Raw genomic sequence first — 139,042 nt, forward strand, 5'->3', positions numbered from 1 at the left:
TCTACAGTGCTTTTGTTAACGTATTCAGAGACTTTAGTGCATTCTTTTTAGAACTAAGCTCAGAAACTATATTCCATTTTTAATTTTATTAGAAAACTAAACTGTATGAGGCAAAGAAACATTTGATCACACAACAGTAAAAACATGGCACTGACAAGGCATTTAACCCAACCATTATCACAAACTCTGATTCAAGATTCTCTATTGCTTTCAGTCAAGTATACATCATTTCTGCCATGTGAGACATTTTCTTGGGAATATATAAGTAGTATTCCATGTATCCAGAAAGATCTTCAATAGTCACGTCATCCACAAAGGCTCGAGCTTGCTCAGAACAAGATCTAGGAGAACCTGATGAGGCTGTCCCACAAGGGGATCTATTTTGAAGAGACTGGGCGTGGACTCCTAGGACTGCCTTTTCGCATTCTGACAGGACGCTCCGTAAGCCAGAGAAAGAGTACACTTCCATGGTTCGCCACTGCTTGCACTGGCATTTCTTGTCCGTACAAGGGCACTGCTTGCCGTTGCTAAGCATGGATAAGGACTGGAAATCCGAGGTTTGGCTAGAATGCAAGCTAGTTTCAAAGGATGAGGAGAGAGTCAGGCAATTCTCTCCCGACTTCTCCAAAGGCTCTTCGGCGGTGAAAGCTTCCAAAGGTTCAGTTCTGTCATCACTGGCCTCAAAGTGAGCATCGTGCCTGTCCTTCGTACCGTGTTCTGCTGTAACAAAAATGTCTGAACTGATACTACTCTTTGACGTGTCTGCCTGGGTTTTGTGTTTCAGCTGGTTGTTGGCTTTCATATTGCAATATGTAAACTTGGGAGGATGCAGGACAGGAGACTTGGAGCGTCTGCGACGTGGGACTCTTGCCGATCCTCTGGAAGGCTTTCTCACACACCTGCAGGGTTATAACAGGTGAGCAAGTAGGTAACTCCAGAATCTACACCATACCTCACTAAGCTCTAAAATGTGGCTAAAACCATTTTTCTGCTTAGAAAGATCAGGTGACTGGTCACTTACAACCTCTGACAGGAACACTGAAGGAGTCTGAAGAAATCAGGGCTCCCCCAAAGGAAAGACACATACAAACAACCCTTATTTAAAGCTATTTCCCCCCCCAAATCTTCTATGTTAAGCAAATGACACTTTGTTATCCCAAACTGTAGCGCAGAACCTGGATATCAGTTGGAGCTGCTGGCAGAATTGTGCTGAATATCCAGGTACTTCAATACAGAAATAAAATAACCCAAGAAAGAGGTGAAAGGCATTGCAAAGGTGTAAGACTTGAAAAAAAGGACTTCTGAGGAAAGTGGTAGAAAAGAAAGTTTTAGGTACCCTCTCTAAGAGAAGAGGCAATATTGGTTTTAAAGTCTTTGATGAAATCCCCTTAAAAAACATTGTATCAAAGAGTTATGGTAAAGTTTTGTAATAAAAATGAGAGAAAAGTTATGTTGAAGCAACTAATTACAACAACTTTCATCGGGGAGTATGCAAGTGTTAAAAGTCTCAAGCCAGCAACACGTGCACAGCACAGTGAATGGTATGTTTTACCCATGCCATGCTTCCTTTGAGCAGAAAGCCTGTTGCTTGGCTCCATCCGTGGCTACTCTTATTGGTGTTCTGAGGATCGTCCCATCGCCCACAGACAGAGCTGCAATACATCTGAGAAAAAAGGGAAATGCTGCATTACACTAGTGCCTGAACGTACTGCTTCAGAGCTCTAGCCTCAGCCTATTTGCTTTAGATGCTTAGCTAAGACATTTAAGTTTGAAGCTTTTACTTCCTCTATAGCCAGTGGTTAGAAACAGGGTATTACAGAGATTCATCTAACTGCTCTTACTATACTGGCCTCAGTCAAGTGTCTAAAGATAGGTGAGATGAAATGAAAGGAGGCCAAAATGCCCAGAGGCTGATGTCATGCCCTATTTGTACCAAAATAACATGTTAAAGGAATGTAAACTCAGGTTCCAAATGTTCTTGTCAGACAATAGTTGTTAAAGATAGACTCTTACTCATCTAAAATGCAAAGTCAGGAACCCATAGCAGCAGGCTGAGGAGTCAGTGGAGAAATGGATGAGGTACAAAAGACAAGGACAAATTACTAATTTGTTTCTCATTAAATTTCCCAGATAAACATGGAATGAAAAAAACATGTCCCTGGAGATCCAGACAACAAACATAAATGCCTCAGCACGTGAATCTGGATTTATGACGGCTGTATGTGTGATCTGGAACACAGGACAGGAAATCATAAGAAGCAAGACTGAAATTCTAGCAGAAGAGTCCAAGTACGCTGCCCAAAGTTGATCTTAAGGGATTAGTCACAAGACTTGAGCTGTTCAAAACACATGCCTGCGAAACAAGATCTTTTTATGCCTAAGAAGATATCATCAGGAATCAACCAGAATTCCACATAGCCTGTCACTGGTAATGCATCAAAAGTGGTATGCTTAATAAGCATAGTTCCTTGTCAGAGAACAGCTATTTTTTTCCACATTTAACAGAAAACCTACTGAAGTAGAGGAAATGAGTAACAAAACAAAATGTATTTTAACATGCAGAGGAAGTAATGAGTTCATAGTAAGGATGGCTATGGAGATGAATTCTCAAGGTAACGTTAATCATCAATATGATGTCTTCTCTCATGTCTGTGAATTCCCCAAAGACTTCAAGTGAACTATCTCTCAAAGTGTTAGACTGCGTAATTTTATTAACTCTTACTTTTAAGGAACATGCTTACACTACATATTATTGGTATACCCACTGTGTTATGGAATAAGATTTTAGTATAAGAATGTCTGCAGACATTTTGTTCTACAAAATCCCCTGAAATCTGAAACTATCAGTGCTCATATTTAGCCTGATGATTTCCAGAGTGGGCTCTTCAGCACACTACGAAGCGATGGTGCTGTCCTGACGCTTTCCAAGCAAATCTTTGTGCACTATAACAAAGGCTGATAAACGTTGCTGAAGACACCACCATTCACATGAATGGAAAAACAACTTCTGTATCACACAAGTGACTTCGGTTACCGCAACAGTTAAGACTGGGTTCACTGCTTTAGGTGAGTCATTTCATGTTTTCATACTGTCACTGTGTAATTTCAGTTGGATATTGTGTCAAAATTAGTCAGTAATAAAGTACTGCTTTGCCTATTATACAGTTACGATGACTGCTTTTCACGTGAAGCGATGAAGTTGTCTCCTCTTGGGGAGTAAGGGGCCTTCCACCAAATGACATTTTCTTTGAGATTCAAAATAACAGAAGACAAATACAAATATGCAATGAGAAACTGTCAAACTGCACAGTCCTTTTTGTTGCTCGCTTACCCTGCTGCATCCACTCTCAGCTTTTTGAAAGCTGTTTGCAGACTCTCTTCCTCTTCATCTTTAGTTTCCAAGTCCATCGATGGGCTCTCAGAGCGTAACCAGTTGTGCCATACAAACTAGAATACAGACATGAGGATCCGACGCTGAGGCCTAAGCACTCGCCGGCCCCCCAGCCCCGCGCAGTGTATGGGGCAGTCCCCCCGCCCCCCGCCCAGACCCGCCCGCTCCTTTTCCCCGTCAACCCCAGGCTCTGCCTTCCGCCCAGCCGCGCGTCAAACACAACGCGGCGCGCGGTTTCCCCCGGGCGAACAGAGCACACGCCGCCCGTCACCCAGCGGAGCTCACGCCAGTCACGGCTCCCCCCCCGCTGCCCCGGGCCCCCCCGGGCCGTCACTCACCGGTACCGCCCGGGGCGGGGGGCGGGGGGGGGGGGGGGGGGAAACGCGGAGCACAACAGGAAGTGAGGTCACCGCCCTCATGGGGCCGCGCATGCGCGGGCGCGCTGCCCGCCGAGCCTGCGCTCCCCACCGCCCCGCCCGCTGCGGAGGGCGCGTGCGCGAGCGGTGCTGGCCCCGCCCCCGCCCGGCCGCCGTCGGTTCCAGCGGGGGGGGGGGGGGGGGGGGGGGGAGAGGGGGGGCCGGGTCTCGAGTCCCGGCGGGAGGCGGCGGGGCCGGGCCCCGGGGCTGAGCGCGGTGAGTGCGGGCGGCGGGAGCGCCTTCCTCTCGGCGGGGCTCCTCTGCTCGGTGGGCTGCGGGGGGAAACCGCGGCGGGGATTGCGCTGAGTCACCCCCGCTGTGGGGGCGTGGGGGGGGGGGGTAAAAAGCCGGTGCGGCTGGGCCCGGCGGCTCCCCGGGGCTGCGAAGCGGCGGGGGGGGGGGGGCCCCGCGGTGCCTCCGCGGCCCTGCGCGCTTGGCCGCCGACGCCCCGGCGCTCTCGCCCCTCGCCGAGCGCTTGTGCACCGCGGCGGGGGTCTCGCCGTGCCCCGAGCTGGGGTCGCGGTCCTGTGCTGCTGGGAAAGAGCTGGAAATAAGCCGGGGAAGGATGGAGGTGTATTTTCCGAGGGGGCAAAGAACAGAAGTTTCAGTGTGGTTTTCGACACAGCGTTAAACTTCGGTTGTTTTTCATAGTAATTCTTTTTCTCTTCGTGCTGGTGTTCCTTAAACGCTTAAGCTTGTACTGAGTTATCGCAGAGTGAGTGGGTTTTTATCTGAATAGATTCTGCATCATTTGAGGGCTTACTGTGTCGGTGATGAAGGGCAGCATGATAAAATATTTAGTCTAAAATTGGTAGTGTGTTTTGGATAAGGTACAGTGATTTAAAAGCACTTTACGCTCATCCTCTTGTTAAGGTTATATAACACAGAAATTTGATGTTTCTTAAAAAAAATGGTTGTAGGCTGAATGTTTTATTTTAAAGAATCTTCTTTTTGGGTCAAGGAAAAAAATCTTACTGAAGTAGGGACCATATGTTTCAGCAGAGCAGTAGTATTTAACTAGGAGAGTATATAAAATAATAATTTGCTCAGATGAGCATCATGTTGTTAATCTCTATGTTAGCTTCCTCCCCTCGTGTTTACTTGCTGTCTGACTCATTGGACAACGTGTGCCTTGAAGTTGTTATGATGCATTATCCTTCTGCGTGTGTCATAATAGCCGTCTGCCACACGGGCGTCCAGATGAAATCACAGCAAAGTGAGCAGCTGGAACAACACCAGGGAGAGCTGCCACCTCCCACTGGAATGAGGTGCTGAGGAAACAGAAATTACTGCTCTGTATCTGCATAAGTAACTGAGCTGCAGAGGTTTAGATTATTCCCCTCTATTCGCCGAGACCTTTTATTTTTCCATGCTGCAAAAAAGCTGGTGCTTACTTGATAAAAGTAGTACTAATGCGGGGGTTATTGCTGTGTCTTTAGGTAGAGCTAGTACTCTGTGTAACAAGAACACACTTATAGGAGCTTTTATCATTTGCTGGGTTTGGATAGTTACCTTTGTCATAGATTCTTAGAGCTTCAGGAAGATTCAAGAGTCACAGAATGGTTGGGGCTGGCAGGGATCCCTGGAGGTCCACCCTGACTGCTCAAGGAGGACCATCCCGAGCTGGTTGCCCAGGACCATGTCCAGGTAGCTTTTGAATATCTAAGGAGTGAGACTCCACAGGGCAGCGTGTGTCGGTGCTCAGTCACTCTCACAGCAAAGAAGTGTTTCCTTATGCTCAGACAGCACTTCCTGCATTTGCACGTGTGCCCATGGCCTCTGGGCCTGTCACTGGGCACCACTGGGAAGAGCCTGGCTCCTTCCCCTTTGTACCCACCCTGCAAGTACTTATGCACACTGGTGAGATCCTTCCTGAGCCTTTTCTTCTCTTGACTGAACAGTCCCAGCTCTCACAGCCTTTTCTCATAGGAGAGATGCTCCAGTCCCTTCATCATCTTAGTGGCCCTTAACTGGATTCTCTCCAGCATGTCAGTGTCCCTCTTGTAGTGGAGAGCCCAGCACTGGACACAGCACTCAGCTGTGGCCTCAACAGTGCTGAATAGAGGGAAGGATCAGCTCCCTCAAACTGCAGACCAGGATACCGTTAGTCCCTTTGCCACAGAGGCACATTGGTGGCTCATGTCCATCTTGGTGTCCACCAGGACCCCTAGGGCCTTTTCTGCAAAGCTGTACTGGCACATGGGCTTGTTCCTACCCAGGCACAGGCTTTGCACTTTGCTTTGTTGCAATTTGTGAGGTTCCTGTCAGCCCCTTTCTCCAGCCTGTTGAGGTCCCTCTAGTGTATCAGCCACTCATCCCAGTTTGGTGTCATCAGCAAACTTGTGGAAAGTACGCTCTGCCCCATCATTCAGATCACTAATGAAGATGTTAAACAGGACTGGACACTGTATTGACCCCTGAGGTACACTGCTAGTTACTGACCTCCAACTAGACTTTGTACCACTGATCACCACACCCTGGGCCCAGCCGTTCAGCTGCTTTTCACTCCACTACGCTGACTGGTCATCCAGCCCGTGCTTCATCACCTTTTCTGTGAGGGTTTTGTGGGAGACGGTATCAAAGGCCTTACTGAAGTCCAGGTAGAAAATACCCACTGCTCTCCCCTTGTCTACCAAATCAGTCTCATTTTAGAATGTTGTCAAGTATGACAACTTTGTAATTTAAAAAAAAAAAAAAGAAAAAAAAAAAAGAAAAAAAAAAAAAAAGACTAAGAAGACTATCTTGTCACAACCTGTACAGTGTGGCCAAAGGCTCTCACAGTAATGGCACCCACACCAAATGGCCCTGTTTGTGCAGAAGCAGTAAAGTCAAAAGCACTAAATGAGACCAGCTAATAAAAAATACTGAGCTTGAGGTAGTCTGGTGTAGAACTGAGACTTGCCACTGTGTGGTTTCTGCCCAGCGAAAGCAAAGATAAGGAAACAAACCTTTATCAAATGTGTATTTAGTGGAAGCATGGCTGGTGTAGGATGTGCACATGATTGCAGAACTGTAAGGCACTGACGAGCATCAAATTTAGAAGGATTTGAGATTTCTTGGTAGCTAGATTAAATGATGGCCAGGGTAGATTTGGAAAAAAAAAAAAAAAAAATCAGCCCATGTTCATCAATTCCTTTTTTTACTTAAAACAAGGCTTACTGTTTGCTGTTTGTATTCTTATTTGCATTTGTGCTTGTTCAAGAGCTGATATCAGAAAATGTTAATAGCTATTTGCAATCAAAATACCATGCTCTGATAGGATTGTGTAGCCTTTGCTGGGATCTAGACATAAGATCAAAAAATTTTGTTTAGCTAAAAACTATATCTTTTAGGAAAAATCTGTTGGTTTGGGGTTTAAGTGTATATGTAACATCAAGTCCTAAAGTTGGAAATAGCAGCTGTAGAAAGTCAACTGTTTCTAATGGTGGTGTTCCTTCTCACCTTTCACCTCTTCTGGAATTATTCTGTTAACACTGTAAGACAAATGAAGGAGTCCGTCTAGGCTGTAATGGATGTTCAAGACGCTACTGACACCAAATTTTACTTTAAATTGCTAATTCACCTATGCAGTTGCATAAGAGACTGTCCCATTCTTGGGTAGCATAAAGCTTGTTCTGAATCAACTTTCAAAAATGTTCTACTAGAATGACCTCAGCTTTGTGCACTCAGTGAGCTATTTTGAGTTTATTTTCATGTATTATGATGCTGCTGAGCAACTAATGTTTTTAACAAGATTCTTACATTCATGTCTTTTTTCTGCCTTTAGCAGCACGTGGTAACTGTCACCTTCTGGCCATCCCAATAATGAAAACGGAAGCTAAGGATGGAGAAGAGGAAAGCCTGCAGACTGCATTCAAAAAGCTAAGAGTTGATACAGCTGGGTAAGTAACACCACAGGGAGGTACGGAGTTAACATGTTACAAATGGACTTGAAGGGAACACCCTTGCTGTTGATTTTAAAAGGATGAGGTAATTGCAAAAGGTTAGGCACTGAAGGCTAGTCAAACTGAAATAGTCACTAGCTGTAGACTTTGCTTCTCAAGGAATTGTAATTTGTTTGATTGCTGTTATCTCCCAACAGGCTTGAAGCAAACCTAACGATAGTCAGCAGTTGACAACATGCTTGAAATTAATTTTGGCATGAATCTGTCTGCCAGAGGTTATGTCTGTAGCACTAGAACTCTGCTACTGAAGTTAGCATATTGTCAAGGCTCTGAAGGCCTGTCATGAGAATAAACTCCCATCTTTTCCCATGAGAGAAACGTTCTTTCCATGTCAGTGAAGGAGAGCATTAGATTCAGTGCATGATTCCCACACAAACTATTTTCATTGCTGTCACTTACAAGTTTCTTATTTATAACTAAAATCACTAAATGGGAAAGGATGCCTTTTGTGTTGTCTTGTTTTGTGGGAGCTCCAACATGTGGCACTTACCCTCCCTGTCCCGGTAGCAGAACACAAGCAGCGTGTGTCTTTGTTGGAGATGATCGATTTTATCTGAAAAAAAAAAAAAAAAATGGCTTCTATATAATGTTTTTTCTGCTCACAAATGTGCACCATTACATATTACTTTTATAGTAGTGTTTCAGTAAGCTCTTGTCAGTGATGCAGTTATGCTGGTAACTGAAATGAAAGCGTAGGTAAGGCAGTATGTAAATATCGATAATTAGAATTACCATAGAACTTAGACCATGAGCAGGTGGGCTTCTAAAGTTAATTTTCATTTAAGTAATTAAACTCATTAGAAATTAATAGCTATGCAAATGCCTTTCGTTTCTTCAGTACCTCTAGTCCCACCCCCTGTCAGTCATACTTAATTACTTTGGAGTTTTTACTATTGACCTTCAGTTTTCTCTGTGTTCGTTGTCCTTTAAATGGAAAATAGTATATGTTTGGCTAATAGTTCGGACTCTATTAAATATCAGTTAACCCTATCCTAGATCAGTGTGTGGGGACTTATTTTCGCTTTTCAGGGAATCTGCCCTGCTTACAAACTAATTTAATACAGGATTTGGAAAATAATTTCCTTGTGAATTCTAGTGTAATATGTGAAGTCACAACTGGAAAAATTGTTCTTGGGATTATTACAGCTCCTTGAAAATGGGAAGTTGGGATGAATTTATAGCACCAGGAAAATTATAAATCTTCTGAGGCCCCTGGGTTGAATAGAAGTTGAAGATTTGACACAACTCTGTTGCTCAAGTGATTGAACTTGCATTAGTATGAAGAGTTTTAGCTTATGTTGTCTAAGACAGAGGCTTAAGTGTTCTTCTGTTAAACAAAGTCTATTTATGTCCAAAGAACACTTATTTTTAGGAAAGAATGGCTTATTTGTCTCTGGAAAAAGAGATGTGTTTCTCCAGTGATGGTGTTTTTCCCTTCCCCTCTCCCCGGAAACTGAAATATAGCCCTTGTGTGTGTTTTATCATTGATGTGCGAAGTTCAGATTTTCAGTCTAGTTGCTGAATGGCTTCATATTTGGGAAAGAGTCTGTTTTACAAACTTTTGAGATAGGAATGTGTAAACACTGTCCAAATTGGGTCTTTATGGGCAGGTCTTTTAATAAGTATTGTAAATGATTTGGAGCAATCTTTTCTGGGAAAGGAGGTTTCATAAGTTTTTTTCATATTCATAATGCTAAGCAGTCGAGGCTGTTAACTTTTCATTCTGTCTTTCACAGATCTACTGCTTCTCTCTCTGTGGGTGAAGGGACAAGTCCAAGAGCACTAGTTAGAACAGTGGCAGATGAAACCAAAGCTAAGAATGTGTGTACTTCTAAGGAAACCTGGCATGGGTAAGAGGAACTTGGAATTATCAAACTACTTCAAATGATACTGCATTGAAAGGGAATTTTAAATAGACAAAGTCTGTAGTAACTGCACCCCTAAACAAGGGACCCAAATTTTCTTTATGAAAGGACTATTTAAAATACTCTACATGACCTTTTTCCGTTCATATGTGACTACTATTCTTATTTACAATTATGTGAAGTGAAAGGAAATTCTGTTCAGCTATAGGTTGCTAAACGTGTTAGCTGTTTCTTGATATAAATGTGAACTGCTGGTTTTGAGTTGGACAATCATGAATGCATCTTTTTCAATTGCTGTTGGACATTGCAGAAGCTGTCACTATGCCTTGGGAAATAGACTGAAACGAAGAATTGGTTTGTGGAGTGTCTACGCAGAACTTTGTGCTCATTTGCTACTGAAACAAAACTACCCTTTGCCCTTGATTCATTAGTTCTGTACTGTCTTCTTGTGCTTTGTCCTTCTCTTAGAGATTATATTGTCATGGCTCATATGCTTTGCTCATTTTCTAACCTTAGAAGCATGTATTTTTAGTTTCATTTCTCAGGTGTTCCTTTTATATTTTATACAGCTGCTTGTCTAGAGCAAAGTCAGATTCCAAGATAGCAGAATACTCTGAGCTTAAAGCTCTTGCATGCAATATAGATGCAGTAGAGATTTTGTCCAATGTTATTTGTAGTCCAGCAATAATTCTCTTAGTGAATCTTCACTCGCTTTTATATCTTTCCCTGGTAGGTCTATAAAGAAGCCTTCCAGAGGAGTTGTGAGAACCCAGCGTCGCAGGCGTTCCAAGTCTCCAATTCTTCATCCTCCAAAGTTTATACATTGCAGCACAAAATCTCATTCCACGTGCAGCCAGCTAGTGCACAAGAGCCAGATTGATGCCCAGGACGACGGCAGTGGGTTTGGGATGCCAGTTCCAAAGGAAGCTTGTGCGCACGAACGATGCAGTATTGCTCCTGACGCTGGCCAGACAGGAGCTGATGTTGAGTCTTTGGGAGCTCCTGTTATGCAGTCAGCGTCAGAGAACAGAGAGGACAGCTCTCCAGCTGCCATTTCTCTAGCATCCAAAGCAAGCCTAAAGACTACGGAGCTTTCCGACTTTCAATCTATGTCCAAGCTGAACACGAATAAGCTGTGTGCATGTGCAGATAGAGCCTGTCAGTGTAAACGATGGCAAGACATGGAAGTGTACAAATTCTCTGGCTTGCAGAACACCCTCCCACTGGCACCTGATAGAATGGTTTCTGAGGATCATGCCCAGTCTTTGCCATCAAGAACTCCCTCAAGTTCTCCACGCTCCTGCTCTGAGCAAGCCAGGGTCTTTGTGGATGATGTGACTATTGAAGATCTTTCGGGATACATGGAATATTACTTGTATATTCCCAAGAAAATGTCTCACATGGCAGAAATGATGTACACCTGACAACAATGAGCACTAAAAACAGGAGGGTGGGTGATTTAAATCTGCCCTCTGTCACAGTCATGTGAGATACAACCCACTCCCTGCTCACTGTGCTTGCAATAAAAACACTTCTTTGCATTTTAACTAATGTTCATTATTTAAGCTGGACAAACAGTTTGGCTTAAGCATTATAGTTTAAGCTTGGAATAGATGATGAAGCAAACACGGTGAATGTGTTTAGAGTATACCTGCATGTACTTAAGAGACCTAGCACTTAGGAATTTCTACTTTGTTTTCAAAGTCCTCCTGTTTCTTTCAGTTTGTTGGAAGAGAAAAGTTCTAGATTGGTTGGTGATTAGGGCTCTTATTGTGAGAAACTTGATGTAATTCAGCTTCTTTGAAATCGCTTTGATCTCAGGTTGTTAACACTTGTGTTTATGGATGCTTGTGCCTCTGATTTTATTTCATAAAGGAGTGACCATCTCCTGTCCTCTTCTTGGTACTGTTACTACACTAGGAAAATTCAAGAGACAGAGTTGTCTTTTCTTGGGTTAGAGGCATTGTTGCTCCTTTGTGCCTAAAAAGTCTTTATTTCTGATCAGCTGAACAGGCATCCTCCTGCCCTATCTTTGATGTTAATGTAGTCAGATGCTCTTAGGTTAACATTACATTTGCTTGCAAGGTTGCCTGATAAGAAAAGAAACTTGGATGGCCAAAGCAAGATTGTTTCAAGAGGTTATTCTGATCTCTGCAGTGTTGGTGAAGGGAAAATATAAAACAGGTGTAACTTCCTGTTGGACATTCAACAAGCCTTAGAGACTTGTCTGCAGCAGGAGAAATACCCTGCTTTCTTCAGGGGGATTGCTGCTTCAGTTAAGCAAAGGAAAAATGAGATGATGGACTCTGTTCAGTGTGTTTTTAATGAAGGCTGAAACAGCATTTGCTTGTTTCAGTGGTCTTAATTCATGCACTCAGTTTTTTGGGGTGTTATTTTGTTTTGTTTTGGGTTTTTTTAAGTTTTGTTCAGCCAGCTCTGTAACACCAAGTATAACCTTTCAAGTATTAAGACTCATAGACTTGAGTGAACAATTGTCAGCTGCGCAGTAGGGAAGTCTGGAGCACTGTTTTCTTTCTCGTCTCCTCCAGTCTTTTTACTAAAACATTGTCACTTTAGATGCCTTGTCCAGCTTTGCATTTTCCTGAAATTCACTACCTCAGCAACAACCAGCTTGCCATACTTTGCGTGCATCAGCACAATCTGTCTTCTACAAATATGTGTATAGCAAAGGAGCATCCTATCAAATAATATGATTTGATGAGAGAGAGATGAGTTGTGTTAAGTTTATCTTTACCATTTGCAGTACCCAAATTTTTCTGACCTATAAAGGCTGGAGAAGAAATGTAGACAAACATTTCCCTGCAAAATCCTTTGATATTACTCAGGGGTTTTTTTGGCATTTCTGTGGCAGTACCAATTATCTTAGAACTAAGTGGCCATGCAAATTTAGCTGTTTTGCCAGTTCTGAAGTTCTACCCCTTGCAGAGTGTACTTGGGTCCCACATCTCCCTTCCGTTTCCTTGCTCTTAAATAGCTGCATTTCTGCCACCTGTGTTCTGAATTCAAGGCAATTAAGAACTATTGTCTGCAATATGGGGCTGCAAAATACAGAATGACTTTACTTAAAAAATTATTCTTTACTGTTTCCAAATGCTTGCAGACAGCAGTCACAGCACTGCATTGGAGAAAGTGGATTGAAATCCAGGGTGTAAGGGGTGGGGGGAAAAAAAAAAAAAAAAAGAGTAGAAAGACATGAAGTGGTGCAGAGTGGGCAGGGAGGCGAGCAGTGCTGGGCCACTAGAGGTCACCCCCAGGCTGGGTGAGCGCTGGCTGGCTGCAGCGGGCTCCGCTGCCCACTCAGCCTTCGGGGGAGAATGCGACTTTTTCTGCCAAAACGAAGAAATAAGACCAGGTCTGGGTGTTGCCTTAGAGCACCCACAGCGTTAGTGCTTCGTGAAGTCTGAGCGTCTGGGTATGTTAGACAACAGTCAGCTAAAGCTCTTTAAGTGCCAACCTCTGCTTAAGTTACTGACATTTAAACAAAGTGTACTACCAGTTCACAACTGTGCTATATAATTAGGAAAAACTTGCTAAGTAAATAATTACATGGTCTCTAACTTGGCATTTTCTTAGGGCAGTTACAACATCTTTGGGTGGGTAAATCCTGGAACACCATGAAATAGAAGACCATGGGTAGCTGCAACTGCTGCCTTAACGCTTCCCCTTCTGTTACTACAAGGCATTTTAAGATGCTTTGGTCTCCCCAGAAACCATAGGACAAAACCTTCTGGTTTTGTGTTGAGAAAACATTTCCAGCCCTTAATTGTACAGCAAGAACCTTGAAAGCGTGCCTGAGCAGTCTAAAAGCTTAGCTTTGGAAAAAAAAAAAATACAGCTTGAGCCAATTTAAAAATCATTTTTGTTAAAAAAAAAAAAAAAAAAAAAAGCTTTAGAGGGCTGGTTCTGCCAAGTGGCCTTTCTGTGTTGTGTGGGAGTCCCTTATGGAAGTGCCCATTCCCTCCAGTGGCTGAATAAAAGTGAAGCCTTTGGCAATTAGCTTTATAGTGAGCAGTTGGTCCTCACCTCTGCCTGCAGGTATTTTGTAGCTTGTGCTGTGTACACATACTTAGCTTTTCTTACAGTTATATATTGTATTTTTTTCTCTATACCTCTTCCTAGAAACACCGATGAGGAGGTTGGCTGAGTTGTAAAACTGTGCCACGTGGGTCTGAAACTCGCTGCCGGTGGCAGCTTTGCCCCAGAGCTCACCTCGAAGGGCAGAGCACGGTCTCACCCCACAGCTCTTGCAGCTTCTCCACACGGGGTGTAAGGGAAGGTCATCCCTGTGGGTCTCACTGTGACAGTGTCCTCAGGAGATGGGACAGATGTGACTGGAAGAAGGGAGGGCTTGAACCTGGTGTTTCAATCCTTGTCCTCTCTGCCATCTGCGTTTGATGACATGGATTGTTAGAGGCAAGGTGGATTGTCACTACTCAGTGTGTCTGCAACTGTCCCAGGGGTGGGCTCTCACCTTTCTTTTCCAAACGTAGACTAAATTATGCTGCCAGCTGTTCAACAAAGGGAGATTTTGGTGAGTTTGCTGTTGTTGGGGACAGGTGGGGAACAACTACTACTGATGTTTTCTCACTACCTCAAAGCAGCTCTGCAAATTCACTTTAAAAGCAGCAGCCGGGGTGAGCAGGACATGGGCTGTAGGTGACGGCTGCGCTTTTACTCCCTGTTCCAACTCTGCAGCTTAAACACCGGTGCGAGCAAACCTGCCCCTGGGCGCGTTGGGCTCCTTCCCCCCCCCCGGCTCTGCCCCGGGCACCCCCCCCCGGCTCTGCCCCGGGCACCCCCCCCCCTGGCTCTGCCCCGGGCACCCCCCCCGGCTCTGCCCCGGCCCCCCGGAGCGGGCCCGGCTCTCCCGGAGGGGCTCCCGGTGCGCCCGGGCGGTGCGGAGCGAGCGACGCGCCCCCTTCCCAGGCGCTATTTTAAGCAGACATTTACTTTCCCAGCCTCTTCTCCCGCTGGATCCCTGCCCGGGGCGCGGGGGGGGTGGGATGTGTCTCTTCCCTCCTTCATAAAAGGGCCCCGAGGCGGAGGCCGGGCTCCGGGGGGGGGGTTATTTTTGGGAGCAGCTCCTGGGATCCGATGGCCTTGTTAGGGCAGCGCTGACCTTTCTCCCGGCGGGGGAGGAGAGTGGAGCGGGCAGCGGCCGCTCGGGACGGGACCCCGCGGGGCGCGGCAGGTAGCGGCGCGGCTCGGCTGCCCCTCCCGGGGGGGCTCGGGTCCGGCCCGCCCCTCTCCCCTCCTTCCAATTTCTCCGTCCTCCCGTTCCCCGGCCCCTCGGCCGGGCGAGGCGAGGCAGGAGCGATCGCTCCCGGCCCCTTCGGGGATGCGGCAGCGGCGCCCTGGAGCTCTGCCCCTGGGAGAGCTGCCCGGCTGAGGGGGGACCCCGGCTGAGCAGGGTACCATGAGCGGCGGTAGGTTCGATTTCGATGATGGAGGCGCCTATTGCGGGGGCTGGGAAGGGGGCAAAGCCCACGGACATGGCATCTGCACCGGCCCCAAGGGCCAGGGCGAGTACTCGGGCTCCTGGAACTATGGCTTCGAAGTGGTGGGCATATACACGTGGCCCAGTGGCAACACCTACGAAGGCTACTGGTCCCAAGGCAAGAGGCACGGCCTAGGAATCGAGACCAAAGGACGGTGGGTTTACAGAGGCGAGTGGACCCATGGCTTTAAGGGACGGTACGGCGCGAGGCAGAGCATGAGCAGTGGAGCCAAGTACGAAGGTACCTGGAATAATGGTCTGCAGGATGGCTATGGCACCGAGACGTACGCTGACGGAGGTAAGGGTGACTCCGGAGGGGCTGGGAGGGTGATGGACAGTGTGATACCCAGCCCATGATGGCAGAGGCTGTTTGTTGTCCCCACTGAAGGGCTGAGCTGGTTTTATCCCCGCTAGCGAGGTCCAGGCAGGCACAATGGGCTACAGTGAGCCACTGAGCTGCTTCAGTCAAGAAGCAGGGCTGGGGGCATGGCCGCCTCGTGAATGTATGTGTGTGCCCTGATCCCCCAGTGCGTGCGGCTCCCCGTCTGCGGACACGAGGGAGGAGCAGCAGGAGCATTGCCCCCACCACCCCTCCCTCCGGAGCTGCTCTCGAGTGTCTCTACCAATAGTTAACACCAACCAACTTGATTTGTGTAGTCTGTGACTCCTGGTTCCCCAGGGACTGGTTCTTGCAGTTCATCGCCGAACTAAACCAGAAATTCCTCGCTGGTGCACAACTGCAGCGAGCGGTTCACTCGCTCCCCAGGCAGCAAGTTGTGAATATTTTCACATCGGATGTAAGCCACCCACGGCATCGTAGTGTGCTTTGCCTATGCATTAAACATTGCTTGCAGGCCCCTGATGGGCTGCCTGGACATCTGCTTTGCTGAGCTGCGTTGGTTGAGTTCATCTAAACCATTTAGAATACGTAGTCACACGTCTTTCTCTAAAATAAATCCCTTCGATTACTTGGAAGATCTCAAGCCCCGCTAGTACACAAATGCACTGCATAGTCCGATATTTGTTGTGCTCTGTAATTGCTCGGACTAATTGTGTTCTTGTATTAGAGGTAATTCTGGGGCTAGAAACATTGCAAGAATCTCTCTGCAAGTAATTCTGTAGCTCTTCAGTACTGTAATGTTCCAGGCTGCCATATTTAGGACAGCTAAATAGAGGGGCTGATTTGAAAGAAATACCCTTCAAAATATGGATCAGAATTGCATCTATATTTATCTAGGACAGGCTATGGAGTTGGTTTGTAAGGAAAAATAATGGTAATGGTATAAATCTTCAGAATGAAAAGCATTGGATTTATAAACATTAGAAGAATGGGCTAATTCAAGACTGGCTGTCAGGGTTATGCTTTTACATAAATATTTCTCAATAGGTACATGGCTAACTTTAAGCCTCATAATACAGTCTTGAAGTTGACTGAATTTCTTTGTGCCCTTGGAGGTCATAGGGACAGACAGGAACTTATTCACCCCTCCAGCTCCTTAAATTTTCTCCCTGCTCTGTCCTGTGGCCGTGGAACGGTTGAACGCTGAGCTGTGCATGCTGCACGGTGGCAGCAAGAGTTCAGGCTAACACATACATGTGCATTGCAGAACCTTCACGTGTGGCCGTAGGATGTGCAGGTTATGTGTAAGGTGTGCTCTGATGAGTAACGAGCAGCAATCAGAGAATTGTCAGCAATGGCTGCCATTGGGAATTTCATTCTGAAGATGTCAAAGTCTCCAATGGATTTGCATGTCCACTTCCTCACTGCTTCCTAAAATGTATTTTCTTCTAAGGGTGCAGGGTGACTGAATTTTGAGTCAACGTTGTAGAGAATTTTGAGAGGCAAAATTTGACGTAGGAGTTTATATTTGATTAGATCATGGACTGAAAGCTTGCGACAGAAGAGGGGGAGAGATGAGTCAAGATTTTCTCCTGTAAGGATATATAATATAGATTGCTTCAGTCAGCATAGCACTCCCCGGGGTGTCGTCCCGCACCCAAGAACGTGCCATCTGCCTGATCCCTGGTGCTGCCCGAGGTTGGCAGTTTAGCCCCGATCGGTGAAGATGAAGCTGAGCCCCCGGGGCCCAGCCAGGCCTGGCTCACGGGGGGTGCACCCGGTGCCCAGCGACTGTCCTTGCGTTGGACCATCACGACCTGGCTGGTCCGAGCTGTTCATTCGACGCGTGAGCTGCTCTGATGGTACGGGAACACGTAGAAAGCTGCACCCGCAGCCAAGATGAGGATCTCCAGCCAGCATCACGTCTGGGCAGGGGTGGGATGATCTTACTAATTTGCAGGACCTGCTCCTGTTTTGTCTCCTCACCTGTCCCCAGTAACCATCTGCAAGATCCAGATGTGGTCAGGTTGCTAATTGGACCTGTTAATAGTTGAAGTTGAGGTTGCCAAGAAAAACATCTGGAAAGGCTTTGGAAACCTGCCGTCCCTCAAGTCGGGGACATGGTTCCCAAGCCCCCTGGAAGCCAGCCACGCGAGGAAGAGGGCTCTGGGAACGTGTGGCTCTTGCCAGGTCGTTAGGAGCTTTCAGTCATGGTTGGGCTGCCTGTGGATTTCAGGGATATGTAGTCGATTCTAATGTTTTAAAATAGATTTTATATATATATATATATATATATATATATACACACACACATAAAAACTTTATACTTTAAAATGCACTTACAAATCACAGACACCCTGTAAGTATATTTTATCTTGTGGCTGGCAGAGGTTGGTGGCTAAATAAAGTCCAAATCTGCAGTGAAGCTTTTGGAAATCATGTATAGATTTTTGGCGTCTAATAAGAAGTGGACTCCTGGTATGCTTTAGCCCAGGCACTGTGTGGGTTGTTTTCTTTTTCTCTCAGTACCAAGGGCCCATTTCTGTGAAAACTATGGGAGACTGATGGCTTAAAGAGTTCACCTTCTGTAATGTTGATTGAAATCAACCGAGGGGCTCAGGGCTCCTGGTGTGGCTGGGCAGAGATGTGACACTATGATATATTTCCTTGAGTATCCAAGCTGAATATACGTATGTATATTCACCAGCAAAGAGCTCAGAGCCCTTTATAGGGACAGGATGCGCCAGCTAAAGCGGATGGTGACTGGTGGTGCAGAGGGCGCAACATGAAGGAACTCATCATTTTGCAACCTAAGCTATGAATGACCACCTAGTTACTTGACTTCCACCTGTAGGTTTTGTCTCCGCTCTAAACAAGACCTCATTTTTTGGATACTTTTGTGCTTTTGAGTCAGAGTGCTTGACCCAGTCAAGTTTTACTGCAGTAAAAAGTCCCACTGCAGAATCGTACTGCATGCACAGGATCCAGACCCAGAGCTGGGCTTTGCTATACAAATAACTGTTGATATTTATCTATATGCGGGGGAAAAACTTACCTGCAATTGAAGCAGCCTAGAACCAACTTATTTTTCACTCTGCAATTTGGTCCCTAGGGCGCTAAGAGAAAACAGTGGTGTCAATTAACTGCATGCGGAAACAATTAGACCATTCAGTGATCACGAGACCACAAGAAAGGGGAAAAAGAAATGCAGAAGTGTGCTTTACTGGGAGAGATGAAATGGGGTGATATGGAGCAATGCCAACTCCTCGGCTGCCCAGGACAGGGAAAGTGCGGTGGGAAGGGGCCTGGGCTGGGGCAGAGGGAGCAGGATCCGTGGGACCGTGGCCGGGGAAGCAGGAACAGGCTCTGGGAGAGCCGAGATGGTGCTGACTTGTGTCTGCTGCCTCTGTAGCAAAGCTCCTGTGTGCCTGAATCTGACCCGTGAGTTAATGCTGTGAATATTTTTATCCCTCTCTGGTTTTGTTCTGCCTTTCTTTTCCAACAGAACCCATCAGATAGTACTGCTGGCACCAAAAAGAAGCACTAGGTTTTCATTGGCCTGTCTTGCACGTGGTGCTGTGCATTGATTTAATGTTCCTGGCCTTTTACACTGAGTTCTTCTAACACGTCTGTCATCACAGTATCTGGGTAACAGCAGAGGATCACAGGGCAGTGATACAATTTGAGTTGTTTGCATTATTTACCTGGTTGTTTGTATTATTTGCAGTCATCGCTAATTATACTAGAGTTGAGGCGGGCTGGGAAGGGGTGATGTGATGCTGCTGACATCGGGCCCTTGCTGCCAGGCTGGGTGTGCACCCGGAGCTGAAGCTTTCGCTTTTGATGCAGTGAGGCACCATCCTGTCCTGCTGCCAGGGCGAATTGGAGGGTCGCAGAGGAACCAGTGTTTTTTGTCATTATGACAAGAAAAAATGCAGGTAATAAAGGATTATTGGGGTCCTGTCCTCCAGTAACCACACCCTGATGGGGTTAGGTAGCTCTGTCCCACTGCCCTGGGGAATCAGAGAGGTCTGGGGAGGCAGAGAAGCGGGGCTCTGTCCCGTTTTCATCCTAAATAGAGATTTATTTTTTTTTTTTTCCACATCCACTGGTTTTTTTTTATTATTTTTTACAGAACCTCAGACACATGTAAGTACGTGGCTGCCTGGCTGGCAATTTTGTGTCCTGCCTGTCCCCCCTTGCCCAGGCTGCTCTGACGTTCAAGGGGTAGCGGTGGCTCAGGAATGTGCAGCCCTGCTCAGCAACTGCCAGCGGTTCAGAGGGTGTTTGCACAGCCCCATTCTCTCTTGAACTGGCTGCACTGGGATGTGTTGGTGAGCCAGGGCTTGGCTCCGCTCAAACCTTGTGTGCTCTGACGCACGGCCGCCGGCACATCCAGCCGCTCTCAGCAGCCTCTGGCTCGACTTCAAGGGTGGTTTATGGCTCTGCCCTGGCACAAAGCCTCAGCTGGGCACTGAATTGCAGCATGACAGGGACACGGCAGTGCCTGCTCCCCCCCACGTTGGCTGGGCAGCACAGTGTGTTGGTGCCCGCCGTTAAGCTGGATGGAGTTGGCAGGTTTGGTCACACCGTGAGCCGAAGGGACGGCGTTGCTTGTCCAATATGGGCTGAAATCAGGCAGCTGAGACCAGCCTGAAGAGCTGGTGTAAAACCTTGTGTTGAGGGTAGGCACGTGTGCTCCCGAGAAGTGGCACCCCCATCTCTGCTCCATGAAGACCTGCTGTGCCACAAGGCTTTTCCCATCCAGGTGGCCCCGGTGCTGCCTCAGAGGATAGAGGGTGCTGGGGACTTGCTGGGGGCAGTGGCTGCTCTGACCTTCACCCGGGGAGCAGCTGAGCCCCCCTAAACTTGTGACCCTTTTCCAGAGTTCCTCTTCCAGGGGATTAACACAGTGGCACTATCAGCTGGCTGTGTGTGAGGTTTTCCTGTCCTAGAGGGAGGTCTCCAATGTCACCCCAATCGTGTGTCAGCCCTGCGCACTGGCTGGGCGGGTGGGATGGAGCACCAGCTTCACCGGCCCTCGGTGGGGAGGGACATGGGGATAGTACAGGGGTCTCTGCAACTTCATTTTGTGCTAGGAAGACTCATCACCATTTTTTAGGGGGGGATTTGGGAGCATGGTGAGGAACACACCCAAACAGCTGGGCATCTCCAGCGATGGTCCTTGGCTCCCTGCTTACACCCAAACCCACGCTGCCCACCTTATTTATCCTATTGGAGCTTCAGCCTCTGGCAGGCTGCTCCCCATGCCTGGCCACAGCCTGCAGATGCTCTGTACTACCTGAACCCTTACTTTTTTTAGTAGGGGAGGCCAACTGTTGCAGGGAGCCCAAAATCCCATGTGCCACGGGGTGGGCAGGGGCTGGCGGGGGGCGGCTCACCCTGGGGCAGCAGCTGCTGCTTGCTTGGGCACTTCTTGTCTTTCCTGGCCCCCAGCGCTGTAAATTAACACCCCACAGGCAGGTCCAAAGAGGATTTCAACGAAACCTGAAGCTTGGGAGGAGAGATTATGCTGCAGAAGTGGCCTGGGAGACTGTAAAATATGCACTCCCACAATCACCAAAGAAGGAACTGGATTTGCTCCCGGGGAAGCAGGGTCATCCCTGGTCTCAGTAACATGTCTGAGTGGGGAGATGAATGCCCTGAAGACAGGCCACCCCTTTCTGCCTCAGCCTGACCCTGCTGAGCCTCCCCGGGACCCCAAGAGGGTGCAGGTTTAGGACAGATGCCTGTGAAAACGCCCCTAGCATGGTTGGCCCTTTGCTTGCATGAAGCAGCACCTGGGAGACTAAAAGAGTAGAATGGCCTTTTCAAGGGCATTTGTGCTCCCACAGCAACCTCTGCCCCTGCTCTGGGATGGGGGGCTGGCGACAGCCTCTACCCTGCAGGGTGCTGGTCTGGGGTGGCCCATTCCAGGTCCTGTAATGCCAGGAGCAGAGCCGAGTGTTGCTTTTGTTTTAGGCGGTTTGCTGGTTTCTGAGGCAACTGCATTTACAGACTGAGGAGAGCCAAGCCAGGGAGATGGCTTATCCCATCCCATCCCGCGGGGCTCAGCGGGGGTGCACCGACCCTCGCAGCCTGCTGGGCTGGCACGTGAGTGTGGGTGCTGCAGGCGAAGGCTGCCCCACCAGCCCTCCTGCCCTCCCTAGGAGATCTTCTTGCAAGTGGCTTCGATGCTAGTAATTTAAGTCTCTGGACATCCTGGTGAGAAAAATCAGACCAGTGGTCTCCACTCTTCTGGAGCCTGCAAATACACAGGTTTGGAGAGGAGCAATGTGTTTCCCCCCGTCCTTCAAGGTGTCACTGCCAAGGTCCTGCTGGCTCTTAGCAGGGTCTCGTACATGGGCTGCAGTCCTGGCCATGGTGAACATAATCCTCTCCGTGTCCCCCATCATATGACGATGTGCCCTCTTGAGCTGGGTCTGGAGGAGCATGGTAGGGTGGTGTTTTTTCGGGGCAGAGCTGGAGGAACCCCACACAGCGCTGCTCTGCTCCTCTCCTCCCTTTTTCACCGTTCTCTTGCTTTGTGCAGCATGGCACAAGCCTTGGTCTTGGGACCACAGAGAAGCTGTATGTCAGGGTCAAGCAGATACAGCTGCAGGTACCGGGGCAGCCTGTACTATGGCCAGGAGTCTGAGTTGGGGGTCTAGAGCTCGTCCTGGCAGCCTGTGAGTGACAAACTGCAGAATGGGCTGAAAGGGACTGTCACCGAGCCAAGGAGAGCTGTGCCACCGCAGCTCGCGTGTCTGCTGGGGCTGCTGCCACCCTCTCAGCACAGCCCAAACTCCATCCCTGCGGAGCTGCCTCCCGCTCCCTGCTCTGGATGCAAATCCAGACCTCATCTGTTACGTGGCTGTGGGTTGGCACCCGTGTCCCCTGGCGCCCCAGCTCCTTTCCGACGAGCCGTCACCTGCCAGCAGCGGCTCTTGGGCTTGTGTCCTCTCCCCTCCGCTCCCTGGGGACGGCTGCTTTTGCATGCGGGTGAGCGCTAGTGGAGTTGAGGCTCCTCTCGTCGAGGGAAGGTGTGTATGTCTGCTCTAGGGCAGCGCTACCCCGCAGCCCACCTTCCGCTGGCTCACCCAGGAGCGAGCTGCCTTTTCACCCCGTCCCTCCTCTCTCCCGCAGGCACGTACCAGGGCCAGTTCACCAACGGCATGCGGCACGGCTACGGCGTGCGGCAGAGCGTGCCCTACGGCATGGCCTCCGTGGTCCGCTCCCCGCTGCGTACCTCCCTCTCGTCCCTGCGGAGCGAGCACAGCAACGGCACCCTGCCCCAGCAGGACTCCCCCGCCGCCAACCCCGAGAGCCTGACCCTCTCGCCCACCATCACCCGCGGGGGCTTCGCCCTCAGCCTCTACGCCGAGGCGGAGGCCAGCAAGCCCAAGAAGGGGGGGCTCTTCCGCAGGGGCTCCTTGCTGGGGAAGCTGAAGAAGTCCGAGTCCAAGTCGTCCCTGGCCAGCCAGAAGAGCCGAGTCAGCTTCCTCAAGAGCGAGAGCGGGATCAGCTCGGCTGCCAGCGACGCCACCTCCACCGTCAGCCTGGGCGAGGGCGCCGAGGGTGAGGAGTACCCCCCCTTCGAGTCCGACATCGACGCCACCACCACGGAGACCTACATGGGCGAGTGGAAGAACGACAAGCGTGCCGGCTTCGGCGTCAGCGAGCGCTCCAGCGGGCTGAAGTACGAGGGCGAGTGGCTGGACAACCTGCGGCATGGCTACGGCTGCACCACGCTGCCTGATGGCAAGAAGGAGGAGGGCAAGTACCGTCACAATGTCCTTGTCAAGGGCATGAAGAAGCGTGTGATACCCCTCAAGAGCGCCAAGATCCGACAGAAGGTGGACAGGAGTGTGGAGGGGGCTCAGAGGGCTGCGGCCATTGCCCGGCAGAAGTCAGAGATCGCGGCGTCCAGGTAGGTGCTTGGGGCTCCAACATGCAGGTCCCCGTGGTGGTGGTGGTGGTGGTCCCCATCCCACGTGTCCCTCTGGAGCCATGCTACGTGCCTCCTCACTGTGCACTGCTGGTGGGGTTAAATGCAGCTCTCCACAATTTCTATTTAATTCTTCGTACTAATTGCTGGCGGATCAGGGCCGAGGGCCCTCACGGCAGCTCAGGTGTGTTCAGGACCTGTCCTCTTTCTTGCTCATTCTCCTGTCCCCCTGCAGCCCTGATGATCCATGGGGACTGGTGCCAGCGCTCAGCACAAACGGGGAGCAGGAGCCAGTGGGATGGGGAGCACCCTGGTGCTGTGCCAGGCTGCCGAGCCGCTGGGCCGTTGACAGGGCAGGATGAGAAACAGTGGGGTTTGGCTGCAGTAAATCCAACAGGTTCATGAGCAGCAAGTGAGATGTGTCCCAGATAAATCTGGTCTGCAGCAGAGCACAGCTTGGCCCCAGAGCCCCCAGTGTGGCTTTGTTTATGAGCTGCATTAGGGTTGTTGCTTAATTTTAGCAGCTTGGTGTAGTGGGCTCTCTGGAACAAGTACTGCTGTGCTGGGATGCTGCGGACTGGGAGGCAGGACCTACGGCAGGTACTAAACCGAGGAAGGGGCTGCCTTGGGGAGCTCCATCTGCCCCCCAGGACCCAGCTACCCTTGGTCAGGTTTTACATGAGTGTTTCTGCCACGAAGGGGGCAGCAGCCGGAGCCAGGGCAGATGGCTGACCCGGATCCCGCGGCACACAGCCACATTCCAGAGCCCGCGATGCTTTAGGACGCTGGGAAAGGAGGAAGCGGGGAGGGCTCAGCTGGGTTTGTCCCCAGGGGTGGGAAGAGGGCTGCCGAGCCAGCAGTGTGCCCGGGGACGCGTGGCTGCCTCTCCGTGCACCCGTGTCCCCTTGTGCTGGTAGATGCGTGGGCACCGCCAGGCGCTGCGCTGCCCCAGCACCTCCTGGTATCTTGGGACCAGACAGGTGGGTCCCTCTCAGAATTATCTGCTTTGGAAATGGGCAGGAAAGGAAAGTGCTAATTGCTCCAGCGTCCCTCCTGGCATGGAGGAGAGAGGAGATGAAAGAGGGGCTCTGGGGACTGCCCAGAAAGGGCAGGGGAAAACCTCCTTGTGCTCGTGTCCCTGCCTGTGTCCGAGCTGTGCCGGTAGCGCGCTCCTCCTCCCACAGCGTTCCTGACAGCCTCGGAGCCAGCCTGGCAGAGACCAGAGATCATCAGGCAAGGACAGAGCCTTCGCCCCTCTCCTCTTCCTCAGGGAAACATGGTTGTGACAGACCTCAAAGTTTCATCTTGCCTCTCCATCAAAACCTCGCCCCGTGCAGGCTTTGCTCAGCTGCTGGGCAGTGGTTGGGATTCCAAGGCCGTCCTGTCTTGCTCCTTTTTAGTGCTGTTTAATTTTCAGTTACTTCATTACGAAGCAGAGATGGGAAATAATGGCAGTGGGGAGGGCACCTGTTCCCAAACCCCATCTCTCCTCTCTGAGAAACCCTGGCTTTACTCTCCTGGCTGCTCTTTCTGCTCCAAAGTTTTGCGGGGAGCATGATTGTTTTTTTAGCAAAAACCAGTTGCCTCGGAGACTGGTGGAGAGAAACTGGTAGGATTGCAAGTGAAATGCCATGCAGGGCCAGCTGGATAAAAATAACAGGCTGGGACGGCATGGGGTCTGTTGGAGCCTCCCAGGAGGGCAAGCTCAGCCCAACACCAGCTTTGCCGTGACTGGGAAAAGCGTGAGGCTGTGGTGCTACGCGCCCGTAAATAAGGAGGCTGGAACTGCAAAAGCTGCTCCCTGAGAGCTCAACCAGTTTACACAAGCCTCTTTTTATTATACACTATTTACACTTTGGATCAAAAGCGGCTCTGCAGTGTTTTCCATCAGGGGCTGGAATGCACTCGCTGCCCTGGCTGGGACTGCATCCCTCCCCAGCGTGGCTGGGGAATAATTTCCTATTAAGGAAACCTCAGGGCTGGAGGAAGTAAGACGTTAAAGCCAGTTTCCTCCAGGGAGTCCTCCCCTAGCAGACCCTGCGGTAGTGTGGTGGTTGCAGCAGAGGAAGCTCACGCCGCTTTCCCCGCAGTGTGATGCTCCTGGTCCCATTCAGCTGAGCTGCACCCACCGCAAGAGGAGAATTTGGGCTCCTCTGTCTTGTAAAAGTAACTCACCATTTCCATCAGAGTTTATTCCTGGTGTCTGTTGCTCTCAGCAGAGCCACTCACTCTACCTGCTGCCTTTTGAAAGTCTGACTAATGCTCTCCTTCCTCTTCCTTTCAGCTCAACCTTGGGGTTGAGGGTAAATATAGATAATTTTGCCTCAAGAAGATCGTTAAGTTAAACCCCAGCTCTGCCACTGACTTTCTCTTTGGCCATGAACCTCGCCTCAGTTTCCACACTGAGGACAGAGTCATTGCAGACAGATTGTGAAAATCAATTATTACGGTTTATAAAAGGGCTGGACTATCATTAGCATTGCCCTAGCTCGTAACAGCAAGATAGAGTTTTCCAGATGAAGCATTTGTATTTCTCCTTGGATGACAGATGCCAAAAAAACCCATCTTTGAGGCTACACAAATCCTAATTTGGGGAAAGGTGTGACATAACTGTATGTAAGATTATTGCTAGGAACTAATTAGCAGGACAGAGCAGCCAGCCTGTGCAGACACCTGACTAGCTCTGTGTACCTGTGCTGTTGTATATGAACGTTTGAGCTTCATTTGCTTCTGGCAGTCAGGGGGGAGCCCCTTGCAGAGCTAAACTACTGTAACATCCAGCCTTCCGCTGTCTGGAGGAGGAATGTCAGGAGAAGACCAGATTTCACTCTTTTGCACCATAAAAGGCTCTTTAGGGATAGAAATCCTGAGCAAAACCAGCCCAAGCACTGGAAGCTGCCTCGGCCAGTTACACCGCAGGAATCCCAGGCACGTGCCCGAGCTCTGGGGGTGCGCTGGTGGGCACGCTGCCTGTGGTCTGCCCGTGGGGACAGGCAGGAGAGCAGTGACGTTCAGGGACGATGGTCAGCTGCCATCAGCAAACCTGCCTTGTCCCACGCTCTGCTCTGAGGGTGTCCGAGGCACCAGGGCTGCTTTGCAGCTCCCGTCCCACCTGCCTGCTTGGCCTGGGGGGGCCAGCCTGCCCCACTGCCTGCCCTGGCCTCCTCGGCTCCCTCCCGAATCCTCCCGGGTCAGCAATCCAGCTGCATTCCCCATTGTGCAAGAGGTTGAGGACAGAGCTGGCATCGCCTCGCCACCGGTTGGGGGAACAGTGGGGTTTTTGCATTCTTTTTTTCATGAGTTTAGTGAAAATCATTTGGCATGGGGTCATGCTGTCCTGAACAGCCCATCCAGCTCAGCCGGCTGCCCCCTCACCCCAGGCAAAGGGCCTTGGTGCTGCTCAGACGTTGGGCAGAAACTCAGGGCACATCTGTCAGCAGCGCTGGGGATCAGCTAATGGGACGGAGCTAATGAAAGTTGAAGTATGCTGAATCCTCCCCCAGACTGCCGTCACTCAGGAGGAAAGTCATCCTGAAGTGCAGCCTCTGCAGCAGCCAGCAGACACAGCATCACTCCTGCCCAGGGCAAACCACAGGTGGACACAGGGGTTAACCCACGCGGCTCTAGGATGTCTGTTAGCTGTGCCCTGTGCTGCTGGTGCCCTGGGGATTTCCTTGCTGTGATCCCAGGGGATTCCCCTCAGATCTGCAATGTGGCTGTTCCTGTGGTGCTGGGTGAAGGCACCCACTGCATCCCTCCACCTTTTCTGGGGATCCCTTGAAAAAATGTTGGGGTGGGTGGGAAAGGTGGTGAGGTCCTGGGATCACAGCCGGGACCTCATCTCCCTGGTGCTTAAGTGGATAAGCTGGCTGGAGGAAAACTAGCAGGTCTGGCCCCCGCCAGCCCCTGCGAGGAGGGGACAGCCGCCACCAAGCCATGAGTGAGCCAGTTAAAAGCCACGCCAGGGTGTGTAACAGCTGCCCTGGAATTTTCTGGGTGTGTGAGTTGGTGCCAAATGGGGTGCTCTGCACGCCTGGGTGCTTGGGGAGCAGCAGCACCCAGAGGTGCTGCCTGTGCAGTACATGCTCACCTGTCACGTGGGGAGGATGGTCCCACTGAAAGGAGGGAGAAGGAGCATGGAAGTGGTCAGCTTTCTTTACAGAATAGATTAAAATAAAATAAAATAAAATTAAATTAAATTAAATAAAATTAAATTAAAATGCAAGAGGAAAGGCAGGAATGGCTGCAGGGGGAACCTTTGATTTTTTAAAAGCTGTATGCTCAGTAGCCAGTCAGCTCGTACAGGGGATTTCCTTCTCACTGTCACTTTTGGGGAACAAAATGAATGTGTATACTGCAAATCCCACCTCTGTCCCACTGCAACAGTGTCTGCTGTGCTCTGCCTCTGCATGCGGTTGTGCTTCCCATTGACTTGGATCAAAATCAATGGAGGGACTTGGCCATGGGTCCTGCAAGGCATTGGTCTGGCCACACTCTGAAGTTGTTTGACGGGTGTACATTCTGTAAACAACACCTCAGATATATCTGCCACATGTCCCAGGATCAATAAGAAAGCAAGATAACAGAGTCAATAATGGCTGCTGAACTTCATCTGTTTGTCTTCAGATTCTGACCCTGTGCATCTGGGTGTTTTATGCCTGGAGAGTGCAATTAAAAATGAATACATTTTGGATTTATTTTTTGTTTTAATGTAGTATCTATAGATCTCCTGCAGTAGTGCTGCTTGGATAGATACCTGTAAGAATTTCTAGACTGCGTTCTGCAATGTGAGGCATTAATTCCTGCTAAAGTGGGGTTTACTCGTCGTGGTGAGCCTGGGCTGCGTTAAAGCGTTGCAGAGCTGCGATGAGCATTTGGCGTCAGAAACCACACCAGTGTGGCTTCCCTGGCAGTGCCCCATGGGCATCCTTCATAGTGTGACCTGTCGCCTGGTTTTGAAGCCAAAGCTGGCTTTCTGTCCATAGCCATGGTTTTGGGACACGTCTTAGCTCTCCCTTCAAAGAACAAGAGTGCTCGATGGCTCCCGTATCGCCTTCCAAGCCTCCCCTGCCTGGCTGCATTCCCGGCAGCGCTGCCGCTGTCTCCCTGCACTCAGCGTTTCCAGGCTGCGTGGCCAGGCGGCAGCGAGCATCTCCTCCGGGAACGCGGCTGTGTGGTGCAAATGACGTCCAGAAATCACTGGAGTCAGCAGAGCCTCCTGACTAAATAAGGGCAGGCAGAGCAGGGCTTTATCAGCGCTGCCCGAGCGCGACAGCTGAGAGCCGGGGCCACGGCAGCCCACGCCGCTGGAGCGCAGCCGTGCGCTTCCTCCGATAAGGTGCTTTATTTGGCACGGCTCTGCCCCGGCGGGCTCCTGCCCTCCCTCCCCGGTGCTCTCAGGGATTTATGCCACTGGTTGGGAAGGTGGGCAACCAAAGTGATGTCTTCCCAATGCACCTCTCTGGTGAGACATGACCTGTGTCCAGGGCAGAGCCAGGCTGGTCTGATGGCCATGGCCTTGTCAACCATCCCGGGGCTGACAGTGCAGCTCGGCTTCCCCAAGGCCAGGCTGGGACTGGGATTTTCCTGAAAATCCCAGTTTGCACCTGAGATTTTCAGGTCTGTTGAACCCCAGTGCCCAGACTTGGAATTTGCTCTGAAAGAATTTTAGGCTTTTTTAAAATATCCTTTACTTTCTGCTTTCCTTTGGGCTTTTGAAAAGCCAGAGGTGTGGGCACTCCTAGACTTTTAAGCAGGATGCTCATGGCCACCCCACGAGAGTGGGCAGCAGCAGTGGTTCAAGGCGGTCCCTGCCTGGGGGGCTCCTTGCTTGGGAGAGTAGCTGATCTTCCTCTGCCATTCCAGCTTCAGGATCTCTTTGCTCCGGGACTGCACACCCCCGTGTGATGGATGGGCGGGTAACGAGGAGGCAGCAGCAGGCAGGAGATGGGCAGAGCTTGTCCTGGCCCCGGGTGCAATATTGGCTACGATTCACCACCGAGTGGGAGCTGCCAGGGAGAGACACAGGAGTTGGAAGCAGCATTTCTGCAGCTGTGCAATCAGACACCAAAGACTCTGCAGCCTGGCCTCCTGGGGGGCTTAAAAGATAGGTGGGTGCAGGTGAAGAGGGGGACAGGATTACACTGGCTTCATTAAAATCCCCCCCCAGACACCCCACAGGGTGCAGGGGGAGGCTCATGCCAAGCACACCTGGAGGTGGCCGAGTGGCAGGAGCCGAGGGCAGGTCCTCAAGGGCTGGGTGTTCTGGCTGCCCCCACAGCCCCCACAGTGGGAATGAGCATCTCTGTGCTTCTGCGGGCAGGGCTCAGACGTGGGCAGGGAGAAACGAGGGCAGCCACACAGCTTCTGCCGTAGCTGGGTGCCAGGACACAGCGGTGAGGGGACCCGCTCTCCCAGCAAAGACATTTTTCACAGAGCCTGGTTTGTTTATAAAGAAGATAATCGTGTTTCATTCACTCTTGGTTAATAGAAACCCAGTCGCTGGCAACTATTTCCATACCAACTGGTGCCCGGGGCTGGGACTCTCCCACTTTCTGCGCAGCACTGATGCCAGCAGTGTTCACTCTTTCCCATGAAACCAGGTGAATAAAGACCCTTTCCCCTTGCAGCTCCTCAGCAGGCATGACCTCCTCCACATGGCTTATCAGCACAAACTGAGGTCAGTATCCAGGATAACCACCCATAGGGATGACGGGGGGAAACCTGCCTGGCCTGTGCCACCGTGGCCAGGACCACTTCAGTTTGGGTTTCCTTCAAACCTCTTGGGCCAATAACACCTAAGGCTGCCTTGTGCCATGGTGGTGTGTTGTCACCCTGTGTGGTTTGGTTAGGAGGAATACTTCCACCCGAGCCTCCCTGCACCCCGGATCGGGAGCTCAGGGACTTTGTGTCACTCGCATCTTGGAGATGGGGGACACCCAGCTCCTGTCCTAGAGCGGGGTCTTGGTCTTTACAGCCTCATGATGGGGACTGAGCAGGGCTGGTTTAGGCTTTGTTGGGCTGGGGTTTTGTGGGTTTGCTGCCCCAGTGCATCAGTCTGCAGCTCTGTAGAAGTATCGCCTGTCTTGAACTGACACCTGACCCTCATCCCACCCCAAAGAGCCCTTGGACTCACCGTTCACCCCTGCTGTCCTGGCCGCTGGAGCCGGGCAGGGAGCAGGCAGCAGGATTCAGGTGAGCTCCTCTCCATCCCTGGTCCCGTGAGGCCATGGGGACAGCCAGTGCCAGGGTTAGGGTCCAGCACCAGGATCAGAGACCTCCCCCAGCTGCGGGACCCCCACGATGTGTCCCGGCTGTGTGCAGGGGTTTGCGGGCTAGAGGGGTTTGGTGCTGTGAAATGAGTGATGGCGTGATGCCTTTACCCCTTTCTTTCAGCCCTTTCCTGGAACGGCCTCATCCCCAGCCCGGGCTGGCTGCCATTCCAGCACTGACACATTTTTGGCCCACCGTGCTTGTTACGCTGATGCATTTTGACTCCAGAGAAGGGTGTGCACGGCTTTATCTGTTTTCCACCCGCCTCACATGAATTTTCTTAGGCACTTTCATGCCCTATTAGGGTAAGAAGGAGCGTGCACTTTCAGTAGCTCCAAGGCAAAAGCATCTTTTGGGCAGCAAACTGCTTTCTCCAGGGCTTCCCAGGTCTTTGGGGTTGAAGCAAGCAGGACTGTGGCTTTCAGGGATCCCCTCAAGAGGAGCAGAGTTGGGATGGCAGGACGTCAGGTCCAGGGATGGGTGTGACTCAGGTAGCCAGCCAGCCAGGCAGGGCAAGGGGAATTAATGGGCTGTTCATCCCGACCTTGTGGGAAATCCTTATCTCAACAGCTTACAAGCACAGAAAGGGAAAAATGAAGCGTGACTTTAATCTGCAAAAATGACTGTGGAAAATGGTAGCTTCTCGTTCATTTGATCTGGTGCTTCGTGGAGCAGGCAGGAAGGCTCTGACTCCCATCCAAATGCTTGAAATCAGCCGGCAGGGAGCCGGGCTTGAAAATCATCTGATTCAGTCAGGCTTTGCTCAGAGGTTATCGTCATTTCAGGGGAATGTGAAATTGGCTTATCTTGAAAAAGAAAAAATATTTAAGTAAAATGTCTGATTTAAATATAAAGCCTGAGATATAAAGCCTGGAGGAGGTGCATTTTTTTCAGCTTATCCTGGTGCTGAGCCAGAGCCCTTCGGTTTTCTGAGCCCAGGTTTCTGTCATTTTGCTCCTCTGAGGCCTGCTGAGCCTCCAGTGAGCGCCGGGAGGGACCTGGTGTCCCACCCACCCGGGGTGCCCTCAGCAGCCCCGGGTGTGGGTGTGCAGGGGACGTGGGTGCTGCAACCCGGGCGGTGGGCTGGCACCTCTTGCAGCTCCCTGCTCCCTCTCTTTTTTCTCCTGGACCTCATATCTGTGAATGTCAACTGGAGAGACCCATGGGGCTGGGAGAAAAATGATTCTGCCCTAAATTTTGATGAATAATTTGGCTTCTGACCAAATGCAATATTTTAAGAAATCTGCCTGCTTTCATTTCCTCAAAAAAATAAAAAAAAAAGTTTTCCTGCTTTTCTTTTTTCACCGGGGAAATAAAATCATAAAGCAGATAGTGCAGTTCCTCAGTCCTTTGGTTTGCATTGCTGAAATCTGAAAAAGATTTGAATTAGAATTTTCTAAAACTTTTAATTGAAAAAAGCAACAATCTTGGAAAGAAAACACACATTTTCTGACCCATTCTAGTGCTGGCAGCGCTGGCAATCAGGTAAAACATGCTCAGCTTGTGGAGGCCATCCGTTTGGCAGAGCCTGGGGCTGGGCAGGAGCTCCTGGGCCAGGTTGGGCTCCCTTGAACCAAGTGATTGCTGCAGCCCTGGTGTTTTCTTGGAAGTGGGAATTCATTCCCCTGGGCAGGGCAGGGAGCAGCCCCTGCCCACTCGGTGCAGGTACCAGCAGGAGGGTGGGAGCACGTGAGGGATGAAAGGCCGGAAGACCCTGATTGCATATGTGCTGTAAAGATGTTTTGATGCACTTTTCAGTGGGATAACCCAGCTGCTTTGGTCTTGCAGAGGTAGCTAATTAAATAAGGGTCCTGAGAACGCTAGCTGAGCCCTTTTGGTGTGGTGGAAGCTGGAAGAAATCAGTGGTGTTTGTACCTAGTCCCAAGGCTGTGAGTCACTCCTCTGGGTTCTGCTTGATCTGCACCCAGGGCAGCACGGAGGAGAATGGACCAGGGGCAGGAGTCCATTTGGCAGCTGCAAATCCCCCCCTTCTTTTTCCCCAAAGATACCTCTGTGGATGCTCTCATGGGCTGCTCGCAGCCTGGCCTCACTGGCAAGATGGCTCGGGCAGGGTGAGGAGCTGCCTGTCTGGGGCCAGTGCAGTGGCCCCGTGGCTGTGATGCCTGGACCGGTGGCCAGCAGCCCTTAGAGCCGGCAGGCTCCGGCTTGCACCGCTCCATTTAGAGCCGGCTCTGGGCAGCTGCCAGCTGGCATCCGAGGGCTGCGGGGGAAACGGAGAGCAGCTGTGCTCTATGCCTGCCCAGCCGGCCCATCGCAGCCCGTGGGCTCCCGTGCGGGCTGGCACAGCCGAGCCCTGACGGCTAGCTGCCCACCCGGTCCTGCTCGGCTCGCAGGGCAGCCAGGGCAGCGGAGATTAATTGAGCAAATCTCCCGTACGCAAGGCTGGGGTGCGTAGGTTGTCGTCTTATTGAAGACAGCTGCAGATCTGTCTGCTTCAAGATTAATATCACTTTAACTGTTCCGAAGGGAAGTATCCCTTGGTGAAAGATGCAAGTGGCTCTGAGCTATTTAGAGCTGAGGATAACATTTCGGTATTTTAAAAATTCACCAAGTAATCATAAAGGCTAATGCTTGCTGAGCTCGTTAGGTGGCAGGGAGCTCTGCCAGGCCTGCGCTCCTGAATCATTGCACAGAAAAGGATGCTTTTACTCCTGGCTGAGTGGCCTGTTCATGTTCTTTCTGTGGAGGGAAGGAGAAAAGATCTGATTTATCCAGCTAAATAGCCTGGGCATGTACAGAGTGCCACCACTTCTGTGTAAGTGCTGGTACTGTGAGTGAAAAGCCTGGGGCATCTCATGAGCTGGCTGCAAGGGAAGGGAGGCTGAAGGGCAGAGCTGCTCTGCAGTGGCAGGGTGGCTTCTCTTTTGGGGTTTCTTTTACAGTGATATGGAGATGTTTCCTTTAGGAGGCAGTTTGTGTTGATTTAGGCTTAATTCATAATTTAGATCACACCTTGCAGGTACAGAGTCCGTCATATAAACTAGCAAAGACTCACACACCCCAGGGATATCGGAGTCTAAATTGAGTGGGTATGTGCACATGAGTGATGGAGCAAAAAGAGTGAAAGGAGGGTGAAAAGTACAGCTGGCTCTCAGGGCAGGACGCCCATGGGGTGGGACACACAGGTGGGTTTGACTGTGGACAGGGCAAGTGGCACAAGAGATGGACTGTAAAGCGAAATTCGTCCCATGAGCTGGTTCCAGGCAAATGGGGATAGCAGAGATTTGCTGGTATCTGCATGCACATGGAGGCAGAGGGACAGGCACAAAGGAGGTGGAATGGGACTGAGCGGGAAGAAAGGGATGCTCCAACTATAGAGGTGACACGTGTCTAAAGACAGTGTGGAAAACAGAGAAGCCAGAAGGTGACTGTCCTGGTCAGGTCATAGAATCATAGAATGGTTTGGGTTGGAAGGGACCTTTAAAGGTCATCTAATCCAAACCTCAACAGAGGTCTGTGTTGATCAGGTCTGTGTGTCCTTGCTCTTCAGTGTGAATGCAGAAGGGACCATGTTTCCATCAGCAAAAGCATTTCTGTAGCTTTCCCTTTGTCCCTTCTGAGTGCTGCAAACATTCCTGCCAAGACAAACCATTATCTTAAGTTTCTTCAGAAGGACAAAATGATTCCTGCTGGATGCTGGAGCAGGGATTTGACTGGCAGTGGAAAAGCCAGTTTCTAGGAGATGAGAGTTTAGCTGAAGTCTCCCTTCCTAGAGCTGAGTGATGAATCACATTTGCTTATCGGCCTTTTTGGCAGCTTGTGATATTAAGAATGTCAATAAAAGGTTGTTCAGTTGGCCCTTTCTCAGGGTTTGCTGAATCAATGAGAGGGGGGAGACCCCAGAGAAGGAAAGACGGTGCTGGACAGGTCTGTCTTTCCCTTAGTAAGCAAATGTGCAATAGCTTGGACAGAGAACTGAGCTCTATCCCTATTTCTAGCCACAAGGTCATTACTGCACCTGCAGGCACCCCAGTCCTGTCTGGTATTTGCACTATTCTCCGCTAATTCCAATCTCATTTACAGTCTAATCCAATGTGGATGTGCAAAACTGCATAAACTGTCCAAAGAGAGGGGAATGCTGGCATGGCTTTGGGTCTCACCTGTTAGCACGGTGCTCAGCTGCAGCTCGTGTGTCCACAGAGGATTTTAGTAGCAGTCAGAGGAATGATTCAGGCAGTGTTTCTGGGAGAGAGCCAGGAAGGACAGGAGTGGTACTCTGTCCTGCACTAGTACAAAAACAATTAGAGCATTAGAGCCATGCCAGAGGAGCAAATAAAGCAGCAGATGCATTTAACCCTCCCTCTTCCCCCCCGTCCCTGCCCCGAGCAGCCGCCGTGACCCAGCCGGTGCTGCTGGGAGGCAGCAGCAGCGAGGCTGGGCCGGGGGCTGCAGGCATTGCCCACATACCTCCCCTCGCCCTGGCGCAGGGCTGCTGCTCCTCCTCGCAAAGAATCCACCGGAGCTATTTTTAATGGCGCTACTGGGGGAGATGGCTCAGTGTGAACCTGGGAAGTGCTCATCCCGGGCGGTACTGCCTCGCTTGGGACAGGGAGCATCAGTGTTGGTTTGTAAAGGCCCCTCTTTGTGTTTATTGCCCCCGGTTGGATGTGTTTAATGTTGGTGGCTCATTTTCCAGCACTGCCTTGAAAACGGGCTTTTGAATTCTACTGCTGGATGCTATAAAACCCATGAGTCTCTGTTTCAGTTTCACCCTGGCCTCCTCCGCCTCCAGACTTTCTCCTCTGTTAGTTTTTGCACAGGCTGCTTTCTGCAGGAGTGCTGTGAGCTAACAGCACAACCAGCAGTAAGTAAAAAAGTGTGTCCCTGATTCAAGTGCTGCCTGAAAAGTATCAAATTTATATGCATATAGGAAAAGGCCAGAATTTTCCTTTTTGCAAAAGCTGATTCGGTTTTTTGAGCAACTCTTAACCTTGGAAGAAATTTTTCCTCTTATATGTTTCATGTCTAAGGTTCGAAGATCACCTTCCTGCCTCCCTCAAACCTGCCTGAGGTGTTTTTTTTTTTCACTACTGTGCCTGGTAGCTCCCCCACCATGGGCTGGGAGAGGCTTTTGTGCTGCAGGTTGTGTGCGCTGGGCTGTCCCAGAGTGGCTGCTATTTGTTTCCTGCTTTACAGCCATGGCCAAGTTTTATTCTGCATTGAGCTCCCAGGCACTGCCAGCCATGTGGATAAATAATAAATGCAGAAATACTCTAGGCAAGTCAGATGTTATTGTTATGGCTGGTCCTTTTCCTCCAGGCTGTGCTTTGTCACGGTGTTACTAAACCCTCAGCGTGGCTTTTTGGAGGGCTGTGAGCAGCAGTGCCTTCCCTTTGTGCCCCAGCGGTGCACAGCACAGCCAGGGATGATGTACTTAAAACACCATGCTGTGTCTCCATAAGCCAGATGTTCATCACTTGGCTGCTGCTGTAATAAATGATCTCAGCGACAGAGGGACCCAGCTCAGGGCATCAGCATCCCTTGTGCCACGGCCTCCTCGGCATGTTGCAGGGCCAACACGTGGTGTGCCGGAGGTGCCAGATTTGAAGCTGCAGCTGTGTTGATCTTAGTCCCCTCAAATGAAACATTTCTGGATGACTTTGCAAGCAGGGGGACAGGGGCAGAGTTTGGCCGTGTCCTGCAGAGCGAGGGAGCTGGGCAAAGCTGCCATGCAGCTCGCATCTGCAGGGCAGTGGAGGATCCCAAAGTCGTGCCGCTCAGCTTGCTGTTGCAGCTCCGTGTGTGGAGCTCGGGAGCTGCCCCATGGCCTCACGCCCCTCTGTGCCCAGGAGGGCTCGTTGTAGAGCCCTGCTAACCTTGGAACCACAGTGGCTCACAGCGATGGCTCAGCCCAGCTGGCTCAGCTCCCCACCACCCACAGCATCCTCACCGCAGCCTCTGCAACCCAGGCTGGGGTCTTCCCGGCCTCGCCATCTCTTTACCCACAGGAATTGCAGTACTCAAGCCCCATGCAGCGGCCAGATAGTGTCCAGTAGCTTCTCTGGAGGAAAGAAAATCTCCAACAAGAGAAGAGAATAATTGGGAGTGCCTTGTCACCTCCCACACCCCTAGACTGTTCCCTTGCATTGGCCCCAGATGCTGGGGGAGAGACGAGCATGTGGGAGCCATTTGCACCCATTTGGTAACACATCAACATGAGTCTGGCTTTGTCCTTACTAGCGGAGGGAGCAGACCCTGCATCCAGTCCACTACTAGTTTACTTTTTTGGAAGTCACCTTTAGGAAGGCATCCACCCACTTGCCAGGAGCTGCCTTGCTGTTCCCCCAGATGGGGCCACTGGCTGGTTGTCTGGCTGGGAAGTGGCTGGAATAGCCTCTCCCTGGTCCAGTGAGTGGCTGAAAGGCAGGATTTTATCTCTGTAGAGTGAATCCCGTACTCCAAGAGCAGCAGGACAAAGCCAGGGGCTAGCGCACGTCCTGCCAAGGTGAAGAGCTGGATCCTCACTTTGAAAGCTTCTTCCCAGGGCCAGCACCAGGCAGGCTGCATGCTCCACGCACAGCGCACCCAGCCCGCTCCGTCCCCCAGGCATGGAGAGCACAGAAACATCCCCCCTTGGCCCCTGCCAGATTATAGTAGAATTAATCATGCTGATTATATGCTACCAAAAAAGGAGGTGCTTTCTCTGTTCAGAGCTGCCTCAGACCTCCTGCTTGTGAGCAGCGGTTTAAAATAGCTGTTTTCTGCCTCATCGTGTCTTGTCTCTGGGTTTTTCAGGAGCTGTAATAATTTTGGGTTAAAAGACCAAGAACAACAGCAATCCCAGGCAGCTCAGCCTGCAGAGGAAGTGGGGAGATAACATGTGAGTGTGGGCAGAGAGGTGAATCATGGCTCCAGCCGAGCAGGATGTCATCCCAGGGAGAGACAGGCTGAGCCACAGCAGCTCCTCACCCTCTTCTCTATCGCAGGGCCCTGAACAGTGTTTTCGGCTCCCTGTCAAGTCACACTGTTGCCTGTATCAGTTGGGATTAATGCCCTACATTTAGTTCTTTCCCTGCAGCTACTCAGAATGGGGGAGGTGTGTGTATGTATGTATGTGTATGTATTCAGACTACAGCTAGTCTTGTATGAAAACTGCACCTCAGTTTAATGGGAAAGAATTAATCCTGATTTCATGACTGACAGTCCAAAAATTCCCCTGGAGCATTTTCACTGCAGGGATGAGAACTGCATCTTTCCTCATTTCTTGTCCTAACACATGACCAGATAACAACCTGAGCCTGAAAAGGGCTCATCAGACACCCTAAAACCACATTAAAAGTTGTAATTCATAGTGAATTGGTGTTTGAGGGCTGCTAGCTGCTTATCTAACTGTCCACACAAAAATAGATGGTTTTGCAAGTGCAGCCAGTGTATGCTCCATTACATTCAGCAAGGGAGATATGGGGAGCCTCAGCAAACGTGATAGTGAGAGCACGGGGAAAGCAGCTCTCTGTCAGCACCAGGTGGAGCAAAGCAGCTGACTATACGGTGCTTCACCCTCCCTTATTTTTAAGGTGCGATTTTGCTGTTTGAAGTCAGCTCCTTCCCAGACTGCGAGCAGCTGGGATGTAAAGCCAACCCTGCTTTTAGCATAAAGATCACAGGGCCTTGAGTCTGAGGCATGCGAGGAATATGACAGCCGGCCAGCGAGATAACTCTGATCGCCCCACAGAGCAAGGAGGAGATGTGCTGGGAAGGGGTGGAAAGGACTCCGGGAGTCAAGCTGAGAGGCAGCCAGTAGCTCTGCCTTTCCTAGCACCGGTGAGAGCAGCCCCCTGGGCTGCAGAGAGTAAAGCAGCCCCTTGGACCATGTGTGTTTTTTGCTGGAGAGCTACGGGAGAGACATTTGGGGTAAAACGTGTCCGGTGTGCTGGGCAGGGGCACGCTGCCTCTGGCGAGGTGCAGCAGCTCAGGGCTGGTGACAGCACAGCAGTGTTCAGCCATCACATTATTGTCCCCTTATGCTCCAAAGATGCCTGTGGTGGTGCTTTAGGCATTCTTCTGAGCTAGGTTTTGAGTGCTTCGCAGCACGGTGGCAAGCCCCTTTTACAGCATACGTGAACATGCTCGCGTTTGCAAAGATACCCGCCCCGTCCCCTTGCATGGCTACGTGCAACCTTCACACCTTGGCCTTAACCATCTGTGCCTCTTACTTGTTGAAAATCTGGTCTTTTCTTCTTGAGTGTGGGGGGTTTTGGGACAAGTGGGCGAGTGCTGAGTGCTGTTACGCCAGATGGGCTGGCATGGTCCAGTGCTCGAGCTGGAACAATCTTGACTCAGATGGTGCTCACTGTTGTCCCCTCGTCTCTCCACAGGACGGCTCATGCCAAAGCCAAGGCTGAAGGGTCTGAGCAGGCAGCTCAGGCAGCTAACAACGAATCGGGCATAGCCAGGATGATGGCCAGGGAGCTCTCCCCAGATTTCTACCAGCCAGGTAGGACCAGAGTCATCTTCCAAGCGGGATTTTGCAATTTTCTGGGGGAATCAGTTCTAATGTTTCACCTGCTTTATAACTCCACAAGTTGCCCTCCTGTCTATCCTAAATCCTCATTTGAGCAAGTTCAGCCAGCTCCCTGCCCTGGATGATTTGCTGTCCTCTTTATACCACTGGTTTACCTGCTGGAATATGTTACCGTAGCCTGGAGGAAAAACCCAGAGTCCCTCAACTTCCCCTCATGTTTCTCCATGCGCTGAAGCCCTCCCAGCACCAGACAGGGCAGGCAGTGAGCTTGGGTTTGTTTGCAGTGCTCCTGTAGATATATCCGTTATGACTTTTTCTTGGAAAGCTTTGAACATTGGCTCACAAAGCCATATCCTGTGGGGCCCCACACCACACTGGGGTACAGTCAGACTCGGCTAATTAGGGGCTGTAATATCCTATAAGAAAGTTGCTAATACAAAATACTACTTCCCCGATTCCCTATTTATTTGTTTGCATCACTGCTGATTATTTGGCTGGGAAAACACTCGGGAGGTTCCTCTGAGACCAAGCACTGAGGATTAGTAGATAGGAAGTGTAATATTAGAAACAGCATTGTGAATGCCATTACCTTTCCCTAGACTGAGTTAGCTAGAGATATGTTCTTCCTGGGAAGCTTTCCTTTCCAGAGAGGGAAGGTAATAACAGAGCAGAAACCAAGGATCCAAGTGCCTATGTTTTTATTCTGTCTTTCTTATTATCCAGCTTTGTTACCCAGAACAAGTGCCCTGTGGCTGCTGAGGCAGGATCACAGAGGACCATCACAGTGGCAAAACTGGGGGTAGAAGCCAAAGGTTGACTCCCGCTCAGCAAAACCTGCTGCCTGCTCCTGCTCTGATTTCAGTGCCTCCAGGTCTCCAGTAACTACACCCCAGCACAGGGCACGCAGAGAGGAAGGGGAACAGCTCACACCCAGCGCTTGGCTGGGGAGAGCCATGCTGACAGTTTTGCCTAAATTCACTCTACTCCCACCTTGCCCTGCACCTACTAACTGGGGAGATGCCATGCTGGAGGGCTGCCCGTTCCTCCCCACCGCCCAGCAAGACCCGTCAGAGCTGGCTTTGAGTGGGGAAACACCACAGCGCCCGGGCATGGGCCTGAGCCAGCATGTGGCACTTCATTTAACAATAGCTAAACATCTCCTGATCCTGACATAAGCCCCCCAGCTGCCACTCACAGCTCCACATTCACCCTTTGCACACTGGGGTATTTATAGCACAGAGGCAAAGGAAACTGGAATTCCTGATCGAGGTTTTTGTCATCTAGCTAGATTATTTTTTCCACCCATGGCAACTGAATGAGACAATTGAAATGGTCTCTGCAAAATGCCTGAAGCAGCCCAGACTCTCTGCTCCTGGCTCCCCGAGTGCTGAATTCTCGCACTGCTTTTATGTAGGGCTTCACTTGCATCCTGGCCTCTCTCAGTGGCCTTGTAAGCTGCTGATGCATGTTTTCATTCTATGATACTTTTAAATCTCTAGATTTCTTAAGTGCGCAACAAGAGGAAATGTCTCTTCTTTCACAGCTGCACCATCCAGGAGCAAATAGACAAAAGTCTACCCTTGGATTTTGCTAGGACTCAGAGCTGCTGGTCACACAGCCAGGGGATCCTGGCAGTGTTGAGCAGCTGCATTTCCCTCTGCTGTCCTGGCAGACAGACCCTGCTATGTCTGGCACAGAGCAATCCTGCTCAGCAAGCTTCATATCTCTAACAAGTATTGAGCCCTGGGTTTCATTTAGGATATCAACCCTAATAGCTCAGGAGAGGGATGTAAGCCAAAGCCCTTGCTGAAATGTCATGCTGAGAGGTGAAGGTGGGGAGGTGAGGAGGATGAGAGCTGTGCAGTGCCCTCCAAGCAGTTGGGGTTTTGTTGGTGTGAATTATTCAGGAGAAGAAACCAACAGGAGAAAGCAAGGAGCCTGGAGCTGCAGGCAGCCTATTTTGAGGAGTCTGAACAACTGTTGAAATGGCTTCCAAATAATCCACTTGCATCCAGAAATAAATGGCCCTGAATGGGTTGCCTGCTGATTGACAGGAGTGTGCAGACAGAGCAGAGCAGCTAAAATCAGTGCCCTTTCTCCCCGCTGCCTGCTCCGAGCAGAGGCATTGCCTGCGTGGGCAGGAGGTAACAGCGTGCAAATCAAACCACTGATTTATTAGAGGGAAAGGAGCACCAATCCCAATTTCCCAACCAGGCTCAAGTCTGCATCAGTCCTTAGCGTGGAAGAAATGAGGGGAGGAACCACAAAGCAGCTGGGGATGGCACAGCACCAGGGTCTGTGCCATTCAGGAGCACAGAACAAGCCCTGTACGTCTGCACCCCTCAGCATCGCTTGGATTCAGCAGAATGAGGGCAAAGCCGCTTTCACAGGCAGGTGCTTTGCTTTCAAACAAGATGCTTTGTGAACTTGCACTGCCCATGAGGAGCATGCTCTTCTTGTTCTCACTTGCTATGAGCATCACTGTGACGTGTGGGGACCCCTGTCCCAGCACAGGTCCCAGCATGCAGAGGACTCTGCAAGGTTGTTGTTCCAAAAGATATTCCCAGTTGTTCAGTGGTGGATTTTGTTCAGCCAGCTGCCCAGCACAAGGGATATCTTTGGTGTCAGGCTCTGGCTGACTTCTCCAGACCCTAGCTGGGTTGCAATTTTCTTTGCAGACATGGCCTAGAGTTAACAAGAAGGAAGGATTTAATGATAGGTAAATAATTGAAGCAAGGGCAACATTGATAAGAGCTGACAAGTCAGCATTGGAATGAGGCCAGAATGAAAGCCGAAGCCCTGAGACACCTTGTGTGATGGTGCCAGGTAATTTTGCTGCTTTTGAAGGGCTCAGTGCAGAGAGGAGGGCTGTGAAACTGCCAGCCCTGCTTCATGAACAAGGAATGTGTATCTCCCATTGTGAGGGATGACAGGTAGATCATGTGGGAATACATGCCTTTCCCAAGGAGACTGGGCATCCCCTTTATCACTTGTGAAGTTGCCACGCTATTAGGTAACAAATAAGCCACATGGGAGAGTTTCCCAGCCATTAAAATAAAAAGTAGAGATTTGTATGAAAACTGGATCCTCTTTAGCCCCAGGATAACCCATCTGTATGACCACAAAAATCTGGGATGAAGATTTTCACTGTTTCTTTACCCTTATCTGGAGCTCCCCGCCCGCTCCTTCGGCTCTTTCCCAGCCAGACAGCACGCGATGGGGCTGAGAAGCTCTGGCTGCTCCTGGAGGAAATCTCTCCTGGAAGCAAGCTCTGGTTTGGGAGCATCTCCTCCCCCAGCCCCCAGCCCGGACCCTCTCGCAGTCACCCCCAAACCCGTCAGGGCTGGGGGCACAGCTGTCAGAGGCATGATGGTGGCGCGGAGCAGGGAGCAGCGACCTGCTGTCCCTCCTTCCCCCGGGGCAGCCCCTCACGCCAGCCCCTCTCTCCGCAGGCCCCGAGTACCAGAAGCGGAAGCTGCTGCAGGAGATCATGGAGAACGCAGAGCACGCCGTCAACATGGAGGAGGAGGCGCCGCGGCCTGAGGGCGCCCCACCGCCCCCCACTCCCCCGGACAGCCCCCAGCTCCATGAGCAGGATGAGCCCCGTCGCCGCGCCAGCCCGGCCCCCAGCCCCTCCGCCACCCCCCCTGAGGCCAAGCGGGCCAAGGCAGCCCCCCGCCAGGACGGCGCCCTCCGTCCGGGCAGCTGGGCCGAGGCGGGCGGTGGGAGCCCCGTGCCCCCCGAGGGCGAGGGCCGGCCAGCTTCGCGGGGCTGGGGGCGTCCTGCCGAGCAGATGGAGATCGGGCCGCTGCAGAGGATGGCGCGCGAGCCCGACGTCGAGCTCTTCAAGGGCTACCACAGCTACGCCGTCCGGACATCCCCCGTCTCCCCCGCCGCGGACTATGAGGAGGAGCCGCTCCCCGAGCCCGAGCCACCCTCCCCTGAGCCCCGGGGGGACCCCCAGCACCGAGGGGGCACCCCTGCCCCGCCGCAGGAGCGGGAGGAGAAGCCGGTGGCCAGGGCGGAGGCCAAGCCGCAGCCGCCCCAGCCCAAGGAGCCGAAGCAGCGGCCCAGCCCCGAGCGCAGGGCCGCAGGCCGGGCCGAGCCCGCCGCAGACAAGAAGACTGAGGCCAGGGCACCGGGGCGGACGGAGCCCAAGGTGGGGGCCAAGCGGGGCCCGGCCGCAGCGGCGGCAGCAGCGCAGGACGCGGAGGAGTGCGAAGAGGTGACGTGGGGGCAGCCAGGGAGGCACCCCAGGGAGCCATCTTTGCCTTTTGCTTTTTGGTTTGTTTTTCCCCAGGAGGTCCGAATGGGGCCAGAGGGATGCAGAGCCCTTGGTCTTGGGGCTGCAGTGGGCCCCGAGTGGTGCCCAGAGGCTCTTTTCAGGGTCCCGAAGCTTGTGGAAGGAGAGTCTTGGTTTCCTCTCTCCTGCTGCCTTCCCAGCCTGCCCTGCCCTGGCCGCTGGGGCTGGCGTTCATAACCCTGTTATTTCAACTACCCCTCTGTACCAGGGTAGTTATGTTCTCAGACATGTCCTTATTTCAAAATTCGAGGAAAACAGGCATGTTCTGATTCATTTTTTATACATTTTTCCCCTTCTTTTCCCTCCCCTTCTTTTCCCAACCCTTCACCAGCCAACATGGATCTGGACAGTTGTGGGGATAATGTAGACCAGGGAAGAAAAAGCTGAGTGGGCTTTCTTTTTTACCCATTACTTCTGCTCTTTTGAAGTAGGGGCACCTCCTGAGCTCAACTGCGGTATCGAATCACCAGCTAATTTCCCAGGTTTAAAATACAGTCACTAAAATTCAATTTTGCTGTTAGCAAATACAGCTGTAAAACCAGACATTTTATTAGCCCACCGCTTCTCATCTTGCAGACCTTTGGACGTGAACGGTTCCAACACAATTTTAGAAAAGCACAGCTTGGAAGTCTTTTTGTCTGAAATTAGAGCAATCTCATACAGATGAGTTTGTTCATCTTAAAAATGGCAGCTTTATAAAGGTGGGTGATGGGGGTGGAGAAAGGAGTTGGGAGGAGCAGCTTGGCATGGGCCTGGCAGTTTGTGTGCTTCTGCTCAGGGTCTCCTTTAATCTGCTTGAGCCTCAGAAGAAGCCTGATTTAGCCTCCTTAGAAGGAGTTTTCAGGGGAGAAATAGGAATAGGAATTGATAGATATTCAACTAGTTTGAAATTCAGGCTGGGTGTTAAGTGCCAGATTTATCTGTGTTGAGAGGGGATGATTCTGGTGTTTTTAAATAACAAAATGAATTTGTATCTGTCTCCTCTCCTGGGATTGTGGTGTATAATACTCTGGTTTGGGTTTTTTCTTCAGGGACCTAACACAATCGTGATCTGCATGGTCATCTTATTGAACATTGGTCTGGCCATCCTGTTTGTACATTTTTTGACATGATGTGCCCCTCTGACAAGGTAAGACATGAAATGAGATTTTATCCTCATTTTGTAGATGTCGTTGTGGACATTTTAGGATTGAATGGCTTTACTGCCAATACAAATCATTCACTAATGGATGCCCTGGTGATGAAAATGCATGGGCATTTATTCAGTAGATGCAGTTGCCTTGCATTGAGCACTGAGACTCTCCGTAACCCCTTGTCTGCTCAAAGAGTGATTTGTGGAGTAATTTCAGTGGATAGTTCTCTTGTCTTTTCATAAAATCATTTCCTCAAAGTTAAAAGATCGAACTGTGTTGATCAGATGCAATCCCACAGTATAGTTTTGCCTTCCCAGTTGGGTGGACATGATTCATGGAGACTTCCAGTGCAAGAATGTGTGATGTTATATTTGAAAGTTGTTTTCTGCAAATAAGCTGCAAGAAGCACTTTCAATTTTCTGTTCCATGGCTGCCGCTGCCAAGTGCATCATGCACTGCAATAGGGGCATCTCAGCAAGAGGCAGGAACACAAAGCAAATGTGAAATTCTGAAATTTGCAGCTCTAATTGCACCAGTGCTAGTTCTGCTGCTGCCGTTACGTAGTTGTGTTACCAAAGTAACACAAGTAAGTATGAGCTGAGATGTGTATCTGACTAAGGTTAAACTGGAGCTTGCTTAGGCCTTCCACTTGAATTGGGATGAGAGTTTGCATTTGGATTTGGTGGCAATAAAATCTTGTGAGGTTATTTGTGCCTGTGGGGTTCCTGCACACAGGAATGCATCATGGGTTTGCACAAGATTTCTGTTGCCTTGGGCTCAAACATTGCAAAGAAACCCCATCAAGGCTGACCCCGACCCTTGGGCCTCACATGAACATAATGTGAGAGGGACCTCCCAAGGTCCCGTGAGATTATTGGGCTGCTTTCCTGGGGCCTCCTGGGTTATAGACCTGCTCTGCTGAGCACTGCTTTCTGTTGTGTTATTAGTCCCCACTCAGCCTCCACAGGTGAAAGGCTCACAGACAGCCATGGTAATGTGTCAGTTGTGTGTTTTGCTCCCCCTTGACTCTCCCGTTCATCTCTGGGGCAGGCGTTGCTGCTGATGGAGACCATGGACCTTGGTGGGGATTAAATCTCAGCCACCTGGAAACACCTAAGAGGAGGACTTGAGATCCCAAGGTCGCACTGCAAACATCAACCTTGAACAAAAGCGCCTGAAGATCAATTCAGTCTCCTTGCTCCCAGGCTGTGGCTGGCCTCTGCAATTTACCAAGGAAAAGCCAGGGTTTCTGCAATTCAGCCTCCTTCTCTTCTTTGTATAAAGTAGCAGTTGCCTTAAATTGTTCTCACCGAAGCCATCAACTGTCCTGTCATGCCAGGGATGAGGGATTTGTCTGTAGCTGTAGGAAAAATGAGTGAGAAGGTCTTATGCGTGCACACTGATGTGTTTTGTAACTCCCTTGGCTGACTGAGTGTCAGAGATTTCCCAAAGAATATCATCCATGGTGTGGAGATGAAGCAATACACATCCACCAAAATGACTCCTGAGAGCCGCGCCATGGCTAGGGGTGGACAGCATCGCCCTCTATGCTTAGAAGCCATACAAAGGGACGAACAAAAAGTCTTTCCTTTCCCCATCACCTGGAGTCATTTTCTGTGTATGGAGGACTGAGAGGGGGAGCAAGTTGAAATTGGGCTTGTTGAAGTGTAACCAGAGTCCTGCCCATGCCTGCTGATGTGCCACAGACGGGGGGCTGCAGGGTGGGGTGCGAGGGACTGGCTGATCTGAGGCTGTTTGTGCATGTGGGGCGTGCTGCGGGTGGAGATGGTGCCCATTTTGGGACCAGGCACCATCCGAGCGCTCTCCTGCCACCAGCAATGCTCTGCACAGAAACGTCTTGCAGTGGGAGACTTCCCACTGTAACGGGAAAGGAAATAGGTATGCTGAATTTGTCCCTTTACCCTTTTTTTTTTTTCCTATGAAAATGGTGCAAGTTACAATGAAAAGGAGGTATTTACTGAAAAATACCTCCATACACCAGCAGATTCCTCCCCTTGGTGTGCTGGGCTGCAGGGGGACTCCTGTGCTCTTTCATTGCAACAGAGTGAACAGACTTCCCAGCCAGAGGATGCAGGGTGGCTGTTGTGGGAGAGGTTACGTTATTCCCAACAGGAAAAAGGGGCAGCGACCTGAATGACTCCAGTGTATTTGGGTCTTGGGCTCAAAAATACACATCAGCCAGACTCAGCAGTGGTAAAGTACACGGGGGCAGTTCTAGCTTTTGTTCTTGTGTGCAAGGCTTAGAGGCCTGGGCGATTTGCACCGATTCTTCCCAAAGCTGTGACAGAGAGTGACCTTTGGAAGGAGATGTTTCCACCATGATCTGCTCTGATCCTTAGCAGTGAGAGCTTAGAAAGTCAGCACAGATGAAGTTACAATTTAGTGTGAGGCTGAGTGCTTGGACATGTTTCTTCCTTCTTTTAAGAGCAATATGTATTTTCTATCCCTTTTCAAGATAATCAGAAATGTTATTTATAGTTGGTTGTGCACCACTGTGTATCCTGGAGTCCCACAGCACAGGACTGGGTGGGAAAACCTGAGGGACTGGAAAGAATGGGGAAATGATGATTAAGGAAAAAAACAGGTACCCAGTCTGCTCCAAAGGTCAATCTGGAAGGATTTCAGAGACAGGGTGGCAGACAGGTAAGAGTTTACACTGACTGGAGACACAGGGCAAAACCTGCCTAATTTATCTGCTCTGATTATGGCATAAGAGAGTGAGAATAATTCAGTACTTTTCTTTGTGAACCAAGTTTATTTTTTAACCTTATTCAGCTCAGGAACGTTGCCACAGTAGCAAATATGTGGTATTAACTGTGGGAGAAGTGAATGTGATCCCTTTCTAAAAGCCATCTGGCTGTACCAGTCCTGAGAAAGCTGTGCAGCATCATCTACACTTCCACAGAGCATAGTTTAGTAGCAACTTGTTTCTTTTCTTTTTTTCTTTTAAGTATAAATGTATTGTAAACCCCAGGCTCTGCTGCCTTTGACGTTTTATCTCCGTTTGTTGGCATTCACTTGCCAGCTCTGCAGTTTCAGTGTGCCAGCTGCTTTTATTAACCACCAAGACAATTTCCGTTGAGAGACCTGAGGGGCTTTTCTTTATCACTAAGCACAAAAATGGATTTTTTTCAACAGTGCTAAGGTAATTCCCCGTCCCCCCATCCCAATTTTTTATGCATGTGATATGCACTCGGTAATGTGCTTTCCTCCTAGTAACCTTCTGAAGAAAGTAGGTAGATTTGCTTTTATGTGACGTATAAATATATCCATATTGTGCTGAGATATGGATATATATACATATATATATAGCCCCTTAGGGATTTCATTTTCTTAGATGCAAAATAACAGATTTACCTCAAACTGCATGCTTTCAAAACTGACTAGGATATTGTGTTATATACTTTACAGGTCTTACAAAGATGCAGATACATTTCACTCTTCACACAAAAATACCTTCATCACAGATTTCGCAAGCTGTTTACTATAATCTGTGTACTACTGTCCAGAGTTTTCTGTCGGTTGTTCTGCTGGATTACGTGCAATAATAAACAGTTATCTGCTCACTGTATCCATGTGGATATTTGCGGGGGAATCTCCAGGTTTCTTTCCAGGTTGACACACTCATTCCAGTCTTACAGGAGAGCTCATCAGCATGTGGTACAGAGTTTGCATGGTGGCATCTGAATGGTTTTTAGTTCTTCCCTAATATCTATTTCAAATCTGTGTTTTCGTTGATAGGGTGTTCTTTGCAAAGAGAATTTTTTATATTTACTGCTTCTTGAAAGTTTGGTGCCAGATGTTTGAGGACACCTCCAGCTCTCTGAGCAAGCTCAGTGTGCTACCACTGAGCTGGTCTCCTCCAGAGGTTGCACGGGGACAGGAGGAAAGGTGGCTCGCTGGCCTGCCGCCTGCCCGGGCGATGCAGACGGCCGCTGACAGGTCCCTTCGCTGCCTCCTGACCCCAGGGCTGCTGCCAAGTTTCTTCCAAACTGTGCGTTGCTGCCTGTTCCTCCAGTGCCACCGTCCTCTTGGATTTGGAGAGGACTGAGTCTCCTCTGCCCGTGGCCTGCCCACTCACTCAGCCCCTTGAAACAGCCAAAATGAGATGAAATCCTGGTGCGAGGGACAGGGAAATGGCAGTCTGAGGAAGAGTATTTTATAGGGGAGGGTGGGAGAGCAGAGCCCAGGGGCAACAGGGCCCAGAGGCCTGAGGAATCCAGAGTAGTTGAAACCTTCAATCCCTTTTCTATTTCTGGAGTGTCTCACATGAGCAAAGCTGGGCTGTGCAGAGTGTCTGGTGGGATGCAGGCTCAGCCTCTGCAGGCAGCAGGGCCTCCCTCGGCTTCTGCAGGACACAAGGGGTCTTGTGGCAGAAGATTTCATGCTCTGATAGAGACTTAAGGAGCTGAGTTTGGTGAAATGGTGGTTTTACTCTCCTCTGGGCTTGTTTTGCTTCTGGTATGGGAGGAACCAGCAGCATCTCATTCATCCAGTTGCTGGGAGGAGGCTGTGGGCAGCGGTGTAACCGGAGCCCTTTGCACCTCATAAATCTCAGGCTGATGAATGGAGCAGATCTTTGGCCCATGTGTGACAGAGACAGCGGGGAGGGAGGTGGGTCTGCTGCTAAAGCAATGACGTATTGCTTCAAATATATTAATAAGGGCAAAACAAAAGGTCTGCCCCTTCCCCAGGATAGAGGGAACAGTGCTGGGTCTCTGCCTTGGGAGCTGCTGGTGTCAGGGGTAACATCCCCCACACTGCTCCCCTGGGTGAGTGCCCCCCGGGTGCGGGCAGGGAGGTGTCCGATATGTGAGAAGCAGGATAAAAGCACTGGCCTGATCCTGTGACCGAAGGCCAGCAGCCTTAGCCTCCACGGGTGGGAGGGAAGGTGCAATCTGAGCCCCCGTGTCCTTTGAGCATGACCTGTCCAGGCATCCTGGGGACGGCCACGCTGCTCTCCGCTGTCCTTGCGGGGCATCGGGGCTCTCAGGAGCAACTCCCTCTCTTGGTCTTCATCTTTGCACGAGAGGAAGGGCCAGAGCTGAGGCCAAGGTGGCCCCGGCAGTGAGTAGGTGCTGGGAAGTGTGGAGCAGTTACTGTGCTCCTTTCTGGCCCAGGAGCTGGGAACAGGGCTGGCTCTGTGCCACTGCTTTTGCTCCAGGACCCTTCCTGGAGGAAGTCAAATGTGAGTCCCAGGAACATTAATGCAACAGGGAATAGCCACCATTTAGTGACTCCAGCAAAATGTTTTCTCACCCCTGGCCATAGCTTAGCCCCAGCCCTGGCTTCAAAAGTTCTGGCTTTTGCCTCCTGCCTGGTCAAGCCAAGGGTGCACCATGCCTGGCTCAGGACTGGCAGCGAGGGGCTCCACAGTGGCCACCGGCTCCTGTCCTCTTCTGCCAGAAACACTGGCCCTGCATGGCTGGAAGAAGTTGCTTTTATTTTATTTCCTCTGAGCAGCCACCCACACTATGCTCTTGAGGTCAGACAGGATCAGCCAGCACCGGAGAACAGGCCCTCGTTGACCATCTCAAAATCATATCAGCACCAGGACCACCCCAGGACCTTCTCCTTGAGAGGGGAAAGCTTTCAAATGCTTCTTGGCTTGTGGCTCCAGGCATTCCCTTTTGGAGGAGCAGCAAGTGGCCACTGGTGCACACGCAGCATCCCCTGTCTCTATAGAAATAGCACATTCACAGCACAATTCACAGGGTGGTTATTAAAAAAAATTCAGCAATTATAAAGAACAGATTGTCCTTAATACTTCTGCCCATCATCCATGGCACAGGGGACATGGGGTGTTGCAGTCATGCTCCCTCCTTCAGGCAATAGCTGGGAAGTGCCCCTGATTAGGAGCATAGGCAATGCCATCAGTGTCCTCCCATCAGGGTCTGCATTTAAACCCTGGCAGGGCAGAAGTAGGCAGGGCAGGTTAATTGCTAAGATGGGAGTATTTCAGTAAATTAGAGTCCGTCCCATGGGACTGGCAAGCTTTGATCTGCTGTGCATCACCGCATGCTCCCCAAAATGGGTGCCTTGCTTTGAAGGGTGCTGAGGAGCAACCTCTGAGCGAGAAGAGAGGCAGGGCCAGGGGCAGCACTGACCAAAGAGCCCTCCAGAGGGCTTGGGAAACATGAACTGTGACATAAACAGATAACTGCTGAGTGATTACGTTAATATTGTTGTAGAACTATCCCTCAGGCTTTATTAGCAGCTCGTTAATTGGGGCCTGCTTGAACTAATTAGTTCAAAGAAGCAGATGGGAGCCAAACTGGATTGAAAAGGGGCTGTATTGAATTCATTCCCTAATGGGTGGTCTACCCTCTCCTGTGTCTCTGAAAAATTTAAGCAGTTTCTTAGCATCTTCTTCAGTGACCTGAGTATTACTAATTTAAAGGTACCACTATTTTAATTTTAGTAATATGCTGTTTGCAGGATTGTACCACAGAGAGGAAGCCAAGTTCTAGCAGCCTACTCTGGTTGCAGGGAGGCATTGGGTGCCCTTGTAGTCTTTTTGTCCCTTTTTTAGGGAACTGCTGGTATTTTGTGGGTTAGGCAGGCTGGCTCCTGGGGTGCTGGTCAGGATTGCAGGTGAGAGGCTCTCCCAGAGAGACATCCACATGGCCACACTTTCCTCTGGCGCAGTCTGGTGTGGATGCCCAATTTAATCCCTGAAAAGACCTCTTCCACCACTCAAATCTAGAGACAAGTTAAGAAGACAACCTGACTGGGGCTTAAACTGAAGGCTTGGTAAGTTATTTAAACATCTGTGTTTTGCAGGAGTAAATAACCCCTCCTGAGAACCCATCTCTGTGCACTGCATAGAGTTGATTAATGTGTGGCCTCTATCACCGATGCGTCGGGACCATCCAGATTCAGGTAAACACTCTGGACATTGTGTCTCCTACACTGGGATGTCTCTGATGAATACCATGAACTTCTCCCAACCCATGAACCTCACTTATCCCTCTCTCAACAACCCTTCCCCAAGTTGCTTCCTCCTCCATCCCATTCTCTGCCCTGCTCACAAATTCATCCCCTGCCTCCCCAGGGCTCTTCGGCAGTGCCAGGTCCCCCCTCACCTGCCAGGGGACTTGTTTGCTGTGTAATCAAAGAAAGCAGGTGGTATTTTATCAGGTCAACAAGCACTGGAGGGGCTTTAATTAAGAAACTAACAGGTTAGATCAAATTGAGGAGTGGCTTCAATGTGGTAAATTATTTAGGAGTAATAGATTCTCTGGTAGCATATTTATAAACTTGCAGCCTACCTTCATGCTGTTGAGAGTAAATAAATGCTGAGGGTAAAATGCAGCTTCAGACTTTGAGTAGGGTGGGATGTTGCAGGGTACAAGGTAATTCAGGCTGAAGCTTGAAGGGTGGTCTTTGATTTCTTATAAGGAATTAAGGTTTTTATTCAAACCCTGGATATCCAGAGGAAGTTATAGTGATGCGATATTTCTTTTAATTCCCTTTTGCTGGTGATTTATTTCCTAACTGCATGCAGCTGCCTGTCCTCTCAACCAGCATCTCCTTAGCAAGAAGAGTGCTGACCTCCTGCCTCCACTTCCACCTGAGTCTTTCAACTCCTCCTAACATGTCAGAATATGTACAGAGAGAAGGAGCAGGAACTCATTCCTCATTTCAGAATTTAATGCTCTGGTGCATTTGCTGGAGATCTCATGGTGCCGGGGGAATTTATCTGCCAATTATTTCTCAAAAAATATCAAAGGGTCACACAGTACTTGGCAGATAAGTGCAGAAAGGGGAGAAGTGGGTTTTAATTGAATCCCAAGTATGTTGAACAAAAATTTCAGAACTACCAGTAAGCTGTTGGCCTGGGTTTGAAATTTAATTAAGAGAATAGTGCTTTTAGGATGTCTCTGTCTGGGGTGAAAAAGCATCAAGGGGAACAGTGAAGACTGAAAATGTGATAGGGAGGCGGAAAAGATTCTGCTGGAGATGCTTCAGAGTTGAGCTGCTACTTGGGTTTGCAGAGATAAAGGCCGTCTGTCAAACTGCGCATCCCATGCCTGAGAAATGTCTTGGGTCAGGATGCAGGTGGGTTTCCAAGCTCCGACTGTAAATCCTCTTCCTGTGTGACCTTAGCTCAAAGTCAGCTTTCCTGCTGTTCTCTGCATGTGCAGCCACAGGGTGAAGGGCTGGGGGGTGCAGGACAGCCTGTCCCTGAGGAGATGCTGCCAGTGCTTCGTGTCCCAGGGAGGCACCATGCTCCACAGCCCCCCCAGGCCTGCAGCCCCGAGGGCAGCTGGGCTCTGCTTTCCTGCTGTGATCTAGTGACTGTACCAAAGCAAACAGCATGGGGTTGCAGAGTCCCAGTCCCAGCTTTTCCTCGTCCTCTCCAACCCCAGCGTGCTTACAGGGTGGTACCAATTTACTGCACTGCTGAGAAAGGTTAATTTCCCCCTCTTTTCCTTCCTTGCTATCCCCCATCCCCTTGTAGCTGTACAGATTATTTGGCTGGGGAGCAGGGAGGGAAAGGGGAGAGGAGAGGGTGGGATGCTGCTCTCTGGGATGCTGTCGAGGCTGGCTGTGGGCTGTGCACCCAAAGGTGCCTGTGTGCCCAGGGCCCTGTGCCCCAGGGAGTGCAAGCCACCGTCGGCTGTGAAGATGAAGAAAATTAATTTGTGTGCTGTATAGACAGGGCATGGAGTAGCTTAAGAGGAAGAAGTTGTTATATTTTGAGATGTCTCTGATGCATTGTAAGAAGGACTCATTAGCACAGGAGCCCAGCTTAGTGCTGGGTTATGCAATAAATTGTTCCTGTTAGCCTCAATAAGAGCTGACACATCCAAACCTCAGCCCTGTATTTTTTTTTGCCACTTTCAGCAGACCAGCAGCCAACTCGGGGCTCTCCATCCTCCTCCTGTGCTCTACCTGTGTGTTACTTCAAGACACCCTGATCCTTACTGCTCTGGTTTGTCTGTAGATGCTTTTATAAATGGCTTGTTCTGAGCTGCTAAGGCAAAATTTGTTCCAAGGAGGAAAAAAAGTCTGTACTAGAGAAAAGATTGGTACAAGCAAATGGTTTCGTTTCTTGCTAAATGAAACAATTTTCTCACATTGTAGCAAAACCACTTCCATTTCTTCTAGAAGCAAATCCCAAATCTCTGTGCAGAACTTCCTTAACAACAATAAAGAGAAACTTTGTTCCTAAATTCCCAATATACACAAAAGAACACAAAAATTACATGAATCCTTAAATTCCAAACATGCACAGTTTCAAATAATTGCAAAAAAACCCAATGTTCTCTTCTCTCATCCTACAGTTATGCCGGGGGCAAAGTAGATTAATAACTCACAATATAATCATACATGCAAAGCAACCCTACACCAAAATTAAATAGATCCTGGACAGTCCCCAACACATTCGTGGAAGGTGAAGTCTTGTTCTGACTCATCCAGGGAAGTAAATTCCTAAAGATGCATAATGGTTACTTAACATCTTGTGCTCTTAAAAATATCACACAGATACTTTCCAAAGGGGATGCAAAATTCTAAGTTCTTTTGACTCTATAGTTTGGTGAAAAACAGTGTTGACTAGTAAGGCTGATTTGGCTGTTCAAAGAATTTTTTACAGTCACTTGAGAGTTACTGGTGGCTGATACTTGTTTTATTTGGTAAGAGCCTTAGTGTTTGGCTCATTTAATCTTTTTCATTTTACTCTAATCCAGAGAGTATCTTGCATGTCTGGGGTGAGTGTCCTTGGGCTGATTTCTTGGACGCCGCAGGTTATGAATATCCAATTTGCTCACAGAATTACAGCAGTAATGAGTATTGTTAATGTCTTATGGTCACTGTGTCACTTATTACAAAACACTTGATGTACTTTCACAAATTATTCTCAATAAATAACAGAATTGCTTCACTTGCCATTGAAATGCAACTGTAGCTGGGATGGAGTGCAATACGGAGCTACACCACAGCGGGGCTTACAGGACAAGGCTATAGTATCCAGCTGAAACAACTAGAGGAATTTGGACAGAAGAGATAAAATGATCCGAAGGAAGCTTAGACCACAATGTTGGAATTATTACTGTTACCTTAGGGAACACTCGTTATTAGTTTGTTTGTTTTTCTGTAACAAATCCAACTGGTCTGGACCTTGGCTTTATGTGCTACCAGCACTGCAGAATTTCCAGAAGCAGGAGGTGAGGTTCATGACACCCAACTTTGCTTATTACCTAACGTAAGAGTCTCCACCTGAGAGAGTCCCTTTACAGTCAATGGACAGAAATAGTCACATCTCGGGAGGCTTTCCTCTCCTCAGCAGGTATGTGTATTCCTCAGAGGACTATGTTGACATGAGAGGAGCTGCTTCCTGGAAGTGCCTAATTATCCCCATTAACTCTAAACGGTCTCTAGAGGAGCAGCTCACATGGAGCCTCTGTTTTATAGGGGTGTAAATTCCAGTAGGTGAATTTTACCCTATAAGAAAACTGGTCCAGCAGAAAGAGTTGTTTGTTTTTGTTTTGTTTTGTTTTGTTTTGTTTTGTTTTGTTTTTCCTTGAATGCCCTTCTCTTCCTGGATTTCCTTTCAATACTCTGACCCAACTCAACAAGCAATTGCACTTGCATGTAACACAGAATGGCGTTGAACTGCTATACTTAACTACAGATTCTTTAAAGATGCTAAACATTGACCTGTGGCTAACACTTCACCAAACAAGAATAAATTAACATTAAGGAAAAGCAAATTAATTTGCCTCTAAGAATCTGTTTTGTTAAATGCCCTGGAGAGGTATTAAATTAAGCTTGCTGCAATGCCAAAACAATTTCTGTTGGCACAGTGCATACAGCCACATAGCTCCCACTGTCTGCGTTGTTTCAGGGTCCCAGGATTTATTTGGCAGGCTTGTTCTTCTTCGCAGGTACAGGGAAACTGTGCAGATCTTCTTGTTCGGTGACGTTGTGATCGGAGCTGTCGTGAGAACAGTCCCTCATAACGGTGTAGTACACTGGGGCAGTGTACGGCGCGGGGTTCTCAGCACCCTTCTCTTTGCACTTGCATAACTTCCTAAAGGCAGCCCTGAACTTCTGCGACATGAGGTTGTAGATGATGGGGTTGATGGCACTGTTCAGGTAGATGCACATGCGGCAGAAGAGAAGGAACCAGATGTTCAGGTACGGAGGGTCCATGAAGGAGTTCACCACCACCAGTGTGCGATAAGGCATCCACAGAAGGGCGAAGAGGACCACCACGACAGCCAGCATTTTGGTCACCTTGACAGTGGGGATATACAAAAAGAGAAATAGTCAGATAATGCTAAATCTCCCGCAAAGCTTTCCCACCTGGAGAAATGGTGCAGACAGCTAAATCAGTCTACATACTGATTATATCTCTCTCTAAGCATTTAAAATAGGCATCCAAACCATGCGGCTATTCCTCTTCAGACCCATTTTTTTTTCATGAAACCATCTTGCATAAATAAAGACCTTAAATGACAGGTTTTCACCTAACACTGAAGAGCTTTTAAAGCTCTTCAGGACAAGCACCTACCAGCCTGGAAATGGCCTGGGATAATGATGGGAATTTCTGTACCACAAAACAAATTTGAAAATTTTGCAGAATAATAAATCAATGTGGAAAATAACTTGTGCAAAAGAGGTCCTAACTTTTGGACATGCCGTGGGATATATACCAACTCCCTGCCTAGGATCTTCTGGTTTCCTATGTCTGCTATGCTGTTCCCAGGGATAGGTTCCTGGTACAGAGCAGCACTGAGAGCAGAGGAGACTGTCTGGAGTTGTACACAAATTCCTACTTGTGCTGATGTGGGAGTTACTTAGCTAGTTGGTATGGGTTATTTTAATTTGCAGCACACTAGGGAATTGCCACATTAACATATTAGGAACAAGAAGAAATTGGGAATTCAGAAGTGAGCAGTAATTGCCCACAGCTTGACTCAAGCTTGTTTAAGAAAATGGGGTTTTATACTGAAACTCCAGTGATCCTAATAATTTTGACAGCTATTTCTGGTAGGTGACAATCATCCTCCAGTAAATGCTTACAAAATACACACATCCCCAAGGAGGAAAATATGAGTAAACACGTCACATGCATATTAAGACAGTGGTGTTTTAAACGTCAGAAGGGGAGTTGTGCAACAACTTCAGTTCTCAGTATGGAAATAAGCATTTAGATCACATTCACAGTCTCTCAGCTTTTCCTAGAGTGTTTTTTTTACTTAGTCACAAGCAACTATGCCTTCCTGTAATGCTTTGAGTAGAAACTGGGGGTGGTTGGTAGTAGCAACAAAATTTTCCTTACAAGAAAGGGACTATTGTCAAGCTGAGGCTGAAATAGAAGTGTTTTGTTGTGTGTGGTTTAATGGGAATCTGAGGACACTTCCCAGAATAAGTTCTTGCAGTGATACAGTGAGTGTTGAGGCTGTTGCTAAGACTGCAGCATGTTTGCTGCCACAGTTTATTACCAATAAGAGATTGTCCAAATGAGAGATTGGACAAGATGTGTCAGTAAAAGGGAGCTTTGGAGCTTTTCAATGCCTTTTACAAGGGCTGACTGGATGCAGAAGGGCAAGAGCCATCTCACAAGCTTTTGGTTTCAAGCCACCCTATCTAACGTGCAACTGATAGAGAGATAATCTGGTTTATAGAAATACTCCTGAGCAGATAGGCTGGGAGTAGACAGCAGCTGCTTGGCACACAGTTGACCACGATCAAAGCCTCTACGTACCAGCATGGTTGTAGCTGCTGCCTCCACCGAGGTTGGCAGAGCAATCCAGGATCGACCACCCCTTGCCAAGGGAATAAGCATCCTGACAGCAGTGGTGAGACAGTATCGCTGTCATCTGCGCTGTAAGACCTGAGAACAGATTGCTCCCAGATACCAGATCAGCCCAGGAAGGAGCAGATTTTGCTTCAACACCGTATGCCACATGAGCAATGCATATGGATGGGACCCATGTTCTAAGCATCTAAGCAAATAGACACAGCAGTGAATGAGCATTCAGCCAGCCTGCTGCCTTCCACAGACCTGCCTCTTGGGCTTGCAGAGGCAATTGCTTTTGCCATATTTCTGGTGTATCTAAGGTTTATTTCCCAAGAACCTGAATGAAGTTGATCTGAACAAAACTGTACTAAACAGCTGAGCCCTACAGCAAAATGCAACCATCTCCTCATCTTAAGTGATCTTAAGTACCATTTCAGTCTGAATTTAATTCCCCACTACTAAGCAGTTTGTTCCTCCTGGGACATGAGGGCAGGCTCTGTGCTTTTCCATCCCATGCAGAGACTGAGCATGTCCCCATCCTGCCTAGAAGGGTCCATGTCAAAGGGCTGTCTCGGGGCTTGGCGAGAGTTTTTCCATCAACTTCAGCAGTCCTGGGCAGCAGGATTGCTGCAAAATACCACATCTCTGCAGGTCCTCACTGAGACACAGGCACTCCTCACTCAGCAGTTGTCTCAGTTCCCAAGGTGCAAAGTTACCCCCGCAGGGCTGCTCTGAATAAATCCTTGAGCTTTTATACACTTAGCTCTGCTCTCTGGCAGGTGTCCCTTCTGGCAGGAGGTTTCTGTATGGCTGAATTTTCTCCTTTAAATCTAACACATTAATACTGCTCATGTACTGTCTCCTGAGACTGAAACATCTTTGGCTTTTCAACTGTTGTAACTCTGCCTTGGTTTACTGTTCAGGAACCCACGATGTTTGTGAAGAGAGATCTGAACCTTGCATCCGAGTGACAATGCCAGGGAGACTGCATCCTAATAAGGCTGAAAAGTAAACCCATTCCTGTCCTTTCTGAGACCAAAAGAAATGTAGTCTGGAAAAGAAAGTGATTCATCTGCTTTTTGGTCACAACTGCCCCTGCTTTTTGGCTGGTTGTTATAGAAATGCCAGTGGTGCCAGCAAGTACTTGCCCAGCTCCCACCTGAGCAAGCCCCCAGCACCTCCCTCCAGACCCCGGGATACCACAGAGTGCTGTCACCCAAAGAGAGCTTCCTGCTACGCGTCCTACAGCCCTGCAAAAAAGCTTTGTCCTGGGAGGGGAAGCTGACTGGAAACAGTACCATGAGGATTTATTACCTCCGTCTTCACTAAATGCCTTCAGTGCTCCCCAAGGACACTGCACCCAGACCACAAGCTGGGATGGGCAGCACTGCCCTGAGCTTGCTGTAAGATTGAAATTTGACTTTTAAAATCAACCATCCATACGGACTGTGTTCTCCTGGGTGAGCCTTTAGCAAAGTTGTGTTGACACAGGATGTCTCCTCTGGATAAAACCTAATGATCTATCCCAAGCTCACTCTCATATCTCTATCATGGGGAAAGAAATCTCCAGCGACATCTGCATGCATGGCTGAAACCTGTGCCCATGCCTTTCCTCACTCTACCTTGTTGAGGTAAGTGACTATAGCACACTCGAGCTGCTTTGAACTTACTTCTTTATCTTTATCCCTAACTAGAATAGTCCTGAATTATGGCCCCAAAAAAACAGCTGCACCCAGAGCTTTGCTGTAGCCTCAGAGCATCCCTCAGGGAAACACCAGTTCAGGAACAACAATATTTCTGACAAGTGTTTTGCAACAACTCTGTTGTGCATAGTGTGTGCACACAACAGCTGTAAAGGAGCTAAGGGTGGAAGACAAAGGTTTGTAGGCAGAAGGGGACGTTTTACTAGACCAGTTGGTATTTAACTGAAAAACCACTTTTGAGCACGTAAACCAGTGTTGTTGCTGGATGGCCAAGAATATCTTCTGTACAGACCCCTGACTACATCCAGGGTCCCCAGGCCAAAGCTAAAGGGCAGCTCATCTTCCACCAGGCACCTCTGTGGGCCAAGCCCGTTGTAACTCCCGGAGCAAACCTGCAATGAGCATCCTTCTCTCTCCATACAAGGTGGTCAGCATCTTGCATCCCTGCAGAGCCCTTCCAGCCCAACTCCTCTCGCAGACCTGGGTCAAGCCCCTGTCCCCCAGGCCACAGGCGCTTCTCCCCAGTCCCCAGCCAGTGTCACCCCTCCTTGTCCAGGCACCACCATCCCGAGCCTCAGCATTCTTTTTTTAGGGATCCCACTCCCTCTAGTGGTCCCTGTCCGGCAGGTGAAATACATGCTCGGCGGTGGCTGGTCTTTGTACCTGTGGTGCTTTGCTTCTCAAGGTGATAAATACAGCAAAACCTCACACCTTGTGTTGTCCTGCTCTGGACGTATGTGTTTTAGAGGCACCAGTAAGGGAAAAGCAGCATCTTCATGCTCTGAAAAGCAAGCACTTCAGTGCTGGGGCTGCATAAGAGCACACAGTGAGAATTTTATTTCCAAACTCTGCATCTCTGTGGCCAAAAACCCCCAGCCATCCTGGCTCTTTAGAGTCAAGGGAGAAAATAAGGGGACTCTGGGCACTGGGCCTGGAAGAGCCAGTTCCTCTCTGACCATAAAGAGAGGCCAGAGGAGTGGAGGGTGCCTGTACCCTGGCCAGCGTGACCACCTGAGCTACACACACCCAACGCCCACCCTCCCACCCTGCTCTGATCTCCTGGCAGGTGTCTTTACTGGTTTAGTCTACATGGCAATTGCATTTTAAAGAAGCTACACCCTTACTTCAGTTTTCCCCACTGGTAGCCTGTGCATCACTTTCACAGCCTCCTCATCATCCTGTCAGATTGGAGACCACCAGCATTTGTTACCAGAGCAGTTTCTGATGCTGTATCCTCACTTCTGATGCTCAGGACAAGACCCTTTACCAAAGGCCTCCGTGGAAATTCCTGGTGACATTTTTCAAAGGCTGTCAGCACTTCTCAGGAGCATGAGAGGTTGATGGTATTACCTGTCAGGCTGCCCTTTCCTTTTCACCCTGGACATGGGTGATTAAGGAGCAAAGAAACCTGCTTATGAGCTCCTCAGCCAGGATCAGCTATTGCAAAGCAGTGTCCAGTGGTCCAAGTTGTGCTTGCTTTTAAGCCCCTTCCCTTACCCAGCTTCTCCATCTTTCAGCTCTGCTGGCATGAATGGATTCAGCTATCTTCTTTCTCATATTAAAATCCCTTTCTTAATGATCTGCCCATTCTCCAGCACTCAGCCTGTGCTTCCCCTCTCCTCTGCCCCCAGTGCCCCTCTGGGCTCCTGCACACTGCAACATCTCCCTGGAAATGTCATTCCTGTGACCCTGGATGCCCCTGCTCAGGGACACAAATTCCAGGCAGAATCCAATGCTGACCCCTTGGGGTCTCCGGAGGCCTTCTTCCTCCCTGGGTGGTTGGGTTTTTGGTTTTTCTATCATAACTAGATGCAGAATCATGACTCACTTCAGCTTTTGCTCCTCAATCCATTGCACCACCAGCAAAAACCTCTGGTTGGATTTCAGGCAGGGCTCAGGTGGATACTCTGACAGGACCTAGATTGTTTATGCTCCAAGCACTCCTGTTCACACTGTCCAAAACTCTTGTCAAAATAGCTGTGCAGTTTTACTTGGCTTTGGTGCACAGATCGCTTATTTCTGCACCAAGCATCCAGCAGATCTCCTCAGCACTGAATCAAATAGTTGAACACCCAGATCCTGGTTTTGTCCCCTCTGATTTTATGGACAGTCATATAAATTTCCCTATGATTACATATAAAATGAAGCAATCGTGCTATGTCATATCCAACTTGTGAAGGATATTTATGGAAAAACCTGAATTGCAACCACCTCTGGGGTGCAGCACTGCATCCATTAGGCAGCCACCAACCCATGTGTCAGCCACCTAGCCCATATGCCACTGGTGGCACAGCTGGGGTTTCTTCCTCCATCACTCTCAACACAGCTTGATTTGAAGAGCTGCTGGTGTGAAATTAGAAGGAAGCATTCAATAAACCATAGCTGGAGGCCCTGTGAAGCTGCTTTACAATTTAAAAACTCAGTGCTATCTTTATTCCTAATGATACCAGCTCTATGATGTCAGGCCAGCCAGTGGAAGTCTTTGCAGGCTAAGATATTTCAGAAGGTAATGACAACCTCAAGACAATTCTCAGTGTAACAGAAAAGAGAGCACAAGATGTTTCCAGGAGCTGGAGTGCCCATCATGACTAACGGCCTCAGCCACTTGTCCTAATGATGCTGGAGCATGCTGCGTGCAGCACGGCCGCTCCGCACACAGCACCGCGGGGGGGGCGGCGCAGCCCCCGCAGCGGCTGCTCTGGAAGGAGAGGGCCATCAACCCGCACCTTTAGGTGCTGCCTTACAGAGGCCTCGCTGCCGAACACCCTGCTCGAGGCTCCTGCAGCAGCCAGCAACCCTGGGAGAGCAGGCAAGTACTTTTGCAGAAGTCAGGACTTGCTTTAAATCTTTCTGTGCTGGAGCAAAAGGGAGAAAAAGCTGAACTGGAAAGACTTAGAAGTTCATGAAGAAATACACGTCCTCTGGGCTGTTTGCTTCCCCTCTGCAACTGAATCATCTCTCCTGAGAAATGGAGGTTCCTGTGCAACTTAGGCAATAAGATACTGAGCTGGAAAAACAAGGACTTTAAGACAGGGTGAAACCTATTTCATGCTGTCTGGAAATCATTCAAAATCCCAACAGAATTGGTGATTTCAGGGAATTAAGCCAGACTCCCAGATTCAGTCCTTTCCTTTAAAATAGCTCATGTCTCTGCCTATGAAGGTTTGAAACCAGAATGGGATGATCTCCTGCAAACAGCCATCAAGCAGGCAAGAGTGTCCCATGTCCAGATGCTGACCTGTCCAAGGACATGGGGAAGAGATAGTAATTGTCCCTGTGGACAGAGAAAGAGGAGGAGCAAGGGCAGGTAGGTGGGAGGAGAAGGACACAGGGAGCAAGCAGGCAGCTGAATGACAGGGGAGTCACCAAGAGGCAAACGCACCACTGAGACACCAAGGTGCCTTCCCCAGCTGCAGGGACCGGGGGCTGCAGCCACGGCTGGTCTCAGAGGGCAGGGGTTCACACCTGCTCCCCCCTCCTTTTGCTCCTCTAAATCTGGGGTGACCTGCCCAGGACCCTGCCTGGGAGGTGAGTCCTGCTGGCATAATGTGACCCAGCACTCCCCTTCTCAGGGAGGCAATCAGTAATTAAATATCCAGCAAACACCCCTGCACTCCTGCCTCTCCCCAGCCATGCTGGAGCCCTGTCCTGCTCCGCCGAGCTCAGCCAAAGCAGGGGGAGCCCATCCGTGCTGCCAGAGCCCAGCTGGGCTTGGGAGGGGAGGCAAGAGGTTTCTTTGCATCAAACCAAGCCTCTCCACTCCTCAAACAGATGGAGGCAAAATATTGGGGCACCCCATCCCCTGCCAAAATGCCCCTCAAAGCACTGCACCCCTGACAGCGCTGCCTGAACCCCAGTGTGCCCCAGCCCGGCGGGCAGCCCCTACCTGCTTGCGGGAACTCAGGGCCCCCTTGTTGCCCCGGCAGGAGAGCTTGAGGGAGCCGCCCTGGTGCATGGAGCCCAGGCAGGAGTGCTGCGGGGTGGTGGGCAGGGGGCTCATGAAGAGGATGCGGGCAATGAGGCCGTAGAGGACAGTTGCCAGCCCCAATGGGATGACGTAGAAGACAGCAAAATCCAAAAAGTAAATGGGCATGTAAAGGCTTCTGGAGACCCGGTAGCCACAGCTGACCTGTGCCCCATCTGAGAAGGTGACCTGGGTTGTGTCCACCAGGAAGAACCACATGAGGCAATAGAGGGAGGTGAAGAGCCACAGCGAGGAGATGATGCGCTTGGCACGGGACACGGTGCACAGGAGCTGCGCTTTGATGGCGTGGCAGATCGCGATGTAACGCTCCACCGTGAAGGCGGCGATGGACCAGGCTGAGATGTTGATGCCCAAGTACTGCAAATAGGTGATGCAGAGGCAGCCGGCGTAGCCGTACACCCAAGAAGCCACCACTTCCGAGATGTTGGGCAGCCCAGCCGCCAGCAGCACGATGAGGTCGGCCACCGCCAGGCTCACCAGGTAGCAGTTGGTGGGGGTCACCATGTGCTTGGTGCGCAGCACCACCAGCACCACCATCGCGTTGCCCGCGATGCCCACCCCGCAGATGAGCAGCACCAGCAGGATGGTGACCACCTGCAGCTCCAGGGGCTGCCGGGGCATCCTGCCCAGGGTCTGGTTGCCGCTGCCGCCCAGCGCGGCTCCCGGGCTGGCCGAGCCGTTCTCCATCGCTCCCCGGCGGAGCTCCGCGCACCCTGCGGCGGGGAGCGGGGAGCGGGGAGCGGGGGGGAGCCGGGAGCCGCGGCGCCCCGCTGCCCTCCGCGCCCCCTCCCCGCCCTCCCTCCCGCCTCGGCTCCTCCCTCCCCTTTCCTTCCACCATTCACCCCAAGTCTTGTAGCTTCCCGGCTCCTCGCACCCTCCTCCCCTGCAAACTCCCCCGCCGAGCCTCCCCCAGGAGGGGCGGGGAGCGGCCAGGACCACCCCAACCCCCGGGGCCCCCGGAGCCTCCGGGACTCCCCCAGCCTCGGAAACCACCCGGGACCGCCTAGGACCCCCAGCTCCCGGGACCCTCCAGGACCTCCCCCTGCCGTCGGGACCCCCGGGAACCACCAGGACCCCCTGCGACCCCCCAGGGCTCCCCCAGCTCTCGGTACCCCCCATCCGCCTCCCACCTGCATCCCTCCGCCTGCACCTGCCGGGTCCTAGCGCACCGCTGAGCAGAAGAGGAGGAGGAGAAGGAGGAGGAAGGAACCCAGGCAGGGGATGGGGTGTCAGGTTGGAGACCCCGGGGGCGAATAGGTGCAGGGGCTGAGAGCACCCCAGCAACGAGGGGGTCCACTCCAGGACCCAGGACTGTGGGTGCCTTGTGTCCCCAGCCGAGCCACAGGCTGCACTGTCCCCCCTGGGCAAGGAGACCTGAGGATGAAGGGTCCTTCCTTCCTCATCCTCTGGAGGATGGGACCAGGGCCATACCACGGACACTCATAGACTTTCTCGTTTCCTTTGGGCTGGGGCAGAGGGGCTCCTTCCCTGGGGGTCACAAAACACGAGGCAGTGACATCCTCATAACACCTTTCCTACTGCCACCCCTGTCCCAAACAGGCACATCAGTGTCACTCCTTTGGGGGGAGGCTCACCCAGTCCTGGGCTGAGAGATCCCGTATCTCCCCAGTGATGAGACTGGGATATCTGGTATCTCCCTGGTGGTCAGGCTGGGAGATCCAGTATCTGTCCGATGGTCAAATTTTGCTGCCAGCTCCATGCTTGCTCCTGACATCTGCGCAGTCTGTCAGAAAATGCATTTTCAAATTGAAAGAGCAATTGTGTTTGCAGAGGTAAAGTGCTAAGGGTCCCCTCACCTGTGCAGTGGAGGAAAGGACAAGAGGAAAGCTTGCTGTTTTATTAGATTAGATTCCAATTAGAGGCAGAGTTGCCCCATTAATTGCAGACAGATGCATATCCAAAATGTGGAGGATTGTACTGATGCTGGGTGAGTCAAGCCCAGGGTTTCATGAACAGATTTCGAGGCCTGGGCTGTCCGGGTGGATAAAGTGCCTTTTGCCTCAGCTCCATGCTCCTCTCCCAGGGAGTAGCAGTCTGCCCCAAACTCTGGCTTGCTGTGGCAAATAATATTTTCCCCTTTTATCTGAGAAGCCTTATGCCTCCCTTTGGCACCACAGAGGACAACCCTTGTAGTTTTTCACTCCCTCCCATGACATTTCATTCACTTTTGTTTATAAAGTTATAAAGGACGAATACACTCTTCTTTTTCCATTTGCTTTCCTTAGGGTCTGCTGGCACCCTGCACCAGCTCCAGCCTTGCACCTCTGTCCTATGGCCCTGGGCTGGGGAGGCACAGCAGGTCCCATCCCTGCCCTTGGAGACCTCTCCAGGCTGCATTTTGCTCTAACTTTTCCCCTTTTTTTTTAAATAGATGCACTTTAAAATCCCCCTAGGGATTACAGCTGTTTAATTATACTATTTAGGCTGCGTTGACATATATGAGCTGGCAGTCACCCCTTCAGCCATCCCAACTGCCCAAATTCCCCTGCTCCTCTCACCAGGAACCTGCCACCCGAGCGCAAGCGCTCGCAGCCACTCCAGCATGCATTACAGAAACACCCATCACCTGCCTCCATGTAAGGACCAGTCTGATGGCATCCACCACACACTTTTGTGTGAGGCCCAGGGAGCTGTCAGGCAAAAGGCACTACTACATTGATCCATACTAGTCAACATCACTGTCCTCTGGTAAGAACACAGCCTGGTTATTATGACTGCAGCATAATGGTTGCTGTATCCTGTGTCATTAGCAGAGCTGAAATATATTATCCTTTCGTGAAGTTACCCCCCGGTCCCACTGTCACTTCGATCTGCCTTGGCTCCTCTCCAAGCTGAAAAAAAAAAAAAAAATACCCTATTCCTGCATATTGCTCATTGTGGTCAGCACACAGTTATTTCAACAGACAGTAATCTGTCAGCGCCAGCAGCTCCCTGTGCTGCGCTGGCCGTGATGGATACCACCAGGAAACACCCAGGTCTGAGCGTCGTGGTGGCCAGAAACCAGCCTCCACTGCCGCGTGGCCCTTGCGGTTAGTTGTGAAGCAGCATGTAGCAGGAGATAAATGAGTAATGACACGATTTAATCTTATTGCATGTGTTTGTGGGAAGGATGGGGAGTGTGGGCACGTGTATTTGCTCACATAATTCAAGGGTTTGCATACTTCACTGCTCTGGAGTGACTCTAACACAGACAAGCTTCCAGCAGTTTATCATGTCGCTGCTGTATCATAGCAATGCTGGGGGACCTCCAGATGCAGACTGTGACAGAGACAGCTGAGTCCTCAGAAATAAAGTCACTAATGCCTGCTTTTCATGAGTTTATGGAAAACAGTATTTATTTCAAATGGGGGCAAAGGAGTTATCTTTCCCCAAATATCTGCCCTTCCTCTCCTATTCACCTTCCTCCTTTACCTTACAGAGGATTTTGTGTTCTCTGTCCTGTAAATCCTGTCCTCCAACAAGTGGATGGACTGGCTGGGAGCTGCAGGTGTTTGCAGCTTCTCCCCGAGGGAGAAGACCTCCCTGTTCCTGGGAGATGGCCATACCTTGGCTGAAGCCACCCTGCTCTGCCGGGACGCAGTGTGACACTCCTGCTTGGGTTCGTGCCTGACAGGGCGCTCTGCTTCCAGGCACAATTTCCCAATGATAAAAACTCCCACAGGTTTTTAGAAATACACCAAAAGAAGTACAGAATAATGCCTCCCAAACACCAAAAGATGAGTCCTTGCATCTAATAAATTCAGTTCTGAGCAGAAGGGCACTTGTGGGACAGCCACGTCCTTGGCTTTCTCTGCTTTTCATGGGGATTCGAGACATTTCAATCCCTCAAGATCTCTCATCTCAGCAGAAGCAGAGCTGAAAATGAGACCCAGATTCCAAATTAATCCTCCGCTTAAACCATGAGAAGATGTTTCCCCTTTCCTCATCTTTATTTGATGTGTCGAGGCACTGGATGTGGCATTCAGCAGCATCATGTGGCCACACAGCCTGGCAGAGCCCCGAACCTGATGCCCATCTGTTAATCCTGAGAGCCCTGAGTTGTGCCCAGCAGCAGAGCAGCCGATCCAGACGGGCCAGACCTTATTCCTGGCACATCCCTGACTGCAAAACACGGGTGGGTGAGCTGTCAGCGTGGTGGCACTTCACGTGGGAGAGGAGAAGGCACAAACCCTGAGTAAACGTCCTGAGGGGGAACTTGAGGTTCATCTGCTTCCTCAAACCCATTCCAGGTATTTGCTCTGTGGGATCAGGAAATAAAACAAACTCCCACAGAGACTGGGGCAAATTTTTGTTTTGATTCAAACCTGGAACATTGTGTAGGATCATTACAGATAATTATTTCCCTCGATGTTTTGCTTTGTGATGCTGACAATTCAGTAGTTATTAGCACAGAGATAACAATGTCATTAAATCCCCTGGCTGAAGCAGCTCCTCCTGTCCAGGCCCCTGAGCTAATCTGTGTGTCCATCGGAAGGCTGGGGCTGAGGGGGGCTGTCTATGCCCAACACACACACCTGCATGAGATTTCCTACACGTTGTCAAAACAGTAAGGTTTGCTTTGGTGACCAGTTCATGTTTCCCATTACAGACTCCTTCAGTAGGTATAACTTTCAGGATATGACCAAGGTGTGTATTTAAGATGAGGCCAACTAACTTGCCACTTATATAAAATATTTTCTTCCAGCTTGGCTTAAATCTAAGAATTTTGATGGTCAAAGACATTGATTCTTTTAACTTTCATGTTAGGTTCTTTTGACATACATCAGCATTTCCTTCTCTGCTGGAATCACCTCAAGTCACTGTCCTCTGTGCCATCACCCAGTGCCTGAAACATCAGGAAGGAGAGGTCTTAATTTCTCTGGAGGCTCCCAAATGGGAATGGCTGTGTCCCTGGGTGCTGGCTGGTGGGGGGGGGCTGTTTCTGTGAAGGGGTGGCTGTGCAGCCCCGTGGCTGGGTGAACAGCACTGCACCCGGGCTGGGTGCTCGGGAAGTTCAGCACCAGCTTCAGTATCTCCACACACTCCTGGGAAGTTCATTTAGTCCTATGGGAAGAAAAGCCCTCTGAGGCTTCACATATTTAATAAACAAAGCTGGAACAAAGCAGTCCTCTTACCCAAATCTGTGATAAACACCTCTCCATTCTCTGGTGCTTCATAACCTACAAATATTAAACCCATAAAACTTCTGCTGTTAGAGCTGGGGCACAGAGTCTGCATCTGCACAGTGCCAGTGAATGTGGAGAAGCTGAATCACAAAAAGGTCACAAGTGGTTTTGCGGGGTTGGGTTACAGGATTTTGGGCCCTGGGGAACTGCCAAATTTTGAACTGTGAGTGATCTTGGGGAAGTGGTTCCCACCTCTGCACCCCTGCAGCTCAGCATGTGGTATGAGTCAGTCAGTTAAAAGCAGCAGTTATTGCTCACTCAGAGAGACAAAGGAGGGGAAAGTTCTGTCAAAATTGCTTTCACCTGTTCCAGAGTCATAGCCTAGAAGAAAATTGCTTCGGGTGTTTATAGGTTAATGCCCTTAGAGATCAAACCCAAGCAAAGAGGCAGCTGTCAAGGAATTAAAAAGATGCAAAATCGACCTGGGTATGTGCTACATGCACATAAAAATGAACTAGCTGGTGGTTTTCTAATGATTCCCATGAGCAGGGAAGAATCCCTGGAGGGATGCAGCTCCTGAAAAGCCCCACAGGGACCAGCTCACAGACCTGGGCTTCATCACATCTGTGCCAGTGATGTGACAGGGAAAAGCATATGGTCCCTCTGGAAAACCTTGAGGATGAAAAGACGACTGAGGAAATGGAAAAAGATTAAGGGGAAGGCAGTGATGCCATTTTCTGTGGATGAAACAATTCAGGCTTGAATACAATGAAGAATATCTTTAGGTTCTTAGATCCAGGAACAGGGCAGGCAGCATCTCCTGCCGGGGCAGTGGGTGCCTCATGGATGGACAAGAAAACCTGCCTGATGGTACCAGGCTTAAGGAGCTCCAGCCACTTACTGTAGAACCAAGCTCAGAGCAAAGCTGTCACGGGGAAGTGATGTTTTCCCAGCCCGAAATGAGGGCAGGGATGGTTTGTTATTTCCAGGCTCAGCGAGCGCAAGCATCTCTGCAGGTTGTCTCAGGTTCCTCTCTTCCCTGTCTGGCTGGCACAGAGTTGCCTCCTGGCTTTTGGGTAGTTTTCTCCCTGGTTTGTATAAACTCTTCTAAAGATACTGTGTGAAATCTATGATAAACCGTCTTGGAAATGCTTTTGGGGAACAGAGGAACTTGGTGATTTTTCTTCAGCTAATAAGTATAATGTAATCTTTTAAAGAAAGCAAAGTGAGGCCACTTTCACAAATGGGGAGGGAGGGGAAATGTTTCTCCCCTGCTCTGCTTTCCTGTTGGGTTCAGAGCCTGAGACCTCAAAGAAAAAGCCTCTTGGTGTGCAGATGTGAGCAAACAGATGAAAACAAATACTGAAATGAGGCAGTTAGCTAGGGCCAGACGTTCCTGTGCCTCTCACCAGTGGCAGGTACCTGAAACAGCTCACGCCAGGTATTTGCAGTGGTTTGGCTCCGTGACAAAGCTCCCTGCAGAGCCACAGCTGGAGCATGAGCGCATGGGGATGGGAAAGTTTCATCTGCTTCCCCACCACCCCCGGCTCAGGTGTAAAAACCTGAATTTCTGAAACAGGGAGCTGCTGCCAGAGTAAATTGTCCCACGGGTGGCACAGGCTGTGGGGAGCAGACTTCAAGAGGCATCCTGACAACAGTGATAGGCTTTGCCTGCTGAAGGATAAAAAAGTAAGAATTTTTAATACAATAATAACTGATATTTGCTGATCTTTCCCCAGAAATATCTCCACAGAGTCATTGCAAAACTAGACGGAGGTAACCTGTTATCCTTTGGAGCAGCGACCACACCACCTTCTCTTGGCCAGCATTATGCAGTTAGCTTTTAAATAAAATATTGCACAGATGGACCAATGCAGCAGTTGTTCGCTGATGCATGAGGTCATGAAGAGGTCAGCTTTGGGACAGAGGGGTAAGATTTTTAATAACAAATGAGGAATTAGGCTGCTCTTCTTCAGAGTTATAAGTGTGATGGATGTTGCCTCCATGTGCCACAGGCTCACTCCCCCACACCCAGTAGCTGCCTCATACAGCCAGGAGCAACCCAAATTAAGTAATCATTTCTGAGTATACCTTATTTGTGAACTGTCCCTATTAACATTTTAATAGGTACACCCTTCAAAGTCTGTTCCAAGTAGCTCCTGGAAGGGCTGAGCTCTTAGATATACAGACTGAATAGTAAAAATATCACTCTGCAGTAATATGTATTGAACTGATTTGATAAGTGCAACGAACCAAACTGCTGGGGATTTGTGCAGCTCTGCAGGGAATAATGGCATGGGAAAGGAGGTTTTGTGCAGCTCTTGGGGCACCACTTAAACCCCCATTGCTGCAGGCGTTTGGCTTGAGCCAAGCCAAGTGAGCACAGGGCACAGTGTATCTTTACAAAGCCTGTGAAAACAAACGTTGTCATCCTGTGTGCCAAGGGATTCCCTGCCCTGCCCCGTGTCACCAGCAGCGCTGGCTCTGGGCCGGCTGCGGGTGCCTGGAGGCGATTCAGCCATGGGAGAAGGAGCCCAAAGTGTCCCTGCTCCTCCTGCCAAGCCCAGCACCCATGGCATCACCCTCACTCCCCATGGCCCCTCCAGGGCTCGAGGCATCAAGTCAGGGCTCACAACCCTTGCTGCCACTGTTAAGCTCTGCCACGCTCTTCAGTGTGCCCAATCCACCAGGAATTCTGCCTGGGTGAGCAAAAATCCAGAGGAGCGGGTGGAGGCATTGGCTTTCAAGGCAGCACAATGAGGTGGGAGCCTCAAGAGTCCTGGTGTTTCCTGCGTCTCCCACTCAGTGTGGAAATTGATGGCTGTAAGGGGAAACTGTTGTTTGGGTAACCAGAGCTGAGCCCTTGCCAAAACCAGCAAGGCTTGAAGCCATGCTGAGTGTGAAAAATTACACATTTTCTGAAGTGCCTTTTGGACACTGGCTGTGTCACATCTGACCTGAATCATCCACTCCAGTGCTTATCCCAAGGACAACACATGGGGTGGGATACACCTGGGGTAGGAACAGAAATAGGTGGGTCCCAAATCCAGTAATCAGGGTGGATGAGGTGCTGGAGTGGCACCCTGGGGGATAATAGCAGTGATAATGCTGAGAAGAGACAAAAGCACTGCATGCAATGTTATGAAAGAAGAAAACCCAGGCAGAATAATTGGGCTGTAATTATGGGTTATTTCATATTCTGTGACATCTAAATGTCAACCCTGTAATGCTGTAACAACAAGCCCTTGGTACAGCACCGCGCTGCACGCCTGATGAGCGCAGCCCCGGCAGAGGCACAGCAGCCTTCAGCCCTGCTCCTGCTCCCCTTCTGCCCGGTGCACAGAGCCATGACATGCATCAGGAGACACGAGGCTGCCCTTGCTTGGCGTCCAGGTCTGGGGGGGTCACATCGTGAGCAGGGGGTCACACCAAGTCGTGTGCCCTTCGCTTTTCCCCAGAAGAAATGCCTGAGCAGCGACAGTACATCTACCACCGGGGTGGCAAAATGCTCTGAGTCCTTAGGGACTCAGGTTCCCAAGGAACCCACTTGAACTGGTGACCATAAAGTTCTCTGTCACTGAACTCCATCACTGAAGTCCATCGCTGCACCCTGCCTAACTCTCTAGGGCGTGAAAGCACAAAAGAATGTCTGGCTGAAGGTCACCTCTCTGGTCCTGCTGTCACAGATGCTCCTCCAAAACAAGTGCCTCTAATTTGCCTGCCTTCACACCTCAGGCTCTGCAGGGATCACTCCTCACCCAGTAATTCTGCCAATGTGCTTAGTCCCAAAGCACAACTGGTGAGATTACAGCAGCTCTTGCTGCTAGGCAGACTTTTCTACCTAGTTAGCGGTTTCAAAGAGTTTCAGCTGATTGTGAGGTTTGATAATTTTTCAATTTTCCTGTGGGCATTGCTCACTGCAGTGTCCACCCAGAGGAAAAAGCTCTCCCTGATCTGAGATTAATTTGTTTTAGTGCTGGAGAAAGCTCTTTCCTCCTGTCAGCCCCACTGGGAGAGCTGTGCTCACTTCCCACGGAGCCCAGGATCTCACATGCAATATCAGCTGCTCCTGAGAGAGTAAAACCCACGCTGGGTTTTAGGTTTTTTTTTGTTGTTGTTGCTGTTGTTGTTTTGTTTTGTTTTGTTTTTTGTTGTTGTTGTTTTTGTTTTTTTTTAGGCTAGGGCTAGATCAGACCAAAGTTCCCCCACCCTGTACACCCACCTGACTGGGGCTGTAAACTTGGTGTTGCTGATGTCCTGGTAGTGCAGAGCACGAAGCATCAGGCACTTGGATCAATTTTTTCTCTCCCCTGGTAAAGGGAAAAGATGAGTCAGCTCAGCCCAGCCGATTCATTGGCTATGACCTGCTCCTTCCTGTAATTTGCTGAGTTGCCACTTTATTGTCTGAACAGCCACAGTATATTTCCAACTAACGCTAGAGGAAGCTTTCAGCCTTTGAACTTGGTCATTTCAGTTTCTCAACCTACTTCAAAGTAAAACCTCCTATCCAAGCCATGGATCACCCCCCACCCACCAACTAGTTACTGCTGTACTTTTTTTTTTTTTTTAAACCTCTTCAGAAATAAACTCGGAGAATTGGCTTCTCTTATTTCTCACATATGAAACCATCTCGCCAGCTATTTCAGGGTAGGATGAGGAATTACAGAAGATTCGACTGGAACTGTATATAAATAAGAAATGTGTGGAAACAGGGTACTTTTTTCTAATACTCTTCTCTAGGTAAATTAAGAAGTCTCAAACCTCAACAAATGCAAGGAAAGAAACAGGCAAACAGCCCTGCCTGATCCACTCCTGTGTGCCCTGCAAACAGACAGCTCTGCAGGGAGCATGTGGGGGTAACTCCAGGGGAGAATGGCCTCAGGGCAACCTGCTGGGGGAAATGACTCTGGACAGGGTCACCCCAGTGCCAAGGCCAAAATAAAGGACTTCGCTCCTAGCAATGAGCCCCACTCCAGGGAGAGCTGCCAGTTGCCGCTGCAAGTCCCCTCTCTTGCCCCCCAGGAGCCCCCCCAGCTCCCACACCCTCGCTGGGTCACTGCAGCACCAGCTCTGTAACAGCAGGCAGCAGGGAAGCTCCGGCTCCCCCAAAATCAGTGACAACATTTCCCACTAGCAGCAGCTGAGTTACAACAACAAGCCACGACAGCAGGGTCAAGGCTGGCATCAGCAAAGATGTGAGCTGGCATTGGCACTGATGAGCAACAGCGCGGAAGTTTGGTTCCCATCACCAAATGCTCCCCAGCCCCACCCTGAGCAACCCAGCCCTGCTTCTGCCTCATCGCACACAAACGTCTGACCCTGAACTTTCAACATCACGAATTTCCAAACCTAGAAGCTAGATGTGATTAAATCCTTCTCTGCAGAAAGCAGTTACAGACAGTAAATAAGCCACTGTGTTAGTGTAGGAGCAGTGTTGCCCAGCTGGTATTTCCCCCGTGGAAATGCACGACCTGCCCCGTGGGCTCTGGCACAGCACCGGGGGCTCACGAGTGGAAGCAAAACCTCGCTCCCCGCTTCCTCCTGCTTGAGAGATGGGAGGGTGGTGCTGGGTGAAAATGAAGGCGACGAGAACCACAATGAGCAGAAGTGGAGCTGGGAGCATGGAGCAGCTCTGAGCAATGAAAATCCCTTAGCAGATAATGAGGCTTGTAAATTAGTCCTGCTTAATAAAAATATGTGAACAAATTAGCTTTGCCTACTGCATAAATCTGTTCAGTGTTTCTCTGCTGCACCATTAAGCAAATTCTGGCAAGGCAGCTTAATCCTCTGGCACGTTATATGACTATAATGGGTAACATTTTCTGTTTTGTCATGCCTCTATCTTGCTGAGGAACACAACCTCGCAGGAGAGCAAAGCAATTTCCAGCAGCTCTGCCTCCCACCGGCCCCCCACCCAGGGAAAGCATCGCAGCCCAGTTCGGCACCAGGGACGACGTGGCTGATGTGCTGCCCAAGCTGTTCCTGCCAAAGCAGGGACCGACAGGGCATCCTCTGCTCCTCAGGGCCTCCCTTCCCATTTCTGTTTCTGGGGTCCTGCTGAACACCCTCAGGGGGGTGAAAAAGCAAGTTACTGCAAGGATTAAGCTCCTTCCAGCCATGCTGGCAGGTCCCCTCTGCTCGCCCCACTCAGGCTGCCCTGGCTCTCACCTCTGCCACACACTTCTTCAGGTTTAACTCCATACCTGTGGTTTCCCCATGACTCTCCTCGCTGGTCCCTCAGGCTAGAAACCTCTCAGAGGTCTTCTTCCTTGAGTCTCCCACTCCAGTGTCATGTTTGCCACAGTGTCCTGAGTTTAGTTTCTCACATGAAAATCTGGGCTCTGGGTTAAGTGGCATAATGGCAAAGAGCGAGCTTTCAATATCCCCTCTTCTGAAAATAGATTAATCACTTAGCTATGTGTGATACAAACCTATATTTGATGACATCAACTCAAGCAACTACTCTTGTGTTAACAAGGGCACTAATTTCTCAGTGATCAAGTACACCAGCCTTCAGCATGCACACATTTTAACATCAGCACAACTTCACCTCCAAAATAACCATAATGGGTAAGAAAGTGACTTTTTCTTTCCTATATTAAAAAAAGCCCTTCTGACACTAACAAGATAACGCTTTACAGAGCAATGTAATGCTTTGCAGCATTTATTACCCTCCTTTCTAAGTAACAAAACTCAGCATCACTATGCTAAAAGCCAGTTTTCCGGCTACCACTCAACCCCCACCTCCTCACCAGCGTTTCACAAAGTGTTCACCTTCCAAATCCAAATTTTTCCCTTGCTGATTTCTAATGGCTATTAAAGAAAAAAAAACATGTGCAAGGGTCACGAGGCTGAGGAGACGGATGGCACATGGGGCAGGATCCATTGCCTCCTAGGGCGGTTGTCCAAACGAGGGCAGGAGAACTGACCCCTAGATGCAGGCGGACAGCAGGGGCTCCACTGCCCGTGGTTCCCTGTCACTGAAACTGCGAAAACTGCTGTGATACTCACCAAAGAACTTTATAAAAATCTCATCTTTAATCTCTTCTGCAAAATGGAAATGGGAGCACATCTCTGCCTCATGAAGGGTTTATGAAGGCTGCAACTCTGGGGGCAGAGGCAGAATGGCAGTACCTTGCACTGATTATTATCCTTTCAAGCAGATGTAATTACATAAGTCAAGGCTTGCCTGATGCCAAATTTTACAGTCAAGAAATGCAAAGTTCCCAGGATTAGTCTTTAGTGGTTAAAATTTAGTGGGAGCTGAAGGAAACTCTAAAGAAGGCAGGGAGAACTGCTCTGGACTGGAGTAAGTTTTTCCTAATAAATATGATTTTTGAGAATGAAAAGGAGTGTTTCAGGAGCTGCCTCACCCACTGCTCAGCTGTCCTGGCTGGGAGCTGGGCAGTGACTCTCTGAAGGATGCAATGGGACACTCGGGGTGGTATTTGGCCCTCTTAGTCCATCTCTGTGGTCTCATCCACTCTGAACATCCATCTGAACCTGGAGGACCCATCTCTAAAACAAAGCCCATCCCCATGCACTTCATCATTTCAGCCTCCTTTACCCTTGACTCAATCTTCTCTGAAGACCCCCTCTCAAAAGGCAAGGAGAGGAACTGGATGTTGGGTGTATGTGGGGTCCTCAAATGCTGCTGGACATAAAAGAAATATATTAAAGGTTAATGCACTTCTCTTGACAAAAAGATAAGGCTTCCCAAGGAAAAACTTTTTTATTTTTTTAAAGATGTGCTTGTTGGAAGGCAACATGGTGCTGGAATGGTTTGCAATCTGAAGGGGCTTCTCTGTTCTCTTCCCAGCTATTTTAACACCTGGATCCAGATAATTTTGGCTACTCAATGGGCACATGAAAATCTTTCTGCTTTCCCCAGACAGAACAGCACAGGGCATTTTCTACAGAAACCTCATGACAAAGTCACCTAGTTGCATGTTGAGGCAGAAGAGTGCTTGCATTAATCATCAGACCAGCAGGGAATTAAGACACTTGGGGAGATGAATGCACCAGGGTTTTGCTGGATAGATGCTTAAAAAAAAAGTAATCCAGACCTACTTTGTTTCAAGCACTTCAGAAGCTGAGAGAATTCAGTGCATCTGGCTGTAGCCTCTTCACTTCTGTAATTTAATCTCATTGAGGTGCATTATGTCATATAATTGCCTTAATGAAGACTCTAATGGGAGAAGGGAGGAAAAGAATAGATGCTTTGAAGAAACGAAGCTGTGAAGTTGGTTTGTTTTTAACCTGGCACTGAGTTATCTTTCCCTCCTCTGACTCTTGCACTTACAGAGGTGTCCAAGCTGTCTTTCTTTCAAAAGTAGCATTTCAAATGCTGCCCCAGCTATGGATTTTTGCATCTTGGATACAACACCACAGTTTATGAGTTGGAAACCACCCAACATGTAAAACTAGCTGTCGGTTCAGGCAAGTCCAGCCCTCCAAGTCCTGCTATTTCCCTGTTTCCTGCAGATTGCTGACTCAAATGTCAAATTTCTGTCTACCACTTTTGAAGTCCTCCAGGATGTTGGCCTAAATTAGAATCATAGAATCATAGGCTCATTTAGGTTGGAAAAGACCCTTAAGATCATCCAAGTCCAACTGTTAACCTAGCACTGCCAAGCCCACCACCAAACCATGTCCCTAAACACCACATCTACACTGCTTTTAAACACCTCCAGGGATGGCAACTCAGCCCACTTCCCTGGGCAGCCTGTTCCAGTGCTTGACAACCCTCCTGGTGAAGAAGTTGTTCCCAATATCCAATCTAAACCTCCCCTGGCACAACCTGAGGCCAAACTTGTTACTTGGGAAAAGAGACCAACACCCAAATTGGCCTTTATTGGCTGGTCTTATCCTCTTCAAAGTAAAATATAAATAAATAAAATAGCTGAAGGACCTCAGAAGAACCATTGTGAAGTGATTTTACAAAGTTGTCACGTGCCGATTTCCACCATCACATATGCCCAGGATGTGCATCTCATGGTCATATTGGTCTTGAATTTATTTCAGTGGGCTGAAATGACACTTTCTTACATGAATAAACTATCTTCTAAAGACTAATACTTATCCAGTCTACCCATGTTTCTGTGCATGAAACCTGAAATAAAAACTCCCTGAAAATGAAATTAATCAAGTCAGATGAGCTTCCTTTCTTGCTACCTGAAGGGATAACTTGAGAAAGAAAGGAAGTGTGCATTTCTTCCAGCATGGATGTGGTAGGGGAGGTAAATAACCTCTTTCCCCACCCCAACTCTCACATATTTCCCAGCTAGCCTTGGCTAATGCTGTGGTTATCATCCAAGTCTCCCACCATTCCCGGAACATCTGACTCCAGACCTTTTAGATTAACAAAAGCAAAACTAAAAAAAAAGAGGAAGTAAATATAGCCCATTTTTCTCAAATTAATGCACTGTGATGTTTTACTTTTTTTTTTTTTTGGGGGGGGGGGGGTGGTGGGGCAGGGGCAAATATTTTTCCCTAAACTCCAAACACTTCTCTGACTCTGGGAAATTAAATGCGTGATCCCACTGCAGAAGCCTGTGCCCAACCACTGCCACAAGTCTCAGGCATCCCCTGTATTTCCAAAAGTACCCTTAGTTTCTCATGCAGTTTTGCATCTCCTTGTGCTTCCTGGACAGCTTCTTGTAGAGGTAAAGCGCTCGTTTCTCCTCCCAACTCTCGAAGAAGGAGCCTGCAATTTTCCTGCAGAGGCGGTGTGCATAGGTTTCCAGGAATACGGTGGCGTAGAGGATGCAGAAGAGCAGCCCCACAACAAGCAGCACAGAGGGGTTGGGAGGTATCGAGGGGCTGATCCTGCAGTGGGCAGAGCTGAAGGTCAGATAATGTTGGTAGCTTCTTTCAAAGTTCTGAAACGGTAATTCTTCATAAGGAAGCCGGAAAAGTTTCAAAAGAAAGGGCAGGATCCCTACTTTAGCCTGAAAAGAAAGAGACTTGAATGTTAAATGGGGTATGAACAAACCAAAATCAACTGGTTACTACAAAAACATCAGCCTGGGGTGTGTAATCACTGTTACAGCTTGTTTGGGTGCATTAAGAGAAGGACACTGAAGTGCATATACACTTCAGGTTGAGCGAGGATAACAGCATGATTTGCAGATGGTGAGTACTTGGCACGGTGAGACCCAGTCCTATTTGTCATCTTTAACTGTTGTTACAGACATCATAACAGGTATTTGCTGTGTGAGATTTACAATAATCCAGACAGCACTATTAGTGGCTGCGTATTTGAATATTAGAGGTTTTTTCTAAGCCCTGACTACTGTAAATTCACTATAAGCAGGTATATGCACCAAGAAGCCCTGGGGCTGGGGAGGGAGGCAGGCTGCATGGCAGAAGAGGAGAGCTAAAAAACTAAACCAGAACTAGTCCAGATAAAGGTTAGTAAAATAGAAACTGGTGAGGTTTGTGAAAAGGATTGCACAGGGTGACAACAAAGTGAGCAGGGCTTTCTCCTTGAAGAACAGCCAGTGCAATAATATGAGCAGACATCCTCACAGTTGAGATGTGTATTCACCGGCTTTCCCCATCCTCTTGTGCTTGCATCCACTCTGCAGCGGGGGGACGGTGCCACAGGGGTGCCCGTTCCTCCACCCTGCCTAGGGGAGGGACGTGGAGATACTGGGATGTCCGACTGCCACGTGCCAGCAGCATCTTTGCAGCATGAGGCACTATTTGCACCTCTTCTCTCTCCCAAGGGGCTGTAATTTGAAACCAGAATATTTGATGCACTGGGAGGAGCCACTGAGATTATGCCTCTACCTCCTCCCTCCTGATCCCTGTTGAGTTGCCTGTCCAGCTGGCTGCTGGGGAGGGAAGTAAGGGTCGTGTAAATAAGGCTACAAAGACGGCAATCCCCACCGCTGCCTCCTGTGACATGATACACAGCGGGGTCCCCGCACAGGACCCCAGCACTTACACTGTATTTGATGTTGAGAGTGACGGGCACGACAGAGAACTGAGCTGCCTTTCTCACCGCAATGTCTGCCACACTGAACGCAAAGTGGTCCATCGCCACAACCACCAGCATCAGCATCAGGGCCACGGTGAGGAGCATGGCTTGCACGAGGCACAGCATCAATTCCTCCCGGGACAACTTCAAGCCTGTTGGTTGAATGAGGTTTTTGGATGAGCCCACCAGCAGATGAGCTGCTTTTCTGTCCACAGCTAAACGCTCCAGCTTCTTGGTGATGTAAAAATTGTCAAAGCGAAGGTTGGTGAGATAATTTTTAAGATACCAAGTGGACTCAAAACAGAGATAGAGCATGGAGAAGCCAGCAACCAGCTTGTTGCCTACTCGCACGGAGTCTTTGACCAGTACCTCAACAGCCAAAAAGTCCTTCCCAATTCTCTCACCAGCAAGGTGCATTTGTTGGTAAATCAAGGAGCTGTTCTTAAGCAATGAAAACTGAAAATGCCCATTCATAGGCCTATAATTATTAATGGAATGAACAGTTTCTTGGATTGCATCCCCAAACTCCCAGGAAGCTGTCTCTAGCAGACCAGTTGAGTTCAAAAGGCTCTCAGAGGAATTCTTGCAGATGCACTTAATAACCTGCAGTATGGTTTTAATGTTGCTTATGATGTTGGGTGTTATGTTAACCACTACTATCATGATGCAGGTTGACAAAAGAAGCTTCCGGCCTTGTTTGGTACCTAACATTGGCATGATCATACTGAAGACACAACGGGCAGGATGCACCAAGAAAAGGGTCAGGAGAAGGAGCAGGCTGAAGGAGACGGCCATTGCAATGGAGAAATGCCAGGAGTACTCCAGGGAAGCAAACATCCAGTTGTAAAAGAGGCCTCCTATCACTGCTGTGATGCAGGAACACTGCAGAAACAAGGTCCACAGCTCTCTGCTGTTTGCTGGGACAGGCTTGGAGTAAACCGACCACAGGTCTGCCATGGTCCTGTACACCTTTGGGAACAGAAAGTCTTCACAGTAGACACGGGTTCTCATCCTGTAAAAAGAACAAGTAGCTGGGTGTCAGCAGAGGAAGTACAGAAGCTAACTAGGGGCCTTCTCAAGATAATCACTCATGGGTCTTTATAATGTCTTTCTCTGAGTGATTCTGGTCTCACTTTTCTCTACTCTGATAACCTGAGTAGCTGGGACTGAGATCTCCCCTGGAAGCATGTAAGTCAGGGAAGTTCAAGACATTTTTTGAAAGATCAGATACCAGGTACAATGTAACTTCTCCTCTAATGCAAGCACAGGAAAGCATTGTATTATTATATAAAAATCATAATAAAGTCATTGAGACGGCAGTGGCTAGTACTGGTTTTAGTGGTTATTTAGAAGGTGCTGGAGGGAGAAAGAGAAATCTCCTGGCTGACGTGGAAATTGTTAGACCAGCTCTGTAATTAAAAGGTGTTCAATGGGCAAGAGGCAGTTGAGTGGAAGTTTCTGATCTCAACAAAAATCAGCAGGTTTAAGGGTGACAAATACAGAACTGATCAGAGAAAAGTTTCACACTGACGCTCCAGTGCCAGAGCAAATCTCCAAGGATAAGAATTTGGCCACTGCAGACAGGAAGAAATGTCCCATAAAGCTATTTAAATGTCTAATGAAAACAAATGTTTGGGAAGAAATATCATTTCTCAGGCCTCACATCTGGAGTGACTCTCCAGAGACCAGAAAACCTGGTGGGGAGAAGGAGCCTCTCTCCAGGATTAAACACATGCAGGCGATCCCCATATTCCCCTGCCTGACAGAAACCTCACTTATCCTTTGAGAGAGAATTTTGACTAGCAAAGGAGGGTTTTCAGTGGAAAAAGGCCATTCAACAGCTATTTAGACAAAGGGAAGGAGAGGGATTAAAGTAGACACTACCTACTGAGCAGCAGAGAGGTTCCCCAGTCTTCTTTGAAAGTTCTCCATGGAGGATCCTGGATGCAGCTGCTGGGAGACACAAGGTAGGAAACCAGTGCAGCTGGCACTAGAGAGCCAGGACTCAAAAAGGAAGAAACAATCAACCAAACAACAAAAAAAAAAAAATCAAAAACAAAACCAAAACCACAAAACAAAAAAACCCACAATGTTTTAAGGTGGTTCAGATCAGCAACACTGGCAGTTCCTGGAGTGAGTGGGCAAACATGGTGTGTGAAGCCCACGAAATAACCCCAGTACAGGACAGAGCTGGTGGGATGCACAGCACTGTCTGGGCTTTACACTTCTGATCTTACTGTTGTAGAGAAGGCTTATTTTCATGACACACAGCTGAAAAAAATGAGTCAATGACATATGGGCTGATGAAGATGGAACAAGCATCACATGGAACACGAGATGTCACCATCCTTCATAGGAAATCAGCTGTCTCATCCCAGCTGACTTCCCTCCCACTGCCCACCAGCAAGCAGAAATGTTGGGGTTTCTCTCAGAAAGAAGGGGAGCTTTTCCTCTTTCAGATATTAGTCATGTCACAAAGGGCATGGTAGGATCCAGCAAACCATGTGCTGATAGTTGTTTATCTTTTCTGGCAGGCTGCTGCTTCCTGCTGAAACCATGAGCTCATGTGCAGGGTACACAAACTGCTTAAAGGCTCATCTCATAGTCCTAGCAGAGGAAGATGAATCTTCAAAGTTGAGCCTTTCCCAATTCCCTATAGACAGCAAATCCACTGCAAAGAAAGCCCTGCCACAGGCAGGATTCCCAAAGTGCTGAGAAGCTCCCAGACATGCGAGCCATGGGTTGGTCCCCATGGGACTAACTCGCCTGACCCTTAGGATGTGCAGGGCACAGAGCTCCAGCCACCAAACCCACTCACTGGGAGATGAGGACCAGCCTGTGGTGTTTGCTCCTCAGTTAAGTTTCCAAAGAAGAGGATTCCCCCTCCTTTGATCAGCTGGCACACAAGAAACCTGTGCCACTGCCGCCTACCCCCTCGCACTGAGCTCGTGGCTTACAGGGGCCTTCCCTGGCTCCCACCAAACCTGCCCCTATGACAGCTGCTTTCACACTAAGCCACTGTTTGTGGGCAAAGGCGAGAGAGCTCACCCAGCTGCCGCTGAGCCCACTCCTTACAGGGGCCCACTGTCCCAAGTCGAGCCAAGCCCTCCTGCCGGGTGGGAACCGCCAGGCCCCCGGGATGTTCTCATGATCCCCAGGGTGGGAGAGGGCGAAGGGCTGGAGGTCAGCCCTATCCCGGCCGTCCCCGGGGATGGAGCACGCGGGGCTCTGCTCTCCGGCGAGTGGTGGGAGAGCAGCACCTTCCCCAGGGGACACGGCCGGGCCGCACGGCAGCGGCAGTCGCTGGAGGATGAGCAATCATGAGCACAAGCGGGCAGAGCAAACCTCTGCCTGCTTCCTCAGCCCTTCCTGCAGGTACCAGACAAGGTCCTTCCTGCTTTTGTTGCTCCGCTGAACAGCTCTGATGAATTGTTAAAGTTTTTCTTTTTCCCACATGGCTGGCAGAGCAAAGGTTTCCTCCTGGTGCCCTGGAGCACAGACACCGAATGAGAAACTCTGACTGGCTCCAGCCGGGAAGAGGCACCAGCCAGGCGGGCAAGAAAGAAAGTGCCATTTGTTTGGAGCATCCATAGCAATTGCTTGTACAGGCCATGAATTAGGTTTTGAATTCAATTTGCAGACTATAAAGGACCACCTCAAAAGGCCCATAGCTGTATTCTGCAAAACTCATCAAGTTCTCCTTAGTCGCTGTTCTAAGATTAAACTTCTTTCTGATCTAACAGATTTCGTCAGCCCCCGGGACCCCATCCAGGCTCAGCAGGTAGCTTTCTGGGCTGAAACAAAAATGTTAGCAATAAGGAACAAAAAAACCCTCAAGTTTGTAACATAACGATGAGAGTTTTCTGAGCCTGCAGCATCAAAGGGGAAGCTGAAGTCTGGGGGGGAGCTGTGCTTGACCAGTAATTCCAGGCAGCACCAAGAAGTGTTTGTATGCAAAGTCAAGCCTAGACTTTCATCTGGCTCAACTCAAAATCGATCCTGCAGGCTGGACTATCCTAAATCTAGGATATCCTCTATTTTATACCTTGAACTGATAACCTCTAAATGAGCTAGAGCCAGCAATGCCTAACTTTTCCTAGGACACAATGAGCAAGCTTGCCTTGCCAAAAAAAGAAAATCAATTAAAAGTGTGTGTGTTTATACAGATACACACAGAACGGTGGGTGAAGGCTGAGGAGCAGGACATGATGGGCAGGACCTCGCAGCTCAGCAAAGCAACTGTGACATCTTGTGGTCACGTTCTGCTAAAGTACCTCAGGGTCTATATTTCAACTCAGAAACTGAAGTTTGTGGGTGGGAGAGTTTTAGGGAAAACTGAGGAAGTTAAGGAGAAATAGGAGGCTGGTAAGCCGGTGTCAAGGATGTGTATGCTGTGTCCCCCCAGGATGCTCTGAGGTGCCTTTTCCCACCTTGTGTCACCAGGGATCTTGTGGCCCAACCCGCAGGTGGTATAAAGGGGCTTTGCCTTCTTGACAAGCTCCAGTCCCTATACAGCTCAAGCTTTAAAATTTTCTAACATCCATGATTTAGACTTTATAGCAATACAATAGGAGACAAAGAAGAGACCCACATGCCTGCAACTAGTTTGCTGTAACTATAAGACAACAGAGGGTTTCATTTGTATCGTAGCCAGGAAGCACAGCCTGGTTTTGCTCTGATTAGGGATGATGACTGAGCTTGTACTCACCAGGACAGAGATCTTAAATCCATTTCTGCTTTGCTAACTGCAGTGCTCACAGAGTGGGTCTCAGGGCAGTCCACACAAGAGCCTCTTGCCAAGACACCTGCAAGTTCAACCTGTAGTGACAGGATAACCCTGCGGTGGTGACGATGACGGGAGGGGGTGCAATGTAAAGGAGCAGCTGTATCACAGGTAGAGCTTGGGGTACATGAACTGTACAGCTTAAGAAAACAACTGGGAAAAGAAGATGAATGAAGGCCTAAAAATAGGATTATTTAAGGCTGAAGATATTTCTCTGTGGCAATATCACCAGCACCTGATCACATTATTCTGCCAATTCAAGAAATTGGAGGTGTGGGAAAGATTAGCCCATTAGTGGTGATTCTTTGCTTGTTAAAAACACATGCAAATAAACAATTTATGGCAATGCAGAACCAGGTCATGTCTTCTTAGGTTTCTACTACAGAAATACAGAAAAGTCCCAGCAATATCCTTTCTGTGACTGATGAAGGGTAAATGTGATAAGGGAACCAAGGCTATCTAACCTGCAATAGCTAAAATTCCCCTATCATGCCGGGCTTTCATTTGTTTTAGGAATCTTTCTCTCCTGAACTTCCAGCATCACTGTTGAATGCAAATTGGCTAAGCAGAGCCCCAGAATCACTCCCCACTGTAAAGACCCATATAGCAGCTTTTCTGTGTGAACATTTTGTAAAGTAACTTGAATGTTTCTGGGATAAAAGATACTACAAAATACTTTCCTACTGTAAATAAACCAGAATTATTTTTCTCCAAGTGTCTCAGGAGAACATGTGCATGTTGGTCCAGGATTGTATGGGGAACATCAAAGGAGTAAAGCAGAGATATTCTGGATGTTGTATTTCAATGCGTGAGTGGCATTTCCTGTTAATTAAAATTCACAAGCAGGCTGCTAATGTGAATGGCTTTTGCGATGGTTGTTGGATTTTTACATTCCTAGAGAAATGATGCATAGATGGGCAAAGTTTCTTTGAAATAACACAGCTGAAGTCATAGAAGGTTAGTACAGCACTTGAAATGCCCTTTCCTGGGAATTTTCATATCTTCACTTACATCACAGACCCTTCAAGAATAATGGGGTTGACTTACCATTAAAAGCTGCTTTTGGCAAATTTTAGTACTAGTAGCAGCAAAAGGAACCAGAAATTATTCATGCAGGCCAGTTTACCCTTGAACGTCAGAAATACTAAATCCTAAAATCTCTGTTTGAAAAAAAAAAAAAAAAAAAAAAAAGATGCTAGACCAGTCCTGCTCTCACAGATGCCTTAAACCAGATCCTATGGTGAGCCCTGGGAAACGCAGAGGCTGCTGATAGAGGTCGCAGAAGCCAAATCTTTGACTAAACTAGAGGTTTAGAATCTGGATGCTCCTCACACCTTTCCCAGGTCTGCCAATGCCCCTTTGTGTGACTTTGGGTAGGTCACTGGTCCCCTCTCTGCCTCAGTTTCCTATATCAGCACAGAGATAATAAACCTTCCCTGGCTGCATTTGTGAAATACCTTCTGATAACTGGACAGACAGTGCCACAGACTTGCCAGGATGCTGGGAGTGACTTTTGGAGATTTCTATACAAACGTTGTGGTCTCAGTTCTGCTTTCATGCCCAGGTAAAACCATCCTCCTGGTTTCAAGTAGGATGCACCATGCCAGAGCTGAGACCATAAGTAAACCCTGTGACCCCTGTGCCTGCAGTGGAGCTGGGCGCGATGTTACACTTTGAGCCTTGAAATTAGGTGATCCAAAGGCCCTCGCTGCCCGTACGCCAGGCTGCAGGGACAGTGGCAGCTCTGTTCCAGTGACCGCTCTGATCCCCTGCAGCAGCAGCTCTGGCGGTGGGAGGGCAGTGGGACACAGGGCTCCTTCCTGCAGCACCCGGCTGCGCAGGGTACAGCCCGTTCCCTGGCCCTGGGACAGCCGTGCCGTGCTGTGCATGGGACCGCCAGCTGGGAAAGGGAACAGCAGGGAGCAATCTTCCTGTCCCCATTCAGCCCATCTTCGCTAAGGCATGACGAGGAGCCCCCGTGCAGAACCAAGGTGCCCATGCCCAGCACGCAGCCAGCACAGAGCTGTCCTGGGGAAGCAGGACAGCGATACGGGGTATCCGCAGCAAAAGTGGCTGCCGGGGTGGCACCTCTCTAGCACAGCAGCCCTGAGATGCTGGGCTAGGAGCCTTCCCAGTCTCGTTGCTCCTCTGCTTAACAGGGCTCCGTTTTGCTCAGACAACAAGGCAGACCTCACTGCCCTTCTGCTCATCCTGGGGCACCACTGCCCAAATCAGGGGGTGAAACCAGCGGAGGGGAAGGCTTGGGTTTTGCTTATCTCCTCTCAATCTACAGAGCAAACAGGACAATGTGACATGCTAACAAATGTGCTTTATTGTATGTTTTCCACAATCATTAAGGATTTTGTTGAACTGAAAGATTTTGTTGAACATTAAGGATTTTTTTTGAACTTGACCGATCAAAGTTCCACATTCAACTGGTTTTGGTGGTTTTGGTTCAACTCTCACGAGTCCCCACCTGCCATGCAACTCCAGGGTCATGCCCCGCAGCAGTCACTGTGGCTGGTGAGCATCGCCCTGCCAGCTCTCCCACCTGGCCCTGGGATTTACCAGCCACACGGGAGCAAGGGGATGAGATGGATCCCTACCCCAGGCCAGTCCACCTTGCTAGTGCCACAGTTCCCATCATCAGAGAAATCTGTCCCAGCACAGGGATCCAGTCACTCACCTTCCCTAAACCAAGAATCATATCCTTCATCTTTCAATCCATCTATTTCAATAAGTGGTCTTTTAAATTAAATATTTTAGATTCTTACAGAAAATAATAAAAAAAAATCAGGTAAAATGGTGATTAAAATCACAGTCAATTTGCAATGCTTTCATTGAAAGTACCCAAGCAATCTGATTTAAAAAGATGTTAAGAATCAAAACCTATTTTTCAGAAATGTCAGTAATATTACAATGCAACTTGCCCACTGACCTGTGACTCAGCGGGTCACTCATGAGTGAGTCAACCTCATAAACCTAAGACTGGCCACATTTACCAACGGTGAAACACCACCGACGTCCAAAGTTACGTCAGAAATTAATTTGGTCCCAAACCCTCATCTGTGTACTCAGTGCAAAGAACCAGGCAGCAATTACTGTCCCAGGTTTTCAAAACACTTAATGTGTTTGGAAACAAACTGCTGCCTTCCTCTTACCAAAGCTTGGAGTAATGCACCAAGTCCCAGCAACACATCTCCTGAATCACCCCTTCACAAACCTGAAGAAATAGTCTTCATCCTCCATGAGAGAATTACTCATGAGATAGTAATGAGACCCCATCCTTCACATCTTGCTAGAAGCACCTGGCCACGCCGCCTTCCCCCGGCCAGATTCTGATACACTCACTCACATTGGGTTGGCCATAAATAATCCAGTTGCCTCCATCCTGTTCGCAGGGTTACTCTCCAAAACGAGGTAGGGTATCAGAAGCTAGAGCAGCAAAGCTCACTAGCTTTCAGGGGGGAGAGGCATCTACGTGAAGATGCTTAACACTTACAGGGTTGTCCAGTTAACAACCACCTATGACAGACGGACTCTGGGAACGTCTGACTGGTACCTGGGGAAAGATCTTCAGAGAAAATAATAAATGGATATTGTGACACTGACCAGTATTTCTAAAAATAAAATTAAACCAGAGGGTCCCACACAGTGTGAGCAGCCACGTGACTTTCCTCCTGTGCGTACTCTGACGATTCCAGTGCCCAAGTCCTAAGTGAGTGAGTCCTTCCCCGGGGGTGGCTTTGTTCATATTTTATTTAGTGCACTTAAAGTGACATTTTCTACAGCTGTCAAGAGTGAAGTGGCATTCTGTGAATGGATGTTGGCCCATGCAGGGAAGGTCCCCAGCTGGAAGATGCTCTTGGCCCACGTGTTCATAGCCAAGCTAAGAAGCAGAACTCCCATAAGATTCATGAGCAACCCAGTTCTTGCCTACAAAAGAAATACACAGACAACTGTTGAGTTTAGACTGGACATCTACAGCATGTGAAGCATGAAGCTATTTGAATATAAACATTATAAAAATGGAAAGCTTAATTGCTGTTAATATTAACAACATCTTAAGCGGGCTTTCTTAACCCACAAAGGCCATTCTGCAGATGCTTACCAAGCTTTGATCCATCAAAAAAACTAACATCTGTTTAGCCTCAGGAATGTGAGCAGGAACTGGGACTAAGCCTAATTTTACTCATAAGCTTTGTTTCCCTGAGCTGGGGAACTTTTCCCGCATCCAGAAACCTATGAAAGTTGAGTTGCTGACACTAGCAGCAACAGGAGCAGGGTCTGGGAGATGCTGAGCACATTCAATACCATCTTTGTCACCATTTGGAGCCACGGTGGCTCCAAATTTCACAGGGCCAGACTTCACACAGGCTCTTTCCATATCCTTGTGCCTTCAAACACTGCTGAGAACAGTATCAGACTTCTGTCTCTTCACTTTACTTTATATTGAACTAGTAACAATCCAGAAAATTGATTTCTTTAAACACTCCACTCAGGTTTATTGCTTTCAGCATATTCTGTACCTAAAAGAACTTACCATATCCTTGACCATCAAGTGTCCAGAAGAAAACGCAATTGAATTAGGAGGTGTTGAGACTGGCAGCATGAACGCATAAGAGCATCCTATAGTTCCTGGTATCATTAAATAGAGGGGATTTACTTTCAGACGAATGGCCTTGAAAAAGAGAAAGGAACAGAAATTGTACCTTGGGGATGAGGAGACATAGGCAGATATATCAAACAATGCAAATAGCTAGTGCACCATGAAGAGCCCTATCCCACACTCTGGTAAATAATCACTTATCTCGCCAACAACATCTGAAGGATTATTATCCTTCAATGCCCACGTTATGCTACAGCACTTGCTTTGTTGCTCCCAAGGATTCCAAAGCGTCTGAAACCCAGGAGCAGGAGAACCGTGTGATGCCTGTCCCAGCACAGACACAACACAGACCTGCTCATCCAAGGGGCAGGGTGAGGAGGGGAGCAGAGCAGCAGCTGGTCTTGCCATGGGACTACCTTACCAGCTCTGCCAAGACAGGCAGAAAGATGATAATAGTGGCTGTGTTGCTGGCAAACTCCGTGAATAAGGCAATGACGATCGTGATGAGGATGACAGCCACAGGTGGTGGTACACCCTCCAAGGGATGCAGGCGGCCTCCTATCCAGACAGACAAACCAGACTCCTGCAGAAGGGGAGAGCAAACAAGCTGGAGAGCAGAGCTCCTGTGTCCTTACAGGTGAATGGGTCCTCTCCTAGAACTGTAAATTACAGATGACCTTCACCAACCCACATAAACTCCTATGTGCAGTGTCCTCAGGGACAGCAAGCAGTTTGAAAAGAGTTGAAAGATCTCTTAACCTCCTTAGTTATCTGCTGCACACCACTGTCACTTGGAGTTGAGAAACAAGTCCTTCAAATGCTGAGACTCCACAGATGCAAATTGCCCAGAGCCAAATGAGAACCCCGAGTGACACCCCGATAAAATCCAACTCTACTGGGCAGGATGATTGCAACATGGCATCTGCAGCAGGCCTCACCTCACAGCCCTTTGCCATGGCAAAGCCTCCTCCAAGCAGCAAGATGATGTTCCAGGGCACTGTCTCTTGGGCCTTCTTCCAAGTCAACAAGGGCTGTGTCTCAGTGTTTGGTGCTAGATGAAGAGAAAATTCCCATGTCAAACACCCACCCAAAGAGGACCACGTCAGTCATCATCTGACAGAATGATATCATGAGCCTGACATCAGTGCTGAAGCTCACTAACCATGAGTTGATGATAAAATACACATACAGAGTCTCTTAAGCTAGACATTAAAAGATCTTTTAGCTTATTATCAGATCTTAAAAAAAAAAAAAAAAAGGAAAATAAAAGAAATTCTAGCACTAAAAGTTTTCTTTGAGGCTTTCTTGAGGGAAAGTCTAACATCAGTTTAATTTTCTCTCTGTAACAGTCATAAACATTGTCTCCAACAAATGGAAGTCCATGGAAGGAGAAATTTTTCTACCATTTTAATTATGAAGATGTTATTAATTTTCCACTTGCTGTTCAACAGCCAGTGAGTTTTATAGCAGAGAGCTCATATCCCCTAAAGGCCATCTCTTAATACATGTTGAAGTGAGCTTTGTCATATGGAAGGACGCACTAATGGGACTGTGATTTTCTGCTGAACAAGGGCACACATTTTATCCAGAGGAGGCCTGATTCTGCATGACTGAAAGCAGCTGTTATTTTATTCCCATAGACCTCAGGTGATGCTGCACCATCTACCAAGGGTCTTCATCAGCTGCATCTCCACATTAAGACTATCTCTTATTCCAAGTGGCTTATGAATTAAAATTTTTATCTCATCATTACTCAAGAGGACAGACCCAAGACCTGCAAAGACTCCTGGTACCAAAACCTGATGGAGAGTTTGGGCTTCAGGAGGTTACATTCTAAATCATTCTAGGAACTGAGGAAGGGCCCCTGTTTCTGAATATGGACAACTTGCCCAGCTTTGCTCTCTCAGAGGTTCATGCTCCCCTGTTGAGGGACAGGAGCTGTTTGGGAGTCAGCAACCAAACCTGTTTCACAATCAGGTCTGCTATGGTAAACACCACCAATTTCAGCTCATTTCAACCCACCATGGCATCATCTCTGACAGCTATGTGAGCAACTGAGTCATTCCTGCAACCAGCAGCAGGGCAGTGACTGCTAAACCTTTCCTGGCACTTCAGAAAAAAATCCTCTGCAGGAACAAATTGCACCTTCAAGCCACGTGGCTCCAGACGGCCAGTGCAGCTGCTGTGGGCTGGTGCAGGTCCAAGGGAGGATAGTCTTGGCTTGTGCTCCATGCCTGCCTTGCCAGAGCACGAGCAAGAGCAGAGTCCCTGCCCGGAGGGGTCTCCTACTCACCTTTCAAGTCAAACCACCACCTGAAGGAAGGTTTTTGTGAAGGGAAGAAGAACAGTATAATCACAATGGTGATGCCCGTAACCGCATCTGAGATAAACCTGTCCAAAAGCAGCAGAAATACGTGTAAGAAGCACAAGCCTGTAGAATTACAAAGTTTATGAGAACAGGGATTTATCAAAGAAGATTACAAGTTTCCATCAGGTTTGAACAAGGCTCGTTGTTCACAGTTCTTTTTAATTCCCTGTTGAGCTACATTTCAACGATCGGCTGTGAACCCCCTAGAAAAGCTGCCCTACAAATGTAAAAACCAAGATCTAATGCTCACCACACTGATGCTCTGGCTGTTCTGATTGCAGAGTCATGGTCAGTCCATGAGGGGCTGCGAGGACAAGTTTCCTCAGCTCATTGCAGGTTGGGAGACAGAGCCTAGAGCATCTTATTTATATCAGCTCTTTGCAAAACGCTCAGACTCTATGGTGAAGGGCAGGTTCCATCCAGTAAAGAGCTTAAGCATGTGTTTGATTGTAAGGAGCTATTAACTGATGAGGAAAAAGTCCATAACTACTTTGTTGTATTAAGGAATCATTTATTAAGCTAGGGCTTTATTTAAAAAAAATGATGGTCTCTTCTGTTAAGAAATCACAGTACCCTCTCTGAGCCTGAGCATTCCCCAACTGCTATATCTGTTTGTCTTCCAAAGTTATGGATGTCACAGGGGAGACAAACTTGCCAAACAGACAGGATAGCACTCAGGGTCAGCTCCTGCCATCTCTCTTCAGTCTCCAGACCTCCAGTGAAATCAATTAATTCAGTATTTCACTGTAAATGTACCTATAAGCAGTGTTCCCAACATTAAAACCCTAGGGATGGCCTCAGATAGACACATGCCAACTTCCCATCAGGCTCTGTGTACCTCCTCCAAGAGACAGAAACAATAAAGTTGGCTCTGCTACTTGAAGCTCAGTTTATTCCAGGAAACCTGAGTAATAGTGTTAAGCAATACAGTCAGAAGCCCAGGAATCTCAATGACTTGGAAATTTTATTGAAAAATGTGACAGTGGAATGAAAATAAAATCTTACCCTGGTGCAAACAAGCTTGCCCAACCTGGAATGAATTTGGGATCCCTGGAGAAAAGCATGATTGCAAACATGCAGAAGAAAAAGAAAATTGCTTGTTCTGCAAACCTAAAATTAAAAGAAATGCAGTTAAAAGATCGATGTGCTAGAAGAGTGGATCCAAGATACAACAAGTATTGAGCTCAAGTTGCTGCAGCTTGAGTGAGAAGTTAGGCTGGTTTTCTGAAAATAACTACAGTGAAACATTGGAATAGATTGTAAATCTGTTTTCAAATATTGATATTTGCCAGCAATTCTCTCTTATTGGAAGACATTAAGGGCTTCAGGAATGCCCAGATATCACAACAGGGATAAGCAAGGTTGACTCTCTGGCCGTGGCAGAGAAGAAGGGCCAAGCAGCATCTCATGGTCATGTCTCTTACTGTTGCCCTCTGGGAAGTCCCTAAGGCACGGTCAGCTAGGGATGGTTTCACTCCAGTACAAGTGATGTAAAAAGATGGATGAGATTCAAATCATATATGAGACAGCAGGAACAAACTTCTTCAAGTATGCCTCAGATACATGACAAACAGCAGGGTAAATAGCACTATCATTCACTAAGTATCTGGTAGAGTCAAGATTTAACCAAGAAAATGCCTCAAAACACTGTTTAAAATCTCTCTGAGCACAAGGAAGGGCATTTAAACCACGGGGAAGAGGCCACTTGCACTGATTTTAAGTTATGGGTTTGCTAATCAAATTGGTAGAGCACAGCTTAATGGACTTTCTCACTCCTAGACCTCAAAGTGGGACTTTGATTCTTTCAGAGACATTTTGCAGGCTGCTCGATAATGTACTGAATGGAACAAGTAAACCAATTTCTTTCATTTGCAGCACAGGCACAGACAATTGTCTTTGAAGAACCACTCCATTTTCCACACAACAGCAATAATTATAATGTCGATAGCACGACACAAACATCACTGAGTCTTCACAGCATTTCCGTGAGTATGAAAATATTATTTTACAGATGGAAAAACACTGACCATTTAAGGGTAATACCTACAGTTTCAAAAACCTTCACTATCCCTTGTTGCCCAGAATATTGGTGGCTGGTTGAACATACCTAGGGTTTGATTCCTAGAGATACTCAACCTTTGCTGCTTCCTCTTTTTCAGCATTTCTCATAAGTCTAAAACTCATGTTTCCTTCTGCTGGTTCCTTTTTCCAAAACAGGATCACCATCATTTCAATCTGCACCAGGCTTTTTTTCAGAAGACAAGATCTTTGAGAAACTACAATACGAAGCTAAAAGTCTCTTGTTCTTTCTTCACCTAACTAATGGAGTTGAATGAGACATTCAGAAAAAATAATGTATTACATGACATGGATGTGACTTCTTTCCATATACTTTCTTTGAGCAGCTATTAAGATTTCTTAAAGTATATCCACAATCCATATGATTCCTATCTGTCATGATTCACCAGCCTTCTCAGCAAATGCTTCCTTCTTTGCAGATCAAGTATGCACAAATGTTCAAAATTCAGCCTGTGTTGGTTAGTACATAATGCACACAGGATTGTTTTTGTCCCTGGAGTAAAAAAATTGCAAACAGTAATTAAAGAACCCAGATGAATTCACTCTATAATATGAACTTTGTTCTTGAGATTTGCATACAAGCTGCTATTTGCAATTATTCATGTTAGTGAAGGTGAAGAAGCTGGAGCATGCAAAAAGCAAACTTCAGCAGGTTACAAACACACTGTGTGCAAACATAGATTTAATTTTCTTCTAAGAAACTCCTCCACTCTCAAGACAGGACATTTCCAAACCCACTTGACTTCTTTTTCATTTCAGTCCCAACTTTATGACTCACTTTGTTGGACCCAGTTTCTGATAATCCTCCTTTATCACTTCTCTGGCTCGGGCTTCTGCATCCACTCTTAAATTTGACTTTTTTGTTCTCCAGCCCCTGCCAAGAAACACGGTTACATTTTCACATGCCTTTAACATAACTGACATATAGTAAATGCTACATTTTCAACTGCAGCACATGTATGTCTCTGTGTACTTCTCCAGTGCCTGCTCTGCAAGTTTCAAAGGGCTGCACATCTCCGGCAGCTCAGTCTACATTATCTTCAGATTATGAAGACTAATGATTATGGTCTCTGGTGTAGATAAAGGCAATTAGGCCCTATTTTATATATCCTTTCTCTATGCCTTCATACAAAGGAGACCCTGCAGAGGTTGGGAAGTTTCCTCTCATTTATATTCTGAACTGCTTCCTCCAGCATATGCTGTGACTGCCAAAAGGAAGTCCCAACACTGCAGGATTTCCTCATCCCTAGCAATCACCTACTTGGGCAGAACAACTAGGAAGAGAGTGACACAGAAAATTAATCTGTCCCTTTATTTCTCAAGTCATTTGCAATTTCCTGGGTGATCCCAGGATGCTGCTGAGGACCAACAAAAATGTGAGGAATTTCTAACTGGCTGGGAATGTTAATGTGGTCCTGGCTAAGCCTCTTAGCCTGGCCGAGCTGACTGCACACACTGCTCCTCTGTAGCATGTGCATGCAAATGATATAGTCCTATCTTGCACTGCATCTCCCATCACCTCCCATGATGCTGAACCTGGTTTCTAACCTTGCCTGTGGTCTTGATTAAACCTACAGACCCAGCCTTGAATCAGATACATCCATCTGGCCCCATCATTGCTGCACTTCCTTAATTCATTATTTCAAAGGGATATCCCAGCTGGATCTTCTATACGGATGAAGAGTTGATCACTCAGAAGTTCCTGAACCTCAAATAGCTACATCTGACCCTTCCATTTCTTATTTTTGGGGGGTGTTATTAACAGCAGCTTCAGCTCAGCTCAGTCAGCCCATAAGCCTTTTAATGTTTCTTGGATTCAAGCAAAGCTGACCTGCAACTGGAACGATGTCCACCTGCCCATGCTGTGCTGCAGACACTGAGGACTTGCCCACACAGGAACTCCAATCACTATCCCCGAGCCGTTACAGTCAAAGCAACCCAACAGACTCCTTGGCTGTACTTGTGCAGCTTTGCAATGTCTCTTCCAAGGCACCTCGCCACTGGGGAATACTGGTATCTGTGCTGGCCCAGCTATCCCAATAAAGCCGGGCTTTGTGCTGACAGAGACAAGCCAAACAAAACAGAAAGCATCACGTTCTCTGAGCACAAGAGCAGTTTTGCATTTCGCCAGGGGCTTTGGCCAGCACAGCTACCTCTTCCCTCACCTGATCGGCCAGGGCTGTGCCGGCAGGACGCCGGGGCCGTGCCCCAACCCTCACCACCGGGCACGGGAACTCGGGCCCCGCGCCGCACCAGCCCCAGGCGCATGAGGCAGAGCGGGGCAGGCCCGGGCAGCTGCGACCCGCAGAGCATCCCACAGCAGCACGCAGGGCCTCCCGTGAAGCCCCATGAGCAATTTAAGGACTGACATTTGGCGTTTTCTGGACTGAAACTTTCCCATTGATTTTTTCCTGTCTCTGAGACAATGTAAATATTTGGACACCTGTTCTCTTTCCCTCCCCCTCCCTCTTTTATTTGCATTTTTAACTCAAAATAACAATTAAAGACTTTTCTAAATATTAGAAATTCTGTATGGTCCCTGGAGGAAGCAGGACTGTGAGTTTGTTACTATCACATGCGAGATTGTGCAGAGGGGAAAAGGGCTCCAAATGACCCAACATGGCAATGCTGCAACCATTTTAAGCAGTGTACACTAGTGGTTGCATGTATCTGGCAAAGATTTACTGAAAAAACATGTTATTCTCAGTTACAGATTAACACGTTGTTGTAAAATTAAGCCCTGTTGTGAAGTAATCTGTCCCAAACCCAAGTTTCTGGGAACAAATCCTGGCTCTTTTATGCCCTAGGAGATTTTTGCTACTAATTCCAAAGTTTGATCTTGCTTTCCCTTCCGTCAATGAAAATCTGCCACTGACCTTCACAGGCCCAGGTCAGGCAGTAAAGCAATCTTTAAAAATTGTACATTTAACTGAATGAATATATAATACGTACTCTGCATCTGTATGTATTTCAGTTAGATAAAGTACATGTAACTATGAGATATCTTTAAAACCTTCCTGTTGCGTATCAGCTTCTTAAAAATACATGAGTTGTTATAGCATGAGCATCCTGAAGTTAGTTGTGAAACCCCCTGCATTGTCCAGGAAATGATCCTGGGTGGTATCAGTAGATTTAATATGAGAATCGTGATGAACATGTATTTCACTATGGTGGTATAACCAGACTATGTATATGTATAGTGAATATAAACATACCTCAGATTAATTCCTCCGTACAGGATGGAGATCCATAGCCATCCCAGGAGAAGAAAAATCAGCATTAAAGGAAATGCAAACATAAACCAAGAACCAAAGTTCACCACATCACATTCTGGAAAATAACTAAGCAAATGGGAAAAATCAAGTTAATGCAAGAAGGAAAACAACCCTTCAATTAAAGGGTAAAGAAACATCTGAAAAGAGTGGCAAAATATCACACAAACTTGCCCATGTGCATTTAAAAACTATTCTCTGTGTGCATTAGAAGTTATCTGGGCTCCAGGAGATTTGGGGAGCGTTGTGTTGGGACAACCTCCCCTGGCCACCCTGCCACTCACAGCTCACCCAGCCCAGCTGTGCAAGCCTGCAAAGAAAGATCTGAAAATCTCTCTCCAGATGGGTTGGTGCTCTCATACAGTGATATTCCCGAACACCCAGGATTAAATCCTGCTACAATAACTGATGGAGAGTCTGAACATGAGCCTCATAGGGAGCTTGCAGCTCCCTATGAGGCTCATACTACTTGTAGAGGCCAGCAAAGAAATACCTGTGGGCACTTAGAATGGCACATATCTCTGTTCCTATGTACATAGCAGCCATCTACTATAACTAAGAAGACAGACCAGAAGTAGTGGGTTCCTTATTTTCCTTTCTACCATACAGCAGTAGATATAACTGTTCACAAAACACTACATGGCCTGTTTGATCAAAACAGTTACCAAATTAATTGTAGTATGTAGTCAAGTCCCATTAAATTCAATGGGATTAACAGCATCAATAAGGTGAAGCACATATGCACTGGCTTGGCTGACAGCCCAGCTGGCTGTGCTGGAAACCTGCTTATTACAGATAAGGCAGATGCAACCACTCTCTGCTTTCATCTGCTCACAAAGTTTCCCAAAAATGTTCTGGAAGGGTATAAATTTTCCAAACTAGTTCTTGAGACAGAAGGGAATTTCCTACAGGGATGGAGAATACGTCTGTTTTCCAGGACTGACAGGGCTCTCCAGGATAGTCTCCCATACCTCTTCAGCTGTCCCAGGAGGATGAGGTTTGGCGCAGTTCCTGTCAGTGTTGCTGTACCTCCAATGCTGGCTGCATATGGGATTGAGATGAGGAAACCTTTCCATATATTTGTTTTGTATTCCTCCTCCTTCTTTAAGTCTGAGAGACCATCACTGGAAATCTCCTTCTCCTCCGTCAGATCTTTGCTTTAAAATAGTCCAAAAGAGAATCCGGTGAAAGCCCTGGTTTAAATACAGTGCAACCACTTCAGAGCCTTGACAGAAGGAAAATTCCCCGTTTTTAGAAATCCAAGCTAACACTGTCCTCAAGGACACCTAAGCAGCTCAGAGCAGCAGAAGGGTCTGCTTGGTGAACTGCCACGCAGAACCAGCAGCCTTGCAGAGGGTAGAGCACCCTCAGCACCCGTCCGTAGGAGCTGAGAGTGCACATGCCTTGCCCAGCCCCTCGGCAACTTGAAACACTTAGCATAAAGTCCACAGGACTGCTAAAAAAAAAAAAAAAAATAAAAAAAAAAATGATAGCACTGAGAGGAAAGAAACATCTGTTCCTGAAAAGACACTTCCTTCCCATCGTTGTTATCAAAGCAGGACCATCACCAGTGTGTAGACCCTGGTGGGTTTTACATGTTTGATGTTCCTGAGAAAAGCAAGGCACAATTCCCCAGCAGGAGAAAACCTCTGGCTACCTTTTCAGAGTGGTTGGAAAATCTCTGCAATAATTTGAACATGCAGAGCAATACTGGACACACAGAGGAGGGTTTCTGTCATCAGGCTGCTAGTGATTGGGATGTCTGGTATAATCAAAACATTTCAGTGATTGAATTTCAAATTCCTAAAATTTGGTCTAGCCCAGGGGATAATTCTCTCTCAACTCTCTAATACAAACTTTATAGTTAACTTACTCCTCAGTACTTGCCAGAAACTGCATCTCAGTTGGTACAGTGTAAAGTTTATTCTGCTGTAAAGATGCTGAAAAAGAAAGATTAGGACTTTAAAACAGTTCAAAGCATCTAGAAAATTCTCCTTGAACCAAACAGAGGAACGGAGGAAACAACTGCCATTTACAGAGGAGGGCCTGTGCAAATGAAGGGTGAGCTCATGCCACGAGGACAGGGTCGGGAGTGCACAGTGGGGATGAACGAGCCCATCTCCTCCTGCCACCACTCCAGTCCCACCAGAGCACCCAGCTTCTCCAACACCCAGAGCTTGGTCCTTTTACTACTGCCACTGGTTTGACCCTGGGATCCTCTGTCATGACCAGGAGTTTCAGGTTGTCCCTTATCAAGGTCATGGGTTTCGGGTGGGGTTTTTTGGGTGGTAACCATCGCTCATTCTTAGGAACAAAAATTGTAGGGCCTGATGTATCTGTAAGGCACATTCCCCAAGGTACAGCAGGAGCACTCCCTGCCGTGGAGCTCTGTCCCCAAGGGATGAGAATTTTACCCCCTGCAGACACCTAGAGCAAAGTCACTATAAAGCTGTAATTATCTCCTTAAAGATGAGAGTGGGGCACATTTGGGGATTAGGCTTCATACCAGGTCCTCTGAAGTCCACCTGACAACAAGGACCATTCCCAAGCCCATCAACCCCTCCATAAATGACAGACCCTGCAGGCTGAGAGACTGGTCCCCAACACAAGTTTAAGGCCATACTGGGGGGGACTCTATTGCATACCCAATTCTCAGGTACCCTCCTGCATATTTCACACAGGCACTGCCTCACTGTCCTCCTTATCACCACACAGGGAACACGAGGAGAACTTAGGAGCACTTGAGGAAAGGGTATATTTTGACCAGAACAACCACTGTAGTGTTATCCTTGGCAGTAAACTGGGAAATGTACACCACTCTACCACACATATACATATGGGAGAAGTCAAAAGACAGAAATGCAATACAATCAGTCTTTTTTACCAAATTTCACACTAAGGCTTGTGGCATTTGTAGTTCTGGCTCCCGGCTTGACTTCCTGTGGTTGGGGGTAGAGACGTGCCATTAAACCCCATTTTCCACAGCCCTCCTCAGGATTGGAGAACTTGAGAGTTTTACCCACCTTCAGACCAGGTGGCCCTTCCCCGTCATCGCTGGCTCTGCTTCCTTTCCTAGGGCTCTTTGTATGTTTTTGGGTCCAGAGGCCTCTGTCCCTGCACCTCCCTGGGGTCTGCAGACCACTGTGCACAGAGTCCATTTCCTGCCACCGCCACCCCATCAGTCCCCAGATTTCCTTGCACCCCTCCTCAGTCCAAACCACGATCCTCTTCTACCCTTACATGCACTGGAGACCAAAAGCAGTGCATGGAGAGGGGCTAGTGGTCAAAGTCTCTGGACTCACTCATGTGTGCGCTGAAGACACGAAGCTCATTCCAGCTCAGTGAACCAAGGAGTTTTGCAAAGTCATGTTTTACACATTGCTAATTTACTGAATTGGAGTTAATTGGCTTGGATGCACGCATGCTGAGCTTTCATCCCAATGATGACATGATAGAGGGATGTAATTATAAGGACAAACATTAACCCACAGCTGACTGTTGATCCCCCAACACTTAGCCCAAGGCCTCTTACCACTGACCTCCCACTCAAGTCTAATGCTGGCTCTGCAAAGAGACATATTTCATTCCATCACTTAACATTTTTCAAATTTTTCCCTGCTAAACCCAAACTCCCACCCCATCTTGCCAGGACCATCTCTGAGTTACCACCTAAGGAAGGTTTGCAAAAGGCAACCATGAAAAGGAAAGCAAGAGTTGTTACAAAGCAGACTATTCCTATGAAACTGGTAAAAAGAAGTTGAAAATTGTTACAGGTCTGTAAGTCAAAAGGGGCAAAAGAACCCTGAGGTAGGACCTCGCTGTACACACCTCTCACAGAGCAGTATGAGAAGGATTCAGTGGCCATTTCACCCAAATACTTTGTAAACCTTAGAGGCAGAAAGGCTTGTCCCAGATAAGTTTGGCTTTAATGACAGTTTTATTGTTTCTAAAAAATTGAAAAGGTCTGAGAAGGAATATTTCCACCCACAAAGGGGTGCAAGGCAGAAGCCCTGGGCCTGTACCCTGCCAGCATGGGCTGGGGTTAGGCAGCCAAACCAGGCAGCAGTGTCCAAAAATGCACATTTCCCACCTGCCCTTTAGAGACATCATGTCCAGGTCTGCGACCCAATGAAACACCTCAAGCACTGACTGTAGTTTATCTTGGATTTGCAGAAGATATTCTCTATGCAGGAAAAAAAAAAAAGATGGAAATATTTAATCATGATTTTTACTTGGAGATACTGAAGCTGCTCAGAGAAATTAAATATTGCCAATGATGGGGTAGTGGGCAGAGAGCAGGAAGGATGGTCAGGCTCACTAGCACAGCAGTTTCCAGCTTGTCACACACCTGTCACATGGTTTGGGTTTAAGGCTGGAGATGTCAGACAGAGCTGTAGGGAATCTATAACCCACCTCCAAAAGTAAAGTTCTGGAAGTCGGAAAAAAACTGTTGGTGTTCAGTTTGTAACCTTCCTTCAATGAACCAGAACCAGCTGGGACTTCAGCCGCCAAAGCTCATCTAACTGCATCAATAGCCAATAGAATCAAAACGAACAAAACACTACACCAAATTTTAGCTATCAGTGACACAAGCATGTAAATATTTACTGATCTATAACATGCTGCCCACATGGCTGAGCACGGACATAAGTGATTGCAACCTTGAGGTTCTCTCATCAGCAAAAAAGTGTGACCAACTGGTCAGACACATCACTTTAATTCTGGCACTGTGTGTGTAAGCAAAGCCCTTCAAAAAGCTGGGTTCATTCACTTGTTGAGATTTCTTACGAAAATCAAATACTTTTACATGCTATACATTCTTTAATATATATGTATTCTTTTTTAGCCACCCAATTATTCTTTAGCCTCCTCAACACTAGTACAGTGTTATTAAAGCATATCCAAGTAGATTTGTAAACTGACCTTATCATATGCCATTGTAAAAGTTTGCTTCTACATATAGTTGCCTTTGCAAATAAATCTGTCTGTCTTTTTTGGCATACATATTATACTTCGGTTAGATTATAAAAACAAAGTAGACACTGATATGAGTATACCTTTTTCTGAAAAACTAACTGCAACAAACCCATCGGAGATGTGTGACCAGCCCTGACTGCAAATGGCACCCGACCGATGGGAACCCGCTGCAGAAAGCTCACCTTCACGTCTCCACTCCTTGGTGTAACATCAAATTCATTCCTTTTGACTGACTTCAGGTTTAGGGTTTCCTTCAAGGAACTCAGTTTTTCTCAACCATTCAGAAAGATTTAAGAAAAGGATGAGTCTACCTTGGGACTCCAAAGTTCAAGTAAAAAGTCTACAAGAAAACCTGCATTTTGATGTTGTACATTTTACAGATGACTTCTCCTTTGCTTGTATTTATTACTTTTATATGTCTCCACCTCAGAAGAAAAATACATCATCACGCCATCACATGATATTTGCAAAGCATCACTTTATTCGTTCTTCTACTTGCATGCCTCTCCCTTTGCCTTTTTTGGCTTCTCTCCCCACTGTAAGCATTGTGAGCCAAGGATGTTAATTTTGTGCTTGCCAGTGCTGGGACAATGGGGGTCTTGATTTAATGTGTTCCCAAACTCTACTGTATTTGCAGTCACAACTACGCAGTCAAATCATTTCAAAGGATGGGGTCAAGAAGGTTAAAAGGAGACTGACAAAACACAATGTTTCTACAGAATAAGAAATTATAGCAAGAATGTCAGTGGGGTTGATTTTAATAGACATGAATGGTCAAAAATCCATAAAGCAAATGTGATAAAGCAATCTGGAGTGCAAATATCTCACAATTGCCAGACTTTAATGATGAATGATTAATTATATCTTTAATAGTCTATGTACATGTTTGAGTCTTCTTCTGAGGACTCATTTTTCTGCTTTAGGACTCACTGAAAACCAAACAGCCATTGCTTTTAAATCACAGGGGCAGAATAATTACTAATTACTGCCAGAAAGAGAAGCCGTGACTACCACTCCACCTATCAGTAATAGCTGCAAAGGGGACCTCATGACTTCATTTCTGTTTTGCTGTTTTTTGTCACTGTTTGCCAGAAGCCCGAACTCCTGGTAAATGGCTTGTGAAGACCTTATCCGACCGCATACCCCTGACCCAGCCTGCCCACAACCTGCTCGGGAACAACACCAAGCAGTAGCATCAAGCTGGGAAATCACAAAGCACTTTATAAATAGGTGTTTAACCTGCGAGTCCTCCCTTTCATCGTCCCCTTCTCATCCAGCTCAGGCTCCAGTTTCATGGGAGAAGAAAGAGCAAAACCCAGAGGAGAACCCACCTGTCCACGAGCACACGAACCCACACGCCCACACCAGCCCTGTGTGCTGCCACGGAGGAGCTGTTGCTCTTGCCCTGTCCCTGCAACAACGCACCATTACATAGCACTCTACAGCCCTCCCTGGCTCTGGCTATCCCTGCAGCGAGGCATCCCTATGAACCCCATCACCACCGTGCCCGGACCTGGACTGTCACTTTGTGCCAGCAGCAGGTTTATGGAGCAGGTTGGCTGGGCAGCAAGCACCTCCTCTTGTTTTGTCCAGACAACTCCTAAGCACTGCCTCCTGCACGACATGAGGAAGGGGTAGGATAAAAGGGAGTTTTATGTCAATATCCTTCCATCAAGGTAATAAAGTATGTATTAAAATGGGACCAGCACTGAGACCAGGTTGCAGCTAAGAAACCTGGTACTCGTGCCAGTGAACTCAATAAAATGGGGCATATTTGACAGCAGCAGGGCAGACCTCAGCTGGCTTATACTACTGCCCTGTCTCAATTACCTTGGTTTTCTTCATTTTCCCTGTTCATATCCTTAGATGTGTCCTTCTCCCCAAAGAGGCTTTTTAAAATTGCATTTGCAATTGGAAGCATCATAGCAGTGGAGGCAGTATTACTTAACCACATGGACAGGAAAGACGTTGTCAACATCATCCCTAAAATTAGTCTGAAAGAGAGAAAAAGGAAAAGCTGAATTTCTTTGGTTTGGCAAGTTCTCTGATATATGATAGCTATAAGAAGAGCAGCACATGTGCAGGGATAACAAAACCAATATGAAAAAGGACTTCTGTGATTATCCTGTAACTGGATGGAGCACAACTATGGGGCTGAGCCAAACGATTCTCCTCGTGCTCCACTGGCCTCTGCACAAAGGCAAACAGCTGAATAAACTCCATCAGCTGGGAAAAGGGGGTGTGGACAGCCCCCTGGTATGGGAGACACTCGCATCACGGCCCACCACAGCAGAGCCACTTCCCGAGCGCCTGCAGCTCATGTCCCCCACGGAGATCCCCCTGCTCCAGTAGTCACCTGGCTGGCTGCACTCCCACCAACATGAGGACACGGAGCGCGATCCTGCGGTGTAAATTCCACTCCTCAATGGCTGAGGCCATGATTAAACCACTGAGGAAGAGGAAGTTTGTGTCTAAAAAATATTGTGGGCAAACTTTGTTAGATGGAAGGATCCCCAGGAAGGGAAAGAGAACAATGGGCAGCAGAGCTGTCACGGCCAAGGGCAGCGCCTCCGTGCACCAATACAGGGCCATCAGCAGGATCACATAGAGACATCTTCCTTCCTGCAAAAAGAGGAGAGAGGAAAACTAAGACATGTGGCATCACAGAGACATCTTTTCACTTGGAGACAGACAAGCAAAATGCACCAACCACTCCTTCAGGGATACAGTATTTCTCCAAAATCATTTCCATCAAATGCAACATCTTCCTCTCTACATTGCATAGGGGTTCAAGACTGACACTGATCCTCTGAGACCACAGAGCCAGAGCCCCAAATCCTCCTCGATTGCCTGTGCTTCTTATGTGCTGCAGGATGGCAGCGCACTGGGGCATCAGCCAAGGAAGCTCTGGAGAGTAGGAACTGCCCCTCCATGCTGAATTAGGGTGATAATCTTCAGCAGGCACTGTTGCTAACATCCTTAGGTGTCCCAATATCTGACCCCACTATGCTTAATATGTTTGTGCTTTCTCTCCAAATTCCACAGACCGTGCTTTGCATGTCTATGGAAAACGAGCTTTGAGATGAATGTATCAAGGCCCCACATTTGCAACAGGAGGCACACAGAAAGGTTTCTTTTCTTGGATCAGCCTCCTGAGAGGTCTGTGAGAAACCATTCCACAGCAACCCACACCAGTGCCTACGGAAATCAGTAAATCAAGCGCCCTTGTGTCACACCACTTCCTGAGGGCAGGGAGCTCACCCATGCCCAGGATCACCCCAACCTCGGCCAAGGCTGGCAGAAACCCAGTGCCCCCACACCGCGGCATCAATTCATTCATATGCCCAGGAGGCACAAACTAGACCAAAGCCATTTGTCATGACTGCCACAGCCAAAATAACGAGCGACAGAAAGAAGTCAGGAGAACAGCTCCAAGCCCAGGAGGGGAGAGCCCTGGGGGCGTAGGGGGGAGTCCAGCACAGAGCCGGGCTCAGTCACGGCGGGGCTGAACGGGGTTATTGTCAGCAACCGCAGGGCAGAGTGCCCACAGCACTATAAATAACAGCCGAGAGTCATTTGGAAGCCACATAGCTATTTATTTTAGCACTCTTTTCCAGCTTGTTGAACAGGTTGAATTGTTACTCAAAGGCACCTCTGTCCCTCCACTTGAACCTCCCTCCCCAGCACCTGGGGCTGGGTTTGCTGGGGCTTTTGCGAGGCAGATGATGGCTCTGCTCCCTGGCGTGGCCGGCTCAGGAACAGCACGGGCTGGGAACTCTGTGGAGCTGTGTTTTGGGGATAACATGGTCTCAGCCGCAGCGTTTGAGTGTGCAGCAAGGCACCAGAGCAGGATCGGCAGAGCCACAACTTGCCCGGCCACCTACAAAAAATTCACTCCAGGCCTTAGCTGAACAGGGTCATCCCCAAGCTCCTAGAGCAGACATCAGCCCAGTTACACACTCACAAACTGAGGATAAAATATAACCATGGTTATTGAGAAAGCCAAAGAGCAGAATCTACCCTGACACCCAGCTGGGTGCATAAAGCCAAGTGAATTGAAACCAAAATGGAACTATTGTGCAATACATCTGTTATGAGTGTTTGAAAAGTGACAAAAACAACAGAATTTCTGATTTGCATTTCACAACTTTGCATTTCACAAGCAGTTCTATTAGTAAAGCTCCAGTGCATGTGGAAATGTGAATACCGCAGAACTGAGAGTAATTTAGTTTGATTTTTTTTTAATACATTAATCGCAGCAGAACTAACACATCATCCAAGATCTGGATTTAAAGACCACTTCCCATCGTAATTTTAGATCTCAGCAAAATGACATATGAGGTAGTGTGAAGTAAAACATCTACATTCCCAGCTCAGTCCTGGCACCTGGCAGCTCCCATGAGCTCCCCATGGCTTCACTGCCTCCAAACCAGCAGGACCAGAGCAACAAACCTGTCAGGGCTAAATTTTGCAAAAATAAAGAATCATGTTTTAAAATGTGTGCACACTAGATTAGTGATTTCATTCACATGGCAACAGATAATTTCTCTTTACTCTGGTTCTTTTTATAAACCAAAGAAATCGCTATACTCTCATTAAGTCCTTTTACATTTGATCTCTAAAGGCCATATAAATTGTTTTGGTTTTTTTTTTTCTCCCACTGGCAAACTATTCTTCAGTTTTCTACAAGAAAAGTTGCACCAAAGTCAACTTCAAAATAAAGACACTGCCCCTTAGAGGGGTAGAGCAATTGAAAATATTTAACAACACCTTGATAAACAAGCATATCAGTGAAGGTTTTAATTGACTTGATGAAATAGATAAAGTACGATTTAGAAAACCATTTATAAGAAGTATTTATTCTCTAGTGTTTGGAAAATGCTCTGGAACGCATTGCAATGAAACACAGCATGGATCTAATAACTAATCTTCATTGCAAAATCAAAAGCCAAGCAGTAAAACTGAAACAGGGAAGAAAAAACTACTATATGGAGGCTTTTCCCAAAATTTTGAAACCTATGTGGATCAACAGCAAGCCACCTGTAAAAGAAAGCTGTAGTATTGTTTATCCAATTTATTCTACCCCAAAAGAGGACAACTATATTAAACAAGTTTTTCACTTAAAATAGAACCATCGTTGAACAAAAAAAGGAACAAGACGACTTCAGAATAACTTTGGAGCAAACACTTCCAGAATAAAAAAATTTCAAACCATTAATAAAATTGAACCAATCTCTATATAAAATGGAAAGGGTTTTGGTTTAAAGATTCTTGCAAATGTTAATTAATTAATGCCCCCAGTGCCCAGCAAGTTTGGTTAGTATGCAAACAATAAATGCTAACAAATGTCAGAAGAATGGTCTTTCAGGGAGATGGCCACGGCTGCCCAGGGACGGTCTGGGCTGCATCCACTGTCATGTGCAGCACCATCACTCCCACATGATCTTTATCCTTCGATCCCTCTGCTGTGTCACTGTCAGACTCCTACTTCTCTCACCTCCCTACAGCTTTGGTTTTATTTTTTTCAAAATAAGTCTATCAAAGTTCAGGGGGGAAAAATGGTAGCACATACAAACTTTAAAATGGGTCTTGTGATTGGGTTAATTTTATAACCATTTAATGATTTCCAGGGAAATGCTCAGTGGCTATGGACTGCAGCAGCTCTCCTTCCTGTTGCTCAAGAGCCTTGGGAACAACCTCTGCCCCTCCAGACACAGATCCCATCTTCACTGCACTGAAAACACCGGGGATTTTCCATGCTGGGGGACCTGCCCAGCTATGGCAGAGGACACCAAACCATGGGGTAGTCTCCCGTGGGCAAGAGAGCTGGTGAGAGCACGAGGTCTCCTGGAAGGGCAGATGAGTTGCCCCAGAGAAAAGAGGTGCTGGCAGGGGATGGGGGTCAGATAAGGAGAACTGGCTCACTCAGGCATGCACGAGCCATCGGTCCCCACTGCCAACCTGCAAGGGGACATCAGGAGCTTCAGCTGGACCTTGTTCTCTACCAGCCCCAGGCAGCTCCTGGGCAGCCCAGTGCTGCCTGCCCAGTGCCCACAGCCTCCCCACCAGACAGACCCAGCGCTCAAATAAGTCCTACCCTGGCACTGCCAAGCTTTGTTTTTTCTCCATCAACCTTTGCACGTTACATGGTCATCACAGCCTCATCACCCCCACACACGCTCCCCCATCACCCTTCTGCCCTATGACCAGCAAACTAGGGGCATACAGGTGACAGGGCTCCTCCAGGACCTCAATCCCAGTACTACAGGTTATTTTGGCAGAACCAGAGCTTTTCAAGCCCTTTTATCCCACTACTATCACAAAGGAACATCCTATCCATGATACTCAAAATTACTCAGTACAAAAAAGTACCAGTGGCTTTTAGCATCTCGCTCACAAGCTCTTCTCACTTTGCAGCTGTGACTGTGCTACTGGCCATCTCACTCACACTGCCTGCTCTCCGGTGGGATGGATATGTGAATCTGATTTCTACTAAACCCAGCTCTTGCAAACATTATGTAATCTGGACATAAACCAAGTCCCGACTGCCAGCCTTCCTGCCAGCAGAGTTGTTTTGCTCACTCTGGGTACTTGCAGAATGGCTAGAAAGGGTCCAGTAACACAGGGGCACAAGTAAGAGCTCCAGAGAAGATATCGTGCTCTGGATCTATGCTAAAAAGACATAAAGCTTATTAAATGCTTTTATTTAAAATTCTCGAAGTATTTTGTAGTTAGCAGAAAAACAGAGTAATTTTCTCTGTTTTACAAACGGGACAGCTGAAGCTCAGAGAGAGTGAGCAAATTGACCACGATCACGTAGGAAACTAATGACAAAAATGAAATGGGAATCTTAGAGAAAAATCTTCCCTGGCTCAGAGGTCTGAGGCTCACACCTGTTGGAGGCAGCAATAGATCCTACATCTTCAAACATTCATGGACTGTGAAGCTAAAACAACACAGTGTAATGATTTAACACCCTGTGTGAGGTTAACAGGGCTTCCCTTTTGAACCTCCATTTCAGCAGCAGGGTTTGGTTTTGGTTTAAAGATAAATCCATCACATTTGATTAGAAAAAAACCCCAACATTTTCAGTGATGGTGAACCCACCACAGATTTAGTAAACTGTTCCTATGATTAACTAACCTACCTGTTAAAATTATGTTGTGATAATCTGAATCTGCCAGCTTCAACCCTCTGAATTTTCTCATACGCTCCTCTTTTATATCTTAGCTTGGGTTGCCCTTATCCAAACTCTGCTTGTGATGGATGTGCCTTGAAGGTGGTGATCAAGTTAATCCTTGCCTTTTTATTCTTAGAAAGTAATAGGTTGAGGTCCCACAGCCTTCCATCACATGGTCTGTTTTCCAGTCCCTTACTTATTCTGAGACTCCTTCGATTTGTCAAAGCCATTTCTGAGCTGTGGAAGCCAGACTGAAGGATGTTCTGGTGAAAGCCACAACCTCAGCAAATAGCCTTGGAGATCCCCACTGCTCTTGCAGAACTTTCACATGTCCATACACACAAGTATCATATGAACCCTCTCGGCTGCGGGTAGCCAGCCCAGTAGCCATGTTCAGCTAATTACATAATGCCATCTCAAGCCCTTTTTTGGAATCTGCTTCCCAAGAGGGAGGGACTCCAAATCAGCCTGACCTGTGGCCAGCAGTCCCAGTGATCTCCATCTACCCTGAGGCTTGTAGAAATGCACCCAGTTTATTGGTTCACAAAACTTCTCAGGCAGCTCTTATAAAATTTTTATATGGAATTTGCCTACACCTGTAGATTTTAAGCAGCTAAGGTTCAATGCAAGTATTTTAATTTCCCTTTAGCTACTGTCACAATAAAAATATTTCATTATCAGGCAACTTCCTATAACATAGGATTGTACCAGGAGCACTTCCCTGAGTACAGAACAAAAATGCTTCACTGAATATAGCTCTTCTGCATTGTCCATTTGGCAACAAAATACCATGGGTCAGATCCCTTTTGTGTCATACACTTTAAACACCGCTCACCACCCTCAATAGCCTGCCCAGGGATTTCTTCCTCAATTCTTTCACATCCCTTTTCATGTTCTCTATGGTTCTTGGCTTCCGATCAATATTGACTCTTCTTAACTTCCATTTTCTCCCTAATACAGCTGCTTTTGCTTCCTCTCTGTGCCAGTCTGCTCTTCAGCAGGCTTGTCTTCTGTCCAGAATGAAGCTCTCAGTGTATGTGGTCACCCTACTTCCAGTTATCACCACCCTTTTGCCACTGAAGTTCTTGCTCTCATCTCTTTTGACTGATCATTACTTCCAGTTTTGTGAAACTAGCTTTTCTAAACCACCAAGCACTTGCATAGCAGAGATGGACTTCGTGCATGAAATGTATAATCAGGCTACAATCACTTATTTCACCTGCCAGGCTGCTCTCCTGACTGATACCTCTTTGCCTGCCCGCGCTCCTGCTGTGCTCTCCAGCCCAGGATCCAGTTTCCCCCCACCTCCCAGGACACCCCACTCCCAGCCCACCACCCCACTCGCCCACGTTGGCATCACCCCCTTTCCCCACAATGCATTCGTTCATGTTCTTTGCTTTTGAGTGCAAGCAATGTAATTTTTCTTCTGGAAGTTCTTAAAGTCTCCTTGTTCTAATCAGGAGGACTCATTAAGTCCAAGTTAATTTTAAATTGCTCTATGGCCACTGAGGAAGTCAAGTCTGTTTTCTGAAGGCACTGGGCCCTATTTGCCTGCTCAGAGCTCCTTTTAGCAGATTTGGCTGCCTCAGCTGTTACCAAGCCAAGAGGCTGTAGACATTGAGTTCATTAGAAGCTGTTGGAACAAGCTCTTTGCACAGCTCATTAAAAGTGCCCCCCATGCCCCTTCCAGCAGAACAGTTCCTCCAGCCCCCCTCCTGCCCTGCCCAAGCTCTTTGCAATCATTCACAGCCCTCTGAGCAGGGGGGTCGCAGGCACTTCCACTCACGGAACAAATATTCAGCCATTTCAGCAGCAACCAGAGCAGGAGGTGACACACAGACCCCTGTCATGAGAACTGGTCCCCAGGAAACGGTTCCACACAGAACATTTCCTTCTGCTGCTTTATGTGATGGCCACAAGTCACTGTTCCGGTCACAATCTGGGGAGCACACCCTGAGGTCTCAGTAAACTCACCCGCAAAGCAGAAATTTCATTTCTCTATTTAAGAGAAAGGAGACTGCAGACAAAGCCACTTATGCAAGTCTCCCTCTCCATGACTGCAACCTACAAAGGGCATCAAATAAAAACACGGCTTATCAATGTAATGTCAGAACCAGTGTCAGCCCTGACATTGTCCCGCTGCAAAGGGACTCACACAGAGATCAGGAGAACCACCACTGCAGGGTGACAGCTAAATTAGACATGGATACTGGAGTTCATCAACAAGCAAGGCTAGACTTGATGATTTTTCTCAAAGGATTTTGTCTCCAGGAAGATGTCACCTAGGGGCAGTTTTCACTGGAAAACCCACTGCACCCAGACCACAGGCTGTCACTCAGAAGTACACACTAATCCAAGAAGCTATGTCCTATTTGTGGTTCTCTGTTCTATCAGCTTTAGATCATGTTGGTCTCCAGATTCAAGTGAAATGCTGTCCTTGAAGCCAAAGCTAAGGTGGCTTTTTATGGATCAAATCCCTTGGGAGATTAAAATCACTGAGCATCCCAGTGGGGAGAAGGTAAATAGTGACATGATGTGGGATTTTAGCATCCCCAGAGCAGGAAAGTACTGCAGAAGTGCCTGAAAGACACCTTCTCACAAGGAAAACCTGATCCTGAGACTAGCAAGGGCTGAGCCTCACTGCTTCTCATCTCCTACCAGTTTCTGTTGCACCCTGCGAGGCAGCACACCAACCATCCCAGCAGGAAGATGGGGTTCTCCAGCCCATCCAACTCTCCCATGCTCCAGATGTGCAAGTACTTAGTAACGCCAAGGTTGCTAAAATGACTGAACCATACCCAGGAGCTCCTCCTGCCCCAGCCTGCTTTCCATGGGTGCCCTTCCTGGGACAGCACCCCAGTAACACCAACAGCAGCTCACTCAGTTGAATTCCTTCTGAGATGGTTTGCTGAACACCTGCAGCAGCTCTTGCTACCTGGCTGCGCAGGAGAAGGTGGGGCTGGACTCGACTCCTGTGTTAGGATAAAACATCCAACCCGAGCAGTGCAGCTGAGGGCACACATTTTCCATCACATGCCAGGACAACTTCCAAACTCTACCACTCCAGATCCCTCACCCGCTGACCCCCTTGCCTGTTGCCCGCCTTGGTGTTTTTACACCGCGGTTAAAAGGGTAGCCTGCTCCTTTCCTCTCCTGCAGCTCAGGCTGTGGAGGGCAGCTCAAGCAAGCCCCGGACGTCAGAACTTAATCCCCTGTTGATGCAACAGCACGTTTCCTTTCTTGCTGAACAAGGGAGAGAATTCGGTGTTGAAACTGTAGATGAATCACTGACCCCAGAGCATGAACAGATACAATTTTGTATGGTAGCTCACAGCTACAGGTTCACCGCTATGCCAAATTCAGCGAGAACTTGGTGAAGCTGCAGTCAGGCTTGTTTGAAACATTGAGCTGATTATCAGCCACGCAAGCATCCGAGTTTTGACAGCAGTCAGTGCAGGCACCGGCCAGTCTCACTGCTACCAACCGTAATGCATTTATCACCCATGGAAAACGAAGAACAGATCACTAAGGTGAGCAGGCAGACCAGTCAGCTCCGACAGGGCCTCTCCTTCCTGACCACAGCTGCCCCACTACTGCTTCACCCCCTCAGCTGCAAACACTTCCACTTTCCCACCGCCCGATTTTCTTTAATAAACCAGCACTGATCAGACTGGACTGTGCATGAGGTCCTCCGTGGGTCGCATGCAGGAGTATGCTACCAGCACACTGCGAGAGTGGAGCGGGTACAAACAGCACCATTACACCAGCAGAGACTTTTTTTCTTCTGTACATGTGGAGAAATCCCTTTCCTGAACACCCAAATCTTTGCACAGTCTGTGTAACACTATATGCTTCTACCAGTGCACAGAGCACCTAGATTGAGGGCCTTCCCGCAGTGCAGTGTCAGGTTCATCTGTGGTTTACTCTCACAATTAACCACTGTGCGGTTCAGGCACAAGTTTACACTGAGCGTACAGTGCATCTCCTCACCCTCTAACCATATCTCATGATTTTACAAGTGCCAAAGTCAAACAAGTTACTATTAAATATAACTGAAGTCATGTGTTCAGCTACTGTAAATGAATGTACAAATATAATTATCTACTTATGAATCTGCAAAGGAATTAAGTACCTGTTGTGCAATGGGCTTTCTGCTCTTTGAGGCAGACATTAAGTATGTTCCTAAGAACTCACCCACTAGTGCAAAATAGAAAAAAGGGAGATTCAAGCCAAAGAATTTTCTCTTTTAACATATTGCGTCATTAAATAAAGCATTGGTCATTCTATTTTAATTCTTTTTTTTTTTTTAATTTGGGAGATTGCTTTGCTTTTTTAAACATAAAGGTTTCACCTCACAAGTACTATACAGGCAGAAGTAAACACCACCTTCGTGTCCTTACAGCATCTCAATCATTCTATAACCATCAAGTACAAACATCACTTATTTTCTGATGGAAACAAAGTAATTCTCAAATGGCTCTGAGTCAGAATGTAAGAATGAAATCCTGCCCATTCTGACATTTCCCAGTAACTTCACTGCCCTGTGGATTTCCACCCATGGTTTGAACCTTCTGGTACACAAGAGCTGCATACATGGGACAGCTGCAAAAGCCCTCCAGTCTCTAGAATTTTGCCATCAATTGCTTCATGTGCAGCCTAACACACATGCCAAAGCCCAAACCTTATCAGGAGACCAGTTTTTCCATGCCTACAGAACACCACAAGCATCTTGCCCACCAAGCCTTTTCAGACCCAGCCCCAAAGGTCCCCCGCAGCGGTGCAGGCTCCCCGGCATTCCCCAGCCCCACAGCACGAACCCCCCTGCACGGCCACCTCCAGCTCTGCAGCACCCCTCTCCCTGTCCACACCGCTACCCGGTGTGACTCCTGTAGCGAAGGGGACGGGACAGCAACGCCGGGCAGCCTCAGAGCCCCAGGCACCTGCCTTCCACCCCAGCTCTACAAACACCTTGCCCTAGACCTGCTTTGCCTCAGTTTCCCCAGCTCTCCTTTGAGCGCTACTGATAAAAGCCACAATAATGCAGCTAGGTATCACCGAGTACTAGTTAGTGCCACTTAGTTTGAGCTGATTCTGAACCACTGGTTCCTTACACCTCCCCAGGTCTACATAAGCAACATAAATACAGTTCACGCTATCTATCCCTTCTTCCCCCTAATAATTTATGACAACCCCAGGCCACCCCCTCCATTCGCACTCTCAGGTGGCTGCAGAAGGGTGAGGAGCTGTGGCAGTCTGCAGGCTCTGGTGGTCCCCTTCCTCCGGGCAACCCTGGCAGGCAGCAAGGTGACCCTCCTGAGGGCCAACTACTGCTGGGGTGGAGGCAAGAGGTGAGCAGCAAGGCGGGACAGCGCACCAAGGCTGTGTCCCCAGGGCTGCGCCCCGCAGTTCACACCCCCAGTCCGTAACGCTGGCCCATACGCTTGGTCCATGCCCCGAGTCAGTGTCCCCCCAGTTTATGCTGCTGGTCCGTGGCCCCACCTGGTGCTCCCCAGTTGGTGCCCCCCCAGCCTGTGACCCTGATTGCAGCCCCCCCCCCCCCCCCCATCCGCCTCCCTGGTCAGCGCACCCCGCTCAGTGTCCCCTGCTCCCTGTGTCCCCCCCCCCCCCCCCCCCCGCCCCGGCGGGGTGTCCCCATACCGCAACTCCGGCTGGCAGCCTGCCCACGGTGTGTCCATCCACGCCGCGGACTCCGTGCCCTCCGCCGGTGCCCCCTCCCCACACCCCCCACCCCCCCCCCCCCGCCGCCGGTGCCGGGGCGCGGGTACCTTGGGGGGCAGGCTGAGCAGCACGGGCACCAGCGCCAGCGGCGCGCACAGCAGCACCACGAACCGCCGGACACTCCACGCCTTCTTCACCAGCGCGCCCACGGCCGCCATCCCTCCCCGGCCCCGGCCCCTGCCCCGGCCCCGCCGCCGCTGCTTTATCCCGGGGGAGCGCAGCGCGGCCGCCCCGCCCGCCGGGAGGGGCCCCGCTATACCGCCCCGCTATACCGCCCCGCCCCGCCCGACCGGCCCGCGCTCCCCTATACCGCCCCCCCCGACCGTGTCGGTACCCCCCCAGCTCGCCACTTTCCCGCAGCTTTTGCAGCCGGGGGCGTTTTGAAACTGGCTCCGAAACTCTGGCACCACGAGAGCTCGTTCGGTTTGGCCATGTGCGGATCGCAGGCCATCGAATAGCATCTGGTTGTGCTAGTGACTCAGGCTCAATACATCTAAATATAAAGCAATGGTGAGTACAAGTGATTGCTAGAGAAAAAAACCCAAACAAACAAACAAAAAACAACAACAACAACAACAAAAAAACACCAACCAAGCATCCAAATCCAGCAGTTTAACTATCTAGTTTAGTTCTCAAGCATTTCCCCTCCATGGACACAAATGCACATCATTAAGAACTCAAAAGCATGAGAAAAACAGAGAGCTGCAATTGCTTTTGACAATTCAGTTTAACCAGTGACTCAGAAGTTTGACAAGTTGTTCAATGTCATGTGAAACACTTTTTTTTTTTTTTCCTCCTTAAAAATAAGTGAACGCAACCGAACAAAAGGCCAGTGGTGTGGAGCAGGTTAGAGCCATGGGAACTACCAGAAAAGCAGGAGGCAAAGTCTTGGCTCACACAAGTGTGAGCTGCCCCAGCAGGCAAGGGAGTAGCATATGACTACACTGACTGCCCTTAACATAATCAGGCCAGACCCACGCACTTAAGGATGCTTCAAAAACAAAACACAAAAGCTGCCCAGCTAACTCTGAGGGCAGATTTTCCTGCCAGCTCTGCCCTGCATCAGGGTCATCAGAAAGAAAATGGGAGAGAAAGTGGGGCAGGACAGGATCCCCTTGCCTGGAGCAAGGTAAATCCCAGTGAGCACTGCAGAGGTTGCCGGTCTCTGTCTGACGGCGGGGAGCCCAGAGAGAGGCACACATCACAGGAGACCGAGCTGATGCACTATCAAGATGAGCAAGAGATCAAAGTCAGGGGAGCTGGATTTTGTCTCTGCTTTTTGCATTGCCTGGATTCTTGCAATTGGAAGCTAAATGAAGCCGAGTAGTGAGAAGAAAAAAGGGAAAGCAAAATAACTCCCTCAGTCCTTCACCAGCATCCTTTGAGTGCTTTAAAACATACTCAAAACCTGGGTGAGTTGGCTCCATATATATATGAAAGAGGTGTAAAAATCATGTTCAGCAGACAAACTTTTCCCTTTTCATAAATAATCAGCTCTCTGGAGAATTACTACATCTAGGCAGGTCACTCCTAGAGCATCAAAGAAGTTGGAGTCAAATGTATTGGATGAAAAAGCAGACCTCACTGAGGAAAGCTCTCTCCAGCTTATAAACACCATGAATCACCGGCACAGAGGGAACAAGAAATTAGAGAGGAAGAGCGTGGTGATACAATCAGGACTGTACCCCTGGATGCACCTCCTTCGTTCCCGTCCTTCTCCTTAACAGCACATATATATAATTTTGCACAAATAGTAACAAATCAGTTAATCCCCACACCCATCCCCAGCAGGGGCTAAAGGGTGACGGCATCACCACTGCGGCTCTTTTCAAATAGCAGAGCGGACACAAAAGCTTTTGCCGGGCACTGCCGGGGGCCGCTGGCAAAGCGAGGATCCGGCATCCGCCTGGCGCCCGGCCCCGCGGCTGCCCAGCCCCACTGGCAAGTGCACCTTCTCTTGGGGCCCAAAAGAAAGCACAGAGCTGGCTGTGAGAAAGCTATGGGGGTTTTTATCTCCCTTTTCTTTAACTGCTAAACAACATGAGTAAAAAGCTGTCGTGATAATGAGTAGGAGATTCCTATGCCACCTTATTGGCACCACAACGGCCTATGGTAGCAAAAGCTGCCTTATCACTTGGGCAGTGGTGCATGATGGAGAGGATGGGCAGATGGACGGCTGAAGATGTGAAAGCAAAATTCAGGCCCTCAAAACAACACAGCTGCTTAAAACAGGTCCAGCTTACCCAATATTCCCATCAGTCAGAGGCTGGGAGCACGTCTATGAGGGTGTGCCACATGCTGGACCAAAGGACCTCCACAAAGCTTTTTCTTTCAAAATCAACCTTGTAAGTTAAAAAGAGTGTCAAAAGAATAACAAGCTGCCAATGCCACAGTCTGTTCTTTCTCTTATGCAGACGCAGACTTCTGCCAGTGCTGAGGGTGAGGGGAACGGTTCCCTCTTCGAGACGTGAGTCACAGCTCTGCCAGGACAGCCCCTTCTCCCACCCCACCCAGCCCCTCTCAGCCTGGGTGCTGGGCTCAGCCTCAGCGCTTCCAAGCCAAGAGCACAGCGCAGGGGCTACACCTGCTGCTTCTCTTGGCCTTCCAGGACGTCAGCTGGGAATTATTTCACCAATTTTTTTCTTTGTAGACTCCATCTCTACCACCCCTTTTCCAGTGCCAGCAGCAGTTGCCCTCGCTGTGCTCCATGGCCACTGCTGGGATCACACCTTTCTCCACTCCTGTGCCGTTACTCTCCACTACTTACAGAGTAAGTTCAGTACAAAAGAAAGAGGTGCCCTGTAGTGCCCAAAGGGACCACTGTGGGACAGAGCTTGTGCTTGGGCCAGGGAGAGGCTTTATTTATCTGTAGTGACCCTCACATAGTGAACTCTGGTTTACAAATGAGCCTTTATGCTTTTATTGCACTAACTTGGTTTCCTATCAGCAGTGATTGGAGAGGAGGGTTGCAAAAGGTTATCAGTGTTTTGCATCTTGCAAAACTGGAAAATATCCATTTCCTGCAGACATCAAGGCCTAGACTAAAAAAAGTTCACTCAAAAAACCTATACTGCGTAGCTTGTATGCACAGTTTTTACATATACACACAGTAACTGCCAGCACAGAGCAGCCACTGTCCAAAAGTCATGGTAACAGCATGCCCAGGTTATGCAACCGTAATTTCATTCCTGTTTCTTGCCCTACTTGTATGTGTTTCTTTTCACATCTATTTTTCCTCTTAGTGATCCTATAGGTCTACAACTCCCATCTATCTCCAAAAATCCCCTTACTTCATTTCTGCACTTATGGCATCAACGGGCAAAAGAGAACTTGTCCTTATTACTACAAACTAAAGTCAGGCTGGTAACCCAAGCTAACAAGCTGGCTCCCCACTCCCATGGGAGAAATCACTGATGATGGTCAGGCACCAAAACAAACGAAAAGGCAACTCCAACAACAACCAGCAATTCCCTTGGAAACCCTAAGGCTGCAAATTCTGCTGATGAAACACTTCTTCTTTCCATTTTATTTCTCTTTTCACAGTTTATTTGCACATTCCTTGTGTTCATGCCACTCTGGGTGATACCCAGGCGTGGAGCAAGATCAGGTGGGTGCCAGGAAGCCCTTGGAGATGAAACTGTTCCTGGCCAGCCTGAAGCTGGTCCTCTACAACAACAACTCCTTCCCAACAGCAGGAAGCCTCAAGCAGTAGAAAGACCCAGAGTGATCAACTGTCTATCCAACATGCAGTTATAAACATTGTCTGTTGAAAGAATATTTTTCCCAAATAGATTTTTCTGGTGCCAGTGATGGTGGCAGAGAGACCCTCAGCGGTGGGGTGAAACATAGGTGATGCCCCACCCCCACCCCTCGGTGCCCCCCGGGAGGGGTTGGGGGTGAAGGCCAGTGAGAGCAGCCCCTCTGGGTCAGCAGGAGCAGGACATCACCACTCCTCCTGCTGTCACACAGAGCTGTGGCCATGCTCAGTGTCCGGGCAGGACTCTGAAGAAGAGGGGACTGCCCACTGGGGCACTTCAGCCGGTGGAGGAAATACAAAACAAGACAGACAGTTGCTTTGTGTTAAGAAGTACTTTGGATTTCTAGCCCAAAAGGTCATTTTTACCTCTTTCTAAAGATTATTGTTTCAATTTCACTTAAGAGAGTAAATTTTATATTATTGATTTTCCTTTTAAACTCAAACAAGCTAAACTGGGTTGCAAGGACTTTTTACAAAGTCAGACCAAACTCTGAAATAATATTGGTGGCTTGAAACGGTATTTGCAGCAGATAAACTATTCACATAAAAAAAAAAAAAACCCACACCAAAAAACAGGAGTCCTATTTTCCCTATGAGAATACATGCACACTGGACATAAAGCCTGAGTATTAATAATTCAATGTATAACAATAATAATAATAATAATTCTTCAGTGTTGCTTATGACCTGCAGATGCACTGAAAGCTAATACAGCAGCAAGCCAACCTATCCTCAGTCAAACCAAGACTGGAAACTCCACCTGCCTTGTGAACCAGCCAGGGAATCATCATTTATCCAAGGAGCTGCTGCCCTCGGCACCACCAGTGATACAGCTGAGGCTGCAGGAAGATGTGGGGTGGACACTTTGCAGGTCCTCTTTGCTGGACATGCACCTGCTGTGATTTTTCCACCCTCAAACAGTATTCACTACAGCAATCCATAGACACATCAGGCTGATCAAGCACAAATATCAGCAAGCCATAACACAGATGTGCAAAAAGTAACACTTACATAATGAGGAGGAGTTTTATCATGCAGTGAAAAAGCAAAACATTTTGCTTTTCATTACCAGTAATGTTCTGCTTTGTTTTGAAGCTCCATCCCAGAGCAGCTTTCAGCAGAGGCCAATTCAGGAGTCCCTGCTAGCAGCCCAGTCCCACGCACCAGCACCCCGAGGGGGCTGGCCTCGCCGCAGGCTGCTGACCCCCGCTCCGCTGTGGGCCTTCAGCTCAGAGCACCGCGCCGGCCATAAAAACTTGCAGTTGATCAACTTTGTTTCTACTCCGTTGTCCCGCAGGGAGAGCTGCATTTTAATAAACACGACGATAGTTAGAAACAGACTTCAAAGGGCTTTACAAACATAAGTCGATCCTGGCATCACCAGGAGACAGTAAAAGCGGTGTTTGTACAGGTGGGGGATGGCGGGCAGGGAGGCCAGGCGTGCTGCCTCCCCTCAGCGGGTCCAGGATTCGGGGCTTAGCTCAGGCCTCGTTAGGGGGACTCGTTAGCTCACATCCACCTGCTCCCACCACGCCACCAGGCCCCACTCCAGCAGCCCGCAGGCCACCCCGGACCTCCTGAGGAGCACTGTTTTAAGTGACCCCGCGCTGCTTGGGCTGTTGCATTCGCTCTCCAGGTCTCAGGAGAGACCTGTGGCAACAGCAGCGGCTCCTAAAACCCCACTGCTCCCTGCATGGAAACGGGGCTCCTCCTTGCCCCCAGCACGGGCTGCGGCGTGCTCCGTGAGGGGTGAGCCCGGCTGGGGCACCCAAGCAATAAAAACGAGGTGCCCAGCAGCAGCTGGGGGTGCTGTGGCTGGACGGTGGAACCCGGGGCCCCATGCCGGGGCCGGGCACTCGCCCAGGCGGCTCCTCTGGCAAGAGGTGAATGCGCGCCGGGCACGGGCAGCCCGCAGCGCTAGGACACTTGCGCGGCCGCGAACCCCCGACCCCGGCGGTTGAAAGCGGCAGCGCTGCAGCGGCGCCACCACACAGAACGAGCTCGGTACCGCGGCGCCGCCTTGTGGTTCTCGGCGCCGCCCGCCCGCCCGCCGCGCCCCCGAGGCAGCCGGGGCTACCGGCCCGCTGCGGGCGGGGGTCCCGGTGGCCAGCGGGAGGGCTCCTGGTCGCCCCGGCCCCTCCGAGCGTGTCCCCAGGCTGGGGGGTTTGCTGAGGTTGCTTTGCTGTAAGCGTGGAGGAAGCAGCCCACCATCGCCCCCTCTCCCGGGCCAGGCAGAGCCATGCCCACCACCGCCCCTCCCCGCTGCATCTTCTAGCCCAAATGCTGGGGGGTTTATAAGTTTTTCCACTGGGCCATCTTACATTCACACTTGGATATAGTAATCCAGAAAATCGAGTAATACAGAGAAAATGTTACCAAAAAAACAGCATTACTGCCTACCTCTGCCAACCGCCTACCTAGACAGGCAATCGCATCACAAGCTGTCCCTCCTACAAGGTTCCAAAAATGGAAATTTACAGCAGGCTTCTTGGTTAAAGTTTCTCAGCAGAAAACTGTGCTTAACAATTTTTATATTCGCTTAACAAAATTAAGGAAAATATTAACTGACTATCAAAATTACTACTGGAAGAAAATGAACCTGTCTTATGTTTAGCACTGTATTTCAGCATTGCCTGTCCTGGAATTCAGCACTCCTAAAAATTTTCAAGATGTGTAGAGTCATTTATAATGAATTTAAGCACTCTGTTGTAAAGTCTTCTGAGACAAAATGACATTTGGTTTTCTTAATTACCTTTTATAGACGCTCTGGTATCCCCAGTTCCCTCTTACCTCCCACAAATCCATGGTCCACAGGCTGAAAGATCACTCTGTAAGATTCTAACCACACGAAGAGGGCGAGTAGATTGACACTGTAAACTAGTTTTTAGAAGAAATATTTAATTTAGGAAAGAAGTGACCTTTAGTTGTTTCTCTCATCTGTGCTCCCATCTAAGAATTACTTTGGTTACTTTATGACACTTCAACTCATTAAAATTTATTTATTTGAAGACAGTTATCAAAATAGCGATCTGTAAAATAAAACCAACTGGAAATATAAATAACCATATTTGCAAAACCTAAGTATTAACATTTCTCCATCCCTAAGCCTACTCTCTTCTACCCAATCATGGATCTCTTCCTTCCCCTTAGTCGTACTTCATCCAGCCTTTTGATCACAGGACCAGATTTTTTAGATTTAGCTGCATAGGTCTTTAGCAGAACTTTAAACATAGCTTCAGTATCTGGATGAGTGCTAAGGAAGACTTTTTCCAGAACATACAAATCAACTCCTTTATCCTCTGGAAGACCCGAAACAAAACTGAGTCCAAAGTCTATCAGCACCAAGTCTAGCTTCTCCGTGGGTGGCCGCAGAAGTATATTGGCAGTTGTAAGATCCCCATGTATAAGATCTTGATCATGCATTTTTGCTAACAGCTCACCCATCTTCTCTGCTAATGTAAGGAGGCTACTGGTATCATTTCCACTTCCTCGGACAGAATTAATATGATCTTGAACGGTAATTGAGTCTACAATATCTTCAAGATATATGGAGTTGGTGACATGATCCACAAAGTAGACTGCTGGAGCTGGAATCCCTATTGGAACAAACAAATGAAATGCTAGCAGTTAATTTACAGGATTTTCCAACTTTAACGACAAAACAGAGACGATGCAAGCCTTAAGCAGAAACGCCAGTTGAGATCACTCCTGGCCACCGATAAACCCACACCCAGGCATGTCCTCCGCCACCCCCCGGGTTCCAACCTGCGTTGCCCCAGCCTTAAAACTAGCTGGCAGCAAAAGCGTGGCAGCAAGCTCAGCCCCCCCCCCCCCCCCCCGCAACACACGCACGGGGGCTTTCTGGCCGAGGGCCAGCTGCGTCTGAAGGGGGGGCACTGCGGAAAAGCAGAGCGGGTGTCCCCGGGAGGAGGAGAAACGGCCCGCAGCCTCCAGGCTGGAGCGGGGGGACCCCTCAGGTGCCCGCTGTCTGCTCCGAGCGACGTGCCGAGCCGGGGGTCTGCGGGGGAGCACGGAGCCCCCGGGCGGTGTGTGTGTGTGTGTGGGGGGGGGGTCTGTGCTGCCGGGGCAGCCCCGCCTCACGCCGCCTCCTGGGCCCACCTGCCCGCCGGCACCTCAGAAGCGACCGCGCCTCCTGCGCCGTGCGCCGCCGGCTCAGCCGCTCCTCCAGCGCCGGGTGCCGGTACCGCTTCGGGACGCGGAGCTTGGCCACCGCCGCCCGCCCGAGGAAGAGCCCCCGGTAAACGTGCGCCTCGGCGCCCTGCTGCACCAACCGCAGCCCCGGCAGCGGTGGCGGCGGCGGCAGCGGCTCCTCCTCGGCCACCGCAGGGCCCGCGGCGCCCGCCTCGGCCTCAAGCTCGTCCGCCTCAGAGCCCGCGGCGCCCGCCATGCCGGAGCGCAGGCCGCCCGCCGCCGCCATCACAGGCCCGCGCCGCCACACCGCGCCTGCGCGCCGCGCCCGCGCTTCGGCCACCTCCGGCAGCCCAGGCCGGAACCCGGCGAACTCCTCAAGCCCCGCCTGTGCCGCTCCCCGCCGCCCTCGCTGTAGCGCTCCGCCTTCTCGCTGCTGGTGCTGCCTCTTCCAAAACCCCTTCTGGGTGCTGCCCCTCGTAAGCCCTGCTGTCCTCTGCTTACCTCTGCCGTGGTGGGGGCCGCTGAGTAGCTGCAGCCTTCCCCAGCTGGGGCGTTTTCTCGCGTTTTTCTGCCAGTGCGAGAGTGAGATCCGCAGGGCCTGCAAGTGAGCTGATGGATGTGCATCTTCCCTAAGCGGCAAGTGGGGTCTTGTGGTTGCCCCCAGCACCACCTCCGAGCCACCTGCCAAGGCATCAGCCCTGGAGCTCCATCACTGGGGCATCACCATGGGGACTCCCCTACCAGGACATCACCTCCGGGGCTCCACCACTGCCTCTTGGTGCTTTGTCTGCCAAAAGCCTTCGCTGGAGCCCATAAAAATCCCCAGCAGCTGCCTAGTTTGTGGCTGGGGTGGAGTAGGGGTTTGCCCGTAGGCTACAGGGGATTGCCAGCCTGCCGCGGCACGGTATGGCCTTGGGTGCCCACCCTGGGCAGCCCCAAAGCTTCTGTGCTGGGCGCTGGCACGGGCTGCTCATGCGGTGAGTCGAGTAGCTCCCTCGAGCAGCCAAGCCCCACATCTCCACATTAGTAAAAGGTGGACAAACATTATCTTGGAAGAGGTATTTGGGTTTTTATGGCACACTGAAAACCCACTACTCTAATGGGTCATCTGCACATACTGCAATTTATGTTCCTCAGAAGACAGAAGAGGCTTCAGTCTGTGTAAATATGTTTTCAGTTGTTGCCTTTGGAGGTGCCACAAGTTCATTTTGTCCTTGTTTTCTCATCCACAACATTTATTTCCTTTTCAGAACATTTATATTTTATTAACACATTCCTTGGTGGGATCATGCCTGGCAAATATTTATCTTGCTTGAGTAACAACTTTTAAACAACCTTCCCAAGTTTTCAGTGATATGGGTAATCCATCCCGCATTTCCACCCACTCGTGACATCCTCCTTTGGCTGCCCTCGCCGTGGCAGGGCTGCAGGAGCCCGACGGCTTGGCCAGGGAAAGAGATGTGTTCTTGGGCTCTGTGGCTGGAATTTGCAAATGTCACAAGCAACCGAAAAAAACAAAGAGGTTTTCCCTATGTTGTGGGCAGATTTTATCTAAACATCTGTGCACAGCGCCCACAGACAGACATATATAACCTATGAGCAAGTGCACACAGACACCCTGGGGACATACATATATAACCTATGAACAAGTGCACACAGACACCCTCGGTTCCTTATTCTGGTAAATACAGTGGTCTTCTCTCATGCTGTCCAAAAACATCCTCCAGAGCTTTCAAAATACAAAAGAAAATATTTTTGCTTTATTTTCCCCATTATTTTATTTATTTAGTTTTTATCTTCCCTGTGATTTCACTTAGTCTTTTTGAATGCAATAAACAGTTGACATAGCCCTTGGAAACCATCTAGAGCCATTTACAATATTTATGGTATCACCCAGTATTTTTATTGGAATATTGAATCACCCCAGAGAACTGCACTGAAGCCACAGACTCTCTGGTAAATTGTTTAATTATGTAACTTTGTTCTCCTGGTGACAAGCATTTATAAACTCTCCTTTTACAAACAATGTAATTGAGTTAAAAATTGCAGTGCAGCAAACCAAGCTAATGGAAACCAAGGCAATTCCCCTGGGCTCCTCCCCGCTGTCCTGCCAATCCCTCGGCATCAGGCAGGCTGCAGTGCTGCAGGCAGCTCCCCCCCCTCACCCCCGGCTGATTTAAGGATGCAGGCTGCCATCCTCAGAGCTGGACAGACTGGAGAAGGGCTGAATCTAGGCTACATCAAGGCTCGGGTGGCTCCTCACGCACAGCTAAAGGCACTTGGTGGCTCTGGAGTGGTGTCTTCAACCTGCAAAGTGTGGGCCCAGGGATAAACCCTCCTGTGGGTGAATTCACAGCTCTGACTCCCATCGCAGGTCAGGATTATGGATCTTGGACAGTTCCCCCAGCAAGAGGATGCCACAGGCAGGGTGGGCTGTAGGGACCGACCACCCAACAGAGGGGCATGGGGACACAGGGGAGCACCCAGGGTTGCAGCAGGCTGCCACGCTGGAGGCATGCCTAAAATGTGCAGGGAACAGGACCCATGGGGTGACCACCAGTACTGACCAGCATTACCAGCCAGGGTTGGGAAACAGAAAAGAAAATGCGTGCAGCCTGGTGTCATAAGGAGAAAGCTCTCTGGGCTGTAAACTAGCACTCAGTAAATGCAGGTGCCTGGCGAGTGGGCTCCGTCCCAGCCAGCTGTAACACCAGTGCCTGCTCATGGATTTTCATCAATAACTGAACTGAGCTTGGTCAGTTTGGTCCCATGGATCCCTTCCTAAGGGTCAACTGTAATTAGAGAAAATGTGCTTGAGAGTGTGATGAGCATTGCTGAACTCTGCGTCTTTGTTTTTCCAGGATAGACTTCTTTCTTCTCTTTTTTTTTTTTTTGGTTTGTTTTTTGTTTGTTGTTGTTGTTGTGGGGTTTTTTGTTTGTTTTTTTGTTTTTTTTTTTTGTTTTTGTTTTGTTTTGTTTGTTTGTTTGTTTGTTTGTTTGTTTGTTTTTTATTTTGAGATTTTAAAGCTTCTTATAGCTGCTCCAGCCCAGAGGTAGAGTAACATTTTCAGTAATCACAGCCGGGTTGTATGACCAAACACAGGCTGCCGTTTCAAACGCCGAGCTCTTCAGGAAGCACATTCCTGCAGCTCAGCCCCGGAGATGCGTTGTTCATCTGCGAAGCAGGAACGCGCCCTTGCGCCCCGTGAGCCCAGCAGCCAAGAGCGAGATACGGATCAGATGGGGAAATGGCACTGCCAAGACACACAGTCTCGAGAGGAGGGGGAAGGCATCGCAGGAGGGAGCAAGGCTAGAAACGTGCTGGCAGACATGAAGCAGGAGCCAGTCCTGGTGGATCCAACCCCTCCAGACCTTCTTATGTGGAGCTTAGGGGCAAAGCTATTGACTTCAGCAGGCCCAGAATACCCAATAACTACAAATGGCATGATAAGAAAGATGTACTTTAAAAACCAAAAAGGAAGATCTTTTCCCCCAAAATTATCCCAGCTGTAAATCATAACAGGCTGGGTTTTTTTTTCAGAGGACCATAAGCCCCAGCCATGTGCAGTGCCAGTGTGGTGGCTGCATTTCTGTACATACTGATGTCATCTTTTTGGCCACCTTTTGTAAACATACCATAAAGCTCTACCTATACTCCCCAGGACCTAGCCTCCTTGCTGTCTGTGCTAATAATCTTTATTGTCCTTCCAGAGAACAGGAAGCCTCCAGAAATGGCAGGGTGGAAGATAAATGAATAGTGAGTGACCGTGGAGAAAAATATAATTTCTTCCTCCTCACACTGAAATAATTTCAGAAGGAAGGAATTGTTCATGCAAATTGCAGACCACATAGCCAAGAGTGGGTTTGCCCAGTGACTGCTGAGGACCGTAGCTCCCCTCTGGTTCTCTGCCTGGCATGGTAGGGAACCACACACAGGTGACATCTCTCTCAGTTCATAACGCAATGCACACAAAATGTGTAGGCTTGAGCTCCGGGGAGAAGCTACAGGGGCCAGAGATCATGGACAAGATCACGGTGCATCCCCAGCATCCCCCTGTGTTCCCAAATCTTGGAATGTGGGCCCAGACACAGAGCTGTAGTGCCTGCTGCCCCCCACAAACCAGCCTCGTGCAGGGAAGAGAGAAAATTGCAGCCATTTCTCCCTCTGAGTGTCGTGAGAGCTAGTCATGATTTCATAGGCATTTAAACTACTTTGACATGAATTACAAATCCTATTGAAAAGCCCCTTCCATGAGCATCATTGGTTTCTGCTGATTGGAGTTAGCGTTTGGAGCCATTCTTCACTGCATGTGTGATCCCTGTGCAGCTGTGGGTTTCTATCAGCTACAAGGTTTTTACTTTTACATATTGTTATTTCCACTGAAATTAGAGTATATAAGTGGGAAGCATTAATTTAATCTAAAGACCAGGTAGGTGATTTGAAACACTTTTAATATTCACTATGACTCTGAGAAGAAACAAAACCAAAACCTTTGATCAGCTGCTGCCCATATTGCAGGCCAGATATCCAACAGATTAAGGCTGAAAGGATATGCATGATCTGGTATTGCACATCCCAAGCATAACCAAGACTATGAGTTGGAGCAAAAAAAGAGTTGACACCGCTGGTCTGCAGAGCAGAGGCATGACATGTATCCCCCTACTTAGAAGAATAATGATTTCTCTTAAATGCTCCATTAAGTTAACATGTGGAATGACTGAAGAAGCTCTTTCAAAAAAAAAAATCACATTTCTCATTCTTCACCCAACGTATTTACATTACCTGGGTCAGAGGGGTGTGCCTGCACCACAGGCACAATGGTCACTGATGCAGACCTTCCCCAGCCTGAGCCTGAGGTAAAAAACTTTACCATCATGGGCTCCATGGAGCACTGGGCTGGAGCTCTCGTTGTTATAACCAAGTAATTAAATGAACCATTACCTGCAGTCCCATCCCAGCTCACAGTGCAGGTTTATGGCCATCCACGCTCTCCCTTCGGTGGCAGTCCCTGCTGCATGGCTCCAGGCAGGCTGTGCAAGCCCAGTCCCAAGCCTGTGACAGCACATCTTCCCTGCATTGGTCCCTGCTCCAGTGGGGTTACAGCAAACTTCTGAGCATCGTGTGTGCTTCACCACAGCCCAGCCCGCCCTGCAACTGCACTTTGCATGAGCAGCACCGGGGGAGAACATTCGCAGTGTGTTAAAGAGTTTTAAAAGCACCTTCGAGACATACCAAGTTTTGTAAAATCCTTATTTTACAAACTGGTCTTTGGGATACATGAATTTAGCCTCAGACTCAGAAAAAAAAAAATCGTGCATCCAAGTACAAGTCCCTGTGTCTTCTATGCAGCAGCCAGTAGGAAAGTTTCTGTTCCACTCAGCAGAAAGAGAATGTTAACTGTGAGGGAAGGTGAATACTGAAATGCTTTGCCTGATGGAGCACTATAGAGGGGGAAGGAGATAAGCTGGAGAGACTGAGCCTTTCTTTCCCACAGCAGAGAAAGAGGCTGCAAACTCAGTCATGCTGCTTTTTTTCTTGTTTAGCTTTGAAACAGTCTCTCTTCCTAGCAGGCTATCTTTGGCTTTCCAGTCGAGCTACCTAAAAACTATAACTCAATCTCTTGTGGGCTTCCTGGAGGCTTTCTAGTCTAAAGGAGTGAAACTCTGCATCAGAGGGTCTGCAGCCAGCGAGGAGAGCGGCTTCCTATTCCCAGCTCAAGTGGGAATAGGAAGTGGGGACAGAGCTGTCATTCCAGCAAGCAAAGCCATCCCCTGCCCCATCCTCGTTTCCAGGTCAATTAGCAACATCCCCCCGGTGAAATGTCCCCGGCCACCCCGCGCGGTCCCACGCCCGGCCCCGCCACCCTCCCTCCCTCCCTCCCTCCCTCCTTCACCACCCCGGAGTTACGCTCCTTCTCCCCGGCCCTTTGCATCCGCGCCCCGGAGCGGGGCCGCCCGGGAGCCCCGAGCGGCACAGCCCGGCGAGGGAGGGACACCCCCCGCCGCCCCCTCCCCGGCTCCCCGAGGGGCGGGCAGGGCGACTACAAGCCCCAGGCTGCCCGGCCGGGAGCGACGTGGCGCTGAGCGGCCCGGCTCCGGCCGCCGGACCCCGAGCCGCGCCGAGCCGCGCCGAACCGCGCCGAACCGCGCCGAGCCGCGCCGAGCCGCGCCGAACCGCGCCGAGCCGCGCCGAGCCGCGCCGAGCCGCGCCGAGCCGCGCCATGGGTGAGTGCCGGCCGGGCGGGAGGGGCGGGGGGACCGCGGAGGGGCTGGGGGGCTCCGCGGGGGCCGGCGGAAGGGAGGCGGCGACCCCGCTCGGGACGGGGCAGCCGGGCTGGGAACGGATGCGTCCTGCCCCAGGAAAAAGTTTGGTTAGTTTTTTTATTGTTTGTGTGTGTGTGTGTTTGGTTTGTTTTGTCTCTTTTTCTTTTTGTTTTTTTTTTTTTTTTTTTCCTGTTAATTTGTTTGGGGTTTTTTGTTTGTTTGTTTCTTTCTTTCTTTTTCCTTTTTTTTCTTTTTTTTTTTAAGTTTTAAACTTTTCCTAAAGGCTGAGGCTGCCTCTCCTCCCCAGCCCCCCCAACCCCTTTTCTTTCTTTTTTTTTTTTTTTTTTTTAGCACTTCCAGCAGCAAACGTAGCAAACATAAAGAGACAAGTAACTCCCCGTGGCGCAGCCCCGTGGGCCACCCCGGGAGCGCCGCCGGGGCGGGGAGGGCTGCGTGGGGGGCCAGAGCACCGGGGGTGCCGGGGGGAGCGCGGCGGTTTTGCTAGAGGCGGCGGCACAGAGGGACTTCAGCAGCTCAAAAGTCAGCCCGGAGCAGCCAGGGCAGCGGCACAGGTCACTGCCCGGGCCCGGAGCAGCCGAGCAGAGCCTGCCCTAGGCAGGGAATCGCCTGGCACAGCTCCTTGGGACACCCACCAAACCTTCTGTCCCCATGTGAAGATCTGAAAAGTCCTCAAGTTCCCCAACTACATCAGAATAGACTATATACAAAGCTGGGGTTCAATCAGAGTTCATCAACTCTTCCTGCTCATGAAGTTTAACAGGAAATACAGCAAAATCTGATGGAATCAGCGATGGTATTTACAGTGGGGCTGACTGAGTTTGTGGCTTGAAACTAATGGCCCACCCACTTTATGCAAAGCATTTTGTTCTCAGTGAGCAAATATTTCTTCTAATTATCTGTACAATGTGTACAAGGAGTGATAAAAGCAGTGCAGGTAGTCACACAGAACATGGTGGGAAGGACTGGCATGTAGCTGAGACGGTATAAGTAACACAAATAAAACAGAATAAATACAAATATAAATATAGCCATCACTGAGAAATAACCTTTGTTGCTAGCTGTAATTAAAGGCTGAATTGAGACACTTCCTATTTAAACACAGTTTGTGAGGGGAAAAAAAGCCCTTAGGGTGAGGAAAGTTTTCCATGGTCTGGTGATTGTGGCTATATTCTTTCCACATACAGTCTACTGAAACTGTGAGTATTTCTAATTAAACAAAGTGAATGTGAGAATACGGATAGTATTCTATGCTGGAAACCAGCACAAGCTTCTAAGCTAATGCACTTTACCTGTGCCTTCAAAATTGTAACTGGCGGGGAGGTTGGGTGTGTCACTGTCACTGCTGCTCCCCAGGGGTACATCAGCACTGGCTCTCACACCATGTGCAGTGCCCCTGCCCTGACATGACTAACGATTCATACATAGTCACCCTTTCATCCTCTCCCCAGGGTGACAAGCATGTGCAGCAAGCACCTTGAGTTTATAGGGTTGTTTGGTGTGGGTTGGTTTGGGTTTGGTTTGCTTTTGCTGTTGTTTTTTGTTCTTACTTTAGCTAAACTTCCTAAGCTTGCATACTCAGTTATGTGGGAAGAGCAAGGTCAAAGAATCGCTTCTTGTATTTGGGGCAAGCAACAGTGAGCTTTTCAGCTCATAATAAAGTTTGTCTTGTAGTCCTCGACCAGCTTGAGAAGGCTGTGACTGGCTCGGGGATCCTGGGCACTGTGTCCTATATAAGGAGAGATGAAAAAATCAGTGCCACCCCCACTGAACCATGCTGAGAGTGCAAGATTAAGTAGGAGAAATAAACTTTTGTGAGCAGTTGTTTTTAATGACAAGATAGGAGGTGAGAATGCAGAGCCTGCAATGAGAGCTGACGGTGCCACATGCACCAAAACATGAAAATGATAATGCAGAACGATTCAGAACTGGAGAGCAGAAGCTGCATTGCCTGCCCAGAACAGGTTTTGTAATTAGAATCAAGGGAGATCACAGAGGATCCCCCAGTACAACTCCAGGCACTACAAACCACTGTCCTCCGCTTAAATACAAGTCTTAACTTTGTTAACAAAGTCCAGTTTTCACAGTTCTGCACCCCAAATGAGTGCCCCTGCAGTTAGTGGAAGGGTGTGCGGGCCCAGTAGGTTGTGTGACTATCTGCAAGTGCCTCTCTGCACATGACCTATGGGGAAACCCAGCATCATGGCTTTGTAGATGGAAAACCTTGGGTGCCCTGGCAGAGCTTTTTCCAGCTTGTGCATGCTGACAGCTTGTCTACTAGCACCAGAAAACTGAATCTAGCATTGCTTGCTTGTTTTCCAGGTCGTTCACTGCTGGTCCTCCTTTTGTCTGCAACAGTCTCTCTCCTGGGCGGGCTGATATTTGGATACGACCTGGGGATTATATCCGGTGCACTGCTGCAGTTGCAGATAGACTTCCACCTCAGCTGCTTCAAGCAAGAAGTTCTCGTGAGCGCTCTCCTTATCGGAGCTCTCCTCGCCTCTCTGGTTGGGGGGATCCTCATTGACCGCCATGGACGGAGGAGAGCAATCCTGACCAGCAACTTGGTCCTGTTGGTTGGCAGCCTTATTCTTACACTGGCGAGGTCATTTACTGGGCTGGTCATTGGGCGCATGACTGTGGGCTTTGCCATCTCTGTCTCGTCCATGGCCTGCTGCATCTATGTCTCAGAAATGGTGGCTGCTCATCAGCGAGGGCTGCTGGTGTCTCTCTACGAAGCAGGCATCACCGTAGGCATCCTGCTGTCCTATGCACTGAATTACATCTTTGCAGACATGGATGAGGGATGGAGGTACATGTTTGGGCTGGCCATTGCCCCAACGGCCATGCAGTTCCTCAGCATCCTCTTTCTCCCAGTGAACCCTGTTAAATTAAGCTCATGGGACTCAGACTGCCAAAAGGGCCTCATTCAATTGCAGGACACAGAGGACAGAGCAGCAGCAAGGCGGGAGCCCTATAAGGAGAAGCATTACTCATTTCTTGACCTTTTCAGGACCAGAGACAACATGAGAAGGCGGACTCTGGTGGGCCTGGGACTGGTGATCTTCCAGCAGTTCACTGGGCAGCCCAATGTGCTGGGCTATGCCTCCAAAATCTTCCACTCAGTGGGGTTCCAGAGCAACTCCTCGGCGATCCTGGCCTCTGTTGGGCTGGGGGCGATAAAGGTGGTGGCCACGCTCATCGCGATGGCCTTTGCAGACAAGGCTGGCAGGAGAGTGCTACTCATGGCTGGCTGCATGGTGATGGCCATCTCCGTCACCACCATTGGCCTCACCAGCCGCGTTGCTCCTCTGGCCATGGCCAGGGACTGTAAAGCAGCCGCGGACCCCAATGCATCCCACAGCCTCACCCAGCATCCCCTGACACCCGTATCCTCCCAGCCTGCCATGTCACCCATCCCACCAGCATTAGGTGCTGGCAAAAGCCGGGCAAGCCCTAGGTTTGCTTCCACGAGGAGCCTCACAAAAGCTTTTGCCAGTTCTCAAAGCAGAGAGGTTGTTCCCAATTCTTCCTTCACTCAGAAAAGGGGCTTGGTAGGTCAGGCCAAAGAAGAGACAGTGAGAAGCACTGGCCCTCCTTTTGGTGGTACTCCCTGGGCAGAACATAGGTTTTTAAATTGGATTACGCTGCTGAGCATGATGGCTTTTGTGAGCGCCTTCTCAATTGGATTTGGACCAAGTAAGTATGGTATTTATATATCCTTGCACTAACCCAGAGAATAAAACTTGAGCTGATCTTTATAGTCTCTTTGAAATGTTCCTCATGTATCTGCTTTACCAAGCAGCTCAGTGTCTGGGAACTAGAAATATGTCCCCTTCTGCCCACTGAATCATTTTCTAGCATTGCAGCTCTGCCAGCTATAGGGCTGGTACAGCACTAGAATAACTTCCTCTTGCATGCTATCACTACCCTTGTAATGTTTTCTTTGAAGCTCGTTGGAAAATCAGAGCATCCCACAAGCACTACTTAGCCTTCGTAGCACCCTGGTGAGGAGGAAATGGAGGGCTGAGGACAGAGGGACTGAGGGGCTTCTGATGTGTGATAAAGACAGTGCAGAACTGGAAGTGGAAACTCTTTGAAAGTTTCTCATTATCAGTTGGTCTTTTTTTTAATCATTATGTATTCATCAGATGAGAATAGAGATTAGGTTTTGCTTTCATGTGAGGTCTACTGTTTTCTGGCATTTATTGCTTTAAATGCCTTGACGGGAGAAAACAGCATCTAACTCAAGAAAATTCATAAGTGAGCAAGTCTCATGGGTTTGACCGTGACCCTGTAAATTATTTCAAGCAAAATAACCCTGGGATAGGGGAGACTACTTTAAGATACATACTGCTTTAGCTCTGGTTTTAGCCCAAACACAACATCGTCTCCCTAATCCTACTCCTTTCTTATTTCTTTACAAAGAGCACATCCTGACAGCTTGTATGCGAGATCTTTTCCATCTCCCCCGAACGGAATGACCATCTCCCTTGCTTTCTTCTTTGATCCCTGGGCCTGTTTATTGGTACGTCATGCCTCCATGGAGTGCTGAATGTGGGAGTTTTGAACTCTTCTACTGTGACCTGACTCTGAGATCGATGAAAGTTTGACACCACCAGCAGTGGGTGCTGGGTGAACCCAGAGTTCAAAACCCCTGCTGAAATTTTCCTTGCCCATTTCACAAATAAATTGCCTAACACCCACAACTGCCTTTCTGATCTCTCTAATCCATACAGTGACCTGGCTGGTCCTCAGTGAGATCTACCCTGCTGGGATAAGAGGAAGAGCCTTTGCCTTCTGTAACAGCTTTAACTGGGCTGCTAATTTACTGATCAGCCTCTCCTTCCTGGACCTAATTGGTAAGTGGCCGTCCCCCATCCCTCCATCTCCTGCAGCTGGTTAGGGAAGGTGGCCACCACAAGCCATTTGGAGATTGAGTGGCATTTTGAACCCTGGGGACCTAGCACTGGAATAGGTGTGACCCTGATGCCTCTGAGAGCAGAAAAAACAGCCACCTGGAACAGTGGTCTGAGCCCCTCTGTCACCTATTTCATAAAAATCATCCATTGCCCACTGGGCTGTATTGTAGTACTGCAGTATCAGGAAACCATGGAGTTTGCAGCTTCCGTGCCAGTAGCTTTATGACATTTCTTTCTAGCAGAGCTCTCGATTGAGGCACTCCACGGGTGCTGCTGGGCCCTGCAGCTTGGCTGCCTTCTCCTTCCCTCTGTGATGCTGCTGACAAAGCCTAGTGTGGACCATCCTTCTCCCTTGCTGTTTCCTGGTCCAGGCCTTGCAGATAAGGAGCTTCCCTGCCCTTTTGAGGGCTTCTCAAAATAAGATGACCCTGTCAGGCACCAATGACCGCCTCGCAGTAAGCAACCAGCTTCCCTTGTATCCCTTCATGCACTTGAATCTCTCTGCAGATGCCATTGGTTTCTCTTGGATGTTTCTTCTCTATGGACTGATGGGAGTGATGGCTGTTATATTCATTTATCTTTTTGTTCCGGAAACAAAAGGACAGTCCTTAGAGGAGATAGACCAGCAGTTCTCCAGGAAACGGTACGTTTGGTGGTTTACCAGTGTGAGTGCTGGCTTTGGTTGCTTCCCACCAGCAGCCCTCGAGGTCTATGGCACTGGATAGCTCAGGGCTGTTGCAGAGTCTGGTCAGTGCATCTGAGACTATCTCAGGTTTGTGCAGAGCTGCAGCATGGCTCATCAGCAGGTCACTGCCCTGAGCCTTGTGTCTGTGTTACTGGAGGGCACTAGTGGCACGTGGGAGGAAAAAGGCTAAAAACCGGGGCTTGTGGGTGAGGGGAGGAGAGCAGGACCAGAGCACGGCACAGACAGGTGAGGACTGCGATGTCCTTAGAATGATCCTGGACTGATCCTTCTCCTCTGGAGCAGAGACATCTCCTGGTGTAACACAGGCCCCAGGCTCTCACCCAGTAATTTCCATGAAAAGCCCATAGTGGGCTAGGGAAGGTGGAGTGGTATTTGTGGAATTTTGGTTGTGAAGGAGGTGACAGGGCAAGCGTCGATGTTGTGCAGCCACGCAGCCACGATGCCAAGGGGGGGGAGCACACACCCCATGGGGGGTGGCTGGGGAGGGGTAACTGGTGCAACCCCCTGCCTGGCTCCCCACGAGCTGCAGCTGCTGCAGCTGAGCTTCGCCGTTGCCCGGCAGGGTGTGGGAAGGAAACGTGCCTAAGCAGAGACGTGGAAGAGGAGCAAGCTGCACACACGCGCAGTACCAGAGAGTGGAGCACGCCAGCAGCAAATGAAACCAATGGCATGCCTGCAGCATCGCCCTGAGGAAAGGAGCAGGCTGTGCCATCAGGTCTCTTCCATGGCCTTTAACTGGTGACTTCTGCTCAGAGATGGTTCTCACCACAGTGCCTTAGATCTTGGGACATGCCGATAGCTGTCCTTTGGGTCCTTGGAGGATCATAGGTCCCAGGCAGGGTACATGTCCTTCCTTTGGTATCTTTTATTTTTCATTATTTGTATCTCCTTTCATTTAAGAGATTAATGGTTTTGTACACAGGAATTAAAACACCACTTGTGCTGACAATACTCTCCATTCATGCAGTTCATTTGTGAGCAAGGTGTATTATTTTCCAGTTCTTCAAAATACTTGATGCTTTCACAGAGAGCACAGTATTGCAGGAGGAATATGTCAAACACTCAGCAGCACACATTAATATTGTTACCTTCTACAACATCTATGTAGGAGCCCAGAGACTGAGATGGGAGCTAATGCAAATAAATGCTCTGTTTTAGTGGAGGCAGAATGAGTGCTGGCTCATCCACCATCTCCCAAAGGGTCAAGGTCCAGCAGCTCACCCACCTGCTTGCCCAAGGCCCGTGCCTACACAAGTATAGAAGTATGTTTCATGTGCAGGTTTGGCTGCTTTCTTTTGTACACAGAGCCTGGTTTGCGTTCATGACCAGGGTTTGCATGTACAAAAATACATACAGTATTCTGGTACCTTCGACAAGTTTCCCGCCTCTGCGAATTGTACATTCTTTCTCTCAAGTGAATTGTACAATTCACTCCTCCTGCTGATACATATACATTATAAAAAGCCACCCTACCAACAACACACTCACTCCTAAAACCTTGTGAGAGAGGAGGAGCTGGTATCCTGCTGAACAGCCAGCCTTACCTCTTGAACTTCTGAAGGAACCAAGTCCCAAAATGTGAGGTTTTCCCCTGAATATGCAGCTCCTTAGGGACCAGTGAGTGCTACACTCTGACACCTGGTTGGCACTACAGGGACAAACACACAGGATGTGGCCACGTCACCCGAACCCTTGTCTCAAAGAGAAGCCACAAAAACACTGGAAAATGATCTGTTCTTGGCTGTAATTCAGTCCATGGCTGTCAGGTCTCTGCCTGAATCACTTTTCAGATCTGCTTTTCTCTTCCCTCTGAGCAACGGGGGTCACCCACAGCCTTCCTCACCCACCTCTGCATCAGACTCCCTGCTGCACCTCTGCTACAGCTGGAATTTGGTGTTTCTGAAGTCCCTCATGCACTGCAGATGCTGTCACCTCAAGGCACACAAGGACACCTGTAAAGCAGAAAACGAATGCTCTTTTCCTGCAAAAAAATTCCCTTGATACTGATCCTGAGCTGTATCAGGGGTGACTGATTTACTGGGGAAAAAAGTGTCAGGGCTGTCCTTGGAGTTAAAGTCAGCCTCCAGATTACAGCTGCGCACTGTGACCGTTGGTAACAGGGTCATATATTCACTAGGGGATGCCCAGCCAAAAGGGATGGGGGGGGGATGCTTGCCCGCACCCCTATATATGTTTGCTTGGAGGCGGGGTACCGCGAAGGGATCTTGCAGATCTCAAGAGCAGGTTTTCTTTACGGGCTGCGCCCACTTGCCGCCCGCCCCAGCACTGCAGGGGGGGCACCGACCCCCCCGGCCGGCCCCGGGAGCAGCCGGGGGTGCACCGCGCCCGGGCTGCCGCGAGGGGACACCCCGGCCCCGCGGCACCGGCCTCGCAACGCCCCGGGCCCCGCGGCACTGCCTTGTCACCCTGGGGAGACGGACAGACAGACATCCACACACACCCCCGCCCCTGTCCCCCCCCCCCCCCCCCGTGACCAACATCTCGGCCCGCCTCACCCCTCGGGCACAGCGTGTGAGCCAGAGGGACCCCCTGCCCCACAGAGCAGGGGAGCCGCTGCCCCCCCATGCCGTGCTCCCTGGGTTTGGTGGAGCCTGGAAAGGAGGTAGATGGGGATGGGAGTTCAGGGGGATCCCGGCATGGGGGCGGCAGGCAGTTGGGACTGCCCTGGGGGGGGCGAGGGGAAGGGGATTGGGTCCCTTGGCCTCATGAGAGGGTGGAACAGGCGCAGGTCGGGGTGCTGGCTGGGTTGAGAGGGGCAAGTTAGCTCTGGGGACAGCAAGCCAACATTGCCAGGCTCGGTGGGTGACGGTACAGAGAGCTGTAAGTTAGCCTGTGGTAAGGGAGCTTAACAAGCCCAGGGTAAGAGGGGTGTCTTCCCTGCTTGCTTCAGGAAAACATGATGCAACTTTCCAAACCCAACAGCTTCAGCCCACGAGGCAGGAGGAACCTGCACGGGGCTGCCCAGCTCATCACACAGAGCACACCGTGTTTGGGTGCCCGTGCTTGGACGGGGTGCGAGGCAATGGGAGGTGCTGGGAGAGCCAGGGGGATGCTGCGGAGCAGAGTCCCACCTCCACTGTTGTAGCCCTTGGGATGGGGGGGTGCACGGACCAGGGAGGGGAATCCGCACCGAACCTGCCCGCCCGTGTCACAGGGTTCTGCACCTCCGTCACAGCGGGGCTGGGCTGGGCCAGGGAAACTGAAAAGGGGAAAGGCCACAGAGACTTGTTTAAATGAGAAGCTGAAGGAAAGTCTGTGGGTGTAGAAATTCAGACGGGCACCCCTTGTGAGGTGGATGTGGCCAATATCCAGGGAAAGAGCAACGGGGAAATAAATGGTGCAGCTGCAATAAATAAGGTGAGCTTGGCCATGTGTAGTGCTGGCAGACCCATAGGAGTATTACTAAGCAACAAAGCAAGGGCAAAACTTAGAGGTGCTTCTGTACCCATACTAGAAGCTCAAAAAAAAAAAAAAAAAAAAGATAATACCAGTTTCTCCCATTGCCCTGAGCGACCTAGTATCACTACAGATTTCTTGAGATGGGAAATCCCTGATTCCAATAGGAAAAATGGAAGGCAAGGACTGTGTTACTGATTGCTGATCAGGATAAAGGTAATGATCAGCAAATATAAAATGAAATTAGAGAAACTCATCAGTTCAGTGATCAATCAGGAAGAAGAAAAAAAGTGGGTTTGGATACAATAATGAGTCTCCTGGACCAAGTGGTGCTGGAAGCGGCAATGAGGGCTGCTGCTCTGGGTTTGGTGGGGAGCGGTGCACAGGACCTGCTTCACAAGGTGTTTGTGGGAGAGCTGCTCTCTGCTAGTGACCACAAAATAACCAATTTAATGCTGTAGTGGGAGAGAGCACACCAAATAAATCCAGCATGTGGCTCTACAATTTCAAGAAAGGGAACTGTGAAAAAGTAAGGTGATTAGTCAATAACAACAAAATGAAAAGGAACAGACAGAAAGCAAGGAGCCCACAAGTAGTCTGGAGGTGATTAAAAAATGCTCTATTAAAGCTCAAGTAAAACATATGCCACGACTCAAAAAGAACTAAGAGGTCCTAAAAAACGCCCTGCCTGACTCACTGCTAAGGTTAAGGAGGTATCACAGGGAGAAGGTCAGCATTTTAAAAATGGAAAAGTTTCCCACATAAGGAGAAAAGGAAAAAACATAAAACATAGCAAGTAAAGTGTAGATGGAAAATTAGAAGAGCTAAAAAAGAGCATGAAGAGCTCCTTGCAGAGATTTTTTTTTTAAAGTTCCTTTAAATATATCAGAAGTAAGAAGCTGGCTAGGGAGCCATTGCTCAATACAAAGGTGCAATTGTGTACCTGGGAGGATAAGGTGTGACAAGGCAGCTCAGGTATGACTTTGTGTTGGTCTTCACTGCTGCAGGTATTTAAGAGATCCTCACATGCAGTTCATTCTTTGTAGCCTGTAAGTTAGAGGAACTAGATCAATGTGATTTTACAAAGAGCTACTGTACCAGAGGACTGGCAGGTTGCTAAAGTAGCTCCCACCTACAAACCAAGCCCTGGAATGGGACCCTGGGAGCTGGAGGGGCGAGCGTCACCTCCATCCCTGCTGGGGTGGTCGGGTCTGCAGCAGCAGCGAGCACCTGGGCGGGCAGGCGGGCGGCAAAGCGCCAGCAGGCACGGCTGCTGAAGAGGGAAAGCTTTCCTTGCCAGCGTTCTAGGGATCTAGGAAAATACCAGTATGCACATGGATAGGGAGAACCCAATAGACAGAATATTTGGGCGTTTTCAAAAGAATTTTGGCAAAACTATTTTTTAAAATTTACATTGCCATGGGCTTGACACAATAGTCCTTTTATGGATGGAAACATAGTTAAAAGATATTCCTATCTTATAGTTAGCGAAGAGCAGGGTTTAACAGACAGTTTTTGAGGACAAATGAGATTCAGCAATAGGCCTCCCCGAGAATCTCTGCTGGGTCTGGTTTTATTCAACATCTTCATTTGTGGTGTTGGGAATGGAATGGA

General features: G+C 49.0%; 8 protein-coding genes across 13 annotated transcripts in view; 3 read left to right on the forward strand and 5 right to left on the reverse strand.

Moving 5' to 3' along the window:
* LOC104356274 (oxidative stress-responsive serine-rich protein 1) overlaps nucleotides 1–3,806 on the reverse strand; it is a 4,488-nt gene extending 682 nt beyond the window's left edge. Inside the window, exons 1-4 of one of the 2 annotated variants that reach the window (XM_042801268.1) lie at nucleotides 3,730–3,806; nucleotides 3,332–3,447; nucleotides 1,553–1,663; nucleotides 1–899 (exon numbers count right to left, since the gene is read on the reverse strand). The exon at nucleotides 1–899 is cut by the window's left edge and continues 682 nt beyond it. In XM_042801268.1, coding sequence (XP_042657202.1) covers nucleotides 215–899; nucleotides 1,553–1,663; nucleotides 3,332–3,408 — 873 coding nt within the window. In that variant the 5' untranslated portion in view covers nucleotides 3,409–3,447; nucleotides 3,730–3,806 and the 3' untranslated portion in view covers nucleotides 1–214. Of the gene's footprint in view, nucleotides 900–1,552; nucleotides 1,664–3,331; nucleotides 3,448–3,676; nucleotides 3,698–3,729 lie in introns of those variants that run through there. The other variant, XM_042801269.1, reaches the window with a different exon arrangement.
* Nucleotides 3,807–3,981: 175 nt separating this feature from the next.
* LOC104357515 (oxidative stress-responsive serine-rich protein 1) lies at nucleotides 3,982–11,163 on the forward strand. 2 transcript variants are annotated; one of them, XM_042801228.1, is made up of 4 exons: nucleotides 3,982–4,023; nucleotides 7,574–7,688; nucleotides 9,488–9,601; nucleotides 10,350–11,163. In XM_042801228.1, the coding sequence occupies exons 2-4, from the start codon at nucleotides 7,612–7,614 to the stop codon at nucleotides 11,038–11,040; spliced, it is 882 nt and encodes a 293-aa protein (XP_042657162.1). In that variant the 5' UTR covers nucleotides 3,982–4,023; nucleotides 7,574–7,611; the 3' UTR covers nucleotides 11,041–11,163. The 2 variants fall into 2 exon arrangements, with proteins under 2 accessions (XP_042657162.1, XP_042657163.1); XM_042801229.1 differs by having other exon boundaries at nucleotides 4,000–4,023; nucleotides 7,577–7,688.
* Nucleotides 11,164–14,727: 3,564 nt separating this feature from the next.
* JPH2 (junctophilin 2) lies at nucleotides 14,728–48,204 on the forward strand. The gene is made up of 6 exons (XM_033003680.2): nucleotides 14,728–15,432; nucleotides 22,621–23,404; nucleotides 39,031–39,149; nucleotides 42,629–43,401; nucleotides 44,511–44,608; nucleotides 45,663–48,204. The coding sequence occupies exons 1-5, from the start codon at nucleotides 15,054–15,056 to the stop codon at nucleotides 44,589–44,591; spliced, it is 2,136 nt and encodes a 711-aa protein (XP_032859571.2). The 5' UTR covers nucleotides 14,728–15,053; the 3' UTR covers nucleotides 44,592–44,608; nucleotides 45,663–48,204.
* Nucleotides 48,205–54,830: 6,626 nt separating this feature from the next.
* On the reverse strand, nucleotides 54,831–63,762 carry LOC104368518 (thyrotropin-releasing hormone receptor). Its single transcript, XM_009975869.3, has 2 exons — nucleotides 62,977–63,762; nucleotides 54,831–55,877 (listed from the first exon to the last, which is right to left on the reverse strand). The coding sequence occupies exons 1-2, from the start codon at nucleotides 63,760–63,762 to the stop codon at nucleotides 55,497–55,499; spliced, it is 1,167 nt and encodes a 388-aa protein (XP_009974171.3). The 3' UTR covers nucleotides 54,831–55,496.
* Nucleotides 63,763–77,719: 13,957 nt separating this feature from the next.
* Nucleotides 77,720–80,324, reverse strand: LOC104360575 (osteoclast stimulatory transmembrane protein). Its single transcript, XM_033003642.2, has 2 exons — nucleotides 79,153–80,324; nucleotides 77,720–78,151 (listed from the first exon to the last, which is right to left on the reverse strand). Exons 1-2 carry the CDS (start codon nucleotides 80,194–80,196, stop codon nucleotides 77,810–77,812), a joined length of 1,386 nt encoding a protein of 461 aa, XP_032859533.2. The 5' UTR covers nucleotides 80,197–80,324; the 3' UTR covers nucleotides 77,720–77,809.
* Nucleotides 80,325–86,280: 5,956 nt separating this feature from the next.
* Nucleotides 86,281–114,357, reverse strand: SLC13A3 (solute carrier family 13 member 3). The gene is made up of 13 exons (XM_033003602.2): nucleotides 114,240–114,357; nucleotides 103,630–103,895; nucleotides 103,104–103,267; nucleotides 98,170–98,236; nucleotides 97,268–97,453; nucleotides 96,240–96,365; nucleotides 93,803–93,898; nucleotides 91,951–92,055; nucleotides 90,871–90,968; nucleotides 89,516–89,628; nucleotides 88,999–89,160; nucleotides 88,512–88,649; nucleotides 86,281–87,904 (listed from the first exon to the last, which is right to left on the reverse strand). Exons 1-13 carry the CDS (start codon nucleotides 114,348–114,350, stop codon nucleotides 87,719–87,721), a joined length of 1,818 nt encoding a protein of 605 aa, XP_032859493.2. The 5' UTR covers nucleotides 114,351–114,357; the 3' UTR covers nucleotides 86,281–87,718.
* Nucleotides 114,358–120,827: 6,470 nt separating this feature from the next.
* TP53RK (TP53 regulating kinase) lies at nucleotides 120,828–122,417 on the reverse strand. The gene is made up of 2 exons (XM_042801283.1): nucleotides 122,069–122,417; nucleotides 120,828–121,545 (listed from the first exon to the last, which is right to left on the reverse strand). Exons 1-2 carry the CDS (start codon nucleotides 122,385–122,387, stop codon nucleotides 121,067–121,069), a joined length of 798 nt encoding a protein of 265 aa, XP_042657217.1. The 5' UTR covers nucleotides 122,388–122,417; the 3' UTR covers nucleotides 120,828–121,066.
* A 5,875-nt stretch (nucleotides 122,418–128,292) lies between these two features.
* On the forward strand, nucleotides 128,293–134,960 carry SLC2A10 (solute carrier family 2 member 10). 4 transcript variants are annotated; one of them, XM_033003668.2, is made up of 5 exons: nucleotides 128,293–128,326; nucleotides 130,706–132,082; nucleotides 133,123–133,245; nucleotides 133,813–133,948; nucleotides 134,574–134,960. In XM_033003668.2, the coding sequence occupies exons 1-5, from the start codon at nucleotides 128,323–128,325 to the stop codon at nucleotides 134,668–134,670; spliced, it is 1,737 nt and encodes a 578-aa protein (XP_032859559.2). In that variant the 5' UTR covers nucleotides 128,293–128,322; the 3' UTR covers nucleotides 134,671–134,960. The 4 variants fall into 4 exon arrangements, with proteins under 4 accessions (XP_032859559.2, XP_032859560.2, XP_032859561.2 ...); XM_033003669.2 differs by lacking the exon at nucleotides 134,574–134,960 and having other exon boundaries at nucleotides 133,545–133,927; XM_033003670.2 differs by lacking the exon at nucleotides 134,574–134,960 and having other exon boundaries at nucleotides 133,548–133,927.
* The last annotated feature ends 4,082 nt before the right edge of the window (nucleotides 134,961–139,042 follow it).

Source organism: Tyto alba, unplaced genomic scaffold, assembly GCF_018691265.1.
Source record: "Tyto alba isolate M040663 unplaced genomic scaffold, T.alba_DEE_v4.0 Super-Scaffold_33, whole genome shotgun sequence".
Classification (NCBI taxonomy): Eukaryota; Metazoa; Chordata; class Aves; order Strigiformes; family Tytonidae; genus Tyto; species Tyto alba.

Excerpts from the sequence above, each read along its gene's own strand:
- LOC104357515 (XM_042801228.1), top strand. The coding sequence starts at position 7,612 with ATGAAAACGGAAGCTAAGGATGGAGAAGAGGAAAGCCTGCAGACTGCA. Across the intron at positions 7,689-9,487 it reads CTAAGAGTTGATACAGCTGG|ATCTACTGCTTCTCTCTCTG; the intron begins GTAAGTAACACC and ends TGTCTTTCACAG. Across the intron at positions 9,602-10,349 it reads TCTAAGGAAACCTGGCATGG|GTCTATAAAGAAGCCTTCCA; the intron begins GTAAGAGGAACT and ends TTTCCCTGGTAG.
- JPH2 (XM_033003680.2), top strand. The coding sequence starts at position 15,054 with ATGAGCGGCGGTAGGTTCGATTTCGATGATGGAGGCGCCTATTGCGGG. Across the intron at positions 15,433-22,620 it reads CGAGACGTACGCTGACGGAG|GCACGTACCAGGGCCAGTTC; the intron begins GTAAGGGTGACT and ends TCTCTCCCGCAG. Across the intron at positions 39,150-42,628 it reads CCCAGATTTCTACCAGCCAG|GCCCCGAGTACCAGAAGCGG; the intron begins GTAGGACCAGAG and ends CTCTCTCCGCAG.
- LOC104368518 (XM_009975869.3), bottom strand. The coding sequence starts at position 63,762 with ATGGAGAACGGCTCGGCCAGCCCGGGAGCCGCGCTGGGCGGCAGCGGC. Across the intron at positions 55,878-62,976 it reads CCCTGAGTTCCCGCAAGCAG|GTGACCAAAATGCTGGCTGT; the intron begins GTAGGGGCTGCC and ends CCCACTGTCAAG.
- LOC104360575 (XM_033003642.2), bottom strand. The coding sequence starts at position 80,196 with ATGAGAACCCGTGTCTACTGTGAAGACTTTCTGTTCCCAAAGGTGTAC. Across the intron at positions 78,152-79,152 it reads CTCTCAACATCAAATACAGT|GCTAAAGTAGGGATCCTGCC; the intron begins GTAAGTGCTGGG and ends CTTTCTTTTCAG.
- SLC13A3 (XM_033003602.2), bottom strand. The coding sequence starts at position 114,350 with ATGGCGGCCGTGGGCGCGCTGGTGAAGAAGGCGTGGAGTGTCCGGCGG. Across the intron at positions 96,366-97,267 it reads CTCCTGGGACAGCTGAAGAG|TTATTTTCCAGAATGTGATG; the intron begins GTATGGGAGACT and ends CCATTTGCTTAG. Across the intron at positions 92,056-93,802 it reads CAGAAACTGGGTCCAACAAA|GTTTGCAGAACAAGCAATTT; the intron begins GTGAGTCATAAA and ends TTTTAATTTTAG.
- TP53RK (XM_042801283.1), bottom strand. The coding sequence starts at position 122,387 with ATGGCGGCGGCGGGCGGCCTGCGCTCCGGCATGGCGGGCGCCGCGGGC. Across the intron at positions 121,546-122,068 it reads TCTGAGGTGCCGGCGGGCAG|GGATTCCAGCTCCAGCAGTC; the intron begins GTGGGCCCAGGA and ends TTGTTCCAATAG.
- SLC2A10 (XM_033003668.2), top strand. Across the intron at positions 133,246-133,812 it reads CTCCTTCCTGGACCTAATTG|ATGCCATTGGTTTCTCTTGG; the intron begins GTAAGTGGCCGT and ends ATCTCTCTGCAG. Across the intron at positions 133,949-134,573 it reads CAGCAGTTCTCCAGGAAACG|GGTGTGGGAAGGAAACGTGC; the intron begins GTACGTTTGGTG and ends GTTGCCCGGCAG.